Source organism: Aquarana catesbeiana, linkage group LG06, assembly GCF_042186555.1.
Source record: "Aquarana catesbeiana isolate 2022-GZ linkage group LG06, ASM4218655v1, whole genome shotgun sequence".
NCBI lineage: Eukaryota > Metazoa > Chordata > Amphibia > Anura > Ranidae > Aquarana > Aquarana catesbeiana.
In genome coordinates this window covers 38,330,792-38,440,422 of record NC_133329.1, presented here as the reverse complement: position 1 = coordinate 38,440,422, position 109,631 = coordinate 38,330,792, and the positions used below count along the sequence as shown (strand labels likewise).

Genomic DNA, 109,631 nt, shown 5'->3' with positions numbered 1-109,631 from the left:
GTCTGGTGTCAAATGAAAACAGCAATTGCACCATGCATGTGAGGTATCACCGCGAAGGTCAGATCGAGGGTAGTAATTTTAGCAGTAGACCTCCTCTGTAAATCTAAAGTGGTAACCTGTAAAGGCTTTTAAAGGCTTTTAAAAATGTATTTATTTTGTTGCCACTGCACGTTTGTGCGCAATTTTTGGTATCCATGTACTCGGCCTAAGATTATCTTTTTTATTTCATCAAACATTTGGGCAATATAGTGTGTTTTAGTGCATTAAACTTTAAAAAAGTGTGTTTTTTCCCCAAAAAATGCATTTGAAAAATCGCTGCGCAAGTACTGTGTGAAAAAAAAAAATAAACACCCACCATTTTAATCTGTAGGGCATTTGCTTTAAAAAAATATATAATGTTTGGGGGTTTAAAGTAATTTTCTTGCAAAAAAAAAATATTTTTTTTCATGTAAATAAAAAGTGTCAGAAAGGGCTTTGTCTTCAAGTGGTTAGAAGAGTGGGTGATGTGTGACATAAGCTTCTAAATGTTGTGCATAAAATGCCAGAACAGTTCAAAACCCCATAAATTATTCCATTTTGGGAAGTAGACACCCCAAGCTATTTGCTGAGAGGCATGTCGAGTCCATGGAATATTTTATATTGTGACACAAGTTGCGGAAAAAAGACAATTTTTTTTTTTTTTTTTGCACAAAGTTGTCACTAAATGATATATTGCTCAAACATGCCATGGGAATATGTGAAATTACACCCCAAAATACATTCTGTTGCTTCTCCTGAGTACGGGGATACCACACGCGCACGGGACCCCGAAAACCAAGTACTGCCTTCAGGCTTTCTAAGGGCGTAAATTTTTGATTTCACTCTTCACTGCCTATCACAGTTTCGTAGGCCATGGAATGCCCAGGTGGCACAAAACCCCCCCAAATGACCCTATTTTGGAAAGTAGACACCCCAAGCTATTTGCTGAGCAGTATAGTGAGTATTTTGCAGACCTCACTTTTTGTCACAAAGTTTTGAAAATTGAAAAAAGAAAAAAAAATGTTTTTTTCTTGTCTTTCTTCATTTTCAAAAACAAATGAGAGCTGCAAAATACTCACCATGCCTCTCAAGAAATAGCTTGGGGTGTCTACTTTCCAAAATAGGGTCATTTGGGGGGGGGGGGGTTGTGCCACCTGGGTATTCCATGGCCTCCGAAACTGTGATAGGCAGTGAAAAGTGAAATCAAAAATTTACACCCTTAGAAAGCCTGAAGGCGGTGCTTGGTTTTTGGGGTCCCATGGTTAGGAAGGGGGTGAATCCTTCCGGGGCTGAAGTGGTTAATCACTGCTGGGTTTTTCATTTTTTGTGCTAAAAATAAAAAAGACCGTACATTTTGTGAAAATAATGCCTTTTTTTTTGTTTCTGTCATAAAATTTTGCAAATTAGTAATTTTTCTTCATAAAATTTGGGCCAAAATTTATACTGCTACATATCTTTGGTAAAAATAACCCAAATTAGTGTATATTATCTGTTTTTTGTGAAAGTTATAGAGTCTACAAACTATAGTCCCAATCACTGAAAATTGATCACATCTGATCAGGCCTTCAGTACATCAGGTGTATCTCATTTCTTGAGACACTAACAAGTCAGGAAAGTACAAATACCCCCAAATGACGCCTTTTTAGAAGGTAGACATTCCAAGGTATTAATGCCGGCCATACACGGTTCGAATTTCGTAAGAATTTTCTTTCGAAAATCGTATGAAAGAATTTTCGTATGAATTTCGCACCATTAATGGGCTGAAAGAACGGCCGATTTTCGTGCGGCAATCAAATTTGAGGAATCAGACATGTTGGAAATTTTTAGAAAAACAAATGATTTTCTAATCAATGATGGGAGAATCGTGCGAGAAATGTAATAAGAAAAGAAAATTTATGGAGAGAAAAGAAGATTCCCAGCCATGAAAATTCTTTTCTGTAGCGTTAAAAAAAAATATGCGTTAAAATTGAAGGCTTGGTCGGCCGAATTTCGAAAATCAATGGTGGCATCATCGGATCACAAAAAAAACGAACATTCTGATTTTGAAAAGAAAATTCGACCGTGTATGGCCAGCTTAAGTAAGTAGCATGGCAAGTTTTATTAAATTGTAATTTTTTCCCGTAATTCTTTGCAAAATGAATATTTTTTTTTTTTTTTTTTTTTTTTTTTTTACAAAATGTTCATATTATCAGGTTATTTCTCACACACAACATATGCATACAACAAATTACACCCCAAAATACATTCTGCTACTCTTCCCGAGTATGGCGATTCCACATGTGTGAGACTTTTACACAGCCTGGCAACATACAAAGGCCAAACATTGAAGTAGCAACTTCAGGCGTTCTATGAGCATAAATGACAAATCTCATTTCCCAACCACCTATTACACTTTTGAAGGCCCTGGAGCACCAGGACAATGGACATGCCCACAAAATGACCCCATTTTGAAAAGCAAACGCCCCAACGTATAATCTATGAGGCATAATGAGTCTTTTGAACGGTACATTTTTTTCCAGAAGTTTTTGGAAAATGTGTAAAAAAAATGAAAACACATTTTTTTTTACACAAAGTTGTCAATTTATAACATATTTCTAACACATAGCATGTATATAGCAAAAATTATACCCCAAAATACATTCTGCTACTCTTCTTGAATATGGCAATACCATATGCGTGAGACTTTTACACAGCCAGGCCACATACAGAGGCCCAAAATTGAAGTAGTACCTTCAGGCGTTCTAGGAGCATAAATTACACATCTCGGGTGGAGGCGCATGCGTGACGCTCTGTGACATGGACGCCTGATCACAGAGCTCTGTCTCTCGGATGGTCTACCTCGGGACATTGTGGTGAAACCTCATTACTACAATGTTAAAGAGGAAGTCATGAGGAGAGCTCACACCATGCCTCAAATTCAGCTTCTGGGTCATACAGTTCAAGTTTATGCTGATATTTCTCCCTATACTATCCAGAGAAGGCGAGCACTCAAACCCCTTCTGAATGTCCTCACACAGAAAAATATTAAATACTGGTGGCTTTTCCCTCTGAGCCCAAAATTTGAATTTAACGGCAAGCCCTTCAGATTCCCTACACTCACGGAAGGTGAACTTTTGCTGAAAAAACTGGGACTCCTGCCCACTGACCCAACGTCACCGATGCAATCATCGCCATCCAACTTGCCCAAACAGCCGCCTCCATCTAGTCCTCTCACATCTACATGGCAAACACCCAAGTACAAGAAAGCCAAGGAAGTTACTGCTACATGAACTACCAGACCCACTTGCTTTTTTCCCTTTATCGTCCCTTTATGGGATGCAGGAGTGCCTGGCCCCTTCACTATACAGGCCTCCTTCTTGGGAGGGCGCCTCACTGGTCTTGAGGGACGTTGATCATTTTTGATCCTCTCTATGGGTTTTTTTTTTTTGCCCTTTATGACCATTATGGTATTTTCTTTTCCCGCAAAACACAATTTTCACTGACCTCAGAATTTAGGGACCCTGATGGCAGGTTCATTCTAGTGAAGGGACTCATTGATGACCAGCTGTACTCCCTAATCTCAAATTATGCACTAATCGAGGACAATCCAGATTTTTTTCAATCCCTCTTTCTCAACCTAGCTCCAATGCTGGAAGGCATGGTCCTAGGTGGAGACTCGAACATAGCATTTGATGCAGGAAAGGATAAGTCCCTGCTCCCGGGAAAGGATGGTGTGCGTCCCACCAGACAGAGCCTCAATGTAGCCAGACAGATTTTCCAACAGGGTCTGGTGGATGCCTGGAGGGAACTAAATCCTGGAACTCGGGACTATACACACTATTCCAGTCCCCACAATACTTTTGCCAGAATTGATCACTTTTTTATTATGCAAAAACATACCCCGCTAGTGCGAAAAGCAATCATTAAGAACTCTGTCTGGTCGGATCACTCTTTCCTCCTCTTAATCATACACAAACCATTGACTCATCGCCATGGGTTTCATTGGAAATTAAACGCCTCACTACTTAGCAATCCCTCCCATGTCCGTGAAATTGAAAAAGATATCCAGGAATATTTCTTGCATAATGACCTTGATAATATCTCTCCCACCACATTGTGGGCAGCTCACAAAACCTATGTACGTGGTAAACTGATCCAAATGTCCGCTAGAATAAGCAAAGCCCGCAAACTAGAAATAGCCAGACTGGAAAGGGAATTTTCATATGTAAGTAAGCAACATAAACGTAACCCCACTTTGGAATCGGCAGCTAGTCTTGAATCTGCACGCACGGCTCTTAAATTGTCCCTCACAGCCATTGCTGAGAAAAGTTTGAGATGGGATGGAGGGAGGTTTTATCACCAAAAGGACAAGCTGGGAGCCATGCTGGCACACAGGCTGACTCCTAGGTTGAGGGTGCGCACTTTACCTAAGATACGATTAAGCAATGGTTCCCTCTCCCAGAATCCCCAGAAAATTATGGAATCCTTTCATAATTTCTACCGATCCTTATACAGTACTCATGGGAATGAACCCTCGCCTAGCCTAATTGATTCCTACCTCGGCTCACTGAAGATCCCTAAGCTCCGGGATCACCATAGGGACAGCTTGGAAAACCCTATTTCAGCGGAGGAAGTTTCCCAGGTCATTCATAACCCTAAAAATGACTCTGCTCCCGGTCCAGATGGCTTTTCAGCCCCGTACTACAAAATTTTTCTCCGCTGCTTTCTCCCTATCTAGCTCGCTTTTTTAATCAGCTTCGAGCCGGGGTATAACTAGACAAGACGCTCAATTCGGCCTTCATCACAGTACTACCAAAACCAGGCAAGGACACTAGCTGCACAGCTAATTACCGGCCCATATCATTGATCAACGATGATCTAAAAGTCTTAACTAAAATCTTAGCAAATAGAATGTCCTCCTTTATTAGCCTATATATTCATAGGGATCAGGTGGGCTTTATTCCTGGGAGACAGGGTCCAGATCAGATCAGGAGAGCTATAGACATAGTTTCATTTATTTTTAAGAAATTTAAGTATCAGCACATAGTGGTAATGTGGATACTAGAAAATACTCAGTGCCACGTCCTTACATGTTATGTATAAAGGAAGAAAAACTTGGGCTTGGGACTTTCTTGGCACAATAAACACTATAGTGATATGATTAAAAATCCAATTTATTGAAAGTCATTTAAAAATATATAAAAAAAAGGGACAAAGACAGAAATAAGTTCATACCCATACATTTACAGTTTATACACTCCATACAAAGCTCTATAGTAAGATATCATTTATGCAGTAATTGGGGTTGCCAATATACATACAATCATGTAGAAATTAAGGAGGAGCTTTGCAGAGATAATAATCGATGGTAAGAAATTGCTCAACATGTTGCACGCCAAAGCGCTTCTTCAGGAGCACAGAACAAATTACTGAAATATAACAAAACATCCCATGAATACAATAAAGATAAAAATTCATGCTAAGAGAGAAACAAAGTAGTCAAATATTGCACATTTGGTATCATTGTCACTAAAGCCCAAAGGATGGCGCTAGAGCACAGTCAGGGTAATATTCAGATACCATGGGGGCATATGTAACATGATAGATATTGATATATAACATATATGTAGAGTTAAGTCTGTTTTGGATCACGGTGAGTGCGACTGCCAGGGAAAGAAAGAAAGTTATAAAAGAGTGTGTGAGAAAAGAACAAGGGGAAGGGAGGAAAGAGAAAAAAAAAGGATGGGCAGGAGAAGGAGAAAACACAGGAAGGGGGGAAAAAAGGTAGGAACAATAGGGAAAGATGGGAGAGGGGGGAGGGGAAGGAAGTGGGAAAGTAGGAAAATACTAGAGGGCTCAGACTGAGAGGCTGATAACTATGGCTAACTATGGATGTAAATAGTTAATTATACATATATATGTGTCTCGCATCTTGGGGTGATGCCCATTGTAATATATTACCATATGTCAGTTAAAGGGTCCTGTTGGACCTAAAGAGCAGCGTGCTGTAGGTGACACACCAGTGACCTGATGCAGTAAGGTAGCACATTGCCAGCAATATGTATAAATATCTCTGCCAGTGGTAAGGGGTATCTGACCTGGCTAACAATAGTAGCCATAAATTCCTGGTCTGTTTATCTTAACAAGAGACATGCATATCAATCAAAAGGGAATTTGACTGTAGGCAAGAATAACCATTCCATATTTCTTTTAGCTAACCCCCTTCTACTATTTTTAACTGCGGCCACTGAGTATACATGGTATTCATAAAGTCAACATTTCACCTACCATGAGAATTTTTTTTTGTGTATAGGTTTAGTTACATATATGTATATAGAAATACAAGATCTCTCCACTGGGTTATAGACCTTCAGCCCAATGTTAAAAGGATAAACTAAACTTCCAGCTACTATTCGACCAACCCAAAACATAAACCATCTAGGCAAGAGATCTCACAATGTGGCAAATGTTCATTTTGCCCATGGGTAAAAACAGGAAAAACATTCCTACCTCCGAATGGGGAAACCTTCACCCCAAAGTTTCATGCCAACTGCGACACCGAAGGCGTTGTGTATCTCATGTCATGCCAATGCGGCGCCTTCTATGTAGGCAAAACTATCAGACACTTAAGATGTAGGATAAAAGATCATGTCTACTACTCAGCGGAGGGCAAGATGGTGACAGCAGTCAGTAGACACTTAGATCTTTACCATAGATTTGACGTCTCTATGATATCTTTTATTGTACTATCAGTGACACCGAAGTGACGATGATACCAAATGTGCAATATTTGACTACTTTGTTTCTCTCTTAGCATGAATTTTTATCTTTATTGTATTCATGGGATGTTTTGTTATATTTCAGTAATTTGTTCTGTGCTCCTGAAGAAGCGCTTTGGCGTGCAACATGTTGAGCGATTTCTTACTATCGATTATTATCTCTGCATAGCTCCTACATGATTGTATGTATATTGGCAACCCCAATTACTGCATAAATGATATCTTACTATAGAGCTTTGTATGGAGTGTATAAACTGTAAATGTATGGGTGTGAACTTATTTCTGTCTTTGTCCCTTTTTTTGATATATTTTTAAATGACTTTCAATAAATTGGATTTTTAATCATATCACTATAGTGTTTATTGTGCCGAGAAAGTCCCAAGCCCAAGTTTTTCTTCCTTTATACATAGTTTAATTTATAAAATCTGGCTGGGACAAGGGACCCCCTCAGCAGGGATTTGTGCTTTCACTGGATCTCATGAAAGCTTCTGACTCCTCCTGGGCCTTACTGTTCCCAATACTACAAAAGTGGGGTTTTGGTCAATCCTTTATGAATATAATAGGAGCACTATACTCCACCCCGGTAGCACAAATTAAAATGCAGGGTTACTATTCGTATCCTTTCCCAATTTTAAATGCCCTTTGTCCCCATTGGTTTTTGCCGTGGTAATCGAGACACTGGCTATCGCCATCCGGGATAATCCGGACATACATGGAGTGCGTTGTGGCCCTCAAACCCACAAGTGCGCTCTCTTTGCCGATGATGTGTTGCTTTTCATCACCTCACCGCTTACATCTGTACCAAATCTATGCAGGGTACTCGATGACTTCGGCAAGGTATTTGGCCTTAGGGTTAATTACTCTAAATCTATGGCACTAAACATTAACCTACCAACATCCATGATAGCCCTGCTCAAAAACAGCTTCCGATTCGGATGGGGCGAGACAATGATCCCCTATCTGGGTATCAATCTTCCAGCATCAATTGACAATCTCTATAATGCAAATTTTCCCCCGCTCTATCGTAAACTGGGAGACGACTTATCACGATGGGATAAAATGGGGCTATCCTGGTTAGGCAGAGTCAATTCGGTGAAAATGACTCTACTACCACGCATCCTTTATCTATTTAGATCTCTACCAATAACTGTCCCTAAGGATCACCTCAGGAAATTTCAATCTAAAATATTAAATTTATATGGGGTGCGAAGAGGCATAGGATTTCCAAGGAGACCCTGTTCAGGAGCAGAGATCAGGGAGGAGTGGGTCTGCTTAATCTTCTCTGGTACCATCAGGCAGCACATCATTCCCAACTCTCCACTGTCTACTCTAAGGTTGCTCACCCAGATTGGGTACATATGGAACGACAAGCTATCCCTCAATTTACTTTAGATTACATCATTTAGTCCCCGTCTAAATCTAGACCTGCCATCATGGTCCCTACACTTTCTCACTCCCTGACAGTATGGGACTCTCTCAAAACCAATCCTCGACTAGTATCACACTGGCATCCTTTGTCTCACATTTTCCGAAATCCCCTTTTTCCTCCTGGCATGGACATAAAAGCGTTCCAGTGGTGGCTATACAAGGGGATGTATGGAATAGGACATTTTGCTAAGCCTACGGGACCCCTTACTTTGGCCCATTGCATTAACAAACTCGACATGCCCAGCACAAAAATATTCAGATACAGACAGATATTTCACTTTCTTCAGTCTCTTCGGTCCCCCAATCCCACCCCACTTTCGATCACGGAATAAGAACGGTGGTGTGGTCAAGCTGTGGAGCAGAGGGGCGGTATTACGGTGATTAACCGATCACTTGCTAAGGCTGAGACCAAATCACTCTTCATGAGAGAATGGGAAAGTGACCTACAACACACATGGAGTATTGAAAAATGGCATAGAGCTTCTACTGCAGCATCTAAGGGCATTTTGAAGATAGCTTTATTTGAAGCAAATATGAAAGTCCTCATGCGGTGGTATATGGTCCCCCTCAAACTCTCCAAAATCTACCCAAGCGCTTCCCCCATGTGTTTTCGTAATTGTGGGCATATTGGGTCCATGATACACATTTGGTGGGACTGCCCTAGGCTCAGGGGCCTTTGGAATAGGAACTTTACTATCATTAGGAAAATAATGGGATTACCAATCCAAAAGTCTTCTCAGCTAGCTCTCCTGAACTTTCACTGCCCAAAAACCCCTAAATTAGTCCAACGACTTATTATGTTAATTTTCCTTGGGACCAAGCTCACGATTACACGGGCCTGGAAAAGACCAACTGTACCTTTCTCTTGGTTAAGAGAAAGATTTCATGGATCATGGCCCAGGAGAAAACGGTTAGCATCCTTCTGGACACTACCTCTAAACAGGATGCTGTCTGGGACCCCTAGACTAGATACATATCTCTACTGCCCATGGCATCTCCATCACCCGGACCTCTGTAGATGAGCGAGTACCGCCCCGTCTTAGGATGTATCATCCCTTTCTTCTCTACCCTCTCTTTTCTCTTCTCTCCTCTTTCCTATCTTCTTTTACACTTTTGGTTATTGGCATACAGGTTCTACTACTTTGCTAACACTTGGAGAAGCTACTTCAGCCCATTCCTTACTTACAAGTGATAGGCTTCCTCAGATGGTTACCAAAGCTAATTTGATACAAATTGGACCTATGGTTCGATTCCCTCCATCTATTGGACAGCCACATGCAATTATAGCCATAAGCTCTGTTAGTTCTCCCAACAGTCTGGGTTCAATACTCATGCTAGACACTTCATATTTTGATTCACTCTTCTTTTTAACAGTTTTGCTTCACTTTTGTTACACCATATATCATAGTTCTAGATGTCTGGCTCCTCCTGAGAGGTGGACTTCCCCTTCCGGCACAGTGAGTTCCCATAAGGGGTGCTGGGGTGGAGGAGTGGCCCCTCTTATCGGAGTCAGTCTTATTGGACTTAACCTACTACTGACAACATATGTATCTTTGTCTTCAATGTATTTTGTGACCTGTCTGCTACTATCTTGGTAACTGTTGCACATTGGTCATACCTGTAATCTTGCTCAACTCTTTTGTTGATTTCTCAATAAAAAAACTATTGAAATAAAAAAAAATGACACATCTCATTTCATTCCTACCTATCACACTTTTGAAGGTCTATGAGGCATGGGCTACAGATAGGTACGCGGGTACTCTGATGGGCTGGTGACAGGTACTCTCGGGTACTCTGATGGGCTGGTGACAGGTACTCGGGTACTCTGATGGGCTGGTGACAGGTACTCGGGTACTCTGATGGGCTGGTGACAGGTACTCGGGTACTCTGATGGGCTGGTGACAGGTACTCGGGTACTCTGATGACCTGGTGATAGGTACTCGGGTACTCTGATGGGCTACAGATAGGTACCCGGAGACTCTGATGTGCTGGTGACTGGTATTTGGGTACTCGGTACTCATATGAACTGTGACAGGTACTCATATGGACTGTGACAGGTACTCAGATGAACTGTGACAGGTACTCAGATGAACTGTGACAGGTACTCGGGTACTCAGATGAACTGTGACAGGTACTCGGGTACTCAGATGAACTGTGACACATACTCGGGTACTCAGATGGACTGTGACAGGTACTCGGGTACTCAGATGAACTGTGATAGGTACTCAGATGGACAGTGACAGGTACTTTGATGGGTGTTGTCAGGTCCTCTTTATTGGGGGCGCAATCAGTGTGATTGGTGTACACTGTAAGTGGTAACGAGATATTACCGCAATCTCCTTCTCACACACAATCGGTGTGTGAGGAGGAGAACCCGGTAACATCTCGTTACCGATCTATGTTTACATTTAGTGATCGGCTGTGATCCTTTCACAGCCGATCACGTGGTAAACAACCGCCGACCAATGGCTGTTTACCAACGTCGGTGACGAGCAGTGTTCCCAGTGTGCGCCGCGCAAAGTCGGGCGGTACCATCTGTGATTGGCCGTGACTTCATCACGGCCAATCACATGATAAACAGCCATGCCCAATGGCTGTTCACCCCCCCCCTCGGTGGCAAGTGGTGTCTCCGTGACACGCCGCCACTGAAGGTACAGGGCTGTGTGCACACGATTGCTGTTTAAATGGATGGACGTCATATGACGCCCGCCCAGAACAAGAGCCGTGCCGCCTGGCCGTCATATGACGGCCGGCGGGCAGGAAGCCATTACTATATTTTATTATTATAATAATTATTTTTTTATAATTATTTATAGTTATTTATTATATTATAATTTATGATTTCGTGTTTCAAACTTTATCATACCCGGGATGTCTAAGAGACTCTTGTTTGGACAGATTTAAGCGAGTTATTCCTAAGAATTACAGGCCTACAATATAAAATGCCAAATTTCCACGCAAAACAATTGTACCACTTTGAGATTCAAAAATCTGACATAATCATACCGCCAGGGAGGTTAACACGTGACTGGGGGCTGTCCTAATCCTGTCTGTGAAGGGGCACATCTCTGTGATGTACAGAAATGACTGCTACAGCAGCACTGACATCTACAAATAAACAGAAACAAAAGAAAACCCTCTGGCGGGACTTTAAAGGGTAATGACTCCAAGAAATGCTTATGCAAAAATATGTATTTAAAATATATAAATGTAATAGTACAAGAATAGTACAAGTACTAGATCTAAAAATATAGACACAGTATTAGCTATATCAACAGAATACAAAATTAGTTTAAAATTAATGTAACATATTGTTCATAATGAGATCAGAAACCACTAATTTACATCACTCTTGTACAATTGGACAAAGTGACACTCAACGCGTTTCAAAGTCATACATTTTTCTCTTCATCAGGAGAAAGTGGTATGAATATCTATGATGTCTACAATTTATAAGGCAAAAAAGAAAAACAATAAGTAAAGAATATATGCATACAGATAATTAAACAAAAGTTTATATACAGACAAGCAATCCATACATTAAATACGGTGTCTACTGACCATGTAGACGCAGGTATCTTGGTATGTCACATCAAGACTTTTAAAAGCAAGGAGGTATGGCCATGCTAGCCCCACAACACCCAAGAAGAATGGAGACGGGCAAGGCCACCCCAAATTGTGGCCAAAGAGGGGGCAAAGGAGGGGAAAAAACTGGACCTAGACTGAGCAGTCAGCACCAAAATGAAGATGACAAAAATCTAACAATAAACATGCAAATTAATTAGTAAATGGTATATATGCACATGTAAGTAACATGCACATGCATACGCAGACATATATAAAAGAGCCCATAAAGGGGAGGGGGGGGTGTGCCTAGACCGACCTCAATCACTAGATGCACAGCATAAAAGCTGGAGTAATTAAAAATTAGAAGATCCAGGGACCAAAAGATAGGGACATGTTATTGATATGATTAACCGATTGCCGACCAGCCGCCGCAGTTGTACTGTGGCAACATGGCTTGGCTGCGCAAATCGCCACCATGTTACGTTGGTAAAAAAGACGGCGCGTGTGTGCGCGCGCCCCCTGCTCGCCCACGGAGCCAATGTGAGTGCCCGGCAGTCGTGATCATCGCTGGGCTCCCGCGATTGCTCGGGGCACACGGAGAACCGGGATCTGTGTGTGTAAACACACAGTTTCTGGTTCTCTGAGGGGAGAACAGAAAGATTGTCTGTTCATACAAAGTATGAATCTGTCATCTCCCCTGCACAGTCCCCTCCCCCCTTCAGTTGGAACACACACGAGGACACACTTAACCCCTTTACCGCTCCCTAGTGGTTAACTCCTTCACTGCCAGTGACATTTATACAGTAATCAATGCAATTTTATAGCATTGATCGCTGTAAAAATGCCAATGGTCCAAAAAATGTGTCAAAATTGTCCGAGTCCGCCATAATGTCGCAGTCCTGATTAAAAATCGCAGATCACCGCCATTACCAGTAAAAAAAATAAAATAATAAAAAAGCCATAAATCTATCCCCTATTTTGTAGACGCTATAACTTTTACGCAAACCAATCAATATACGCTTATTGCGAAAATATGTAGAAGAATACGTATTGGCCTAAACTGAGGAAAAACATTTTTTAAATATATTTTTGGGGGATATTTATTATAACAAAAAGTAAAAAATATTGCGTTTTTTTCGAAATTGTCGCTCTTTTTTTGTTTATAGCGCAAAAAAAAAAAAACGCAGGGGTGATCAAATACCACCAAAAGAAAGCTCTATTTGTGGGGAAAAAAGTACGTCAATTTTGTTTGGGTACAACGTCGCAAGACCGTGCAATTGTCAGTTAAAGCGACGCAGTGAAAAATCGCAAAAAGTGCTCTGGTCAGTAAGGGGGTAAAATCTGCCGGGGCTGAAGCCGTTAAACTATAAATAAAGACAATGAGATATTGGTATGTAAAAGGCAGTGTACATATAGATGTGTACAAGTAAAGACACAAGAACTTGGAACCATAAATTACCCAATAACAATAAAAATCTGTATTAAAAGCACAGTCTATTTTAGTCCATGTGCAGAGTAATATGGAAGGGTTAAAAGTCCAAAGCATTCAGGGCTGCCATCATATAGGAACAGAAATCAGGTTCCAAGGAGCTGCAGAGAAAACAAGAAGAGAGGCACCTCTGGGCGCAGATGTTTTTACCGTTTACAAAAGTTTATTTGGAAGACAAAAAATGAAACATTTACAAATATGCTTTGAGATTTGTACAGAATAGAGTATTGTTACAGGTAATACATAGAATTAGGTTGTAGTATCGCATTATACAGTACATTGGTGACACCAATTTGGTGTGGTAGGTAAGGGGGAAGTTTGAGGGGTAAAGATACCGCATGAGAATCACAATAAAAAGGCCTAGTACAAGGATTTTAAAGAATGTTATCATGTGAGGACCAAAATAACCATTTGTCATTAAAGATATGCATGCTATCTGACAGAGTATGATGGACCCTTTCTGAGAGTCTGAGAATTTCCATTCTGGATTCAACCTGGGGCCAAGGGAGATTATGTGATTTCCAGTTAAAAGCTATCATCCATTGGATAGAGCTAATTAAAGAGTGGATTAATCTGTTACATGGAAGAGGAATATCAGGAACCAGGGCGTAGAGGAGGCAGATTTGTGGTGAGAGGGAGATTTTCTTCTCAAGGGGTTCTTCTAATTTTCTAAATACTACATTCCATATTGGGTCCAGGTATTTGCAGCTCCAGAAAATGAGACTCCCCCGGGCGTTTTTAGATAATTCTTTCTTTAATTTGTGGATGGAATATAATCTCACCACATTAAAGTCACTCTCACTCAATATGAATTTCTCCTCCTTCGCTTCTTTACAATCTAGATTTAAACTCCCCTCCTACAGAACTTCCCCAATATAACCTTATCCGTAACTTCTTCTATACTAATTACTCTCTATATCTCAACCCACCATATACGTTATTCGAACATATCTGCATCTCTACCCCTAGGGATAAGGGACTGATCTCTCAAGTATATAACTACCTCAACAACCTTCACCAACCTAAAAAAAATGGGGCCCTATGATGCGGTGGGAGACAGAAATGGGTTGTTCGCAGTGGCGTAGCGTGGGGGGTGCAGGGGGTGCCGTGGCCCCGGGCGCGATATTTAGGGGGGCGCCAGTATGTGTCACTGGCTGCCTCCTCCTAATTTCTAATTTTGTGTCCCCGGGCTCCGGCCGCCATGTTAAGTGTCCGGCGCCCTGTGATTGGGTGTATGGGGGTCATGTGAGGCGCCCCGCCTCCGCACATGACCCCCATACACCCAATCACAGGGCGCTGGATACTGAACATGGCAGCAAGCAGAGCGCAGGGGAGAGAAGAAAGTGAGCCGCCGCTGTGTTCTCCTCCTCATCCGGATCGATGCAGCCAGGAGAAGAAGGTGAGTGAGAGTCTTGTTACTGGGAGGGAGGCGAGGGAGAGACTGTAGGCAGGACAATGTAGTTTAGTATAGTATGGAGGTCAGTGTAGTGTCACTATGGAGGTCAGTGTAGTGTCACTATGGAGGGCAGTGTAGTGTCACTATGGAGGTCAGTGTAGTGTCACTATGGGGGGCAGTGTAGTGTCACTATGGAGGTCAGTGTAGTGTCACTATGGAGGTCAGTGTAGTGTCACTATGGAGGTCAGTGTAGTGTCACTATGGAGGTCAGTGTAGTGTCACTATGGGGGGCAGTGTAGTGTCACTATGGAGGTCAGTGTAGTGTCACTATGGGGGGCAGTGTAGTGTCACTATGGAGGTCAGTGTAGTGTCACTATGGGGGGGCAGTGTAGTGTCACTATGGAGGTCAGTGTAGTGTCACTATGGAGGTCAGTGTAGTGTCACTATGGGGGGCAGTGTAGTGTCACTATGGGGGGCAGTGTAGTGTCACTATGGAGGTCAGTGTAGTGTCACTATGGGGGGCAGTGTAGTGTCACTATGGGGGTCAGTGTAGTGTCACTATGGAGGTCAGTGTAGTGTCACTATGGGGGGCAGTGTAGTGTCACTATGGGGGTCAGTGTAGTGTCACTATGGGGGGCAGTGTAGTGTCACTATGGGGGGCAGTGTAGTGTCACTATGGGGGGCAGTGTAGTGTCACTATGGAGGTCAGTGTAGTGTCACTATGGAGGTCAGTGTAGTGTCACTATGGAGGTCAGTGTAGTGTCACTATGGGGGGCAGTGTAGTGTCACTATGGGGGGCAGTGTAGTGTCACTATGGGGGGCAGTGTAGTGTCACTATGGGGATCAGTGTAGTGTCACTATGGAGGTCAGTGTAGTGTCACTATGGGGGGCAGTGTAGTGTCACTATGGAGGGCAGTGTAGTGTCACTATGGGGGGCAGTGTAGTGTCACTATGGAGGTCAGTGTAGTGTCACTATGGAGGTCAGTGTAGTGTCACTATGGGGGGCAGTGTAGTGTCACTATGGAGGTCAGTGTAGTGTCACTATGGGGGGGCAGTGTAGTGTCACTATGGAGGTCAGTGTAGTGTCACTATGGGGGGCAGTGTAGTGTCACTATGGGGGTCAGTGTAGTGTCACTATGGGGGGGCAGTGTAGTGTCACTATGGGGGGGCAGTGTAGTGTCACTATGGAGGGCAGTGTAGTGTCACTATGGGGGGCAGTGTAGTGTCACTATGGGGGGCAGTGTAGTGTCACTATGGAGGGCAGTGTAGTGTCACTATGGGGGGGCAGTGTAGTGTCACTATGGAGGGCAGTGTAGTGTCACTATGGGGGGCAGTGTAGTGTCACTATGGAGGGCAGTGTAGTGTCACTATGGGGGGCAGTGTAGTGTCACTATGGGGGGGCAGTGTAGTGTCACTATGGGGGGCAGTGTAGTGTCACTATGGAGGGCAGTGTAGTGTCACTATGGAGGTCAGTGTAGTGTCACTATGGGGGGCAGTGTAGTGTCACTATGGGGGGCAGTGTAGGGTCACTATGGGAGGCAGTGTAGTGTCACTATGGGGGGGCAGTGTAGTGTCACTATGGGGGGCAGTGTAGTGTCACTATGGGGGGGCAGTGTAGTGTCACTATGGGGGTCAGTGTAGTGTCACTATGGGGGGGGCAGTGTAGTGTCACTATGGAGGTCAGTGTAGTGTCACTATGGGGGGCAGTGTAGTGTCACTATGGAGGTCAGTGTAGTGTCACTATGGGGGGCAGTGTAGTGTCACTATGGAGGGCAGTGTAGTGTCACTATGGAGGGCAGTGTAGTGTCACTATGGGGGGCAGTGTAGTGTCACTATGGGGGGCAGTGTAGTGTCACTATGGGGGGCAGTGTAGTGTCAATATGGGGGGCAGTGTAGTGTCACTATGGGGGGCAGTGTAGTGTCACTATGGAGGTCAGTGTAGTGTCACTATGGGGGGGGCAGTGTAGTGTCACTATGGAGGGCAGTGTAGTGTCACTATGGAGGTCAGTGTAGTGTCACTATGGGGGGCAGTGTAGTGTCACTATGGGAGGCAGTGTAGTGTCACTATGGGGGGGCAGTGTAGTGTCACTATGGGGGGCAGTGTAGTGTCACTATGGGGGGGCAGTGTAGTGTCACTATGGAGGGCAGTGTAGTGTCACTATGGGGGGCAGTGTAGTGTCACTATGGAGGGCAGTGTAGTGTCACTATGGGGGGCAGTGTAGTGTCACTATGGGGGGGCAGTGTAGTGTCACTATGGGGGGCAGTGTAGTGTCACTATGGAGGTCAGTGTAGTGTCACTATGGGGGGCAGTGTAGTGTCACTATGGAGGGCAGTGTAGTGTCACTATGGAGGGCAGTGTAGTGTCACTATGGGGGGCAGTGTAGTGTCACTATGGGGGGCAGTGTAGTGTCACTATGGGGGGCAGTGTAGTGTCAATATGGGGGGCAGTGTAGTGTCACTATGGGGGGCAGTGTAGTGTCACTATGGAGGTCAGTGTAGTGTCACTATGGGGGGGCAGTGTAGTGTCACTATGGAGGGCAGTGTAGTGTCACTATGGAGGTCAGTGTAGTGTCACTATGGGGGGCAGTGTAGTGTCACTATGGAGGTCAGTGTAGTGTCACTATGGGGGGGGCAGTGTAGTGTCACTATGGGGGGCAGTGTAGTGTCACTATGGAGGTCAGTGTAGTGTCACTATGGGGGGCAGTGTAGTGTCACTATGGAGGTCAATGTAGTGTCACTATGGGGGGGGCAGTGTAGTGTCACTATGGAGGGCAGTGTAGTGTCACTATGGAGGTCAGTGTAGTGTCACTATGGGGGGCAGTGTAGTGTCACTATGGAGGGCAGTGTAGTGTCACTATGGAGGGCAGTGTAGTGTCACTATGGAGGTCAGTGTAGTGTCACTATGGGGGGCAGTGTAGTGTCACTATGGGGGGCAGTGTAGTGTCACTATGGGGATCAGTGTAGTGTCACTATGGGGGGCAGTGTAGTGTCACTATGGGGGGCAGTGTAGTGTCACTATGGAGGGCAGTGTAGTGTCACTATGGGGGGCAGTGTAGTGTCACTATGGAGGGCAGTGTAGTGTCACTATGGAGGTCAGTGTAGTGTCACTATGGGGGTCAGTGTAGTGTCACTATGGGGGTCAGTGTAGTGTCACTATGGAGGGCAGTGTAGTGTCACTATGGGGGGCAGTGTAGTGTCACTATGGGGGGCAGTGTAGTGTCACTATGGGGGGCAGTGTAGTGTCACTATGGGGGGCAGTGTAGTGTCACTATGGGGGGCAGTCAGGCCTGTACTGGCCATAGGGACTACAGGGAGATTCCCGGTGGGCTGATGACTCAGTGGGCCAGTCAGGTGCAGTCCTGGAGCCGCTCCTCTCTGACAGTGAGTGATCGCAATTTCACTCCTGTCAGGAGGAGAAGCTTCCTTCCCTTAGGCGTTATGCTCCCTCCAGTCTGCAGGGGGAGATAAACCAAAGGCAGACTTTCCTTCCTCTCTCCCCTATCACTTGTTATCACATGACTGGAGAGAGGAACGAGAAGCTGCCTTCAAAACGGTGAGTGCATGTGGGAGGGGGAGGAGAGGGAGGACACCGATGTGAAGGGCTGCTGATGGGGGCTCTCTGGTGGGGACTCGGATGTGAAGGGAGCTGCTGGTGGGGATTCTGATGTGAAGAGAGCTGCTGGTGGGGACTCTGATGTGAAGAGAGCTGCTGGTGGGGACTCTGATGTGAAGAGATCTGCTGGTGGGGACTCTGATGTGAAGAGAGCTGCTGGTGGGGACTCTGATGTGAAGAGAGCTGCTGGTGGGGACTCTGATGTGAAGGGAGTTGCTGGTGGGGACTCTGATGTGAAGGGAGCTGCTGGTGGGGACTCTGATGTGAAGAGAGCTGCTGGTGGGGACTCTGATGTGAAGGGAGTTGCTGGTGGGGACTCTGATGTGAAGGGAGCTGCTGGTGGGGACTGTGATGTGAAGGGAGCTGCTGGTGGGGACTCTGATGTGAAGGGAGCTGCTGGTGGGGACTCTGATGTGAAGGGAGCTGCTGGTGGGGACTGTGATGTGAAGGGAGCTGCTGGTGGGGACTGTGATGTGAAGGGAGCTGCTGGTGGGGACTGTGATGTGAAGGGAGCTGCTGGTGGGGACTCTGATGTGAAGGGAGCTGCTGGTGGGGACTCTGATGTGAAGGGAGCTGCTGGTGGGGACTGTGATGTGAAGGGAGCTGCTGGTGGGGACTCTGATGTGAAGGGAGCTGCTGGTGGGGACTCTGATGTGAAGGGAGCTGCTGGTGGGGACTCTGATGTGAAGGGAGCTGCTGGTGGGGACTCTGATGTGAAGAGAGCTGCTGGTGGGGACTGTGATGTGAAGTGAGCTGCTGGTGGGGACTGTGATGTGAAGGGAGCTGCTGATTGGGACACTCTGATGTAAGGGGGACGCTGTTGGGGACACTCTGATGTAAGGGGGACGCTGTTGGGGACACTCTGATGTAAGGGGGACGCTGTTGGGGACGCTCTGATGTAAGGGGGACGCTGTTGGGGACACTCTGATGTAAGGGGATGCTGTTGGGGACACTCTGATGTAAGGGGGACGCTGTTGGGGACACTCTGATGTAAGGGGGACGCTGTTGGGGACACTCTGATGTAAGGGGGACGCTGTTGGGGACACTCTGTAAGGGGGACACTGTTGGGGACACTCTGATGTAAGGGGGACGCTGTTGGGGACACTCTGATGTAAGGGGGACTCTGTTGAGGACACTCTGATGTAAGGGGGGCGCTGTTGAGGACACTCTGATGTAAGGGGGGCGCTGTTGGGGACACTCTGATGTAAGGGGGACGCTGTTGGGGACACTCTGTAAGGGGGACACTGTTGAGGACACTCTGATGTAAGGGGGACTCTGTTGAGGACACTCTGATGTAAGGGGGGTGCTGTTGGGGACACTCTGATGTAAGGGGGACGCTGTTGGGGACACTCTGATGTAAGGGGGACGCTGTTGGGGACACTCTGTAAGGGGGACACTGTTGGGGACACTCTGATGTAAGGGGGACGCTGTTGGGGACACTCTGATGTAAGGGGGACTCTGTTGAGGACACTCTGATGTAAGGGGGGCGCTGTTGGGGACACTCTGATGTAAGGGGGACGCTGTTGGGGACACTCTGTAAGGGGGACACTGTTGGGGACACTCTGATGTAAGGGGGACGCTGTTGGGGACACTCTGATGTAAGGGGGACTCTGTTGAGGACACTCTGATGTAAGGGGGGCGCTGTTGAGGACACTCTGATGTAAGGGGGGCGCTGTTGGGGACACTCTGATGTAAGGGGGACGCTGTTGGGGACACTCTGTAAGGGGGACGCTGTTGGGGACACTCTGATGTAAGGGGGACTCTGTTGAGGACACTCTGATGTAAGGGGGGCGCTGTTGGGGACACTCTGATGTAAGGGGGACGCTGTTGGGGACACTCTGATGTAAGGGGGACGCTGTTGGGGACACTCTGTAAGGGGGACACTGTTGGGGACACTCTGATGTAAGGGGGACGCTGTTGGGGACACTCTGATGTAAGGGGGACTCTGTTGAGGACACTCTGATGTAAGGGGGGCGCTGTTGGGGACACTCTGATGTAAGGGGGACGCTGTTGGGGACACTCTGATGTAAGGGGGACGCTGTTGGGGACACTCTGATGTAAGGGGGATACTGTTGGGGACACTCTGATGTAAGGGGGGCGCTGTTGGGGACACTCTGATGTAAGGGGGGCGCTGTTGGGGACACTCTGATGTAAGGGGGGCGCTGTTGGGGACACTCTGATGTAAGGGGGACGCTGTTGGGGACACTCTGTTGTAAGGGGGATGCTGTTGGGGACACTCTGATGTAAGGGGGATGCTGTTGGGGACGCTCTGATGTAAGGGGGACGCTGTTGGGGACACTCTGATGTAAGGGGATGCTGTTGGGGACACTCTGATGTAAGGGGGGCACTGTTGGGGACACTCTGATGTAAGGAGGACACTGTTGGGGACACTCTGTAAGGGGGACACTGTTGGGGACACTCTGATGTAAGGGGGACGCTGTTGGGGACACTCTGATGTAAGGGGGACTCTGTTGAGGACACTCTGATGTAAGGGGGGCGCTGTTGGGGACACTCTGATGTAAGGGGGATGCTGTTGGGGACACTCTGATGTAAGGGGGACGCTGTTGGGGACACTCTGATGTAAGGGGGACGCTGTTGGGGACACTCTGTAAGGGGGACACTGTTGGGGACACTCTGATGTAAGGGGGACGCTGTTGGGGACACTCTGATGTAAGGGGGACTCTGTTGAGGACACTCTGATGTAAGGGGGCGCTGTTGGGGACACTCTGATGTAAGGGGGACGCTGTTGGGGACACTCTGTAAGGGGGACACTGTTGGGGACACTCTGATGTAAGGGGGACGCTGTTGAGGACACTCTGATGTAAGGGGGGCGCTGTTGGGGACACTCTGATGTAAGGGGGACGCTGTTAGGGACACTCTGTAAGGGGGACACTGTTGGGGACACTCTGATGTAAGGGGGACGCTGTTGGGGACACTCTGATGTAAGGGGGACGCTGTTGGGGACACTCTGATGTAAGGGGGACTCTGTTGAGGACACTCTGATGTAAGGGGGGCGCTGTTGGGGACGCTGTTGGGGACACTCTGATGTAAGGGGGACGCTGTTGGGGTTACTCTGATGTAAGGGGGACGCTGTTGGGGACACTCTGTAAGGGGGACACTGTTGGGGACACTCTGATGTAAGGGGGACGCTGTTGGGGACACTCTGATGTAAGGGGGACTCTGTTGAGGACACTCTGATGTAAGGGGGGCGCTGTTGGGGACGCTGTTGGGGACACTCTGATGTAAGGGGGACGCTGTTGGGGTTACTCTGATGTAAGGGGGACGCTGTTGGGGACACTCTGTAAGGGGGACACTGTTGGGGACACTCTGATGTAAGGGGGACGCTGTTGGGCACACTCTGATGTAAGGGGGATGCTGTTGGGGACACTCTGATGTAAGGGGGACGCTGTTGGGGACACTCTGATGTAAGGGGGACGCTGTTGGGGACACTCTGATGTAAGGGGGACGCTGTTGGGGACACTCTGATGTAAGGGGGACGCTGTTGGGGACACTCTGATGTAAGGGGGACGCTGTTGGGGACACTCTGATGTAAGGGGGACGCTGTTGGGGACACTCTGATGTAAGGGGGATGCTGTTGGGGACACTCTGATGTAAGGGGGATGCTGTTGGGGACACTCTGATGTAAGGGGGACGCTGTTGGGGACACTCTGATGTAAGGGGGACGCTGTTGGGGACACTCTGATGTAAGGGGGACGCTGTTGGGGACACTCTGATGTAAGGGGGACGCTGTTGGGGACACTCTGATGTAAGGGGGACGCTGTTGGGGACACTCTGATGTAAAGGGGGATGCTGTTGGGGACACTCAAAATTAAAGTGGGCCAGTCATGAGGAAGTCCAGGGCCAAATTTTTGTCCCAGTCCAGCCCTGGGGGCAGTGTAGTGTCACTATGGGGGGCAGTGTAGTGTCACTATGGGGGGCAGTGTAGTGTCACTATGGGGGGCAGTGTAGTGGACAGTATAGTCAGGACCGGATTAACATAGAGGCTGGTGGAGCTGCAGCTCCAGGCCCCTCCCTCAATATAGGCCCATGGCAGTGGCTTGTCAATTCCTGTGTGCCTTCCTGAAGGAAGAGGAGCCCTCTGTGCACACATGGAGGAGACAAGTCAGTGCAGCCAAGTCCTGTCTCTGCTGATGCCTGACCCCTATCACAGGATCTGTTCACTCACACAGATCCTCAGTGTCTGGGGGAGGGGCGCTGATGTCCTAACCAGCAGGAGCCCGGGAGGAAGGACATCTCCCATGCTGTTATGATAAGGTCAGTACATTTGTTAGGGAGATGTTGTGTAATTATTGTGCTAGGGGACAGACTGCTGCTTCCCCCCATGTAATGTGCTCTCTTGTGCCCAGTTCCCACCATGTCATGTGCCTTGCAGTGCCCCCCATGTAATGTGCTGTGCCCACCATGTCATGTGCCTTGCAGTGCCCCCATGTAATGTGCTGTGCCCACCATGTCATGTCATGTGCCTTGCAGTGCCCCCATGTAATGTGCTGTGCCCACCATGTCATGTGCCTTGCAGTGCCCCCATGTAATGTGCTGTGCCCACCATGTCATGTCATGTGCCTTGCAGTGCCCCCATGTAATGTGCTGTGCCCACCATGTCATGTCATGTGCCTTGCAGTGCCCCCCATGTAATGTGCTGTGCCCACCATGTCATGTGCCTTGCAGTGCCCCCCATGTAATGTGCTGTGCCCACCATGTCATGTGCCTTGCAGTGCCCCCCATGTAATGTGCTGTGCCCACCATGTCATGTCATGTGCCTTGCAGTGCCCCCCATGTCCTGTCATGTGCATTGCAGTGCCCCCATGTAATGTGCTGTGCCCACCATGTCATGTGCCTTGCAGTGCCCCCCATGTAATGTGCTGTGCCCACCATGTCCTGTCATGTGCATTGCAGTGCCCCTATGTAATGTGCTGTGCCCACCATGTCATGTGCATTGCAGTGCCCACTATGTAAAGTGCTGTGCCCACCATGTCATGTGCCTTGCAGTGCCCCCATGTAATGTGCTGTGCCCACCATGTCATGTCATGTGCCTTGCAGTGCCCCCCATGTAATGTTCTGTGCCCACCATGTCCTGTCATGTGCATCGCAGTGCCCACTATGTAAAGTTCTGTGCCCACCATGTCCTGTCATGTGCATTGCAGTGCCCACTATGTAAAGTTCTGTGCCCACCATGTCATGTGCCTTGCAGTGCCCCCCATGTAATGTTCTGTGCCCACCATGTCATGTGCCTTGCAGTGCCCCCCCATGTAATGTGCTGTGCCCACCATGTCCTGTCATGTGCCTTGCAGTGCCCCCCATGTAATGTTCTGTGCCCACCATGTCATGTGCCTTGCAGTGCCCCCCATGTAATGTGCTGTGCCCACCATGTCATGTGCCTTGCAGTGCCCCCATGTAATGTGCTGTGCCCACCATGTCATGTCATGTGCCTTGCAGTGCCCCCCCCATGTAATGTGCTGTGCCCACCATGTCATGTCATGTGCCTTGCAGTGCCCCCATGTCATGTCATGTGCCTTGCAGTGCCCCCCATGTAATGTGCTGTGCCCACCATGTCATGTGCCTTGCAGTGCCCCCCATGTAATGTGCTGTGCCCACCATGTCATGTGCCTTGCAGTGCCCCCCATGTAATGTGCTGTGTCCAGTATGTCATTTGCTATACGTTGCAGTGCCCACCATGTAATGCGCTGTGCTGAACAATGTCATGTGCTGTGCATTGCATTGCCCTTCATGTGATGTGCAGTGCCCACTATGTCATGCTGTGCCTTGCATTGCCCACCATGTAATGTGCAGTGCCCACAATGTCATGTGATGTGCCATCCAGTGCCAACCATGTCATGTGCAATGCCCACCATGTCATGGCTGTGCCTTGCAATGCCGCTATGTAATTTGCAGTGTCCACCATGTCATGTGCTGTGCCATACAGTGATCCCACCATGTAATGTGCAGTGCCCACCGTGTAATGTGCAGCGCCCACCGTGTAATGTGCAGTGCCCACCGTGTCATGTGCACTTCCCACCATGTCATGTGCTATGCTGTGCCCACCCTGCCATGTGCTGTGCCCAGCATGTAGTGTGTTGTGCCCACTGTGTAATGTGCTGTGCTGTTCAACAGTGCCCACCATGTCATGTGCAATGCCCACCATGTCATGGCTGTGCCCTGCAATGCCCGCTATGTAATTTGCAGTGTCCACCATGTCATGTGCTGTGCCATACAGTGATCCCACCATGTAATGTGCAGTGCCCACCGTGTAATGTGCAGCGCCCACCATGTCATGTGCACTTCCCACCATGTCATGTGCTATGCTGTGCCCACCCTGCCATGTGCTGTGCCCAGCATGTAGTGTGTTGTGCCCACTGTGTAATGTGCTGTGCTGTTCAACAGTGCCCACCATGTCATGTGCAGTTCCTAACATGTAATGTGCAGTTGCATTTCCCACCATGAAACGTGCTATGCCATGCAGTGCCCACCATATAATGTGTTGTGCCCACCATGTAATGTTATGTGCCATTCAGTGCCCACCATGTAATGCGCTGTGCCCACCACGTCATGTGCTGTGCCATGCAGTGCCCACCATGTAATGCGCTGTACCCACCATGTAATGTGCTGTGTCATGCAGTGCCCACCATGTCATGTGCAGTGCCCATCATGTAAATTGCTGTGCAGTGCCCACCATGTCATGTGCTGTGTTGTGCCCACCATGTCATGTGCTGCACCATGCAGTGCCTACCATGTAATATGCTGTACTCACCATGTAATGTGCTGTACATTGTCCACCATGGCATGTGCCGTGCAGTACCCACAATGGAATGTTGTATGCAGGGCTCATCATGTCATGTGTGGTGTCCACCATTTAATGTGCTGTGCTGTGTCATGCAGTGCCCACCTTGTCATGTGCTGTGCAGTGCCCACCATGCTATGTGCAGTACCCACTATATAATGTGTTGTGCCCACCATATAATGTTCTGTGCAGTGCCCACTTGTAATGTCCAGTGCCCACCATGTAATGTGCTCAGCTGTGCCTGCCATGTCATGTGCTGTGCCCACCATATAAGGTCCTGTGCCCACTGTGTGCATGAGCTATGCCCACCATGAAATGTGTTGTGTTGTGCAGTACCAACCATGTTATGTGCTGTGCCCACCATATAATGTACTGTGCCTACCTTGTAATGTGCTGTATTGGGCAGTGCCAACCGCGTAATGTGCTGTGCCCGCCATTAAATGTGCTGTATCCACCATGTACTGTGCTATACCCCCCTCCCGTGCAATGTACTATGCTGTGCCCCCCACAGACTCATCCCCTCTCTTTCACCCTGTTCTCTCTCTCATCCCCTCTCTTTCACCCTGTTCTCTCTCTCACCCCCTTCACCCCCTACCACCCTCTCTCTCTCACCCCCTTCACCCCCTACCACCCTCTCTCTCTCACCCCCTTCACCCCCTACCACCCTCTCTCTCTCTCACCCCCTTCACCCCCTACCACCCTCTCTCTATTCCCCCTTTTTTTCTCTCTCTCTCTCTCTCTTTCACCCTCTCTCTATTTCCCCTCTCTCTTTCACCCTCCCTCTCCCTTTCACCCTCCCTCTCTCTCACCCTCTCACTCTCACCCTCCCACTCTCACTCTCACCCTCCCACTCTCACACTCCCACTCTCACCCTCCCACTCTCACCCTCCCACTCTCACTCTCTCTCTCACTCTCTCTCTCACTCTCTCTCTCAAATTTCACAAAAAATTGTTTGCGTTTTCATTTTATTTATTTTCATAAAAAGGCCCACCAACATCCTTAGCACCAGGCCCATGATGCTCTTAATCTGGGCCTGAGTATAGTGTAGTATAGTGGTTAGTATAGTATAGTGGTTAGCATAGTGGTCAGTATAGTGCATTTTAGTATGGAGGTCAGTGTAGTGTAGTGGACAGAGTAGTATGGTGGTCAGTATAGTGTAGTATAGTGGACAGTATAGTGTAGTGGACAGTGTAGTATGGTGGTCAGTGTAGTATAGTGGAGAGTGTAGTATGGTGGTCAGTGTAGTGTAGTATAGTGGTTAGTGTAGTGGTCAGTGTAGTATGGTGGTCAGTATAGTGGACAGTGTAGTGGTTAGTATGGTGGTCAGTGTAGTATGGTGGTCAGTGTAGTATAGTGGTCAGTGTAGTATAGTGGTCAGTGTAGTGGTCAGTGTAGTATGGTGGTCAGTGTAGTATAGTGGTCAGTGTAGTATAGTGGTCAGTGTAGTATAGTGGTCAGTGTAGTATAGTGGTCAGTGTAGTGTAGTATGGTGGTCAGTGTAGTATGGTGGTCAGTGTAGTATAGTGGTTAGTGTAGTGGACAGTGTAGTATAGTGGTCAGTGTAGTGGTTAGTGTAGTGGACAGTGTAGTATAGTGGTCAGTGTAGTGGTTAGTGTAGTGGACAGTGTAGTATAGTGGACAGTGTAGTATGGTGGTCAGTATAGTGTAGTATGGTGGTCAGTGTAGTATGGTGGTCAGTGTAGTATAGTGGTCAGTGTAGTATGGTGGTCAGTATAATGTAGTATAGTGGACAGTGTAGTATAGTGGTCAGTGTAGTGGTTAGTGTAGTGGACAGTGTAGTATAGTGGTCAGTGTAGTGGTTAGTGTAGTGGACAGTGTAGTATAGTGGACAGTGTAGTATGGTGGTCAGTATAGTGTAGTATGGTGGTCAGTGTAGTATGGTAGTCAGTGTAGTATAGTGGTCAGTGTAGTATGGTGGTCAGTATAATGTAGTATAGTGGACAGTGTAGTATAGTGGTCAGTGTAGTATGGTGGTCAGTATAGTGGACAGTGTAGTATGGTGGTCAGTATAGTGTAGTACAGTGGACAGTGTAGTATGGTGGTCAAGTGTAGTGTAGTATAGTGGACAGTGTAATGTAGTATAGTGGACAGTGTAGTGTAGTATGGTGGTCAGTGTAGTATGGTGGTTAGTGTAGTATAGTGGTCAGTATAATGTAGTATAGTGGACAGTGTAGTATAGTGGTCAGTGTAGTATGGTGGTCAGTATAGTGGACAGTGTAGTATGGTGGTCAAGTGTAGTGTAGTATAGTGGACAGTGTAGTGTAGTATAGTGGTCAGTGTAGTGGTCAGTGTAATATAGTGGTCAGTATAGTGGTCAGTGTAGTATAGTGGTCAGTATAGTATAGTGGTCAGTGTAGTGGACAATGTAGTGTAGTGGACAGTGTAGTCCTCAGTGTAGTGGTCAGTATAGGAATCAGGTAGGTCAGTACTATTGTATTTGAAGGGACTCAGGGATAGCTAAAAGTCTGCAGGTTGGGGGGGGGGCTCAAATTACTTGCCTTGCCCTGGGTGCTGACAACCCACGCTACGCCACTGGTTGTTCGTTTCCCATTGAGTCATGGTCTGAAATGATCAAAAACCTTCGCAAAAGCAACTGTGCTGCTGCTTTCAGAGAATCTCCTCTAAAACTCTTTATTAGATGGTATATGACACCAGTAAAAATCCATTCCTTCTATCCCACGTCATCCCCTGAATGTTTCAGGGGCTGCCCTGAAGAAGGAAACTACATCCACATTTTCTGGAGCTGCAAATACCTGGGAGCAGATGTTTTTATGAGTTGACACTTATATGTCTATTAAAGTTTACATAAAAACGTCTGCACCCAGAGGCGCCTCTCTCCTTGTTTTCTCTGCATATATATGTGTATTCTTTCTCTACAATGGTAAAGTTTAGAGCAGAGGCAGAGGGGATAAAGCAAATGAAAAAAAAAGTGTATATATCTGCTTACTTAAAAATTGATGTTACAAGAGAGCGATGTCCACTGAAAAAGATGCCTGAGGGATCGCTTTATGGTATATATCTCATTGGTTTCTATGCAGAGCTGCACCCAATTTTTTCACTCTCCGGTTTTAGTAAATCAACCTCAACGTTTCTTGATTATGTTGTGTTTTATTCTACTTTGCTACCTGGATTGAGCTTTCCTGTATGACTTTACAATGATAACCAAATAAAGAAATATACATTTAGCAAAACTCATACTTTGTTTTCAGTTTCATTATGAGAGCTACTCAGTGGGACGTGCTCTCATGTGTGCAAACAAAGAGTTATGGGTTAAACTTCAAACAAAGAAGGGAGGGGTTGCAAAAAAGAGCGCGCAAGAACAGAAATTTGAAAATAAACTTTCAGAAGCCATCACATGCACATGCAGCATTTCCCAGGTATTTGCTCTCTACTATTTGTTGTGTCTTTTCACAAATATGTGAGCAGTATAATGTACTGTTCAGTAGTTCTGTCTCTGTTTGATAGGAATATCGCACTCACAAAGGAGTTTACAGATTACAGAAGTAAGTGTTCTTTTTTTGCATTGGTTGTGACAACATAAAGAAAACTTGCAGATGACTATATGGTACAAATAGTAATATTATAGCTTGATATTATTATATTAAAAGCAAAAGTGTACCCATCTAATGCATGCAGTGGGCAAAACACACAAGTAAAACATGTTGGGTGATGTAGTTCTACTGATAGGGCAATTGATAACCATTGCAATGAGTGATGTAGTTAGTGTTGGAGCCAAAAGCGGGGAAGCTGAGTACTATAGCATACCTTTCAAATTTTTGAGATGGGAATGAGGGACACCTTTTAGCAAAAGAATGTAGGCATAGGTTACTCCCCCTTAAAGGAAAATTATACAACAGGAAAAAAAAGATTAGTTAAACCCACAAGTGTTCTTTTTTTTTACCACTACTATTCCTTTATATTGGCTTTTGAAAATTACAAATGCAGCAATTTAGAACTTGGATGAAAGGTTTAGCGCTGGGATAGATAAATAGTGGATTGTATATACAATTAACCAGGCTAAAATGAGGGACAAAGGAGAAGGAAAGAGGGACAGAGGCATGTTGTTCCAAATCAGGGACAGTCCCTTAAAATCAGGGATAATTTGGAGATCTGCTATATATCCATCAACACAGAGTGTGAGACAGGTTGTCTTCGGTATGGGGATATTCAAGTATGACATGTGGTCTTAGTGCAGGGATCAGTGGTGGCTGATGCTCCAAATTTTTTTTTTGGGGGGGGGGGGCACAAACTAGGGTTGCCACCTGTTTGGGATTCACCCAGACAGTCCGGTTTTTACATCCTCTGTCCGGGTTTCTGATTGCCTGACACCCGGACACCAGGGAACCCTCAAAAATTCTTCCAACACTCCCATGAAAGCTTAATCAGAATCTAGCATATATTACATGTATCAGAATGTCACCTATCTTTACATATTTGTAGTTGTCTGGATGCAAACAGCCCTAGTTACAAGGGACTTGTTTGTCTCTGTGGAGGGATACAGAACCTCCTGGTCGCAGTTTCTGATGCTCTGCTTATAGTTACGGCTACTGGAGCCCTCTCAGGACTGCTCAATCTGGCAGTCCGATCTAGAGGAGAAGAGCTGTGAGTGTGGGCGGGAAGAGGGAGGAGCTGCACGGACTGGGCTGTGAGTGTGGGCGGGAAGAGGGAGGAGCTGCATGGACTGGGCTGTGAGTGTGGGCGGGAAGAGGGAGGAGCTGTACGGACTGGGCTGTGAGTGGGAAGAGGGAGGAGCTGTACGGACTGGGCTGTGAGTGGGAAGAGGAAGGAGCTGCACGGACTGGGCTGTGAGTGTGGGCGGGAAGAGGGAGGAGCTGCAAGGACTGGGCTGTGAGCGGGAAGAGAGTGGAGCTGCACGGACTGGGCTGTGAGCGGGAAGAGAGTGGAGCTGCACGGACTGGGCTGTGAGCGGGAAGAGAGTGGAGCTGCACGGACTGGGCTGTGAGCGGGAAGAGAGTGGAGCTGCACGGACTGGGCTGTGAGCGGGAAGAGAGTGGAGCTGCACGGACTGGGCTGTGAGCGGGAAGAGGGAGAAGCTGCACGGACTGGGTTTTGAGTGTGGGAACAGCAAGACAGAGAGGGGAGGGGAGAAGCTGGCTGCCCATTACCAGACGACATGTATGTATTCATCTCATAGTATGTTGTGGTTATGTGGCTGGTGAAGTTTTTGAATGGGGGGGGCGCCAGACCCAGCCCATCGTTTTTGACCCCTCCCACTTCTTATAAACCACACCCCTTATAGAATCCACCCACTCCGTCCCCTGTATTCCACTTGCTTTCACCCATGGTGTCAGGATACTCCTGAGTATGACGATACCACATGTGGGAGACTTTTACACAGCCTGGCCACATAGAGAGGCCCAACATGCAGGGAGCACCGCCAGGTGTTCTAGAGGCATAAGAGCCGGTTCACACGGGGGCGACTTGTCAGGCGACCTAGCCACCTGACAAGTCGCCTCCCGTTCTGTACAATGGAACCGTTCTAATCGGAGCGATGCAAGTCGCTCCGACTTAGAAGAAAGGTTCCTGTACTACTTTGGGGGCGACTTGCATAGATTTCTATACAGAAGTCGTCTTGCAAGTCGCCCCAACAGTCATGTGCAGGTCGCCTCGGTGAGGCGACCTGCAAGTCATGCCGCGTCTAGTGTGAACCGGCACTAAATGTCAAATCTAATTTGACTTCCCATTACACTTTTGTGAGGCACTCTAGTGGCATGGATGTGGCATGGATGTGCATGAATGGGGATGGCTGAGTATGGATAAGATGACTGAGCATGAATAGGTACGGCTGGGTAAGGCTGGGTACAGATGGGATGGCGGGGTATGGCTGAGTATGGCTGGGTATGGCTGAGTGTGGATGGGATGGCTGAGTATGGATGGGTGGCTGGGCATGGATGGACGGATGAGTATTGCTGAGTATGGATGGATGGCTGAGCATGGATGGACGGATGAGTATTGCTGAGTATGGATGGGTGGCTGGGCATGGATGGACGGATGAGTATTGCTGAGTATGGATGGATGGCTGAGCATGGATGGATGGATGAGTATTGCTGAGTTTGGATGGGTGGATGAGCATGGATGGATGGATGAGTATTGATGAGTATGGATGGATGGCTGAGCATGGATGGATGGATGAGTATTGCTGAGTATGGATGGATGGACGGATGAGTATTGCTGAGTATGGATGGATGGCTGAGCATGGATGGACGGATGAGTATTGCTGAGTATGGATGGATGGCTGAGCATGGATGGATGGATGAGTATTGCTGAGTTTGGATGGGTGGATGAGCATGGATGGATGGATGAGTATTGATGAGTATGGATGGGTGGCTGAGCATGGATGAGTATGGATGGGTGGATGAGCGTGGATGGATGGATGAATATTGCTGAGTATGGATGGGTGGCTGAGCATGGATGAGTATTGCTGAGTATGGATGGGTGGATGAGCGTGGATGGATGGATGGATGAATATTGCTGAGTATGATTGGGTGGATGAGTATGGATGGGTGGCTGAGCATGGATGGATGAGTATTAGTGAGTATGGATGGATGGGTGGCTGAGCATGGATGGATGGATGAGTATTGCTGAGTATGGATGGGTGGATGAGCATGGATGGATGGATGAGTATTGCTGAGTATGGATGGATGGCTGAGCATGGATGGATGGATGAGTATTGCTGAGTATGGATGGGTGGCTGAGCATGGATGGATGAGTATTGCTGAGTATGGATGGGTGGCTGAGCATGGATGGACGGATGAGTATTGCTGAGTATGGATGGGTGGCTGGGCATGGATGGACGGATGAGTATTGCTGAGTATGGATGGGTGGCTGGGCATGGATGGACGGATGAGTATTGCTGAGTATGGATGGATGGCTGAGCATGGATGGATGGATGAGTATTGCTGAGTATGGATGGATGGATGGATGAGTATTGCTGAGTATGGATGGATGGCTGAGCATGGATGGATGGATGAGTATTGCTGAGTTTGGATGGGTGGATGAGCATGGATGGATGGATGAGTATTGCTGAGTATAGATGGGTGGCTGAGCATGGATGAGTATGGATGGGTGGATGAGCGTGGATGGATGGATGGATGGATGAATATTGCTGAGTATGGATGGGTGGCTGAGCATGGATGAGTATTACTGAGTATGGATGGGTGGATGAGCGTGGATGGATGGATGAATATTGCTGAGTATGATTGGGTGGATGAGTATGGATGGGTGGCTGAGCATGGATGGATGAGTATTGGTGAGTATGGATGGATGGGTGGCTGAGCATGGATGGATGGATGAGTATTGCTGAGTATGGATGGATGGATGAGTATTGCTGAGTATGGATGGGTGGCTGGGCATGGATGGATGGATGAGTATTGCTGAGTATGGATGGGTGGCTGAGCATGGATGGATGAGTATTGCTGAGTATGGATGGATGGCTGAGCATGGATGGGTGGCTGAGCATGGATGGACGGATGAGTATTGCTGAGTATGGATGGGTGGCTGGGCATGGATGGACGGATGAGTATTGCTGAGTATGGATGGATGGACGGATGAGTATTGCTGAGTATGGATGGATGGCTGAGCATGGATGGACGGATGAGTATTGCTGAGCATGGATGGATGGATGAGTATTGCAAGTTTGGATGGGTGGATGAGCATGGATGGATGGATGAGTATTGCTGAGTATGGATGGGTGGATGAGCGTGGATGGATGGATGAATATTGCTGAGTATGGATGGGTGGCTGAGCATGGATGAGTATTGCTGAGTATGGATGGGTGGATGAGCGTGGATGGATGAATATTGCTGAGTATGATTGGGTGGATGAGTATGGATGGGTGGCTGAGCATGGATGGATGAGTATTGGTGAGTATGGATGGATGGGTGGCTGAGCATGGATGGATGGATGAGTATTGCTGAGTATGGATGGGTGGCTGGGCATGGATGGACGGATGAGTATTGCTGAGTATGGATGGATGGCTGAGCATGGATGGATGGATGAGTATTGCTGAGTATGGATGGATGGACGGATGAGTATTGCTGAGTATGGATGGATGGCTGAGCATGGATGGACGGATGAGTATTGCTGAGCATGGATGGATGAGTATTGCAAGTTTGGATGGGTGGATGAGGATGGATGAGTATTGCTGAGTATGGATGGGTGGCTGAGTATGGATGGGTGGATGAGCGTGGATGGATGGATGAATATTGCTGAGTATGGATGGGTGGCTGAGCATGGATGAGTATTGCTGAGTATGGATGGGTGGATGAGCGTGGATGGATGAATATTGCTGAGTATGATTGGGTGGATGAGTATGGATGGGTGGCTGAGCATGGATGGATGAGTATTGGTGAGTATGGATGGATGGGTGGCTGAGCATGGATGGATGGATGAGTATTGCTGAGTATGGATGGGTGGATGAGCATGGATGGATGGATGAGTATTGCTGAGTATGGATGGGTGGCTGGGCATGGATGGACGGATGAGTATTGCTGAGTATGGATGGGTGGCTGAGCATGGATGGATGAGTATTGCTGAGTATGGATGGGTGGCTGAGCATGGATGGACGGATGAGTATTGCTGAGTATGGATGGGTGGCTGGGCATGGATGGACGGATGAGTATTGCTGAGTATGGATGGGTGGCTGGGCATGGATGGACAGATGAGTATTGCTGAGTATGGATGGATGGCTGAGCATGGATGGATGGATGAGTATTGCTGAGTATGGATGGATGGACGGATGAGTATTGCTGAGTATGGATGGATGGCTGAGCATGGATGGACGGATGAGTATTGCTGAGTATGGATGGATGGCTGAGCATGGATGGATGGATGAGTATTGCTGAGTTTGGATGGGTGGATGAGCATGGATGGATGGATGAGTATTGCTGAGTATGGATGGGTGGCTGAGCATGGATGAGTATGGATGGGTGGATGAGCATGGATGGATGGATGGATGGATGAATATTGCTGAGTATGGATGGGTGGCTGAGCATGGATTGCTGAGTATGGATGGGTGGATGAGCATGGATGGATGGATATTGCTGAGTATGATTGGGTGGATGAGTATGGATGGGTGGCTGAGCATGGATGGATGAGTATTGGTGAGTATGGATGGATGGGTGGCTGAGCATGGATGGATGGATGAGTATTGCTGAGTATGGATGGGTGGATGAGCATGGATGGATGAGTATTGCTGAGTATGGATGGGTGGCTGAGCATGGATGGATGAGTATTGCTGAGTATGGATGGATGGCTGAGTATGGATGGGTGGCTGAGCATGGATGGACGGATGAGTATTGCTGAGTATGGATGGGTGGCTGGGCATGGATGGATGGATGAGTATTGCTGAGTATGGATGGATGGACGGATGAGTATTGCTGAGTATGGATGGATGGCTGAGCATGGATGGACGGATGAGTATTGCTGAGTATGGATGGATGGCTGAGCATGGATGGATGAGTATTGCTGAGTTTGGATGGGTGGATGAGCATGGATGGATGGATGAGTATTGCTGAGTATTGATGGGTGGCTGAGCATGGATGAGTATGGATGGGTGGATGAGCGTGGATGGATGGATGAATATTGCTGAGTATGGATGGGTGGCTGAGCATGGATGAGTATTGCTGAGTATGGATGGGTGGATGAGCGTGGATGGATGGATGGATGAATATTGCTGAGTATGATTGGGTGGATGAGTATGGATGGGTGGCTGAGCATGGATGGATGAGTATTGGTGAGTATGGATGGATGGGTGGCTGAGCATGGATGGATGGATGAGTATTGCTGAGTATGGATGGGTGGATGAGCATGGATGGATGGATGAGTATTGCTGAGTATGGATGGGTGGCTGGGCATGGATGGATGAGTATTGCTGAGTATGGATGGATGGCTGAGTATGGATGGGTGGCTGAGCATGGATGAGTATTGCTGAGTATGGATGGGTGGATGAGCGTGGATGGATGGATGAATATTGCTGAGTATGAATGGGTGGATGAGTATGGATGGGTGGCTGAGCATGGATGAGTATTGGTGAGGATGAATGGGTGGCTGAGCAATAATGGATGGATGAGTATTGCTGAGTATGGATGGGTGGCCGAGCATGGATGGATTAGTATGGCTAAGTATGGATGGATGGCTGAGTATGGATGGGTGGCTGAGCATGGATGAGTATTGCTAAATATGGATGGGTGGCTGAGTATGGATGGATGGATGGCTGAATATTGCTGAGTATGGCTGGCTGAGCATGGATGAGTATTGATGAGTATGGATGGGTGGCTGATTATGGATAGATGAGTATTGCTGTGTATGGATGGCTGAGTATGGATGGATGGATGGCTGGCCAGGCTGAGTATGGATGGATGGATGGCTGCCTGAGTATGGATGGATGGATGGCTCAACAAGATTAAACCTGCTCTAATGATACCTGCAGGATTACCCAAACCAAACCTCCAGCTAACCAGACAAGCGGAGAGTACTGTTCAGCCCTAGTACATTAGCAGCTGCTTTTCAGTAACCAGGTGACATGCAGAGACTCTCTAGAGAAATATGCAGGCAGGGTACAAAACTTTCTCACATCTTCTCACATCTTGATCTAGTCTGCCAGACTGCCACCATGGAAATACAAATAATACATGTCCCCCTTCCAGCCAGTGCAGGTATGCTGTCTGCGTGAAGTGCTTTCTGTGTGACTCAGCTCTGTCATTACCCTTCCAGCACTGCTTGGGCCATGCGAAGAACGGAGCTGCCGACGTCACTTCCGGTTTCTATCCTTGTCCACAAAACCCGGAAGTAACCTTGTCTACACTAGTACACTTAAACAACAAAGCTCCCGCCCGCAGTATACAAGGTATATAAGGGCGGAAGGCGGAAGCTGCTCGGCGCTTTGGCTTGTGCCGCAAAGCAGCTAAAAATACTGCCAATGAAGTGCCACGTCTGGAGTCCCGTGATTGCATTGACGTGGTGCTTCCTATAGTGCACTGTGTCCGGAAAGGAAATATTTTTTTTCTTAAAGGGCCTTTTAAAAAGAAATTTTTTTTTACATTTTTATTTGTTTAATTTTTGTGACTACAGGAGTGGGGGCGGTGCCCGGGCGCCCCCTATGGATGGGTCACCACTGGTGTCTAGTGTATTTATGCATGTTTGTGTGTATCTGAGTGCATGTATGTACCTCAGCGTGTGTATATATGTGTGTGCATGTATATAACTGAGCATATGTACAGTATATATCTGAGTGTGTGTATACATGTATTTGATTGTATATATCTGAGTGTTTATATATATATATATATATATATATATATATATATATATATATATATATATATATATATATATATATATATGTGTGTATACATGTATCTGACTGTATCTATCTGAGTGTGTATATATGTGTGTATACATGTATCTGTGTATATCTGAGTGAGTGTATCAGGGTTGCCACCTGTCTGGTTTTGTCTGGACAGTCTGGGATTTGAATCCTGTGTCCAGTTTTTAGTTCATATCATTAACCCCTTGCCAACCGGCTCACGCCGATATGTTGGCAGAAGGGCACTTACAGGCATATTAACGTACCTGTATGTTGCCCTTTGAGATGCGGCATTGTGGGCATGCCCTCCGTGAGCGTGATCGCGGGTCCCGCGGACTCCATGTCCACGGGGATACCCGCAATCGTCTCACAGAGAGGATGAACGGGCAAATACTAATGTAAACAAGCATTTCCCCATTCTTCCTAGTGACAGGACATTGATCACATCTCCCTGTAATCGGGAGCAGTGATCAGTGATGTGTCACACGTAGCCCCTCCCCCCCACAGTTAGAATCACTCCCTAGGACACACTAAACCCCTGCAGCGCCCCCTACTGGTTAACCCCTTCACTGCCAGTCACATTGAAACAGTTATCAATGCATTTTTATAGCACCGATCGCTGTATTAATGCTAATGGTCCCAAAATAGCGCCAAAAGTGTCCGATGTGTCCGCCATATTGTCGCAGTCGCGATAAAAATCGCAGATCGCTGCCATTACTAATAAAAAAAATTATTAATAAAAATAATGCCATAAATCTATCCCCTATTTTGCAGATGCTATAACTTTTGCGCAAACCAATTAAACGCTTATTGTGATTTTTTTTTTTTTTTTTTTTTACCAAAAATATGTAGAAGAATACGTATCGGCCTAAACTGTGGAGAAAATTTTTTTTTAATATTTTTTTGGGGGGGGATATTTATTATAGCAAAAAGTAAAAAATAATGTGTTTTTTTCAAAATTGTCGCTTTTTTTTTGTTTATAGCCAGGGCCGATCCTGGGTGGGTGCGCGGGGTGCTCCGTAGCCCAGCGCTGCAGAGGGGATGGGGGGGGGGGTGCTGAAGTGTCAGGCTGCTCTTCTCCCTCCTCCTCTCCTTGTGTCACACACAGAGCCTTTTCCTAGAGTAAGGCAGATGCCAGGGCGCCAGGAGGGCACTGAAGCCGGGAGTGACAAAATGTCCCTTAAGAAAAGTTATGCCGCCCTCTGCTCTTATCTAGATCAGCAGCACAGGTACAGGCACAAAGCGCACCATGACAGGCAGTATATCCCCCACAATATGAACTTCAGCCGCTGTTTCCAGTGGCGGAATTACCAGGGTCGCACTTGCGCCCTGGCATTCCGCCACTGTGGGGGGGCCTCAAGACAAGACCCCCCCACCCCCCCCCCCCTGTCCCTCTGGCATCTCTAACTATACAGGGGAGGGGGGCGATCGGCAGCTCTGTGATGTCCCTCCACCTAGAACAGTTCACTTCCCGAGTGTCAGTGTATACAATGGAGAGGGGCGGGGATGCAATTTCCCCCCAGGCTGCTCTGATTCCCCGTAAAAAGGCCGATGTGCTGCCAGCTGGGGACTGAGCATGTGCATTTGGCCGAGTGTTACTGCTCGGGTGACTCCGGAGGGAGGCTGGCAGGGCTGGATAACAGCCCACAAAGCGTGTGGGAACGTTAGCGCTGTGAGCGGACATCTGTCATGATGTCACAGTGCTGTTCCCTGCTTCTGAGCTGACAGTCTGTGTCCATTGATTCCATTCAGACTGAGCACAGCCGAATGGAAGAGGGTGGATCCGCTCTGCCTCCTCCAGCCCCCTCTCTCACTGTGCCCCGCCCCACACTCCGGGCAGCCCGTGTGCTGCGTCTGCAAATAGGAGGTGTGGGCGGGAACGTTCAAACTGAGATCCGTCCGACGGTGATCTGTGTGGGGCGCTCTGGATGCTGATAACCGAGCCAGTGAGCCTTCTGCCTGCTGGGTAGACTTGGGCAGAGAGGTTCATTTTAGTGAGTCGATTCATTTGGATCAGTTCAGCGAAATGATTGGAATCACTGAATCGACTCACGACTCATTTCTACACAGCGAAGATTAAGGATATATGTCTGGATAACGGCAGTCCTGTGATACACTCAGTCAGTACAGTCAGCATATTAGATGTTAAGTAACTTTATTTTGCTGCAATAACTATGCTATAAACTCTGCAATACGAAAAAAAAACAACAGATACCTGTTTTATACAATAATTGTATTGTATTGTATACAGGCCCGGGAACTCAGCACAGGGATGGTGGGAACCCCTCATCATGGGCACCGCAGGTGTACAGACCTGGGAACTCAGCACAGGGGTGGTGGGAACCCCTCATAATGGGCACAGCAGGTGTACAGACCTGGGAACTCAGCACAGGGATGGTGGGAACCCCTCATAATGGGCACAGCAGGTGTACAGACCTGGGAACTCAGCACAGGGATGGTGGGAACCCCTCATAATGGGCACAGCAGGTGTACAGACCTGGGAACTCAGCACAGGGGTGGTGGGAACCCCTCATAATGGGCACAGCAGGTGTACAGACCTGGGAACTCAGCACAGGGATGGTGGGAACCCCTCATAATGGGCACAGCAGGTGTACAGACCTGGGAACTCAGCACAGGGATGGTGGGAACCCCTCATAATGGGCACAGCAGGTGTACAGACCCGGGAACTCAGCACAGGGATGGTGGGAACCCCTCATCATGGGCACCGCAGGTGTACAGACCCAGGAACTCAGCACAGGGATGGTGGAAACCCCTCATAATGGGCACAGCAGGTGTACAGACCTGGGAACTCAGCACAGGGATGGTGGGAACCCCTCATAATGGGCACAGCAGGTGTACAGACCTGGGAACTCAGCACAGGGATGGTGGGAACCCCTCATAATGGGCACAGAAGGTGTACAGACCTGGGAACTCAGCACAGGGATGGTGGGAACCCCTCATAATGGGCACAGCAGGTGTACAGACCCGGGAACTCAGTACAGGGATGGTGGGAACCCCTCATAATGGGCACAGAAGGTGTACAGACCTGGGAACTCAGTACAGGGATGGTGGGAACCCCTCATAATGGGCACAGCAGGTGTACAGACCTGGGAACTCAGCACAGGGATGGTGGGAACCCCTCATAATGGGCACAGAAGGTGTACAGATCAGGGAACTCAGTACAGGGATGGTGGGAACCCCTCATAATGGGCACAGCGGGTGTACAGACCCGGGAACTCAGCACAGGGATGGTGGGAACCCCTCATAATGGGCACAGCGGGTGTACAGACCCGGGAACTCAGCACAGGGATGGTGGGAACCCCTCATAATGGGCACAGCGGGTGTACAGACCCGGGAACTCAGTACGGGGATGGTGGGAACCCCTCATAATGGGCACAGCAGGTGTACAGACCCGGGAACTCAGCACAGGGATGGTGGGAACCCCTCATAATGGGCACAGCAGGTGTACAGACCCGGGAACTCAGCACAGGGATGGTGGGAACCCCTCATAATGGGCACAGCAGGTGTACAGACCCGGGAACTCAGCACAGGGATGGTGGGAACCCCTCATAATGGGCACAGCGGGTGTACAGACCCAGGAATTCAGCACAGGGATGGTGGGAACCCCTCATAATGGACACAGCAGGTGTACAGACCCAGGAACTCAGCACAGGGATGGTGGGAACCCCTCATAATGGGCACAGCAGGTGTACAGACCCGGGAACTCAGCACAGGGATGGTGGGAACCCCTCATAATGGGCACAGCAGGTGTACAGACCTGGGAACTCAGCACAGGGATGGTGGGAACCCCTCATCATGGGCACCGCAGGTGTACAGACCCAGGAACTCAGCACAGGGATGGTGGAAACCCCTCATAATGGGCACAGCAGGTGTACAGACCTGGGAACTCAGCACAGGGATGGTGGAAACCCCTCATAATGGGCACAGCAGGTGTACAGACCTGGGAACTCAGCACAGGGATGGTGGGAACCCCTCATAATGGGCACAGAAGGTGTACAGACCTGGGAACTCAGCACAGGGATGGTGGGAACCCCTCATAATGGGCACAGCAGGTGTACAGACCCGGGAACTCAGCACAGGGTGGTAGGAACCCCTCATAATGGGCACAGCAGGTGTACAGATCAGGGAACTCAGTACAGGGATGGTGGGAACCCCTCATAATGGGCACAGAAGGTGTACAGACCTGGGAACTCAGTACAGGGATGGTGGGAACCCCTCATAATGGGCACAGCAGGTGTACAGACCTGGGAACTCAGCACAGGGATGGTGGGAACCCCTCATAATGGGCACAGAAGGTGTACAGATCAGGGAACTCAGTACAGGGATGGTGGGAACCCCTCATAATGGGCACAGCGGGTGTACAGACCCGGGAACTCAGTACGGGGATGGTGGGAACCCCTCATAATGGGCACAGCAGGTGTACAGACCCGGGAACTCAGCACAGGGATGGTGGGAACCCCTCATAATGGGCACAGCAGGTGTACAGACCCGGGAACTCAGCACAGGGATGGTGGGAACCCCTCATAATGGGCACAGCGGGTGTACAGACCCAGGAATTCAGCACAGGGATGGTGGGAACCCCTCATAATGGACACAGCAGGTGTACAGACCCAGGAACTCAGCACAGGGATGGTGGGAACCCCTCATAATGGGCACAGCAGGTGTACAGACCCGGGAACTCAGCACAGGGATGGTGGGAACCCCTCATAATGGGCACAGCAGGTGTACAGACCTAGGAACTCAGCACAGGGATGGTGGGAACCCCTCATAATGGGCAGGGCTTTTTTCTCAGAGAATAGGTTCAGGAACTCCCCTTTTCAAGTCACCCCTATCCACCTCTGACCCCCGTCCCTTGGTTCCATCCTCTACCCACCTTCCTGTACGGCACTTTTTAGAGAATACAGAACCAAGTATCATTTTGTGGTGCTAAGAGATTTGTATAGATTTTATTAATAAGCATTAAGATATACACCCTTCTTTCAACAATAGATCCCCCCGCAACAAAATGACCTTACAGTAACAAAAGGTCCACCCTAGTAAAAACAGATCCACGCCAGCAACAATAGACCCCTGTCAGCAACAACAGATCTCCCAGCAGCCAGCATTAATAGACCCTCCAGCAGCCAGCAACAATAAACCCCTCTCTCATCAGTAGATCCCTCCCAGCAACAACTGGCCCCCAGCAACGATAGATCCCCCCCAGCAGCCAGTATTAATAGACCCTCCAGCAGCCAGCAACAATAAACCCCTCTCTCATCAGTAGATCCCCCAGCAGCCAGCATCAATAGACCCTCCAGCAGCCAGCAACAATAGACCCTTCCCTCAACAGTAGATTCCCCCCCATCAACAATAGATCTCCAAGCCACACTCCAGCACCCTTTGCCATTACATACATTCAGTGCAAGAGGTGCCGGTGTCTTGCCGAGAAAGTTCATCTGGGGGATAAGGACCCCCCTGTACTGCGCAGGCGCAGCGCTTGCGCAGTACAAATGACTAGGAGCCGTGTACAGCTGATTCCTATTCTATTCAGCTTTGGCTATTTCCGCCGGCTCCTACTGCGCAAGAACTGCGCCTTCGCAGTAGAGGGGGGTCCTTATCCACCGAGGGGAACTTTCTCAGCAGAACACCGGAACTGCATTCCCCCACGTTCCCGCTGAAAAAAAGCCCTGCCTGTGAGTCATTCAAAGAGTCAGAGTCTTACTGACTCACACACAGCTCATGATTCAATAGAGACTCATTGTGAGCTCTCTAGACTGTGAGTCATTCGTAGATTCAAGAGTCATGCTGCTGGCTCATATATGCACAGCGCATTTTAAAATATAGAATGATTGTGTGCTCTCTGTGATTTAGGCTGCGTTCACACAGTGCTGCGCTCAGTGCGCTGTGCAACATCTGTGCAAATCGCATGCGATGTCTGTGCGATGCAATTTCAGCCATACAGATTTGTATGGCTGAATTTGCCCTTGCATTTGGATCAAAGTCGTGCAGGACCCTTTTTTTGGTCCACACCGGAATCGATGCGATTATTCGATTCCTGTCCGAATCCACAGTTTGCACTGCGATATACGAAACGATCTTGGGGGGGCATTAACTTTGCATTGGCACTTCCAGCAGTTCGCAATCGCATAGGGCAGTGTGTGAACTACCTGTGTGTCAGGTGCGATGCGCGAACTGCAGGGTTTCCCACATAATCGCACCAATGTGAAGCAAGCCTCATTTACAGACTTCTCACATGAATCTAATGTGACCTGATGAGTCACTCATAGATTCAGGAGTTAGTGTCGGTTCACACTGAGGCAGCTCGCCTCAGGCGACCCAGGACACGACAGGACCGGCGACTTACAAAACGCCTTCTGTATAAAACTCAATGCAAGTCGCCCCCAAAGTCGTACAGGAGACTTTTTCTAAGTCTAAGATTAAAGATTAAAACGGTTCCATTGTACAGAACGGGACGCTACTTGTCAGGCGGCTAAGTCACCTGACAAGTCGTCCTAGTGTGAACCGGCTCTTATACTGCTCTGCTGACTCACACACAACTCATGAATCTAATGTGCTCAGATGAGTTGCTTATTCAGGAGTCATGCTGCTGGCTCACAAAGCTCATGTTACAAAACATAATGTTGATTCTTGTATGCTCTCTTCCTGAGTGTGTCATCACAGACTGGACTTGACTAGCCCCTGCCTGCTTCACACACAGACCTCATACAAAAGAGAACCTTGTATGGCTCTGTGATTTATTCAGAAACTTGAAGTCTTGATGGCTCACAGCTAATTTTACAAATCATGAGCTGAGGCTGCTGTTTTTTCAGCTCTCTACACATCCTGAAAGGGGCGGATCTTTGAATTGAATCGGATTCACTTTCATGATTCGATACATTCAAACTCTGTAGTGAGTTGATTCACGGATTCGATTCAGTAGCCAAGCCTACTGCTGGGTCCTTCCTTTCAAGTGAGTGAGCTGTGACCAGGGCCGGTGCTACCACTAGGCAAACTAGGCGGCCGCCTAGGGCGCCCTGCTGCCTAGGGCGCCCGGCAAATGGTTTTCCTACTCCTCTTCTCTCTGCAGCAAGCAACTGATTCTTAGCATCAGCAGGCAGCCGCTTCTCCGTTCACACATAGTGTCAGAGGCACAGCAGTGGTAGAGGACTGTGTCTGTGTCCCGACTCACGCAGCAAGCAAACATTCATTGATGGGCACTGGTAGGCTGCATTAAAGGGCGCTGGTAGGCTGCATTGAAGGCTGCTGGTGAGGCTGCATTTGATGGGCGCTGGTGAGGCTACATTTGATGGGCGCTGGTGAGGCTACATTTGATGGGCGCTGGTGAGGCTACATTTGATGGGCGCTGGTGAGGCTACATTTGATGGGCGCTGGTGAGGCTACATTTGATGGGCGCTGGTGAGGCTGCATTTGATGGGCGCTGGTGAGGCTGCATTTGATGGGCGCTGGTGAGGCTGCACTTGATGGGCGCTGGTGAGGCTGCATTTGATGGGCGCTGGTGAGGCTACATTTGATGGGCGCTGGTGAGGCTACATTTGATGGGCGCTGGTGAGGCTGCATTTGATGGGCGCTGGTGAGGCTGCATTTGATGGGCGCTGGTGAGGCTGCATTTGATGGGCGCTGGTGAGGCTGCATTTGATGGGCGCTGGGGAGGCTGCATTTGATGGGCGCTGGGGAGGCTGCATTTGATGGGCGCTGGGGAGGCTGCATTTGATGGGCGCTGGGGAGGCTGCATTTGATGGGCGCTGGGGAGGCTGCATTTGATGGGCGCTGGGGAGGCTGCATTTGATGGGCGCTGGGGAGGCTGCATTTGATGGGCGCTGGGGAGGCTGCATTTGATGGGCGTTGGTGAGGCTGCATTTGATGGGCGCTGGTGAGGCTGCATTTGATGGGCGCTGGTGAGGCTGCATTTGATGGGCGCTGGTGAGGCTGCATTTGATGGGCGCTGGTGAGGCTGCATTTGATGGGCGCTGGTGAGGCTGCATTTGATGGGCGCTGGTGAGGCTGCATTTGATGGGCGATGGTGAGGCTGCATTTGATGGGCGATGGTGAGGCTGCATTTGATGGGCGATGGTGAGGCTGCATTTGATGGGTGCTGGTGAGGCTGCATTTGATGGGCACTGGTGAGGCTGCATTTGATGGGCGCTTTATTAAAAAGATGTGATTTACATGGGCAGGGAAAAGGGGGGCGGAGTCAGCCAGGGGGGGGGGCGGCAAAATTAGGTTTCGCCTAGGGTGTCAAAAATCCTTGCACCAGCCCTGGCTGTGACCGGTGTCCTATCGAAAATAGTCCCCCATTGGATAGTGTCTGTCCTGTAGTGTGCAGGCGCTAAGGAGACTCCGAAAATCTACGAACATCAACAGCTGATCGTAGGCTCCACACGGCGCATGCGCAATTAATACCACATTATGTCACACGCTCCCGATACTCGTACAACTTTGCAAGGGGCGGTGTGCCTACAGAATGCACACAGCTGGGGTGGAGATAAGGCAGGTACTTCAATGTTACAATATATCTTACCCCTTCACAACGTGTGCCTACACAATGCCCACAGCTGGGGCAGTGATAACGGCGGGTAGTTCAATTTTACAATATATGTTAACCCCCTTCACCGCACTGATACTGTGGCAAATTGGTTGTGTTAGGTGGTTAAATAGGTCCAGCAAACCCGCCCATGAACAGTGCTAAACCCACCCTTGAGTTCAGTAAACACGCCCCATAAACAGTGCTAAACCCACCCTTCAGTTCAGTAAACCCGCCCATAAAGAGTGCTAAACCCACCCTTCAGTTCAGTAAACCCGCCCATAAACAGTGCTAAACCCACCCTTCAGTTCAGTAAACCTGCCCATAAACAGTGCTAAACCCACCCTTCAGTTCAGTAAACCCGCCCATAAACAGTGCTAAACCCACCCTTCAGTTCAGTAAACCCGCCCATAAAGAGTGCTAAACCCACCCTTCAGTTCAGTAAACCCGCCCATAAACAGTGCTAAACCCACCCTTCAGTTCAGTAAACCCGCCCATAAACAGTGCTAAACCCACCCTTCAGTTCAGTAAACCCGCCCATAAACAGTGCTAAACCCACCCTTCAGTTCAGTAAACCCGCCCATAAACATTCGCCCATTTCACAAATCCACCCCCTCGAGCATCGGGAGCCTGTGACAGAATGTAATATTAATTGCGCAGGCGCCGTGTAAACCTCATGATCAGCTGTTCTTCTTCTGAAACTTTCGGCGTCCCCTTTGTCCTCCGTACTGCACAAGCGCTGCGCCTGTGCAGTACAGGTCGGACACTATCCGATGGGGGGGGGGGGGCACTTCTCGTCAGAACACCAGCCTCTCCCCCTCTCTCTCTGCAGATAAGGAGGTTTCTTTCAGCAACCAGTGCAGTACCAGGTCCTGTGTACTATGATGTGGGCTCACACTGGTCTGCTGCAGTTTGGCTGCAGTGTTGGTGATCTCACTGTCTTCCTGAACGTCCTATAGACTTCTATTCATTTGCACATTTTTGCTGCATTTTCTGAAAGTGCACAAAAACGGCTGCATACTGCATCTTTGGTGCGTTATAAAAAAAACTGCAGCAAAAATGCACAACCTAAAAGAACCCTATGGGACTGTGCCTAAGGAAAACTGTGTACATGAGCACTGCGGCCAAACCGCAGCACACTAGTGTGCGCCCAAAGGCTTGTACACACTTGCAGCAGGCACTGCCACTCCGGTGAAAAGTGATCAATGCTCAGGTCACTTTTGCTCATGCTCAGCGGCTCCAACCAGAGATGTCAGTTTTGTTTTTTTTTGTTTAACTTGCTGCATTGAGCAAAAAAAAAAAAAAATGTTGATAAAGGAATCAAGCAATTTTCTTGAGGAGTGGTCTCTGTGTGGACAATTTGGAGCGATATCTCTCTCTGTCAGTAGCAGCCCCTGTGCCCCATCAAATGCAGCCACTGTGCCCCATCAAATGCAACCACTGTGCCCCATCAAATGCAACCACTGTGCCCCATCAAATGCAACCACTGTGCCCCATCAAATGCAACCACTGTGCCCCATCAAATGCAACCACTGTGCCCCATCAAATGCAACCACTGTGCCCCATCAAATGCAACCACTGTGCCCATCAAATGTAGCCACTGTGCCCCATGCCCCATCAAATGCAGCCACTGTGCCCCACCAAATGTAGCCACTGTGCCCCATGCCCCATCAAATGCAGCCACTGTGCCCCATCAAATGCAACCACTGTGCCCCATCAAATGCAGCCACTGTGCCCCATCAAATGCAGCCACTGTGCCCCATCAAATGCAGCCACTGTGCCCCATCAAATGCAGCCACTGTGCCCCATCAAATGCAGCCACTGTGCCCATCAATTGCAGCCTCACTGTGCCCATCAATTGCAGCCTCACTGTGCCCATCAAATGCAGCCACTGTGCCCCATCAATTGCAGCCTCACTGTGCCCATCAAATGCAGCCACTGTGCCCCATCATTTGCAGCCACTGTGCCCCATCAATTGCAGCCTCACTGTGCCCCATCAATTGCAGCCTCACTGTGCCCCATCAATTGCAGCCTCACTGTGCCCCATCAATTGCAGCCTCACTGTGCCCCATCAATTGCAGCCTCACTGTGCCCCATCAATTGCAGCCTCACTGTGCCCCATCAATTGCAGCCTCACTGTGCCCCATCAATTGCAGCCTCACTGTGCCCCATCAATTGCAGCCTCACTGTGCCCCATCAATTGCAGCCTCACTGTGCCCCATCAATTGCAGCCTCACTGTGCCCCATCAATTGCAGCCTCACTGAGCCCCATCAATTGCAGCCTCACTGAGCCCCATCAATTGCAGCCTCACTGTGCCCCATCAATTGCAGCCTCACTGTGCCCCATCAATTGCAGCCTCACTGTGCCCCATCAATTGCAGCCTCACTGTGCCCCATCAATTGCAGCCTCACTGTGCCCCATCAATTGCAGCCTCACTGTGCCCCATCAATTGCAGCCTCACTGTGCCCCATCAATTGCAGCCTCACTGTGCCCCATCAATTGCAGCCTCACTGTGCCCCATCAATTGCAGCCTCACTGTGCCCCATCAATTGCAGCCTCACTGTGCCCCATCAATTGCAGCCTCACTGTGCCCCATCAATTGCAGCCTCACTGTGCCCCATCAATTGCAGCCTCACTGTGCCCCATCAATTGCAGCCTCACTGTGCCCATCAATTGCAGCCTCACTGTGCCCCATCAATTGCAGTCTCCAATTGCAGCCTCACTGTGCCCATCAAATGCAGCCACTGTTACCCCCCGTCAGCATTTAACCAGCACCCCACCTCGCCTGCTGTCTGACCAGCACTTACCCCATCCTGGTGGCGGGTCAGGCAGCGAGTGACGGCGGGGAGCTGTGGGACAGGCAGCGGCTCCTGTGTTCTCTATGCTTCCTCCATGCTTTTCCTCCTGCTAGTCCCAGCATGATGTGATCTCCTCCTCTGCTGCCGGCTCATGCTCCCATGACACACATGTTCTAATTCATTCACTGCTCGCAACCTCCCCTCAGGCAGCTTGACCATAGGCTCTAATAGGCTTCAAAATAGGGTGGACTCAGAACGCAGAGCATTGCACTCAGAGCTCATCCAGGTGTGTTAGAAAAGCAAATGAATATATGCTTTTCTAACACTCAACTGCCTCTCTGCCAATCAGGAAGAGCGCGTCTGATACCCATCACCTGATTGGCTGAAAGGAGGAGGAGGGGGGGTCAGGTCCTCAGCTCTGAGAGATTCATACTTGCTTGCAGTTTAGTTCCTGGAGGCCATGGTAGTACAAGTCCCCCACAGGCCCTGGAGGGGCACATTGTCCTCCCTGCCCCCCCCCCCCAACCTTTGTGATCATGAAAAACCTTCCAGACTGTTTTCCCGATCTATCACTTTTCCACCACCGGTTCTATGGGACACTTGACTGGACTTGCCCCCCAGGCCTAAGGCTGCCAGCCATCCCCTGACAATGGAGAGGGGAGGGGCCTCTGACCCAAGCAGGTGCCAGATTCAGTGCACAAGTTTGTCCCTCTGCTTGTACACTCTGAGTCTTGCCGATACATGCTTCCCTCTCCATTTTATACACTGACACCATACTTACCAACTGTCCCGAATTTCCCGGGACATTCCCAGGATTTAGACTCTTTTTCCGGATTTCGCCATTCCCGGGAAATTCTTATTTTCCCAGTTTTTTTTTCCGCCGTTGCCGCTAGAGGTCCGTGGCCGATGGAGACAATGTCTCCACCGGCCACCATTTTCCCGAAGACCACAACAATTACGTTTAGTAATGGCCGGGTGGCTGCCAATAGAATTTGAGCTGTGGCACCGCCCACCTCCCTCCCCACTGCCATCTGTCCTTGACCTGATGTCGGAAGGGGCAGAGGTGGGCTGCGCCACAGCTCAATTGCTATTGGCAGCCAACCGGCTATTTTGTCCCATTCTGTTTAGTAATGACGGCGGAGAGAATCTCCGCTGCTGGGAATGACTGATGTAGGAAAGGGGGGGCTCCATTGGGGGGATGCCTGGTGTAAGGGAGGACTTTGTTGGCAATGTCTGATGTAAGGGAGGACTCTGTTGGCAATGTCTGATGTAAGGGGGGACTCTGCTGGCATTGCCTGATGTAAGGGGGGACTCCGTTGGCAATGTCTGATGTAAGGGGGGACTCCGCTGGCAATGTCTGATGTAAGGGGGGACTCCGCTGGCCCTGATGTAAGGGGGGACTCCGCTGGCAATGCCTGATGTAAGGGGGGACTTTGCTGGCAATGTCTGATGTAAGGGGGGACTCCGCTGGCAATGCCTGATGTAAGGGGGGACTCCGCTGGCAATGTCTGATGTAAGGGGGGACTCCGCTGGCAATGTCTGATGTAAGGGGGGACTCCGCTGGCAATGTCTGATGTAAGGGGGGACTCCGCTGGCAATGTCTGATGTAAGGGGGGACTCCGCTGGCAATGTCTGATGTAAGGGGGGACTCCGCTGGCAATGCCTGATGTATGGGGGGGACTCCGCTGGCAATGTCTGATGTAAGGGGGGACTCCGCTGGCAATGTCTGATGTAAGGGGGGACTCCGCTGGCAATGTCTGATGTAAAGGGGGACTCCACTGGCAATGCCTGATGTAAGAGGGGCTCCGCTGGAGACACCTGATGGCATCTGGTGGCAGGCGACGTGGCAGGTGACACGCTCAGGGCTTCCACTGATTCTGCATTATGGTGAGTTGAATAATTTCATTCTTTATTACAATGTAATAATATAAATAATGCACTTCAATTATCCTGACACCATAACAACCATGGTGCCAGGATGATTGAAGCGCTAACACCAGGTGTTTGGAGTATCTTTATCTGCTGATTGTTAAACTTTGTAGAATACACATATTTCTATTGTGGTGTAGGATCTGGGCCTACTGTCCCTCCATCCCTCTTTCTTTCTCTCTTTTTCTTTCTCTCTTTCTCTCCCTCTTTCTTTCTTTCTTTCTCCCTCCATCCCTCATTCATCTCATACCACACCGTTCCGTGCCATGCCCATTTAAGACACGCCCGCTATTCTGCGCAAACCACGCACATTGTTCGCCGCGGCGCGCATTTTTCTGCTATGGTATGCCCCGCCTACAAACGAATGCCATGCCCCCTAATTATAGCAAGGCTCCGCCTGCCATGCAAAAAAGTGTCCTGAATTTTTTTTTGCAATGTTGGCAACTATGTGACACTTGGGAAGTGAACTGTGCTGGCTGGATGGACATCCTGCAGATAGCAAAAGGAAGCGTGTACAAGTGCTGCTGCTTATTGCATTTTGACTTCTCATGTAAGGTAAGCCCAACACTAGCTCCCCAACCTGTGACACTTGGCACAATACCCTCCTGTCATACTGCCCCTCCTGTAACACTGCCCCTCCATCATTCTGCCCTCTTGTCACACTGCCCCCCTTCTGTCATATTTAACCCCCTCCTGTCACACTGTCCCGTCATACTGCCCCCTCTTGTTACACAGTCCCCATCCTTTCACAGTGCTCCCTCATTACACTGCCCCCTCCTATCATACTTCCCAGGTATCCTTTTCCTGTCACACTGCCCCCCTCTTGTTACAATATCCCCCTGTCACACTGTCCCCAGCATACTGCTCCTTCTTGTCACACTGCCCCCCTTCGTTCATCCCCCCCTGCGGTCACACTTTCCAGATACCCTTCTTTTGTGACACTGCACTCCTCCTGTCAAAATACCCTGTCACACTGCCCCCCATCCTTTCACAATACCCCCCCCATCATACTACGGTTCAGGGGCCCTTCATGTTTTCTTGCACTGTGGCCCTGAAGGTTATAGTTACGCCTCTGCTACTGCACTTCCTGCTGCTCTTCCTCCTCCCTCCCAGGTAAAGGGCATAAGACTGCCTTTTTTCCACTCCTTCTCTCCCTCCAGACAGTAGGCTCCAGCCCCCTGCAAATAACAACGGTTCCCATCCACCAGTCCAGCACAAAGATGGCAATCGCCGCTGAACTGGTGGCACGTGAGATGAGGGGGAGGAGCCGAGTAAAACCTGGGGGAGGTACCAGCAGGCACAGGAGTGGGATCAGCGTGGTACCATTACCAAGACATACCATCTGCTTACCAAAAAATGTACCTCTTAGCCCCCCGTTCACACTGAATCTGATAAAGCACACTATAGTGCATTACCATGACATTCTGCGCTGCTTCATTAAAAGTAATGTACTGATATCAAATTTTACTAGGATAAAGCAACAAATTGTTTAATTGTCCAGGTAATGAACTATACCAGACCGGACATGCAGAGTACCTGGTACCAGACTAGTTGGAGCTGTGCGCAGAGTACCTATACCTATTACCGGAGCAGAAGTAGTGGTGTAAGGCCACTCTTGGGAGAAAGTGTTGCTACCTTTTTGTATGAAATGTATGTTTTATGCATATTATTTATTGTGCTAGGACTGTGGAAGATACATGTATTAACCACTTCAATACCGGGCACTTACACCCCCTTACTGCCCAGGTCAATTTTCAGATTTCAGCGCTGTCACACTTTGACTGACGATAGCAACACTGTACCCATATGAAATTGTTATAATTTTTTTCACACAAATAGAGCTTTCTTTTGGTGGTATTTGGTGTTTTTTTTCTTGCAAAACGAATGAAAAAAGACTGAATGTTTTTAAAAAAAAAAAGTTTCTTGGTTTCTATTATAAAACTTAGCGAATAAGTAATTTTTCTCCTTCAATGATGTGGCTGCACTGATGGGCACCGCTAGGCTGCACTGATGGTGATAGGTGGCATTGATGAGGCAGCATTGATGGGTACTGATGGGGTGATTGAACACAGCTGATCACATGGGAAAGGGGCACTGTGATTGGCCCTTTACTGCGATCTGTGAACTCTGCTGACTCTGATGTAAGAGGGGCACTGAGAACCTTTATTGTAAGGCGGAAATGTTGGGAACTTTGATGTAAAGGGGAATTTCATTGTGAAAGGGAAGGTGTGGTAGGAGTACAGTGGGGGGCACCAAAATACACCTTTGCCTGTGTAGACAAAAATCCTTGCACCAGCCCTGGTCACACATACCACACTGAGCTTCCTGAAAATGCCTGGCGGCACTGTAACAAAGTTCCGCCTCCTAGACAGGGCTCCTGTAATAGACGGCACACTGATCCAATGCCATTAAATTGAATCAGTGTGACGTGTATCATAGGAGCCCGCGAGTTTGAATCCAAGCTCTGTGACAGCAGGAGATCGCTGCTCTGTGTGATCCATCTAAGGACACTGGTAGGCTGCAATTAGTGGGCACTGGTAGGCTGCAATTGGTGGGCACTAATAAGGCTGAAATTGGTGGGCACTAATAAGGCTGAAATTGGTGGGGACTGATAAGGCTGAAATTGGTGGGTACTGATAAGGCTGCAATTGATGGGCACTAGTAGGCTGCATTCTATGGGCACTGATAAGCTGCATTTGATGGGCACTGATGAGGCTGCATTGATGCATTGATCTCTTGTATCATTTCCACAGTCTCTGACCATCTCCTGTATCATGTCTGCAGTTTAGTAGGAGGTGGATGGAGGGCGTGTGATCAGACGCTCACATCAAAACAGGTTAGGTTTAATCATGTATAAATAATACAAACATAAATATTAAATCATACAAATACTACGTTGCATAAAAACAGGTAATATTTAATTTTATGATTTAATGTATATGACGTAGTATTTGTATGATTTAATATTTATGTTTGTATTCTTTATACGTGATTAAACCTAACCTGTTTTGATGTGAGCGTCTGATCACGCACCCTCCATCCACCTCCTACTAAACAGTCTTTTCCAGACCACCCCTGGTCAGTTAAGGCAGGGGGACACGCTTCACCATCTCCTCCAGTCTTCCCACCTTCTACAATACTACCTTTTTTTACAACAAACGGCCTCACTAGCGCAGGAGTAGTTCTCACCATACCTTGTCCACATTTTGCATCATGTCTGCAGTCTCTGACCATCTCTTGTATCATGTCTGCAGTCTCTGACCATCTCTTGTAACATGTCTGCTGTCTCTGACCATCTCTTGTATCATGTCTGCTGTCTCTGACCATCTCTTGTTTCATGTCTGCAGTCTCTGACCATCTCTTGTATCATGTCTGCTGTCTCTGACCATCTCTTGTTTCATGTCTGCAGTCTCTGACCATCTCTTGTATCATGTCTGCAGTCTCTGACCATCTCTTGTATCATGTCTGCAGTCTCTGACCATCTCTTGTATCATGTCTGCAGTCTCTGACCATCTCTTGTATCATGTCTGCAGTCTCTGACCATCTCTTGTATCATGTCTGCAGTCTCTGACCATCTCTTGTATCGTGTTTGCAGTCTCTGACCATATTCTGTATCGTGTCTGCAGTCTCTGACCATCTCTTGTATCATGTCTGCAGTCTCTGACCATCTCTTGTATTGTGTTTGCAGTCTCTGACCATATTCTGTATCGTGTCTGCAGTCTCTGACCATCTCTTGTATCGTGTCTGCAGTCTCTGACCATCTCTTGTATCGTGTCTGCAGTCTCTGACCATCTCTTGTATCGTGTTTGCAGTCTCTGACCATATTCTGTATCGTGTCTGCAGTCTCTGACCATCTCTTGTATCATGTCTGCAGTCTCTGACCATCTCTTGTATTGTGTTTGCAGTCTCTGACCATATTCTGTATCGTGTCTGCAGTCTCTGACCATCTCTTGTATCGTGTCTGCAGTCTCTGACCATCTCTTGTATCGTGTCTGCAGTCTCTGACCATCTCTTGTATCGTGTCTGCAGTCTCTGACCATCTCTTGTATCATGTCTGCAGTCTCTGACCATCTCTTGTAACATGTCTGCAGTCTCTGAACATCTCTTGTATCATGTCTGCAGTCTCTGACCATCTCTTGTATCATGTTTGCAGTCTCTGACCATCTCTTGTATGATGTCTGCAGTCTCTGACCGTCTCTTGTATCGTGTCTGCAGTCTCTGACCATCTCTTGTATCGTGTCTGCAGTCTCTGACCATCTCTTGTATCGTGTTTGCAGTCTCTGACCATATTCTGTATCGTGTCTGCAGTCTCTGACCATCTCTTGTATCATGTCTGCAGTCTCTGACCATCTCTTGTATTGTGTTTGCAGTCTCTGACCATATTCTGTATCGTGTCTGCAGTCTCTGACCATCTCTTGTATCGTGTCTGCAGTCTCTGACCATCTCTTGTATCGTGTCTGCAGTCTCTGACCATCTCTTGTATCGTGTCTGCAGTCTCTGACCATCTCTTGTATCATGTCTGCAGTCTCTGACCATCTCTTGTAACATGTCTGCAGTCTCTGAACATCTCTTGTATCATGTCTGCAGTCTCTGACCATCTCTTGTATCATGTTTGCAGTCTCTGACCATCTCTTGTATGATGTCTGCAGTCTCTGACTGCAGTATGTCTGGGGGCTCTTTCTAACAGACTCTAACAGAGGCCCTCTCTGTGTCCATTAGAGGGACCCCCCTCCAGGTCCTATTAAAGTACTTTGCTTCTCTTCCTGTATTTTGTTTATTGTTAAGAGACTGTGGGAGGATCCCAGGGTAACGAAGACTCCTTAGGGGAGCATCTCTGTGACTCGTTGCCATAGAAACATGTGTAAAGGGGAGGAATTAGCAATATGACCATGCCCTTGTGGGGGCGCCAGAAATATTTCTGCACCCAGGCGTCTGTGACCCTAGGATCGGCTCTGTTTATAGCGCAAAAAATAAACACCAGAGAGGTGATCAAATACCACCAAAAGAAAGCTCTATTTGTGGGGAAAAAAGGACGTCAATTTTTGTTTGGGAGCCACGTCACACGACCGTGCAATTGTCAGTTAAAGCGACGCAGTGCCGAATCGCAAAAAACGCTCAGGTCTTTGGCCAACCAAATGGTCCGGGGCTTAAGTGGTTAAAACTGGATTGCGGCTTTCTCCATTGCTGCCTAATGAGGAGTGGATGTAGTGCCCCCCAGTGGAGAGCGGAGGCAGGACTGTGTCTGTGAAAGCACAGTAAGGGCAGTGTGATCACGGAGGACACCTCCGGCCGGCTCAGATGACACTCTTCTTTCTCAGTAACACAGACGTTGTGCTGGCTCAGCTCTGGAGGTTGGGGAGAGATCATCTGATAGTGTATCTCCATAGTGTGTAGCTCTGTGTGTCAGTGTCGGTGGCTCTCCCTGTCAGAGGAGGGTGGTCTGTGCTGATAATCAACACATTGATTATTAGCATCAGATGTGCCACCACAGTTGCCAAAAAGGTGCCCGTCAGCTGCCAGTCAGCGCCCCATCAGAAACGGCTGTAGGTGCCCATCATTGCCCATATCAGTGCCAATCAGTGCCCTACAGTAACACCTGTCAGTACCTCATCAGTACCTCATCATCAGTGCTGCTTGTCAGTGCCCATCAGTGCCGCCTGTCAGTACCCATCACAGCCACCTGTCAGTACTCATCAGTGAAGGAGAAAACTACATTTTATAACCGAAATAATGAAAAACTTTTTTTTTTTTCAAAAATGTCGGTCTTTTTTAGTTTGTTTAGCAAAAAAAAAACCCAGTGGTGATCAAATACCACCAAAAGAAAGCTCTATTTGTGGGAAGAAAATTGTCCTGGGCAGGAAGGGGGTGAAAGTGCCCAGTATGAAAGTGGTTAAAATAGTCAGGGACTGCTTAGCAACCAGCTACTGGTAAGACAATGAACAATTTGGTGAGAGAAGTATGTAATGTTCAATATAGTGCAATGTGGCATAGTGTATAGCAATGCGGTACAATGTACGGATGTGAATATTGTATGATACAGCACAATGCTTAGGTATGAGTACTATGTGAAGTGACACACTGTGCTGTCAGAATTTACACAGATGCGATGCGATGCGATGTAAGCGTGCTTTGACTGCATGGAGTGGCTGACTGCAGAAATACACCGGCACTACCACACACAGCTGTCATATCACTTGTGAACTCCTATAGAGAACTTGCAATAAAAGGCAGAAGATGAGTAAACTTCATAGAATAATCCATGCAGAGATCTGGACTATGACCTCATACAGCCCCCCATATGACAGGTCACAGCTCAGACTATACTAAGGACAAGTCAGGGGAAGTGTGGGCAGAGGAGACCTGGACAGTGACAGCAGAGGAGACCTGGACAGTGACAGCAGAGGACAGCCCAGAGTCTTCCCCCGCAGGACACAGGTCTGTGCTACTCCTGACACCTGGGGAGCATTGAATAATGAAGAGTCCCTCCTCCACCTCAGATACACTACACACTGCTTTCCCTGTCAGCGCAAACCGAGGAAAGCTGTTTACAGGCACTTCCACGCGATGATCAGCTGTGATTGGTCACAGGTGATCATGTGGTAAGAAGCCTCTGTCAGGGGCTCCATACCACGATCAGAGATGCAGTGTGTCAGACTGACATGCCGCACTCGCGATCACCGCACCGCACGCCGGCATGTTGTCCTGCTGGATCTCGTGTGACGTCCAGTCAGGATAGCAGAACCATATAAGGAGAGAGGTGCCTCTGGCTGCAGATATAGGACAAATTTTATTAACAATTGGTATACATAGGCAACTCACATTTTGGGAGTCATCAGTAAGCATTTGGTTTAAAATATGCCATCATGGGGGTAGTCGTCAGATTTGTCAATCCCTTCCTGCTAGCTGAGGCACTCGATATGGACACCGCAAGGTAGTGGAAGCTGGCCGTGGTGAAGGAGAACTCAAATTGAGGCTTGGGGCGCAGTAGTGGAGCAGGTGAGGAGAGATGACATCACTGGTATGCAACGCGTTTCTTGAGCGTGCAGACTGTGTGTGATGTGGCAGCCGCGCTCCTTCTTCAAACTCTGTGAGTTGCTTATGTATACCAATTGTTAATAAAATGTGTCCTATTTCTGCACCCAGAGGCGCCACTCTCCTTGTATCTTTCTCAGAATATTGGAACATGGTTTCTGTTCCCTCCTGATGGCAGCCCTGAGTGTGGGACCCTGTATCACCATCTCCCCCATTTGGTCCTTGGACTTTCATATACTGATAAGACTATGGACTCCCTTTTTTGACATATCACTTATTGTGCATAATTTTATATGTGTTTTAATACTGTGTGACATTTACTGCTCCAGTTCCCTGCGCCTTTACTTGTATGTAATGTAGCCGTCATTCTGCTATAGGCCGGGCAGGAAGTGGTTAAATAAGGTCGGCTCAAATAAAATGTTAGCTCTCTGTTATTTTCAATGTACACAAACAGGGCCATCTTAACAGCATCATGGGCCCCTGGGCAAAGTAATGCACTGGGGCCCCTACAAGCCTGTCCCAATTTTCGCACCTACTCTCAAGAATTAAAGTATAATTCCTCACTGTGCCAAACATTGCAGCCTCACCATGCCCAACATTGCAGCCTCACCATGCCCAACATTGCAGCCTCACCGTGCCCAACATTGCAGCCTCACCGTGCCCAACATTGCAGCCTCACCGTGCCCAACATTGCAGCCTCACCGTGCCCAACATTGCAGCCTCACCGTGCCCAACATTGCAGCCTCACCGTGCCCAACATTGCAGCCTCACCGTGCCCAACACTGCAGCCTCACCGCGCCCAACATTGCAGCCTCACTGTCATTGCAGCCTCACCGCGCCCAACATTGCAGCCTCACCGCGCCCAACATTGCAGCCTCACCGCGCCCAACATTGCAGCCTCACCGCGCCCAACATTGCAGCCTCACCGTGCCCAACATTGCAGCCTCACCATGCCCAACATTGCAGCCTCACCGCGCCCAACATTGCAGCCTCACTGTCATTGCAGCCTCACCGTGCCCAACATTGCAGCCTCACCGTGCCCAACATTGCAGCCTCACCGTGCCCAACATTGCAGCCTCACCGTGCCCAACATTGCAGCCTCACCGTGCCCAACATTGCAGCCTCACCGCGCCCAACATTGCAGCCTCGCCAGTACGGAGGAAGAGAGAGGGTGGGCCGGATCATGACTGGAGGAAGAGGAGAGCCACGGGATTACAGAGTGCGAATAGCATGCTCTTACAGCTCACACACAGCCCCGCCTCCTTCTAACCCCTAAGCCTGTGATAGAACATATCCCAGCATTGGACCCGCATTCTGTCTATCACAGGCGCGAGGTTAGGAGGAGGCGGGGCTGTGTGTGTCGGCAAGCAGAGCGGAGGCAATTTCAATGTAAGCTGTAACAGCGTGCTATACCGCTCGGTGACCCCGTGGCTCTCCTCTTCCTCCATGCTCTCTTCCACCGGGGTGATCACTGGGAGAACAGCTCCCGATCAACCATTTGAGGGCTGGAATATACAATTCCACCCTAGCACTAGTGCAAATAGCTTTGCTCTAGATCCGACCGGCCCTGATGGGGCCCCATGTGCTTCTGGCGCCCCTGTACACAAAATCATATGTACTAGAAGAGTTTTTTTTTTTTTTTTTTTTTAATGATTATGCTGCGGTTTATACATGCCTGGGAGACACTTACTTGTGGCACAGCAAAGTAAGATTATTTTATGGACACAAGAATGCTTTTGTTTTCTTTAACAATGCCTCTTCCACTGTTAACACAATTTGGCCACACCCACTCTTCGCTGTGGCGTGCTGTATGCGCCACATTACTACTCTCCTTGGGGAACCCAAAGGATTTTACAATCCTATAGTGTATACTACAAGAAAAAAATTCTGTGCGTCGCTAAAGTGTTCGGGTTTGGCCTGGAGAAAAGGTGGCAACCCTAGTGTGTATACATGTATCTGATTGTATATATCTGAATGTGTGTGTATATATGTGTGTGTGTATACATGTATCTGATTGTATATAATATATATATATATGTGTGTATACATGTATTTGATTGTATATATCTGTGTGTGTGTGTGTATATATGTGTGTGTATACATGTATCTGATTGTATATATATGTGTGTATACATGTATCTGATTGTGTATATATCTGTGTGTGTGTGTATATATGTGTGTGTATACATGTATCTGATTGTATATATATGTGTGTATACATGTATCTGATTGTGTATGTGTGTGTGTGTGTATATACATGTATCTGGTTGTGTTGGTGTGTATCTGAGTGTGTGTATACCGTATATACTCGAGTATAAGTCGTTCCGAGTATAAGTCGAGGCCCTAATTTACCACAAAAAAATGGGAAAAACTTATTGACCCGAGTATAAGACGAGGGTGAGAAATGCACAGCTACTGTAAGTGGAAAAGAGGGTCAACAATGCCCATTTGCAGCATCACTGTTCCCATTTGCATGCCTCACTGTGCCCATTTGCAGCCATAGGTCCCCTGAACTTCAAACTCGGTAGTTAAGGGTTCCTAGATGCCCCCTAGCTGCGGCCAAAATTTGGGGTCTCTGAACCCAAAGGGTCCGGAAATGACATTGCTGCATATGGACACAGTTGACCGAATTTGGGGCCCCGTATCTTGGGGCCACTTAGTGCTAAGAACCCCAAATTTGGTGTACAAACCCAGTCGAACTAGCACCATAAAATTTCCAAAGCTGGGGTTTCTAGCACCAAGTGGCCCTGAGATACAGGGCCCCAAATATCAGTTCAGAAAATGTCAAGCACTTTTCTGCAGCAGAGAATGACATTTTCCGAACTGGTTTTGGGGCCCCGTATCTCAGGGCCACTTAGTGCTAGGAACCCCAGCTTTGAATATGTTATGGTACCAGTTCCACTGGGTTTGCACACCACATTTGGGGTTCCTAGCACCAAGTGGCCCTGAGATATGGGGCCCCAAATTTGGTTCAGAAAATGTCAAGCACTTTTCTGCAGCAGAGAATGACATTTTCCGAACCGATTTTGGGGCTCCGTATCTCGGGGTCACTTAGTGCTAGGAACTTCAGCTTTGGATATGTTGTGGTACCAGTTCCACTTGGTTTGCACACCAAATTTGGGGTTCCTAGCACTAAGTGGCCCTGAGATACCGGGCCCCAAATTCGGTTCGGAAAATGAAATTTTTTGCTGCAGAAAAGTGCTTGACTCGAGTATAAGTTGAGGGGGGCACTTTCAGCACAAAAAAATGTGCTGAAAAATTCGACTTATACTCGAGTATATACGGTATGTGTGTGCGAATGTACTGTATGTAATTGACCATCTGTATATATCTCAGTATCTGTATGCATTTGAGTGTGTGTGTGTTTTTGCATGTGATTAACTAAACATCTTTATATACTCGAGTATGCAATTTATTATACTCCATTGATGTGAACATCTGATAATTCATACAATTAATTACTAATAATTTCCCTATATACCATATACCTAAAAAAAAGTGAACACCAACTGTGCAATAACTTAAGTCCATTCATGTGAACAAATATTAAAATTGATAAATTCTTCTTTCATGCCTCACACCTAAAGACAGCGGCTCCCTCATAATTTTGACCCCCCAGATCAGAAGGTAAAACAGCGCTTCAGGATCTATCCATGGGGCAACTACCACACTAAGTATCACAGACAGTGCAAGCAGATCTCACAGATAAAAATCCATATAATCACTTCAAGGAGAAACGCAACTCACAATAGTGAAATACCATCAAGAATTTTTATTTAAACAAAAAAAGGAGCTGAGTGACATAAAAGTATACAGGCAGTCCCATCCTTCCCATCCCTCAAAGTCTGTTGGTGTTCATCTCACTACCCTATTAACTCCTGCTCCAAGGTCTTTTACAATCCTATTGTCTGTAGTGTATGCTAAAAAAAATGCCATGCGCCAGTAAAGTGTTCGGGTTTGGCTTGAAGAAAAGGTGGCAACCCTAGTGCAAACAAACTGAAAAATGTAACTGTTAGCAATGCAGGACTGTAAATAGCAGTTTATCAGGTGATTATGTATCGTTACTGCTAGATAAAACTGCCCATCAAATGCAGCCTCACTGTGCCCATTATGAGGGGTTCCCACAATCCCTATGCTGAGTTCCTGGGTCTGTACACCTGCTGTGCCCATTATGAGGGGTTCCCACCATCCCTGTGCTGAGTTCCCGGGTCTGTACTCCTGCTGTGCCCATTATGAGGGGTTCCCACCATCCCTGTGCTGAGTTCCCGGGTCTGTACACCTGCTGTGCCCATTATGAGGGGTTCCCACCATCCCTATGCCGAGTTCCCGGCTCTGTACACCTGCTGTGCCCATTATGAGGGGTTCCCACCATCCCTATGCCGAGTTCCCGGCTCTGTACACCTGCTGTGCCCATTATGAGGGGTTCCCACCATCCCTATGCTGAGTTACCGGGTCTGTACACCTGCTGTACCCATTATGAGGGGTTCTCACTCCCCAGTGATGCAGCGCATTAGCAATGCTAATGGTAGCCCGCTTACATAGCCACTTTTTATTTGCTGGCACCATGCTCTGAGTCCCAGGATGACACCTCTGGGACTCAGAGCATGGTGCCAGCAAATAAAAAGTGGATATGTAAGCGAGGCTAGTGAAGTGGGCTAACACATCAGAACAAACTAAGCCCATCCACTCTTCCCTAGCAGTAATATGCCCTGGCCTCAGGGCTGCTGTTAGAAATCATAGGGCCCTGTAAAGCCTACCTGATGGGGCCCCCAACCCTACCACCTGATCCTGCTCATCTGCCTACCTCCAATGCGATCCGCAAAAAAAAAAAAAAAATGGAAGGACATATGCCCTCCTACGTCTAGGCAAATCGGAGGGTAGCTGGGTGTAAGCAGACAGTGGAGTCCATTTACACCTGACTGCCCATAGAGCAGAGTTGGCTCGATCCGTGGCTGCTCCGCATAAACTGAGTGGACATGGACCTGTCATCCATCTGATATGTTCTGATCAGTGGGGGATCAGTGGACAGATCCCCCCCCCCCCCCCGCTGAGCGAAGTGGAGTCCCCCTTGTGTGATAGGGGCCTAAGGCTGCATTTCACTGTCCTTCAATGATCACCATAATGATAATCATACTGCATCACTTGTGTCAATCTCAGGAGGACTAATTTGATATCTACTGTATGTCAGTGGGATGAAAGAGGGGAACTTGGGTCTGTTGAAATGCATGAAACTAAAGGGCTCTAGGGGAGCTCGCAGGGAGAAAGGAGGGCTAAAAGGACTTTAACCACTTCCCATCCAGGCTATAGCAAAATGCCCCCCGTGGGGGCGCACATAGTGGCGATCGGTGTTGCGGTGTGTCAGTCTGTCAGAGGCTCTTTACCACGTGATCAGCCGTGTCCAATCACGGCTGATCACAATGTAAACTGGAAAAGCTGTTGATCGGCTTTTCCTCACTCGCGTCTGACAGACACGAGTAGAGGAGAGCCGATCGGCAGCGCTCCTGACACTGGACCACCAGGCAAGCCGCCAGGACCACCAGGGAAGGGGGCAACATGTGGATAGCCAGGTATGTACCCCATGGCCATCCACATGTGCAAATGAATGCCCAATCTGTGACAATCAGTGCCCACAAATGGGCACTGACTGGCACCATTATGTAACAAATGATATCTGTAATACCCAGCAATGCCACCCATCAGTGTCCATCAGTGCCCATCAGTGCCCACCTATCAGTGCCCATCCGTGCCACCTATCAGTGTCACCCATATGTATCCATCAGTGCCGCCTATGAGTGCCCATCAGTGCCGCCTATGAGTGCCCATCAGTGCCACCTATGAGTGCCCATCAGTGCCACCTATGAGTGCCCACCAGTGCCACCATGGCTTCCTTGCAGATTGATTCACATACCTCACAAAAGTCCCGGATTGGGCGGAGCGTTCCCACATCTGCACCCTTGTCCCGTGGTCCCGCTGTGTGGGAGGTATGTCCTGCACAGGGATTGGCAAGGTGTTTTTCTATAATATTGATGACTCCGCTCGCACTGCTCTGCTCAGTCTCTCCTCCTAGGCTATAGTGTCTGTGCAGGTCCGGTGCAACCCACTCGTCCTGGCTCCTGCTGTGGAGTGATCCCTCTGTGTGAGGGAGGGGCTGGGAGTCTGTCTGTGGAGTGCCAAGCAGCATGGGTCGCGATGGGAGAACAGGACAGAGCCAGAGGAACCAACTGGAAGGCAGCTCGCCTTAAGCCCAGCTGCCCAAGAAACCAACTGTCTGCTGAGACCAGGGGTAGACTGGCCAGTGGGGGGCCTGGGGCCCCATGAGAGGCTCTGTCCTGGTATCTTTATTGTATGGGTGAGCAATCCGGTGGCACACAGCGGCGCTTTGGATGGCACATGAGAGCCACACATAAAAGCCGGCCAGCAGCTGCATACATGGAGAGCAGTGCGGTTGGTTCACGCCCACCACTATTCCCACCCAATTCTTTTCCTGCAGCATCCGTTTGGCCCTTCTCAATGTGCACAGAAGCAATTGGATTCCCCAGGCAGCTCTCCCTTTGAAATAGTAATTATAGTACCTGTACACACACACACACACACACACACTTCAGGAACAAAAAGCCAACTGCTTGGATAATACAGTAAAACCTTGGATTGCGAGCATAATTTGTTCCAGAAACATGCTTGTAATCCAAAGCACTTGCATTAAAATATAGGGAGGACAGAGATAGTCAACTGAAAGCACCACATCCCATGATTAAGTAATGAACAAAAACTAGAGGCTATTTAGCCTAAAGAGGGGGGGGGGGGGGGGAAATCTTCCCCAGGGACTTTTAAGGTGCTATTTAATAAACAGTATATTCAAAAATTCTGTACAATCATGTTGAGTAAAATTGGTATTTTTATTAAATCACATTTAAAATATCCATGCCTCACTTGAGGAGTGAGACATGTTTGTAAGAACAATACGACATGAACAATGTCACCCAAAATTAATCACATTAGACAGTGCAACAAAAAGCAACTACTTATAGGTGCCAAGACAATCTGCCGCTCGACATGTTTCGCTCTAATACGAGCTTCTTCAGGAGTTTAAAGGCAATGATTGTGGTGGACTCTAAATGATGGGAAAATAGACAAAAATCAATACATACATTTAAACATGTATAGAAAACAACTCATGAATTTTTAAAAAATTTTTTTCAAAATTCTATTAACCACTTGAGCCCCGGACCATTATGCTGCCTAAGGACCAGAGGTCTTTTTCCAATTTGGCACTGCGTCGCTTTAACTGCTAATTGCGCGGTCATGCAATGCTGTACCCAAACGAAATTTGCGTCCTTTTCTTCCCACAAATAGAGCTTTCTTTTGATGGTATTTGATCACCTCTGCGGTTTTTATTTTTTGCGCTATAAACGGAAAAAGACCGAAAATTTTGAAAAAAAATGATATTTTCTACTTTTTGTTATAAAAAAAATCCAATAAACTAAATTTTAGTCATACATTTAGGCCAAAATGTATTCGGCCACATGTCTTTGGTAAAAAAAATGTCAATAAGCGTATATTTATTGGTTTGCGCAAAAGTTATAGCGTCTACAAACTAGGGTACATTTTCTGGAATTTACACAGCTTTTAGTTTATGACTGCCTATGTCATTTCTTGAGGTGCTAAAATGGCAGGGCAGTACAAAACCCCCCCAAATGACCCCATTTTGGAAAGTAGACACCCCAAGGAAATTGCTGAGAGGCATGTTGAACCCATTGAATATTTATTTTTTTTGTCCCAAGTGATTGAAAAATGACAAAAAAAAAAAAAAAAAAAAAATATTTACAAAAAGTCGTCACTAAATGATATATTGCTCACACAGGCCATGGGCATATGTGGAATTGCACCCCAAAATACATTTAGCTGCTTCTCCTGAGTATGGGGATACCACATGTGTGGGACTTTTTGGGAGCCTACCCGCGTACGGGGCCCCGAAAACCAATCACCGCCTTCAGGATTTCTAAGGGTGTAAATTTTTGCTTTCACTCTTCACTGCCTATCACAGTTTCGGAGGCCATGGAATGCCCAGGTGGCACAAAACCCCCCAAAATGACCCCATTTTGGAAAGTAGACACCCCAAGCTATTTGCTGAGAGGCATATTGAGTCCATGGAATATTTTATATTTTGACACAAGTTGCGGGAAAGTGACACTTTTTATTTTTTATTTTTTTTTTTTTTCCATAAAGTTGTCACTAAATGATATATTGCTCACACAGGCCATGGGCATATGTGGAATTGCACCCCAAAATACATTTAGCTGCTTCTCCTGAGTATGGGGATACCACATGTGTGGGACTTTTTGGGAGCCTAGCCGCGTACTGGACCCCGAAAACCAATCACTGCCTTCAGGATTTCTAAGGGTGAAAATTTTTGATTTCACTCTTTACTGCCTATCACAGTTTCGGAGGCCATGGAATGCCCAGGTGGCACAAAACCCCCCCAAATGACCCCATTTTGGAAAGTAGACACCCCAAGCTATTTGCTGAGAGGCATGGAGAGTATTTTGCAGCTCTCATTTGTTTTTGAAAATGAAGAAAGACAAGAAAAAACATTTTTTTTTTTCTTTTTTCAATTTTCAAAACTTTGTGACAAAAAGTGAGGTCTGCAAAATACTCACTATACCTCTCAGCAAATAGCTTGGGGTGTCTACTTTCCAAAATGGGGTCATTTGGGGGGGTTTTGTGCCACCTGGGCATTCCATGGCCTCCGAAACTGTGATAGGCAGTGAAGAGTGAAATCAAAAATTCACGCCCTTAGAAAGCCTGAAGGCGGTGCTTGGTTTTCGGGGTCCCGTACGCGGCTAGGCTCCCAAAAAGTCTCACACATGTGGTATCCCCGTACTCAGGAGAAGCAGCAGAATGTATTTTGGGGTGTAATTTCACATATTTCCATGGCATGTTTGAGCAATATATCATTTAGTGACAACTTTGTGCAAAAAAAAAAAAAAAAATTTGTCTCTTTCCCGCAACTTGTGTCGCAATATAAAATATTCCATGGACTCGACATGCCTCTCAGCAAATAGCTTGGGGTGTCTACTTTCCAAAATGGGGTCATTTGGGGGGGTTTTGAACTGTCCTGGCATTTTATGCACAACATTTAGAAGCTTATGTCACACATCACCCACTCTTCTAACCACTTGAAGACAAAGCCCTTTCTGACACTTATTGTTTACATGAAAAAGTTTTTTTTTTTTTGCAAAAAAATTACTTTGAACCCCCAAACATTATATATTTTTTTAAAGCAAATGCCCTACAGATTAAAATGGTGGGTGTTTCATTTTTTTTTTTCACACAGTAATTGCGCAGCGTTTTTTCAAACGCATTTTTTGGGGAAAAAACACACTTTTTTTAATTTTAATGCACTAAAACACGCTATATTGCCCAAATGTTTGATGAAATAAAAAAGATGATCTTAGGCGGAGTACATGGATACCAAACATGACATGCTTTAAAATTGCGCACAAACGTGCAGTGGCAACAAAATAAATACATGTTTAAAAGCCTTCAAAAGCCTTTACAGGTTACCACTTTAGATTTACAGAGGAGGTCTACTGGAAAAATTACTGCACTCGATCTGGCCTTCGCGGTGATACCTCACATGCATGGTGCAATTGCTGTTTACGTTTGACGACAGACCGCCGCTTGCGTTCGCCTTAGCGTGAGAGCAGGGGGCGACAGGGGTGTTTTTTTTTTGTTTTTTTTTTTCTTTATTATTTTTTTGCTTTTTTAATCTTACTTTTAAACTGTTCCTTTCATATTTTTTTTTTTAATCATTTTTATTGTTATCTCGGGGAATGTAAATATCCCCTATGATAGCAATAGGTAGCGACAGGTACTCTTTTTTGAAAAAATTGTGGTCTATTAGACCCTAGATCTCTCCTCTGCCCTCAAAGCATCTGACCACACCAAGATCGGTGTGATAAAATGCTTCCCCAATTTCCCAATGGCGCTATTTACATCCGGCGAAATCTAAGTCATGAAATACTCGTAGCTTCCGGTTTCTTAGGCCATAGAGATGTTTGGAGCCACTCTGGTCTCTGATCAGCTCTATGGTCAGCTGGCTGAATCACCGGCTGCATTCTCAGGTTCCCTGTTGAGACAGGAGAGCCAGAGAAAAACACGGAAGACGGTGGGGGGGGGGGCATTCCCTCCCACGGCTTGTAAAAGCAGTCTAGAGGCTAATTAGCCGCTAGGATTGCTTTTACATGAAAGCCGACCGCTGGCTGAAAAGAATGATACCAAGATGATACCTAAACCTGCAGGCATCATTCTGGTATAACCACTCAAAGTCGTGAATGGCGTACCTGAAGACAAAAAAATGGTTAACAATAAAGCACAGTAAAGTGTAAATAATTACACACCTGAAAAACAAACATGATAAAACATAATAACAATAACAATAACAATAAAACATTGCAGAATAGAATACAGTAAAAAAGAGCAGAACAATAGAGAGAGAGAATAGAGAGAGAGAGAACAATAAAACAACAACTATTTTTTTTTATTTCATTTTTTTTTTTTTTTTTTACACTTTTTTTGTAACTAACTTTTATAACTGTAACCGGTTCCAGGTTCGGGTCTCTCAAAATGCGATGGCATCTTGGGAGACCCTGTGAAATGGCGCCTAGTCTGTGCAATGCTGTACCCTACGCTAATACTCAACTAGTGAATGGTAGCGTTCAAAACATTCACCAATGCAAAGACCAGGATTGTCAGGACAGGAGGGACAATAATAGGGGGTGTCACGCCTATATCCGCGCTTGCTGCAGACACAACATCTTTTTTGGGGGGTTCGTTGGGTAGGGGTACTCGGGAGGACATAAAAATGCTTCTCATGCAGCCGACTGCATTTGGTTGGGGATGTGAATGGGGGAAGTACGGGCGCTGCAGAAGCGGTGGGTTCCCAATTAGGATTGGCGAATGCAGCAGGAAGGGCACTATGGGCACGACGGGCCTGTGTTTGTCTTCTTGGTGGCAGCGGGACACTACTTGTGCTTGCCACCTCACCAGCTTGAACTGCACTTATGGGACTCGCCACGTCACCAAGTGTTACTGCAGTGCTGGTTTGACTACGACCGGGGTGTACTAGGCCGCTGGCGCTTGCCAGTTCACCAAAACGCTACCAAAAAACTGTTAGCGATTGCAGGGATCACGCCTGACTCTGCGAACGCTGCAGTTATGCGTTTAGTGTTTTGTAAGTGACAGTGATCGATCGATACTGCACTTGGGTGGGCTGGGCTCGCCTGGGCGGAGGGGCAAAACGCAGGTGCTAGCAGGTATCTGGGCTGATCCCGCTAACACTGCGTTTTTGGGAACCCTAAACTGCTGGGGACGCTAGTATAGATCTGATCGGATCAGATATTGATCCGTTCAGATACTATACCACTAAGGGAGGCGTATGCTGCGTGCGTGGGTGTTAGCGGTACTGGCACTAACCTGGCGCCTGGGGCTGGTGCTTGCCAGTTCACCAAAATGCTACCAAAAAAACTGTTAGCGATCGCAGGGATCAGGCCTGACTCTGCGAACGCTGCAGTTATGCGTTTAGTGTTTTGTAAGTGACAGTGATCGATCGATACTGCACTTGGGTGGGCTGGGCGGAGGCACAAAACGCAGGTGCTAGCAGGTATCTGGGCTGATCCCGCTAACACTGCGTTTTCGGGAACCCTAAACTGCTGGGGACGCTAGTATAGATCTGATTGGATCAGATATTGATCCGTACAGATACTATACCACTAAGGGAGGCGCATGCTGCGTGCGTGGGTGTTAGCGGTACTGGCGCTAATCTGACGCTTCCTGGGGCGACGCATATCACCGCCGGGCGATCGGGGGGCTAAACCTTTATTCGGTAATAAACGGCGGGTGCCCTGACACTATAAAAAATAAACAAACTAACCAGCGTCACCCGTAACACTTATACGGTGATCAGTGGTGAAAGGGTTAACTAGGGGGCAATCAAGGGGTTAAAACATTTATTAGGTAGTATATGGGGGTCCCTGACGCTATAAAACGCTGACGGCGAACCTAAATATTTACCTCACTAACTAGCGTCACCAGCGACACTAATACAGCGATCAGAAAAATGATCGCTTAGCGACACTGGTGACAGGGGGTGATCAAGGGGTTAAAACTTTATTAGGGGGGGTTAGGGGGGTATCCTAGACCTAAAGGGGGGTAATACTAACTGTCCCAACACTGTCACTGTCACAAACTGACACCATGCAGTAATCAGAAAAAAAAAAAAAAACTGCTGGTGTCAGTTTGTGACAGGGGGGGGGGGGGTGATTGGGGGGGCGATCGGGGGGGGGATCGGGGTGATTTGTGTGCCTGGCATGTTCTACTGTGTGTGTAGTGTTTGGTGCACTCACAGTGAAGTCTTCTCTCCTCGGGCCGGAACGGAAATTACCGAGCCGAGGAGAGATGACATCATTTCCTTTGCTGCTGTTTAGCATACAGCAGCAAAGGAATGATTCGATTGGCCGGCGGCGATCGCGAGGGGGGGGCCACGAACGGATGGTCTCCCCCTCATCACCGATCGCCGCTGGACAAAAGACGACCGCCTCGGGCACCGGGGGGGGGTCCGATCGGACCCCCCACCCGCGGAAAGCAAATCACGTACCCTGTACGTGATTTTGCCTGTCCGTGCCACTTTGCCGACGTACATCGGCGTGAGGCGGTCGTCAAGTGGTTAATGGGATAAAGATTGATACAGAGCATTTAAATGCATACATATAGGTTTAGGTACAGGACACTTAATGTAGAAAATCAAGATTTGTACATCATACCAGGCTGTAGCACATCAATCCGACATAGGTACTTCAATAGAATGACAAACTGCTGCTAGTTTCAAACCGTGGGGTTCTCATATATGAGGGGTATCACTGCCATGCTGTGACCACAGGGGAACATAAAGTTTAAAAAAACGGCCCTTTAAAAGCAAAATAGAGTCGAAAATTAGAAAAAGGGGATCGCATCCAGAATCTTTCATGATTTAATTTAATTTAAGGGGGGTATATACCCTCAGGTAGAACCAATTCAGGATATATTACCTAGAACATAAAAGTATCACGGCATATAGCATCACGTAGGTAGGGATGGCATCATAATCAAGTGAAGTATTCACTAATGGCTGCAAAGATAGATAATGCAGGGAGAGCGATCACCAGCAGGGATGTTTTCTAAATATAGAGGAAAAGAGTGCAATAAGAGGACCATTAGGGATTCCAGGGTGTAACTTGCTGTCAGCTAATGGCAGTGTTACACAGGGAAAACTTACTTCACAGACAGTGATCCGGCACGCAGGCTTGAGAGAGCTTCACGTTGCCTCCGTAAGATCGCACCGGTGACAGAGCTGTGGGCGGTGTGTAGCCGCCTTTATATACCCCCATCGCGGCGGCGTCTGATCTCGCCGCCGGGATGCGGACGCTCAATGAGACTGACTACGTCATGACGTGGGGGAGCGCAGTGACGTCAATTCTGACGTCAGCAACGTGTATAGAGGTTAGTGCGCATGTCAGCGCGGTTCTGGAGCCTGTGGAGCATCAGGGCGCCGAAAGGCGCCATCTTTGCTGAGGGAAAGAGAAAGGTAAAAACGAATGGAAAAAAAAATTGAAGCATTCTGCCTGCTTTTGTTCTGAAAAACAATGAAAATATATATATATATTCCCAATAAGTTATTAATGGAGGCTCATGTGCATTCATAATGAGGTGTCAGAACCCCAACCAGACATGATCAGGCTCAAATTAAAGGGCCACCAGCCATGGGGGCGATTGGTTCAACACCTCCAATGGTGGGTGCCCAGGGCGTCCGTGTGGTCTAAATTGACAAAGATAATCCCAATATGAGGATAATTCCGGCGAACTGTTAAATATAAAGATAAAAAAATATATATAGAGGCAAGGAATCTTTTTAGGTGAGAATTTACAGCCACAGCCTGCAAGATGTAGTACAAATAAAACAGTGGAGGTTCAATGATATCAGAGGTAACATACATAGATATACATGGTCATATTACAACTAGTGCACAATATCATTTATGGCTCAAACATACATGTGATGCCACAACACAGCATTAAAATACTGAATATAGTGAACGACCAAAAATATAGGAAGGGCAGAGGGATGAAGGGGAAAGAACAGGGAGAAAAGGAAAAAAGGTGAAGGGGAGAAAAAAACAAGAAGAATACAAAGTGGGGGAGAAGATACGATCACATCAAGGTTAGGAATATTGCAATTATTCAAATAAATGGCTTGAAGCTGAACGCATCGTTCATGCCTGGATGCTGGAGAGCTGACAATTTGTGTATCCAGCGTGCCTCCTTTTGTAGGAGGAGCTTATCATAGTCTCCCCCTCTAGGACCAGGGGGAATATGTTCTAAAGCAAAAAAGTGTAAGCAATTAGCATCAAAATTGTGCAGTAGGCCTACGTGTCGGCTGATGGGAGTCTCCATTCTTTTTTTCTGTATAAGGGAGACATGATCCCTAATTCGGCAGAAAAAGGGCCTCTTAGTCTTCCCGATGTAAAACATCTTACATTCACATAACATAATGTACACTATACCAATGGATTGACATGTTACTGCAAATTTTGGTTTGAGCAAATCCCCGTTGGGCAACAAAAGGCTTCGAGTGGCTAAAATGTATCTACAGTAGGGACAACGATGGCAGGGTCTGCTGCCCCTGTCATCCTCTTTGGTTTTGACAACATGGTTTTCATAATGGCTCTGTACCAATGAATCCCTCAGGGATCTACATCGTCTGAAAGTAATCTCCGGGTATGGGTTAAGGTGTTTAGCCACTTTTTCGTCTCCCATTAACAAGTACCAATATTTATTAAGGATGTCACGTGTTTGTTTATGTTGACTAGAGTAAGTAGTGATGAGTCTGACGCCGGGATTAGCTTTTTTGGATCTAGTGTTGTGTAAAAGAGAAGCTCTGTTTTGATTTTTAGCTCTAAGGTATGCTTTTTTAAGGCACTTTTTGCTATATCCTCGGTTAAGGAAGCGTAGACGTAAACATTTAGCTTCCTTTTCAAAGTCAGACTCATCACTACAGTTGCGTTTGGCTCGCAAGTATTGCCCGTAGGGCACACTTGTAATCAGGGGAGCTGGGTGGGAACTGTTGGCATGCAACAGGGAATTACCTGCGGAAGGTTTACGGTATAGGGTTGTTCTGATGCTGCCGTCAGATTTAACTGTAATTAGGGTATCCAAAAAGGTCAGACTAGATTGACTAAATTCAAACGTGAATTTGAGATTGTACCTATTAATTTTTAGGCTTTCCAAAAAAGACAGGAGAAAATCCTTGGGGCCTACCCATATAAAAAAAAATGTCGTCAATAAACCTCCTCCATAGGGGGATTAGTTCCATATATTGTTGCATGTCATCTCGGGAAAATAATTCCCGTTCCCACCCCCCCAGATACAGGTTGGCATAGGAGGGGGCACATTTGGTCCCCATAGCCACCCCCTGTATCTGGAGGTAGTGGGATCCTCCAAATAGGAAGATATTGTTGGAAAGGATGAACATCAACAAATTTAAAATGAATCCGTTGTACTGAGAAGATATCTCATGGTTTTGAGAAAGAAAATCTTTAACAGTCTCCACCCCCTGCTGGTGGGGAATAGAGTTGTATAAGGCCTCCACGTCGAGGGCTACCAGCCACGTGCCCCCGGGAAGGGAAATCCCATCGAGGGCGCGTAGCAGGTCATTGGTGTCCTGAAGATAGGACACCAAACCCTCGACGTGGGGCCTAAGAAAGTCATCAATTAGTTGACTGGCTGTCTCAGTGAGACTGCCATTACCAGAGACAATCGGGCGGCCTGGGGGTTTGGTCTGGCTTTTATGAATTTTAGGGAGAGCGTATAGTGTAGGTGTTCGTGGAGATGTGACGTTTAAAAACTCCCAAGTGGACTTATTGATAAGACCACTTCGATAGGCCGAGCCTATTAAATATTGGTAACGGTTAATGGTCAGAGTAACATGAGTTGGTGATACTTTACGGTACCACTCACGGTTCTGGACAATGGCTAGTACCATGGACTCATATTGTCCCCTGTCCATCACCACTAGATTACCGCCCTTATCGGCAGGTTTAATTATGATGCTTTGATTTGATTGTAAAGATTTTAGAGCCTTAGTTTGGGAAAGAGTTAGGTTAGCTTCAGAAGTGTTTCTCCATTTAGTTTCCATAATTTCTTTGGTGACTTGCTTAGTAAATGCCCATACGTTCGGATTGCCTTGAAGGGCAGGAAATTTGGAGGATTTAGGTTTGTAATTACGAGGTATAGCAGTGGTCACAGAGTGAGGATGGGCCAATGGAGGTGGGGAAGGAGGCGGGGGGTCAACAGCCGTTTCGAGGGCAAGAGCCTCGAGCAGGTCTGTTTCACTGATCCCCCCCTCCTCCCACAGCTCCATTAAGTCCTCCATAGCCTTGATATCATTAATGGACATATCCTTCCAAAGGGGATTGTCCAGAGAAGAACTTTGGATAGATGGAGGTGGTCTATCATAAAGGTCTTACCTTTTGCCCTACGCGAAAGGTAGACCCTTTTGAATTGATAAAAGACCTTAATTTATTCTCGAGGAAACTCATGTTTAAAATTCTTTATCCTCACTCCCTGTTCTTTCCCCTTCATCCCTCTGCCCTTCCTATATTTTTGGTCGTTCACTATATTCAGTATTTTAATGCTGTGTTGTGGCATCACATGTATGTTTGAGCCATAAATGATATTGTGCACTAGTTGTAATATGACCATGTTTCCACTGTTTTATTTGTACTACATCTTGCAGGCTGTGGCTGTAAATTCTCACCTAAAAAGATTCCTTGCCTCTCTATATATTTTTTTATCTTTATATTTAACAGTTCGCCGGAATTATCCTCATATTGGGATTATCTTTGTCAATTTAGACCACACGGACGCCCTGGGCACCCACCATTGGAGGTGTTGAATCAATCGCCCCCATGGCTGGTGGCCCTTTAATTTGAGCCTGATCATGTCTGGTTGGGGTTCTGACACCTCATTATGAATGCACATGAGCCTCCATTAATAACTTATTGGGAATATATATATATATTTTCATTGTTTTTCAGAACAAAAGCAGGCAGAATGCTTCAATTTTTTTTTCCATTCGTTTTTACCTTTCTCTTTCCCTCAGCAAAGATGGCGCCTTTGGCGCCCTGATGCTCCACAGGCTCCAGAACCGCGCTGACATGCGCACTAACCTCTATACACGTTGCTGACGTCAGAATTGACGTCACTGCGCTCCCCCACGTCATGACGTAGTCAGTCTCATTGAGCGTCCGCATCCCGGCGGCGAGATCAGACGCCGCCGCGATGGGGGTATATAAAGGCGGCTACACACCGCCCACAGCTCTGTCACCGGTGCGATCTTACGGAGGCAACGTGAAGCTCTCTCAAGCCTGCGTGCCGGATCACTGTCTGTGAAGTAAGTTTTCCCTGTGTAACACTGCCATTAGCTGACAGCAAGTTACACCCTGGAATCCCTAATGGTCCTCTTATTGCACTCTTTTCCTCTATATTTAGAAAACATCCCTGCTGGTGATCGCTCTCCCTGCATTATCTATCTTTGCAGCCATTAGTGAATACTTCACTTGATTATGATGCCATCCCTACCTACGTGATGCTATATGCCGTGATACTTTTATGTTCTAGGTAATATATCCTGAATTGGTTCTACCTGAGGGTATATACCCCCCTTAAATTAAATTAAATCATGAAAGATTCTGGATGCGATCCCCTTTTTCTAATTTTCGACTCTATTTTGCTTTTAAAGGGCCGTTTTTTTAAACTTTATGTTCCCCTGTGGTCACAGCATGGCAGTGATACCCCTCATATATGAGAACCCCCCGGTTTGAAACTAGCAGCAGTTTGTCATTCTATTGAAGTACCTATGTCGGATTGATGTGCTACAGCCTGGTAAGATGTACAAATCTTGATTTTCTACATTAAGTGTCCTGTACCTAAACCTATATGTATGCATTTAAATGCTCTGTATCAATCTTTATCCCATTAATAGAATTTTGAAAAAATTTTTTTAAAAATTCATGAGTTGTTTTCTATACATGTTTAAATGTATGTATTGATTTTTGTCTATTTTCCCATCATTTAGAGTCCACCAAAATCATTGACTTTAAACTCCTGAAGAAGCTCGTATTAGAGCGAAACATGTCGAGCGGCAGATTGTCTTGGCACCTATAAGTAGTTGCTTTTTGTTGCACTGTCTAATGTGATTAATTTTGGGTGACATTGTTCATGTCGTATTGTTCTTACAAACATGTCTCACTCCTCAAGTGAGGCATGGATATTTTAAATGTGATTTAATAAAAATACCAATTTTACTCAACATGATTGTACAGAATTTTTGAATATACTGTTTATTTAATAGCACCTTAAAAGTCCCTGGGGAAGATTCCCCCCCCCCCCCCCCTCTTTAGGCTAAATAGCCTCTAGTTTTTGTTCAAAGCACTTGCATATCAAAGCAAATTTCCCCATAAGAAATAATGATAACTCAAATGATTTGTTCCACAACCATTTTATCATAGGTCCTTCAGTTTATAGTCCATATAAAAAGATTATAGCAATGTGACCAGGTTGTGTAACCATAAAATGTCCATCCACAAATGGAAGCCTCCACAAGGGGATTAGAAGCCAAATCCAGCAGGAACTACAGAGTATAAAAGAGAAGGGAGGCGCCTCTAAGTGTAGCAATATGTTGCTAAATGTTGTACCTTCATTACATGTAACCATATTGCTACACTTAGAAGTGCCTCTCTTCTCTTCTATACTCAGTTGTGACATGACGCTACTTGTATATCAAGACATCGCTTGTGTATCAAGTCAAAATGTATTAAAAAATTATGCTCGTCTTGCAAAACGCTCTCAAACCAAGGTTTTACTGTATCCTAAAGTGCAGCTTTTGGGTAATTGCAGAGATGTAGTTTGCAGGGAGATAAAAAGCAGAAAGTGACCCTAGGTCGGCCCAAACACAAAAGAGACATACCTCCATCCCCGGAGAATATATAAAGATGAAGGAAATGGATACGGGACTTTAAGTGAGGTGTGTCTCTATTGATAAGGGTAGGTATGTAAATTAATCATATTAATAGCAAAATTGATTGTAAGCAATCCCCATTGGGTAATCCCTATAATGAATACATTCAAAAATTTGTGTGTACAATATAATGCACGATATAACCATATTCAATGCAAATAGTCACATATTTATTATTTAAACATGAAGAGGACATGATTGATACATAGGACAATAATAGCAAAAAATATAATATAGTACATGATTGGCATAATAGGCAATATATATCGTGGAAGACATGATATGAATAAAGAAAATCACAATTGATAATAAAATTAATTCATGATGATACAAGCTATAACCTGGCACCCTTGAGTATGGACTCAACGCGTTTCATGGCGTTTAAAGCCAATCATCAGCAGTAGGATGCCATAAGATAAGTAAAAAAAATAAATAAATAAGTAGATAGATTAAGAACTAGTATGTTAAGTACATTATAGGTATATTATATTTTTTGCTATTATTGTCCTATGTATCAATCATGTCTTTATGTTTAAATAATAAATATGTGACTATTTGCATTGAATATGGTTATATCATTATATTGTACACATAAATTATTGATTGAATTTATTCATTATAGGGACTACCCAATGGGGATTGCTTACAATCAATTTTGCTATTAATATGATTAATTTACATACCTACCCTTATCAATAGAGACACACCTCACTTAAAGTCCCATATGCATTTCCTTTGTTTTTATGTGGTTTGCAGGGAGATACAGGAGTGTGCTATTAACGATTGTCAGGTGCTCCCAGCTCAATGTGCGTTATTAGGCTCCATTCACACTAATGCGTTTTTGATGCATTTTGCAGAAATGCATGGGAATTTTTTAACATGGGTTCCTATCGAACATGTTCACATCAATGCATTTTTGTGCCTCTGCGTTTTTGGAAAGGGTCAGGGACTTTTTTTCATGCAAAATGCAGCGTTTTGCATGTAATAGAACTCAATGGACCAGCATCAAAAACGCAACTACAGCGTTTTTGCATTTTTTTTTTTACACTGTATACAAAACGCTGTAAAAACGCTGTAAATACGCTGTTCAAAAACGCGGCAAGCACCGCAAAAAACACTGCAGAAACGCTCAAAAGCAACATGCATAGATGTGAATCGAGCCTTAGGCTGGGTTAGGTTGTGATTACAAAAAAAAAAAACAATATGTGTTTAAAGTATCCGATCATGACTGTAGTATAGAGGCTGCCAATGTTTCTGTCCTTCTGAAAATGCTAATTGCCTGCATGTTTTCCTCGCCCTCCAGCAATTTCTGAGTCACTAGCCGGCATGCATATCATTCAGTAGACGTCCAGATCTGTGTATCTGCTCCGGGCAGTGATTCCAAATTGTGAAGCCACTGGGTTACTGCTAGACAGTCAAGTAACTAGCATTTACAGAAGGATAGCTCAGAAAAAGGCAGCCTCCATGTGTCATGTATGACAGTTTTCTTTTAAAGATATAAATCTCAGGCAAACCTACATTAAATGCAATACAGAACTGATTAGAAATCATTACCCTGTAACCAATGTAAGTACTTAAATGTGTCTCTGTGTATTTTTAATCACTATTCTGGAGTTCAACTTTAAATCCTATCATTTGCTTTGTTGTTTAGTATGAAGTAACAGTGGAATTTTTGCATATCCGATGCCATGGCTGGAAATATTAAAAGTATTTTGGAGAGAGCTCTACAAAACATTTGCGAAATATCATTAGAGTCCTTCAGGAGAAAACTTAATGAAAATGAGGAGCCAGGATTTCCCAAAATTTCTCTGAAGTATATTGGAAAAAAAACTGAGGAAGAATTGGTGGATGTTATATGTCGCCATTATACTGTTCAACATGCACCTAATGTAATTGTGAAGCTCCTGAAAGAAATAAATGAGTGCCAAGCTAGTCTGGACCTTGAAAAAGAACTAAACAGAGGTAAGAAATAGTACTTTTACTTTATAAAATAGTGAAAAATGCTCCTTAACTCACCAGTCCTTTTCACAACAACCCAGGGTTTTTTGTTTTTTTTTCTTATACTATATTGTCCCAGGATGGGTCCTCGTAATCTTTAAACAATCATATCTAAGTGTAGTGGTACCTCCGTAGGGGCTGGTGAGTGTAGTGGTCCTTCTGTCACCCTTCCCAGCCAGGCAAACCCTTTTCAAGCATCCAGAGACATGGAAGCAGTCCTTGCGCTTGTTTTTTTGTATTTTATGGAGGGGAATTTTACTTGGATGGGGATAGGAACTTATGATTTGCCCAGGTAATTAACAATCAAAGTTTGGGACCAACTATATACACCACGGTGTATACAATCTCCTTTTCTCCTCCTGCGCTTCCTTGCTTGCAGACTATCATTCCTCTCTCCTCCAGAACGTCACTTGCTTGCACTTCCTGGATCAGCTAGCACTGTAGGCCCAAGACTGGCTCAGCCAGGCCTAAAGCAAATGCCCTTTGCAGGCAGGGACCATGGGCCCCTATGGTGTAGCAAAAATAGAAAGTTCCAGTGCTAGCTGTCCTGTGGCTACTGCTCCCAGTACCACCTCTTCAGGCACTGCCAGCAATCCTGGCTGCGGCTGCCCCTTTCCACTGCCCGTGCCACCACAATCCTCCAGGCTGGTTCTGCACCCATCCCAGACTGCTGCATCTCAGTCCTCTCAGGTATGCCTCCCAGTCCTTCTGAATGTGTGAACACTCACCAGCCCTCTTGGCTGCCTCTGTGGAACTCCTGGAGACTTGCCCAGCAGTGTTCTCCGGCTGTCCTCATTTGCTCCTCCCATGCCTCCTGGTCAGGACACCTCTGTGGGTTGTAAGAGGGTCCCATCCGTACCTGAGCCCAGGCCCAAGGTCCCCCCCCCCCCCCCAGACTGGGGAGCTCCTTCAAAGGCCCCAACAGCCTAACACTCATTCTCCATCTTCCACCCAATCAACTCTTCCCAAGCTGGGCTGACCCTGGGTATTTAAGGAGGCTTGCCCCCTGCCAATCCAGATTGGGGATTGGCCAGGGCTCCTCGGAATACCCCAGGCAGCCCCACCTCCCCTTTCCACCTCTCCCTCCAGAAAACACCAGAACATTCTGGAAAGAAGTAGGAGGTCCTGGTGATACTACCTGTGAGTCAACCAGCACTACCCTGAGCCACTCCCAGCCCAGATCAAAACACAGCCAGGCTTGGCTGCCAGCCAAGCCTGGATTTACCTGTTCTCACAAAATGTACTATTCTTCTAGCACACTGGAGGGTGCTACATAAGGATAAGGGTGCTACTTTGGCTCTCACACCTATTCACCCCTTATGGACGAGAGCAATTTTCACATTTCTGTTGTGAGCCTGTTTATTCAGTGATAATTTTGTCATTACTTATAACAATGTAACATATATATATTGTTTTTTTAAGGACAAACAAGACTTTCTTTTTGTGAATATTGTACTGCAACAATGATTTTTTATTCTCGCAACCCTTAGACAATTAAATGTAATAAAACTAAACAATAGGCACTTTTTCTTTTTCTGAGCAGTGTTAGTTTAAAAATAGTTTTACTGCACATAAAAAGTGTGCATTTATTCTGTAATTTGTCCTGTTTAACACAACACTAAAACTATGATTTGGGTACAAAGCATTGCAAAGATATTTACAAATAAAGTAAAGTAGATGTTTCCAATCTTGAGCTTTTTTCAGTGTAATATTAATGGACAAAACAAACAAAAACAGAAAAAAACGTTTAAATATTAGTTAATAAATTAGAAAAATAAAAAAACACCAGGGAAATTTTAATTGAATGGAGAAGGAGAATAAAGAGTTAATTAGGGCTGATTAGAGTAAACTAAGGGTTAATAAGGGGCTCAACAGGGGAACATTTTAATTAAGGTTGCTATAACTGACTTCATCTGCAGATTGAAGTTCATTTCTTTGATCTGTAGATGAATAAACAGAAACATACAAAACGAAACAATGTTTTTTTTTATCTTTCTGTATTGGAGGCTGAGCAATGTTTTTGATAAACCTTGCCAGACTTATTATTTTTTTTTTTACAGCTCCTGCTGCCAAGACCTTCTCTGTATACTCACCAATACAGCTATGATTCATCAGAGCTGATTTTCTGTGTACTTTGACAGGGGGGATTCGTACTGGATGCACTAGACACGCCCATGATGACATTTTTGGGGGCGTGTCTAGCACACCCAGAGTCTGCAACTGCTTAAAAAGTATTTAAAGCGGGGGTTCACCCACACCGCCAAAAAAAAAAAAAAAATTAAAAGCCAGCAGCTACAAATACTGCAGCTGCTGACTTTTAATACATGGCCACTTACCTGTCCCGGGGTCCAGCGATGTCGGCAGGGGACGCCGAGAACCCGCTCGGTTCTCGGCAGCTGCCGCCGCCATCCTAGGTGAGGGAATCAGGAAGTGAAGCGTTGCGGCTTCACTTCCCGGTTCCCTACTGCGCATGCGCGAGTCGCGCTGCGCGTCCCTAGTGGTCCCCGCTCTCTGCTGGGAGCTGTGTGTTCCCAGCAGACAGCGCGGTCGGGACGGGAAGAGGCATAGACTCCCATGGGAGTCTATGCCGGAAGTGGGTGCAAATACCTGTCTTTGACAGGTATCTGCACCCTCCTCCCCCCTGAAAGGTGCCAAATGTGACACCAGAGGGGGGGAGGGTTCCGAAAAGCGGAAGTTCCATTTTTGTGTGGAACTCCGCTTTAAAGTGGGAGTAAACTCCCATGCATAATGTGTCCCTATAAGTAGGCCTATAATAAGTCTTAGCTATAGGTACTGTAAATATCTCCTAAATGTGCACAGTTTAGGAATAGAGATGAGCCTGATGTTCAAGTCGAACATAAGTTTGACTTGAACACGGGGTGTTCGTCTGTTCGCCGAACAGCGAACATTATGCGGTGTTCGCGGGAAATTGGAAAGGCGCGGAACACCGGTAAAGTCTATGGGACACTAACATGAAAAACCAAAAGTGTTCATTTTAAAGGCTTATATGCAAATTATTGTCATAAAAAGTGTTTGGGGACCCGGGTCCTGCCCCAGGGGACATGTATCAATGCAAAAAAAAGTTTTAAAAACGATCGTCTTTTCAGGAGCAGTGATTTTAATAATGCTTAAAGTGAAACAAGTAAAATTAAATATTCCTTTAAATATCGTGGCTGGGGGGTGTCTATAGTATGCCTGTAAAATAGTGCATCTTTCCCGTGTATAGAACAATCCCACAGCAAAATGACATTTCTAAAGGAAAAAAAATAATTTAAAACTGCTTGCGGCTGTAATGAATTGTCGGTTCCCAGCAATATAGATAAAACTCATTGAAAATAACGGCATGTGCCCCCCCCCAGTCCATTACAGGCCTTTTGGGTCCCTTTTGGTGCGGGGTTCCCCGCACCAAAAAAAAAAGATTGGCGTGGGGTCCCCCCCCAAAATCCATACCAGACCCTTATCCGAGCACGCAACCTGGCAGGTCGCAGGAAGAGGGGGGGACAAGAGAGCGCCCCCCTCCTGAACCGTACCAGGCCACATGCCCGCAGCATGTGGAGGGGGCTTTGGGGTCCTCCCAAAGCACCTTGTCCCCATGTTGATGAGGACAACAACCTCATTCCCACAACCCTTGCCCACTGGTTACTGCTTATTGGAATCTGGAGGCCCCTTTAACAAGGGGACCCCCAGATCCCGCCCTCCCATGTGAATGGGTATTGGGTACATTGTACCCCTACACATTCACCCAAAAAAGTGTCAAAATTGTAAAAATGACAGTAGACAATTTGGGACAAATGCTTTATTAAAAAAAAAAACTGTCCCGCGATGTCCATTCATCCTCGATTACAGCGTTGGTGAATGTGTAGGTTTAAAATGTACCCGATACCCATTCACATGGGGGGGCAGGATCTGGGGGGCCCCTTGTTAACGGGACTTCCAGATTCTGATAAGCCCCTCACCCACCGACCCCCACAACCACCGGGCAAGGGTTGTGGGGATGGCCCTTGTCCCCATCAACATGGGGAACAAGGTGCTTTGGGGGGGGATCCCAAAGCACCCTACCCATGTTGAGTACATGTGGCCTGGTATGGTTCAGGAGGGGGGGCGCTCTCTCGTCCCCCCTTTTTCTGCTGCCTGCCAGGTTGCGTGCTTGGATAAGGGTCTGGTATGGACTTTGGGGGGGACCACTACGCCATTTTTTTTATTTTGGCACAGGGTTCCCCTTAAAATTCATGCCATGGACTGGGGAGGGAACCCATGCTGTTTTTTTCAATGATTTTTATCTATATTGCTGGGATCCGACAATTCATTACAGCTGCGATCAGTTTTAAATAGTTTTACTTTTTTTTCCTTTAGAAATGTCATTTTGCTGTAGTATTGTTCTAAACACGGGAAATATGAGCTACTTTACAGGCATACCAAAGACACCCCCCAGGCACGATATTTAAAGGAATATTTCGATTTTATTGTTTCACTTTAAACATTATTAAAATCACTGCTCCCGAAAAAACAGCCGTTTAAGACCAGCCTCGTTTTGGATTTTAGGTGTTTACAAGTTTAAAATAGGTTTTTTTGCTAGAAAATTACTTAGAACCCCCAAACATTATATATTGTTTTTTTTCTAACATCCTAGAGAATACAATAGCGGTCATTGCAATACTTATTTTTGCACCGTATTTGCGCAGCGGTCTTCTAAGCGCACTTTTTTTGGAAAAAATTCACTTTTTTGAAAAAAAAAATAAGACAACAGTAAAGTTAGCCCAATTTTTTTTTATATTGTGAAATATAATGTTACGCCAAGTAAATTGATACCCATCATGTCACACTTCAAAATTGCGCCCGCTCGTGGAATAGCGTCAAACTTTTACCCTTAAAAATCTCCATAGGCGACGTTTAAAAAATTCTACAGATTGCATGTTTTGCGTTACAGAGGAGGTCTAGGGCTAGAATTATTGCTCTCACTCTACCGGTCGCGGCGATACCTCACATGTGTGGTTTGACCACCGTTTTCATATGCGGGCGCTACTCACGTATGCGTTCGCTTCTGCGCGCGAGCTCGTCGGGACAGGGCGCTTTAAAAAAATTTTTTTTTTTTTTTATTATTTATTTTATTTTATTTTATTTATTTTTTCACTGTTTTTTAAAAAAAAAAATTTTGGATCACTTTTATTCCTATTACAAGGAATGTAAACTTCCCTTGTAATAGAAAAAAGCATGACAGGTCCTCTTAAATATGAGATCTGGGGTCAAAAAGTCCTCAGATCTCATATTTAGACTAAAATGCAAAAAAAAAAAAAAAAAATTAAAAAGTCGTTTAAAAAAAAATGACACAAAAAAAATCTGTGCCTTTAAGAGAGTGGGCGGAGCCGTCGTAATGACGTCGCTCCGGCCGTCACATGGTATGGAGACGGGTGAGCGCCATCTTGGCCTCACTTGTCTCCATACCTCAGCAGGGAAAGGACCCGATCACCTCCGCCGCTACCGACGGCTCCGGTAAGCGGCGGAGGGTGCGGGAGAGCGGCGGGAGGGGGGGTGGCACCTCTCCCGCCGCCGATAACGGTGATCTCGCGGCGAACCCGCCGCTGAGACCACCATTATCGTGTACGGAACCGCCCGCTGAAAAGATGGATATCTCGGTTGTGGCAGCAGCTGCTGCCGTTACCGAGATATCCATCTTCAAAAAAATGACGTATATATACAGTGGGCGGTCGGGAAGTGGTTAAAACTTTTTTTTTGCGTTGATCCATGTCCCCTGGGGCAGGACCCGGGTCCCCAAACACTTTTTATACCAATAACTTGCATATAAGCCTTTAAAATGAGCACTTTTGCTTTTTCATGTTCGTGTCCCATAGACTTTAACAGGGTTCGCTTGTTCGTACAAATTTTTTGCATGTTGGCTTGTTCTGGTGTGAACAGAACCAGGGGGTGTTCAGCTCATCCCTATTTAGGAGGTATTTACTGTACACGCAGCTGGTGATGTCTCCAATTCATGCGCTCTGATGGAACGGCCACCCGAGCCATTCCTTCAGAGTCCTGTGCTGTAAACAGCGCCTCCCACACACATGGCACATTATGGCTTTACCTTGCAGGTTCAAAAAAAACACACAGCGATATACTACCGCTTTAGACCCAAAAATAAAAATGTTACATATTGCAGCTTATCCATCTATAGATGTGGTTCTTTTTTCAGGCCTTTTTTATCTTTACCCAGTGAACCTGCTAGTAACAAGCTTCCTGTCCTAGGAAGGCAACGCTCGCTCACTGTACTGTATCTATGGAGTGTTGCCACCCTAGGCTCAACTCCTGATTTAAGCTTGGAAGGAAGATAGGATTGTTTGTGCTTTCAGTTCAGCTCTTAGTAGGTGACACAGACACCGCAATTCTGTCAAGATCAATAGGTATTTTCTGTAAGTCACCACATCCAAGAACTTGTAAGAGGGGCTTCATGGTTGGCTGAATTTGGCACCAATTTGGCACCAAAGTACCAGTCCCTACCAGTGTCGGTTGCTTCATTAGGGGCGCAGGGGTGCCACCACCCCAATCCACACGCCCGCCCCCTAATCTACGTGCAGGGTGCAGGGACGCATTGGATTTCAATGCAGTGGTTTTTTTTGTTTGTTTTTTTAGCACAAGATTAGAGCCCGAGGCTCTAATTGGCTTTAAAAAAGTTGTGTGACAATAGTGAATTACTATTCGCTATCATCTTCCTGATTCACCTCCTGGCCAATCAGGAAGTGGGTCCTGAGACCTGATTGGCCAGGAAGTCTCAGGACCCATTTGCTGTTTGGAAGGAGAAGCCCCGGCTCTTCCCTCAGCATACTCTCAATCTCGTGCTGCCTGTGACCAGCAGTCAGGGGAACCAGGTGAACCGAGCTCTTAAGGTAAGGCCTCTGATCTGCTGCGGTGGCGGTGTGAGGGGGGCAGGTTTGTTTGCCACCCCCACCAAAATATTGAGCACTAGCCGCCACTGGTCCCTACCCCCGCTTTAACCCTGCTAGAACACTGTCCATCCTGCTTCTTCCAATGGGCCTCCACGTGACATTCCCAGCAAAAGACCTTTTTATCCCAATAAAGGAATGTCTACACAAGAAATAGTTGATTGCTTGTGGTTGGAATTGTTTTATTTTCTTCTTTGGGATCTTACTGTAGCTAGCAGCTTTTTACCACCTAACGACCGCCCAACCTCCCACAATGTACTGCAGACTGGTGGCCGCTTTAGGCAAAGCAACGGACCCGTACATCGCTGCCTACATTTGGGTATCATGCGCCTGCATACGCACCCAGTCAATGATTCATAGCTGGGACCTGCTGATCAGCTGTGTGCAATTACAGCCCAGAGCCCTGTACTGGTAAACAACACAGAGCTCTGTACAGAGGGAGTGATCTGTCAGTTTCTCATCCCTGCATTGCAGGGATGAAAGAGCAGCACACATCACACACATTACACATTGTTGGGCACATATTTAACCGCTTGATCGCCCTAGATGTTAACTCCTTCCTAGCCAGTGTCATTAGTAGAGTGACAATGTACAGGTATAGTATTAGTACTGAACACTGTATTATTGTCACTGGTGATGTCAGTGGCAGTTAGGCAGTTCCCCCCGCACTATTGCAATCCCGTTATTAGTCCCATTAAGTATATATATATATATATATATATATATATATATATATATATATATATATATATATATATATATAAAAAAAAAATACAGTATATATTCCATAGTTTGTAGGTGCTATGATTTTCAGGCAAACCAATTAATATATACCGTATTTATCGGCGTATAACACACACTTTTTTTTCCATTAAAATCAGGGGAAAGTCGTGGGTGCATGTTATACGCCGATCCCCGCTAATTGTGAGCTATCGGCGGCTATCGCCGCCGACATTCACATAGCGAGTATTTTTAAATATGGCGCCGCGGAGTTCGGAGGGACTCGGCGGTGCTGAACGAGCGCCGCCGAAATCACAGTGAGCCGAGATACACATAGTCGAGTGTATTTGGCTCTTTCCGGCACCGCTCACAGTCACGCCCAGTCCCGCCATTGGACCTGTGTAATGACCATCATAGGGCGGGACTGGGCGGGTCTGTGAGCGGCGCCGGAAAGAGCCGAATACACTCGACTATGTGTATCTCGGCAGCGTTCGTTCAGTTCCGCCGGCACCGAGTCCCTCCGAACTCCGCGGCGCCATATTTAAAACTACTAGCATGTGTATGTTAGCAGCGGCGGCGGCGGCGGCAGGCATGGACACTGGGGACAAGGCTGCACTGGGGACAAGGCTGCACTGAGGCAAGGCTGCACTGGGGAAAAGGCTGCACTGAGGCAAGGCTGCACTGGGGAAAAGGCTGCACTGGGGACAAGGCTGCACTGGGGACAAGGCTGCACTGGGAACAAGGCTGCACTGGGGACAAGGCTGCACTGAGGCAAGGCTGCACTGAGGCAAGGCTGCACTGGGGAAAAGGCTGCACTGGGGACAAGGCTGCACTGGGGACAAGGCTGCACTGGGGAAAAGGCTGCACTGGGGAAAAGGCTGCACTGGGGAAAAGGCTGCACTGGGGAAAAGGCTGCACTGGGGAAAAGGCTGCACTGGGGAAAAGGCTGCACTGGGGACAAGGCTGCACTGAGGCAAAGCTGCACTGACAAGGCTGCACTGACACTGAAAAGGCTGCAATGACACTAACAAGGCTGCAGATGAACACTGATGAGGCTGCATTGATGGGCATTTTAATGTAAGTTTCTTTTCCTTAAACTTCCCTCCTAAAAGTTTTTTTCCTTAAAATTCCCTCCTAAATTTGGGGTGCGTGTTATACGCCGGCGCGTGTTATATGCCGATAAATACAGTAATTATTGGGATTTTTTTTTTTTATTATCAAAGACATATAGCAGAATACATTTTGGCCAAAATTTATGAATACATTTGATATTTTTTTTAATGTTTTTAATGGATATAAAAAAAATATATATATTTTTTCAATTTTCCCTTTTTACGTTTATATAGCAAAAAAAAACAAAAAAAAAAAAAACTCGGTGATCAAATACTACCAAAAAAAAGCTCTATAAAACAAATGATTTAAATTTGATTTGGGTACATCGTTGCCTTGCCATGCAATTACCAGTTAATGTAGCGCAGTGCAGTATAAAAAAAATGGCCTGGTCATGAAGGGGGTAATATCTTCCAGAGCTGAAGTGGTTAAAACACCACCTGTCACTAAACAGCATTTTTTCCTTTCGGCCCCTTTCACAAGATCGGACCGTTCAGGTCCGCCTGTCAGTTTTGACGGCGGGCCTGAACAGGCGCTCCATGTCAGCCTATGGAGCGACGGATGTCAGCGGAGACATGTCCGCTGACATCCGATCCGGTCTGATCCGCAAAAAGCAGACGGATGGCTCTACGTTTAGGTCCGTCGCTGGCGGATCGGATTGGGTGAGATCTGATGAAAACGGACATGCTGTCCGTTTTCATCCGATCCCTCCATAGGCGGCAGCGGCGCCTGACAAGCCCCTCCCCGCTCAGTGAGCAGAGAGGGACCTGTCATCCGCCGGCTCGGTGGAGATCAATGGACTGATCTCCCACTGAGCTGGCGGACCGAGGCGGGCTCCATGGAAATGGAGTCTGCCTCGTGTGAAAGGGGCCTTCCTTCAGTCTGCTAATTAAGGGGAGTGGTTAATTGTTCACAGATGCTGCAGGAACTATATAACTTTCTGTAGAGCTCACATTTAATTTGCCCACATTTTGTTTGTTGTAACTGTGACAAAGTGGGGAAAATGACTAATGCCCTGTACACACGGTTGGACTTTCCGACGGAAAATGTGCGATCGGAGCTTGTCAGAAATTCCGATTGTGTGTGGGCTCCATCTGACTTTTTCCATCGGAATTTCTGACACACAAAATTTGAGAGCAGGACCTAAAATTTTCCGACAACAAAATCCGTTCGCATAAATTCCGATCGTGTGTGGACAATTCCGACGCACAAAGATCCACGCATGCTAAGAATCAAGCAGAAGAGCCGCACTTTTTCATTTTATTTAATTTTTTTTTTTTTTTCATTTTTCTCGGCTCGTCGTACGTGTTGTACGTCACCGCGTTCTTGACGTTCGGAATTTCCGACCAACTTTGTGTGACCGTGTGTATGCAAGACAAGTTTGAGCCAACATCCATGGATTTTGTTCCCGCAATGTCCGATCGTGTGTACAGGGCATTAGTGGTGAGTTTAAAATGGGAGTCCTCTAGCCTGTAAGTGACATTTGACATTTCCTGTAAGTAATATTATTGTAACTGGGATAATGGGTGCTAGTGAGGTTGAAGGTTTTGTGCAGTGCACAGTGTGCCGCATGTATACAGTAAAGGAGCAACAGCTCCAGGATGGATACCGCTGCCGCAGATGTAAGCAGGTTACCATTCTGGAAGCTCACATTAGAGATCTGGAGGAGAGAATTGTAACACACGGCAGAACTGACAACCTTGAAAGGAGTCTTCTGCTCACTGAGCTGGTGGTCAGTAGGGTTGATGTCGAGGGTGGAGGGGCTAGTCTGGATTATCAGGTAGGAAGATGGGTTACTGTAGTCAGAGGGAGTGGTAGGGGCTCACAGAAAAGGAAGGCCAGCCCTGGGTTTGAGCTCCCAAACGAATTTCGCTAAGTTGAGTAAAGATGTGGAGGTGGCAAACACAGAGGTGGCAGCCCTAGATGTCACTGCTACCCCTAACAGCTGGGAGAGCAGCCCATCTAGTAGAGGTGGTGAGGGGAGTGCAGGTAGGCCTAGACAGTTGGTGGTAGTAGTGGATTCTATAATCAGAAGGACTAATGGAATAATTTGTCACCAGGATCGACTCAACTGAATGGTTTGCTGTCTCCCTGGTGCCAGGGTTTGGCACGTGGTGGACCGGGTTGATAAATTACTGGGAGGAGCTGGGCATGACCCGGCTGTCTTGGTCCATGTTGGAACCAATGACAGTCTACATGGAAGGTGGAGGCTCCTTAAGAATCAATTTAAAGAACTAGGATGCATGTTGAAGGGAAGCATCTCCAAGGTGATATTCTCTGAAATATTGCCTGTGCCATGCGGAACACAGAAAAGGCAGGTGGGTGGGGGGGGGGGGGGGGATTAGAAAGCTGATTGCATGGCTAAAGACCCAGGGTTTAATAGGAGAGATTTGGGTTTCTAGAGCACTGGGCTGACTTTTCATGGGGGTGCAACCTATATGCTAAAGATGGTTTGGGCCTGAATGGAAGGGGATCTGCTGTGCTGGGGGAGAGGCTTATGGGAAGGTTGAAAGAGTATTAAAACCAGGATTGAGGGGGGAAGGTGAATTACATTATAATGGGGCAGACAGGTTAGATAGGGGTCAGTCCCTAATGGAGGGTAGAATGGGGAAAGACAGGTAGAGGGCTATGGCAGGTGACAAGAAGGTTCCCATGTTACAAACAACCATTGGAAATGGTACCAATTTGTACTAAGCAAAACATATTTTAAAATACGTGTGAAAAATGTGATGATGTATTAAAGTGTTTGTTCACCAATGCCAGACACCTGTCAAGCAAAATAAATGAGTCGGTGGCTTTGGTGTAAGAAGAGAACTATGATTTAATTGACATTGCTGAATCTTGGCTTCAATCTTCACATGGCTGGGCTATTAAAGTGGTTGTAAACCCTCATATATAACCAGTGAAGTGACTGGCTTCAGGTGATACACAAAGATGGAAAAAATCCTCCTACATAAGTTGTACCTGTTTATCTGCTGTCTTCTCTACATCCATTCAAAGTCAAGAATATATAAGCTTCTCTGAACTGTCAGAAAAAAAGAGGTGGAGAGCTGAAGTTACATCAGTGAGGAGAGCTCTAAGAGCTGATTTTAGGGGGGACGCACCCCCCTTTACACAGCACAAAGGAACAGAGCTTAGGCTGTCAATCAGCTGGAGCTCCTTCCCATGTCACCCATACTTTTTATGTTTTTTTTTTTTTTCTTTTTTATTATGATAGCTCAATGTGTTTATGTAGGTAGCGGCAGGGGAAGGGACTATTTCTCCTCTTTCGGGCGTGGAAGAATGTCAGAATGTCTCTTCCGCGCCCGTTCCTCATGCTGGCTCAAGTCCCGGCCAGCGAGTCCCCTATAGTGTCTTCCCTGGCGCCGCGGAGTGATTCCTCCCCCTCTGCTCTGTTCTGTATTCGGCCTGAGAGAAGAAGCAGTGAGGCGAGCGGCCGCGCCGGCGGGAGAAGAAAAAGCAGCTGGCATCTGAATCAAATAGTTTGTGGACACTCGCACTCCAGTGCATGCAGTAGCAGGATAAGGGAGGATAGGCGGCATGGGTGGCACTGTCGGCAGGCAGCACATGCGTTATGGCATTAGCTAAATGGGTGGCACTGTCTACAGCACATTACGGCATGGGTGGCACTGTCTGCAGAAAAATATTTGGCATTGGAGGCATTGGTGCCACTGTCTGCAGGTAGCACGTGCGTTATGGCCCATAATGCATGTGCTGCCTGCAGAGACAGTGCCACCCATGCCGTAATGTGCTGCAGAGACAGTTTTAAGGCGGGGTCTGGGGAGGGGCCAGGGGCGGAGCTAGGGGTGGGGCTGAAGGAGAGACTAGGGGCGGGACCAGGGGTGGATCTGAAGGGGGCCCCATCAGGTAGGCTGTACGGGGCCCCATGATTTCTATCAGCTGCCCTGACTATAGTGGTTTGTTCATATGTGATGTTTGACAACCACTTTAATATTCCTGGCTATGCTCTCTTTCGGAGAGACAAGGTAAAACGGAGGGGTGGTGGCGTCTGTCTCTATGTGAGAAGTGATCTCAAAGCGAGTGTGAAAGAGGACCTAGGTGATGGAGAGTGTGATGAGGATGAAGCTTTATGGGTGGAACTGCATATGGATGTGCGTAGTTCAAAGTTAATCATTGATGTTTGTTATAGGCCACCCAGTTGTTAATGAGGATGTGGGGACTCAGCTCCTTGCACAGATAGAAAGGGCTGACACTATGAAATAAAAATAACAATTCATGGTTTTGAGCAGTATGGTTTATCCAGCTGCTGGGAAGCTCATTGAGAAAGATTTGTAGATGTTGTGTTAAATAGAAGACACCTTTTTCCATTGCTCTGTGGTCCAGTTCTGATGCTCATGCGCCCATTGTAGGAGCTTTTGGCCACGGATCATCATCAGCAGCAGCTTGAGCGGTCTGCGGTTATCCAGCCCCATACGCAACAAACTGCTATGCTCTGTCTGTTCTGACACCTTTCTATCAGAACCAGCATTACCTTTTTCAACAATTTCAGCTACAGTATCTCTTCTATTGAATTGGACTACACAGGCCAGCCAGCCTCCATCAATGAGCCTTGGGCACCCATGAATGACCCTGTTGTCAGTTTGCCAGTTTTCCTTTCTTGAACCACTTTTGGTCGGTCCTGACCACTGCAAACTTTCACCCAGTCGTCTAGCCATTACAATTTCGCCCTTGTCAAAGTCCCTCAAACCCTTACACTTGTCCATTTTTTCGACTTTCAACACTTCAACTTCAGGGACAACATGTTCACTTGCTGCCTAATATATCCCACCCACTTTCACCTGCCATTGTAACAAGATTATCAATGTTATTCACTTAACCTGTCAGTGGGCATAACATTATGGCTGATTTGGTGTATGTATATATATTCATTGGCAAATCTAACCCATCTTTCTATTCTTTTTCCCTAATGCAGTGGGTGCAACAATCAACACAGTGGAGAACGCAGGAAGTAGACTGCATTTGGGTAAGAAGCACATATTCATATTGGATGGGTAATTGAAGGATGCCACGTCATAAACAATACAATTGTTTAACTACTTGATCACCAGCTTGTGTACACCCCTTCATTACCTGGTCATTGTTCAATTTCCATGATAGTTTATTGACACACGGTCAGGCAATATTTCACCAGGATTAAAAAATATCATATGGCAATTTTTATTTATTATTTTTTTTGTTTTGGATAGAGTGGAGAGGGATTAGAACATCAGATTCACTCTCCCTATATATCCTGCTTACCATTATCACCCAGAGTGAAAATAAAATAAAACTCCAACTTTTTAGTTGTCCTCAGAACAGGAATAGAGGGTACATTTTCACTAGTTCTGGTGAACCTGGTGACAACCAGGGATTCCATCATTTTGGAGGGATCTCCTCTCATTTCCTATTTTGGTTATGGGATGGGAAGTGAGGGGAAATCTCTTCAATGGGACACATATAGCAAATAATAACCTGACAGGGGTTATATCTACTTCTATCCAAAAAAAAAAAACTTTGCCTTTAGTTCTGCTTTCATTTTATATCATTTTTTGAGACAATGATTTTTAAAAAATTACCAGCATTTCTAATATCGGCATTTTTAAATTTTCCTCTCTGTTTAGAATGTACATATAAGTTTTTTTTCACCTGCGTATTATCCTGCTTTTTTACTATAATTGATTCCCTAGAGACAAAGGACATTTTAATATAGGGATTAATGGATTATGGACATTTTCGATTGGTGATGCCGTTATACATCGCTGTATCCTATTATATATTATGATCATATTATTAGATGCTGTATTAATTATTTTTAGCTATTGATGATGCTAAGCATATTTTATTGTTATTGTCTGTTTTTTTATAATTATCTGGTGAGTTTTATATTCCATTGAAGGTTTTACCTTTACTTTTGATTTTTATGTCCCCTAAATTCAGCCATTTTGTTGAAGCCCTTGTGTGTATTCAATTTGTGACCGGAAGTAGTTGCGTTATGACCACTTCTAGTTATGCATTGCATACTAGCACATTATGTGAAACTTACCTTAGAACAAAGCCCTCCAGTGGCGCACTGTCATCGGTTCCTTCCTGCTTCGCGGACTCCGCCTGTGTGACTGTCTGGAGGCGCAATGACATCACTCCTACGCATGAGTGCGGGAGCCGTCATTAATAGCACAGTACTCTGAAGGAATGGTACGGGTATGCTGTGCATGTGCCGGTGATGTCACTGGCTGCATCTAAAGTAAACATCTCCTAAACGGTGCATGTTTAGGAGATATTTAGTGTACCTTAAAGTGATACTAAGGGCTTTTTTTTTTTTTAAATAACAAACATGTTAAACTTACCTCCACTGTGCAACTCGTTTTGCACAGAGTGGCCCCAAACTCCATTTTCTGTGGGTCCCTCGGTGGCTCTCTTGGCTCCTCCCCACTTCAGATAACCCCCTATGGGAAGCGCTCTCCCAAGGGGGTAACCTTGCGGGTGCGCTCCCGAGTCCAGCATTCGGCGTCCATAGCCACCGACGCCCGCCCCCCGGCGCCCACATCATTGGATTTGATTGACAGCAGCGGGAGCCAATGGCTGCGCTGCTATCAATCTATCCAATGAAGAGCCGAGAACCCGGGGCAAAAATCCAACACGTTCTCGATGCGGGACTTTCCAGGGCTCAGGTAAGTAAAACGGGGGCTGGGGGGGGGGCAGTAACTGTCAGAAGTTTTTTCACCTTAATGCATAGGATGCATTAAGGTGAAGAAACATGAGGGTTTACAACCCCTTTAAGGTAAGCCTTATTATAGGTCTACCTATAGGTAAAAATCATGCATAGGAGTTTACTCCCACTTAGACCCCTTTCACACTGAGGCGCTTTCACGCTAAAAAAAGCACCTGAAAAGCTCACGAAAACCTATTTTCATTAAAATCAATGAACGCTTTCACACTGGGGCAGTGCGCTGGCAGGGTGGTGAAAAAAACACCTCTCTCCATTGAAATGAATGAAAAGCTCTTCAAAAGTGCTCAGTGTTTTACTGGCGGTTTACAAGCGCCTCAGTGTGAAAGTGGCCTTAAAAAAAATAAATAAATTGGCTTGACATATGTTTTAAGCCCCTACTAAGATCCCTTTCACACTGGGGCACTTTGCAGGTGCTACAGCGCTAAAAATAGCGCCTGCAAAGCGCCCTGAAAGTGCCGCTGCTTTGTCTCCAATGTGAAAGCCCCGAGGGCTTTCACACTGGAGCGGTGTGCTAGCAGGACGGGAAAAAAAGTCCTGCTAGCAACATCTTTGGAGCGGTGAAGGAACGGTGTGTATACCGCTCCTTCACCACTCCTGCCCATTGAAATCAATGGGGTACTGCGGCTATACTGCAGAGGTGCTTTGTGGTGGTTTTTAACCTTTTATTGGCCCCTAGCAGGGGGTAAAAACACCCCGCTATTGGTCAAATACCGCCGCTAAAAAGACAGTAAAGCGCCTCTATAAATAGTGGCGCTTTACCGCCGACGCATCTCCCGCCCCAGTGTGAAAGGGGCCTTAGTCGCCTGCTCCTCAACACCTGAAGCTCAAAAAGTGCATACTCTACCTTAAAAGCAGAATGGGAGCGAACACAACAGAAATACCCAAATGTGTGTTACACGTAAGACTTGGTAAGTTACAGAACAAAACATGCAGAAAAACTTGTTACCATCATACTAAAACTTTTGCTAAACCTCAGACTGACACTGGAAATAAAGAATAAATGTTACTATGTTTATAATAAAAATGATAAAAAAGAAATTAAATACATAAACAATTCTATATTTTTTTTGTCTTTTAGAATTAACCCCATTGAAAGACAGAACAAATCACGTACTGCCTAATCTTTCTCGCCACCATGATCGCCAGGGACACCCAGATAGACAAATGCAGGGAGCTGCAAAAAAATCTCTAAACATGGGGAGACATATAATGCCAAGAGGAAAACATCTGCCTGACATAACACTAAAGCAACTGACAGAGTACGATATTACCCATATGAAGGAGGATCACCATGGCAAACCACATATATATGCTCGGCTTTTATTCAAGCATTTTGTGCCATTTGAGAGCTGTAAAATATGGACTGCACAAAAGGTAAATTTTGATGGCTATGGAGGTCGCAGGGCTATTCCAGAAAACCTGTTGGTCACTATAATGAAGGAGGTCCGAAATGAATTTGGAGAATTGAAACCAGAGGACAAAACGGAAATAAAAAATAAATTGAATTACCTCCTGAAAAATCCCCCCAAGACTGGATGGCCACGACCATTTTGATCATTTTTTTTTTTAGATGTCAGAACACATTTTTACTTCATGTTATGTTTTTACATCATCTTAAGTGAATTCTAATTAGAAAATGTTTTAGTTTCTATTAGATGATTTTTCTTTGACGTGGTTTAAAAGCTAGAATTTTACATTACTGCAAGGTAACACATAAAAAATGAAAATGCCTAAGGTGCTCAGTAAGTAACGAACTCCTGAAAATCAAACTTTGGGGATATAACAAACCCTCGAGGGAACCAATAAGTATCACACCATAATAAATACAAGACCCTCAATGACTTTTCCATAAATACTTGGATCAAAAGTAACTATACAAACAGTCCAAGAGTTATTGCTTACTGATAAATATAAATATTCTATCACTGACCATCATTAGCCCAAAATGGAGCTGACTCCATTGCAGATTGCAGGTAAGAGATCCAGAAATTATCTAAAAAACACATGAAGTGAAAGTGTTGCAAGAGAGCCTCATAGTGCAGTAGAATGTGGGGGCATCACCAGTGATGTAGCCCTGCAGTCTGTAGCCAACAGCATCATAACCAACCAGTAAGAATTGGGAAGGGGAGGAGGAGACTGGACCATGGCCGTCTTTAAGGCAGGGCAAAAGGGGCAGCTGCTCTGGGCCCTGTCATTGTTTTGGGGCTCAAAGCAGCTGTCTCATACTTGCCAACTATCGCAGTTTAACTTCCCTTGTCCCTTGAAGTTTTAGTCCTGTGCTGTGTCCTGATATCTCAGTGTGAAGTTCTGTTACTAATGCTGCCCAGCTCTGCCCTATTGTCATGTACAGATGACTCACCTGCAGACCCTGTGTTTACATATAAATAGTGGCATCATTAATATGTTAATAGCGTTGGACCGTCTACATTGATATGTAAATAGAGGCGGCATTCATATGTGTAGCACTAACTCTCAGTGGAGCTGCTGGTTTAAGCGGGTCTGTTACCTTCACTCTGCTTCCATCTGTTTCACTGACACCGGGTCTAGGGGTTCCGTTGAGTTTACTCTTTGGACAACACACGCACCAACACTGGAGTACGTTTTCAATGCTTTATTAAAACAAACGACTTAGGAAGTAGCAGGAAAGAGGTAGAAAGGAAACTTGCAGAAGAAACTTAAATATTCTCTGGTAGGGTTCTCTTGACAAAATGTCCTGGTAGAATCCAAATATTATTCGAAATGCGCTCCCCACGTGGGACACACTCCTTACTCGTCTGGATAGGCCTCTCTCACCGGTCTAGCAGCCAGTACGCAGCACGCATCAAAGTCTCTGCCACAGACTTGTTTGGGAATAAAATCCGTACGATCCTCTGCCACAGGATGTATAGATTTCTCTGTAGTGAAAGTCCGTCACAGTGCCTGAACCTTTAAGCCGAACCGGCAACACTATGCTGTATAGTTACTTTTAGATGCATCCTCCAACCGAGTCACCAGGCCCCTCTATAGACCAGCATGTGGCGTGATCTCTCCAAGATGGGTCCTCCCCTGGGATCTCCTCGGTTGTCCAGCTTCGTCACACAGGACCGACAGCTCAGGACCATTCCTAGGCCGCGGTAGTAGGCCCCAGACAAGCCTCTGGACCCACCCCTGCGCCGATGTATCGTGGGCCTCCCGATCAGAGGACCACGAGGTAGCTCCTTAACGCATACCTGTCGGCCAGGAGGGCCAGCAGGTGGCTGTAAAACGAACCCCAAACTATGGCGTCTGTCCCATAAATACCCTCTCCCAGAATGCAACTCAGAGGACCACCTCCACCGAGCGTGCCTCCGGGACAGAGGAGGAACCATTCGCTTCAACGCGTTGCCTTTCCAACTCTGACTAGTGATAACAGCGACACCCACCGGTCAGCACAGAAACACACACAACGTCAGCCAAGCTGGAACAGAGGCAAACTTTTACCTTCCTAACGCACAATTTACTAAATTTACCTAACATGCGGTAGATTGCAGTGAGCATCAGTGAGCAGTACTAAAGTGCAGTAACCTCTAGCAACCAGTGAGCAGTCTTGATGTACAGTAATCTCTAGCAACCAATTACCAAGCAGAAGTCACTTGCTGTGCAACCTCTAGCAACTAAATCGGTGATCCATAATGTGTGCTTTGACTAGCAGCCAGTCAGTGAGTGGTAATGATATGTTGTAACCTATAGCAACCAATCGCAATTACTGCCTGATCTGATTTAGTAAATTGATTTTGAGTCTAGCTGCTATTGTATGTCTCAGAGCAGGTGGAGCACAAAATTGCAATGGGGGGGGGGCAAGAAAATGTCTGCCCAGGGTCCAGTCAATAGTAAAGAAGGCCCTGCACTGGACAGCTACAATACTGGTGACTTTCCCCTATTAGGTTACCAGCACTTGTGTCCCAGACCGAAAGCACTAAGAGCGGACTCTCTGCAACTGCTGCAGTGGCTGCTCCTGACTCGGGCTGGATTTTCACCACTGTGCTATCTCATAGGATTTCTACCACATGTGCTTCCTTCTCACCAGGGTTGTTATGTGTCATTTCACTTGTGCGCTGATTAAGCATACTTACTTACTGCACTATACTTACTTACATACTAACTGCATTATGAGGATCTTTTGCTCCACTGTCTACTGCAAGGAAGGAGCCATCAAACCACACCACAAAGAGGTTTGGGAATACAAACAATAGAGCTTGCAGCTATGGCAAGGTCTAAGCAGCCCCCTACAAACTACGGTTGCCATTTTTTCTTCACGCCAAACTCGAACACTTTAGTGGTGCACAGTAATTTTAATTTTTTTTTCTTTGTTTTTTTTATCTTTTGCACACATGTTTAAAAAAAATCATTTTAGGCCTGAAGATTACACAAAACCCACAAATATTAAATATTTTCTGAAAGCAGACACTCTAGAGAATAAAATAGCGGTAGTTCCAATTTTTTATGTCACATGATATTTAAATAAAGTGCAGCACTAGAACAATAAAGTGCAATTCGTGCGAATAACACAATGCATGTAATATGTGCAAAACATCCAAATTTATGCTAAAGTGCAATCTGTGAAATCATTAACCACTTCAATACTGGGCATTTCCCCCCCTTCCTGCCCAGGACAATTTTTAGCTTTCAGCGCTGTTGCACTTTGAATGACAATTGCACAGTCATGTAACACTGTACCCAAATGACATTTCTCTTTCATTCATTGACGAACACAGCTCTTTAATCTTGACCTTTTGGTTATATCGCCACCTTTAGGAGAGGACTAGGCAGAACACAAAAAAACAAGCACCGTACAGGGCGGTCCTACTGGCTATAACCCCTCACTCTGCTCCCAGCAGCTCAGTTTTTTTTCTGCCTAGTCTAGGAGAAGGACCTGGCTCCCTGTGGGGACCAGTGGTCTTTGAAATTTTGTTTGCTGTTTTGTTTTTTCTTCCTGTGATCTACAATCAACAGCCGGGCTGGGTGACAGGCTGGATAATATAGATCCCGGTAGTCTCCCCAGCCTGGACATCGAGCGCATGCAGACTTTAGCTCCGTGATGGGTCGGCCGCGAAAGGCGCCATTCTGGTCCGGAGCAGCCGGCGAGCTCTATGCTCCGGGGCGCGCACATGACCGAGTCACAGTGTTGCCATGGCCAACAGCCACTCCGTACTATGTGGGAGATGGGTCTGTCTATGGAGTGCGTTCAGCAGTCCCTACAGGAGGGGTAAGTATGGTTCCACCTGTTTAGGCAGGATGGAGCAGCTGAGCACTCTCTGGGAGTTCGATTAGGGGGTCTCTCTCTCCCTTTCCTCTCTCCCTGCCTCAATCCCTCCTCCCCATACAAAGGGGGCACTGCATGGCTGGGCGTAGGGGGTGCGGAGCACTTACCTGGCCCGGGGGTCCTCTGGGCAGTCTCTGGGCCTGGCATGGGGTTGTGCTGTTTTTTTTTTTTTTTTCTTCGTTTGTTCCCCTCGTTTTTTACCTTCATTTTTTATCTTCGTTTTTTCCCTTTGTTCTTTAGCCCCGCCATTTTCTTGGAGCGCGGCAGCCATTTTCCCGGCGTTTTTGGACGCTTTTGTCTGAGGCGGCCATTTCCTTGTAGCCATTGGGGATGGTTTCTGTCTAGCGCTGGGCGGCTGTTTAAGCCAAGAACAACGCAAAACTGACACAGAACACCTCGTGGTTTGGACGCCGGCAGAAAGGAGAATGGACAGCAGCACAGCACAACGCCTTGGCAGGGTGGCGAGTCCTGCGGGGGGCCCCTCAGTCTGTGGCAGCTAGGAGGGTAGGCATTTTTTGTCTCTTGTCTTAGGTCCCGGGTGACAGACGAGAGTGGGTCAGACATGGCGTGGGATGCCGACGCTTCTTCCCCAGACACTCCTGTGATAGCAACCCGTTCCCCTGCACCTGCGGTGCTCATGGATGCTCTGTCAGCGGTCCTGGAATCATTTGTTTTCAGGGTGGAAGTGGCGTGCGGGCGCCAGGTGGGTAAAAAATGCCCCCTCCCCCCGTCTTCTGGGGAAAGCTCTGATGCAGACTCGGGCTCCGCTAAGGGCCCCGCTAAGGACGCGAAAGTCTTCTTCCCGGAAGATATATTATCGCACCTGGAAGGCCTACATCTCCCTGTGTGAGGAAGTGGGGTGGCGTCGCGTTCATATTCGGTTTCCAGGACCCTGCTGTTTCTGCAGGGAGGAGTGGATCAGAAGCTTGCATTAAGCACCATTAAGGGGCAGATATCAGCTTTGGCTGTCTTTTTTCAGTGACCCTTGGCGACTCACTCATTGGTGTGTACATTTGTTCAGGGGGTTCGGCATGTGGCCCCTCTGGTACGCCCACCGCTGCCCCCCATGGGATCTGAATCTGGTGCTCTCGGTGCTTCAGAAACCGCCGTTTGAAAACGTTAGGGAGATCCTTTTATTGACGCTCTCTCAGAAAGTAGTCTTTCTAGTGGCTATTACATCTGCAAGGCGGGTTTCTGAGTTGGCAGCCTTGTCATGCAAGTCTCCCCATTTGATCCTCCACAAGGATAAGGTGGTGCTGCGTCCGCAGCCCTCTTTTCTTCCGAAGGTTGTTTTGGATTTTCATCTAAATGAGGACATTGTGCTTCCGTCCTTATGTCCTCGGCCGTCGCATCCCAAGGAGGTCGCTTTACATTCTTTGGATGTGGTCCGGGCTCTGCAGGTGTATCTGTCTGCTACAGCTCCTTTCCAGAGGTTGGACTCTCTGTTTTGTCTCAGTGGCTGGTCCGAAGAAGGGCCTGGCGGTCTCGTCGGCCACCATTTCCCGGTGGATCAGACAGATTTTTGTTCAGGCTTATGCCATAAGGGGGCGGGCGACTCCCTTTCCCGTCACGGCGCATTCTACCAGGGCAATTGGTGCTTCCTGGGCCTTCCGGCATCAAGCGTCCATTTCCCAGGTGTGTAAGGCAGCTACCTGGTCGTCAGTACACACTTTCACCAAACTTTACAAGGTCGATGTGGGCGCATCTTTGGATGCATGCTTCGGCTGCAAGGTTTTGCAGGTGGCCATCTGAGGTTGCGGCTCCTCTGATGGGAAGTTCTTTTTGTTGTGGGTGGAGTTTATTTTTTCTGTGTTCCCATCCACCTTTTTTTGGCACTGCTTAGGGCATGTCCCTAAGGCCAAGATTAAAGTGCTGTGTCCCTTAATGAATGAAAGAGAAAATGGTATTTTTGTACTTACCGTAAAATCCCTTTCTCTCAAGTTCATTGACGGACACAGCACCCACCCCTCCTATTTATGTTTGTACTTCTTTTTGACGAACTGAGCTGCTGGGAGCAGAGTTAGGGGTTATAGCCAGTAGGACCGCCCCCTGTGCTTGTTTTTTTTGTGTTCTGCCTAGTCCTCTCCTAAAGGTGGCAATATAACCCTAAGGTCAAGATTAAAGTGCTGTGTCCGTCAATGAACTTCAGAGAAAGGGATTTAACGGTAAGTACAAAAATCAAATTTTTTTTATAATTTTCTTCTTACAAATAGAGCTTTCTTTTGGTGGTATTTGATCACCTCTGCAGTTTTAATTTTTGCGCTATAAACGAAAAAAGACAGACAACTAAAAAAAAAAACTAATGGGCATTGATTGGCAGCACTGGTAGGCGGCACTGATGGGCACTGATGTGCACTGATAGGTGGCATTGGATAGGCAGTACTGATGAGGAGCTACTGACAGGCATTAGTGACTGGCACTGATTGGCACTTTGATGGGGCACTGACTGGCATTACTGATGGGGCACTGATTGGCACTTTTTTGGGCACTGTTGTGGGCACTTTTCGTACTGGCATAGATTTATTATGGGGACAGGCTGGCAGGTGTTTGGCACTGATTGGCAGCTGATGGGCACCTTTTGATGGGGGCTGTCTGATAATCAATGTGCTGATTATCAGCAAAGACCCCCCCTCTGACAGGGAGAGCCATTTACCGGCACTTCCTGGTTCACGCGATGATCAGCTGTGATTGGTCACAGCTGATCACGTAGTAAGAAGCCTCAGTCAGAGGCTCCATACCACGATTGGAGTTGCTGTGTGTCAGAATGACACGCAGCACCTCCGATCGCCATGCTGCGAGCTGGCAATGTTATCCTGATCACGTCATATGACGTCCGATCAGGATAACTAAACCAATTTGCTGCCATCATTCTGCTGTACGATCGTTTCGTCTAAAATTACATCATCTGGGGTACATACACATGACTAGAGCTGCGCTATAAAGACTCCCAGTGGGAGACAAGGGAGCATTTCCATAGGTCAGCCCTAAAACATATTGGTGGATTGGACTCGGTCCGCTAAAGGTGAAGTGAAGAAATTGACCTGTGCAATTATTGGTGAAGTGATATGTCCATCATCCAAGATAAACAGATCATTCTGTTCAATTGTAAAGCGGCACTGCTTGAGGCACTAAAATGCACAGCGCCATCTTATGGGTCATAATAAAATTACCCCAGATTAAAATATTGAATTGATGTTACACCAATTTAATGGGCACGCTTCTTTATAATCCCAATAAACTATACAAGATATTATTATTAAAACAGTTGATGTCCCACTCCACATTCAAACTGTAAGGCACATGAGAGCCCAATTTATGGATCCAATTGGCCTCGGTTCTAGACATGTTCCACTTTCCATTGCTACCACACCAGTGGGGAACATATTTTTCAAGGGCAACAAAAGTAGTGCCCTTGGGGTCCCGGTTATGTTTCAAGTCATAATGTTTAGAAAACATTATGCTTGTCAAAACCCTTACATATATTGGCTATATGCTCCACCTATCTAACATGTAGCATTCGTAGGGTACGACATACATATTCCAAGCCACAGGGGCACCTAAGAAGATGCACAACACTTTTAGTCCTACACGAGATAAAAGACTTGACTTGATAAGTGGCCCCTATGCCATCAAGTCTTTTATTTATTAATCTTATTAACTGAATATCTTGTATAGTTTATTGGGATTATAAGGAAGCCTGCCCATTAAATTGATTTAAAATCAATTCAATATTTTCATCTGGGGTAATATTATGACCCAAAAGATGGCGCTGTGCATCTTAGTGCCTCTCGAAGTTGCCGCTTTACAATTGAATAGAAAGATCTATATCACATATTACTTCACCAATGAATGCACAGGTAAATTTCTTCATTTCACCTATGGTGGGCCGAGTCCCGTCCACCAATAGATAATTTAGGTCACTTTATCTGACTTATGGAAATGCTCCCATACTGGGAGTATTTATAGTGCAGCTCTAGTCATGTGTACGTACCCTTGATGACGTCATTTATGACGAAACGATAGTCGGGACAGATACTTACACACGCTACTGCGTATGCGTGATCTCTGTCTGGAATTTAAAAGGAACTGTTTGGAATGTGATGGGCTCTCAACTTGAACTTTACAATCTTATGTAAGTGCATTACTTTTAATAAACTGCAAACAAGAGACAATATCACGCTATGTGGAGCTATGTGGAGTCTTTTCTCTTATATATATACTCCAGCTCGGAGGCTTCCTAATAACACGCCCTGATCAGCTGTGAACTTCCCGGTGTATACTATCTAAGGCTGCTGCAGAGAGACGTTTGAACTTCTTTTTCAGTGGATCATAGAGCCAACCAAGCGCTTTGTGACCTCCCTGAGTAAGGGGGGGGGGGGGGTTGATGGCTTTCCGGTAAGCCTTACATTTTATTTCTGGTGATGGGTATCACGCTGCCAGGTGTTTGATCATCATTTCCAACGCACTTCTCCTTCATGGGACTCCTTCTGATGAAACTCAACTTTATATGAACTTTTTTGTTTGCACAATAATAGTTTCACATGAGATGCAATATTGCATATATGTTACAGATTTCAATTTCAGCATAAGTTTGGTTGCACATATCACATGCATTGTGTTATTCGCACAAATTGCACTTGTTTGTTCTAGTGCTGCACTTTATTTAAATATTATTTCTGTGCCTGATATCTGGGTTATAGTACACAGCTGCTGGTTGTTTTATTTTCTGAACGCGGATATATTTTTCACATTTATGTCACATATTACCGTAAATGTCTAGGAAACTGTAGGGCAAACAAATGCAATAAATTACCCACATTTTCGGTAAAATATAAAAGAGGAGGTTGCACAGAGTAAATAGATCCCCAACATGCCAAACCTTAAATTGTTGTGCGTCTGTGAAATAGCTTCAAATTTACACCAAACATTGCGGCCTTAGAGACTAATTACAAGGTACTTACCAGATGGTATCTAGTTCCCACCAGAATATCGAAATTCCTCCCTCAATACCCCTCTCATTGCTTCCGAGGTTGTAACGACCCAGGAACACACCTACATATAAAGGGTGGGATTGCCCTATAGCCCGCACCTTTTGGTCAGAAGTATTCAACCTTCTCTCTACCATGTTTAGAACCACCGTGACACCAGACCCATCAGTAGCACTCCCAAATAGTAAACCACTAGCTATTACACATCGCCAATTCCAACTCCTACTTCTCATAACTATGGCTGCTAAGCAAACTATCGCGAAAGCCTGGAAATCGCCTTCACTATGCACCATATCAGTTAAACATCATATAACACAGGCAATGGTTCACGCTAAAACGGAGGCAATCTTATTAGACAAGCTATCCAAATTTGAATTATTATGGCTCCCTTGGATTGAACATTACCTACCTCCGGGTTTTGATTGCTCTCTTTTATTGTCTTGAGGTTACACCTTATCCACCGCCACATTACCTATTCTCTATGCCAGGCTCGCCTACCGTAGACCTCCTCTGGAGACACCCCTCTTCCTCTTTCTTTCCTTTAAGCCCCCCTCCCTTAGTTTTCCCTTTCACCCACCTGATGTACCCTTTTGTTACTTAAATTCTGTGACCTTTTGGTCCCTCTGTATACCAGAACCTTAGCTATCAAAGGTTACCTATAGTTAATTTCATAGTATATATACAATGTTGATAGTTGGAATTAAACATCAAAAGAAATTCTGGACAGCCGCACTCCAAAAAAATATATATTCGCCTTTATTCAATAAAATGTCATCCAAAATACAGGTCACAGCAAAGTGGAACAAAGCTTACGTGTTTCGCACTTCAAAGAGTGCTTAGTCTCTACTCTTTGTAGTGCGAAATGCATAAGCTTTGTTCCACTTTGCTGTGACCTGTATTTTGGATGACGTTTTATTGAATAAAGGCGAATATATATTTTTTTGGAGTGCGGCTGTCCAGAATTTCTTTTGATGTTTAATTGCCACAGCAGTGCCAGCACCTGGACTTCTAGACTGGAGGAGATGCCCTTTACTTTGATCTGACCCACCTGGAGCGGTGATACTCTCTCTCTACCTGGATTCCTGGACTTTGCAAATGTTGATAGTTGGGTAAGTCCAATCCACAGCTCCTCTTTCCAGGAATAGCTGGGCCACATGGTTGGATCCTAGCCCTGGCAGGGGTTCATACCTCCCCACTACCAACTACCCGATAGATAACCATCATATGAACATATTAGATACCTTATCTCCCCTAGACCACAGTTTTGGATTTACTTTATATAATTCAGGTTTTGATTGTTCTTTGTTTATAATGTTTGTTATAAATCGGAGATGTATCCCTTAAGATACACTCTATAGTATATAACTAAATAGAAAATAACATAGACCATTTCTTTAACTACTGAAAAGCTTTATTTTCCATATATGCATATACTGTACTCTTACAAATGTTATTGACTGATGCTTTGTACTGTATTATTCTCAATAAAATACTTGAAGGAGAAATAGCGTCAAACTTCAGTTACCTATATTTTCTATAGGCGACGCTTCAAAAGCCCCCTATAGGTATCGGTTTAGTGTTACGGAGGAGGTCTTGTGCTAGAATTATTGCTCTCACTCCGATATGTATACATGTAACGTGTATCGCGGTCAATGTTTTCAGGCGTAGGGGCTCCCACGCATGCGTTTACATGTGCTTGGGTGTAACTTTATTTTTGTGCAAAACATTATTTCCCAGCTGAGCTAGCCGGGGACACCAAGAGCTTGACCCGGAACTGAGAGACGTCACTTTCCGAGTCACATGAAGAAGGGGAGGAGAGCGGATGTGTGTCTGTTCTTCTCCTTCCCCTTCAGCCACCGGCATCCTTCATGGAGCTCCCGGGTCCGCCGTTGGGCAAGCGAAGCCTGGTAAGCATGGCGGGGCGTGCGAGGGAGCGATGGTACCGGGATGTGTGCGAGCAATCGGGGACAGCAATGGAGCCGCACAAATGCTCCCACCTGACAGGCAGGAGTATGTCTGTCAGTTTCACACACAATTCTGGACCTGGCAGCGAAAGGGTTAAGGAGCTCTTTCAGCTTTCTAATAACTTTTACAATATCTACAACTGTGTCGTGCTCTACAGAGCCAGCTGAAATACAACCCATCTACTAGACATGTGCAATTTGTTTAGTTCCAAATTCGTTTTTTAACAAATTTTGACAAATTAGTTAATTACGAATCTTCCGAATTTTTTAATTTACTATAATTTAATAGTTTATTTTTAGTTAGTTATTATTTCAAATTTTACGGATTTTCTTTCTTTTTTTTCAGATTTCTGAATTCCGAATTTCCGAAAGAAAAAAAAAATCAGAAATTTGGAAATTCAAAAATCGGAAATTAGAAAATTAGAAAATCGAAAATCCAAATATTCAGAAATTCGAAAATTTGAAAATTAGAAAAGTGGAAATTCGAAAAGCAGAAATTAGAAAATTCTAAATTCGAAAATTCGAAAAATCCAAAATTCGAAAATTTTGAAGTTAGAAAATCCGAACTTCCAAAATTCGAAAATCGGTAATTCAAAAAGCGCTAATTCGAAAAATCGAAATTTGAAAATTCGAAGATTGTCCTGTATTTGGCTTCATCCATCTTCCCATGAACTCTGACCAGCTTCCCTGTCCCTGCTGAAGAAAATCATCACCACAATATGATGCTGCCACCACCATGTTTCACGGTGGGGATGGTGTGTTCAGGGTGATGTGCAGTGTACATTTTCCACCACAAATAGCGTTTTGCTTTTAGGCAAAAAAAAATAAAATTTTGGTCTCATTTGACCAGAGCACCTTCTTCCACATGTTTGCTGTGTCCCCCACATGGCTTCTCACAAACTGCAAATTGGACTTCTTATGTCTTTCCTTAAACAATGGCTTTCTTCTTGTCACTCTTCCATAAAGGCCAGATTTGTGGAAGTCAAGACTAATAGTTGTGGACTAATAGGACAGATTCTTCCACCTGAGCTGTGGGTCTCTGCAGCTCCTCCAGAGTTACCATGGGCCTCTTGGCTGCTTCTCTGATGAATGCTCTCCTTGCCCGGCCGGTCAGTTTAGGTGGACGGCCATGTCTTGGTAGGTTTGCAGTTGGGCCATACTCTTTCCATTTTCCGATGATGGATTGAACAGTGCTCCGTGAGATGTTCAAAGCTTGAGATATTTTTTTATAACCTAACCCTGCTTTTTACTTCTCCACAACTTTATCTTTGACCTGTCTGGTGTGTTCCTTGACCTGCATGATGCTGTTTGTTCACTAAGGTTCTCTTACAAACCTCTGAGGGCTTCACAGAACAGCTGTATTTATACTGAGAATAAATTACACACAGGTGGACTCTATTTACTAATCAGGTGACTTCTGAAGCCGATTGGTTCCACTAGATTTTAGTTAGGGTTATCAGAGTAAAGGGGGGCTGAATACAAATGTACCCCACACTTTTCACATATTTGTTTTTGAAAAATGTTGAAAACCATTTATCATTTTCCTTCCACTTCACAATTATGTGCACTTTGTGTTGGCCTATCGCATAAAATCCCAATAAAATACAATTACATTTTTGGCTGTAACATGACAAAATGTAGGACATTTTCAAGGGGTATAAATACTTTTTCAAGGCCCTGTACATGATCCAGAGTGTCCAACCCCCTGGTAGGGATATGTGCATACTGATAAAATTTGGGTAAGATAGATCTTAAGTTCGCTCTATTAAGTCCCCAGCCACTTTGCAAACCCAATCAGGATGTCTCACTATTTGTGCACTTACCTTCTTATACAGTGACTGTAATGCATTTGTATAAACAGGATCTGTTGGAATATCTGTGACAAATAAATGTATTCACATAAACTTTCTTGGTAAGTAAAAAAGGCCAACATTTTATCAAGGCCTCCGCACTCGGCTCACACGAAGCTCCAACCAAGTATAGTACTTTTACACCAGGCATCATTTAAAAAACACGGAGACCTTCTGTTTACCTGAACTCTGCGTTCTGTCTGTCCCATATACGCGGATCAGCCATAACATTACGGCTACCCACCTAATATTGAGTAGGTCCCCCTTTTGCCCTCAAAATAGCTCTGACCCATCAAAGCATTGACTCCCAGTGCTGGGACAAGATGCCAAACTGCACCCCCCTTTCATTTAGGGTTAGCAGTGATGTCACTGTCACTACTCCTGCCAGTAGGGATGAGTCGAACACCCCCCTGTTCGGTTCGCACCAGAACATGCGAACAGGAAAAAAATTCGTTCGAACACACGAACGCCGTTAAAGTCTATGGGACACGAACATGAATAATCAAAAGTGCTAATTTTAAAGGCTAATATGCAAGTTATTGTCAATAAAAGTGTTTGGGGACCCGGGTCCTCCCCCAGGGGACATGAATCAATGCAATAAAAAGTTTTAAAAACGGCCGTTTTTTCAGGAGCAGTGATTTTAATAATGCTTAAATTTAAACAATAAAAGTGTAATATCCCTTTAAATTTCATACCTGGGGGGTGTCTATAGTATGCCTGTAAAGGGGCGCATGTTTCCCGTGTTTAGAACAGTCTGACAGCAAAATGACATTTTGAAGGAAAAAACACATTTAAAACTACCGCGGCTATTGCATTGCCGACAATACACATAGAAGTTCATAGATAAAAACGGCATGGGAATTCCCCACAGGGCAACCTCGAACCAAAATTAAAAAAAAAAAAATGATGTGGGAGTCCCCCTAAGTTCCATACAAGGCCCTTCAGGTCTGGTATGGATATTAAGGGGAACCCCAGCCAAAATTAAAAAAAAAAATTGACGTGGGGTTCCCCCTAAATTCCATACCAGACTTTTCAGGTCTGGTATGGATTTTAAGGGGAACCCCGCGCCAAAAAAAAAAAAAAAAAAAACGGCGTGGGGTCCCCCCAAAAATCCATACCAGACCCTTATCCGAGCACGCAACCTGGCAGGCCGCAGGAAAAGAGGGGGGGACGAGAGTGCGGCCCCCCCCCCTCCTGAACCGTACCAGGCCACATGCCCTCAACATTGGGAGGGTGCTTTGGGGTAGCCCCCCAAAACACCTTGTCCCCATGTTGATGAAGACAAGGGCCTCATCCCCACAACCCTGGCCGGTGGTTGTGGGGGTCTGCGGGCGGGGGGCTTATCGGAATCTGGAAGCCCCCTTTAACAAGGGGACCCCCAGATCCCGGCCCCCCCCTGTGTGAAATGGTAAGGGGGTACTTACCCCTACCATTTCACTAAAAAACTGTCAAAAATGTTAAAAATGACAAGAGACAGTTTTTGACAATTCCTTTATTTAAATGCTTCTTCTTTCTTCCTTCATCTTCTTCTTCTTCTGGTTCTTCTGGCTCTTCTGGTTCTTCCTCCGGCGTTCTCGTCCAGCATCTTCTCTGCGGCGTCTTCTATCTTCTTCTCCTCGGGCCGCTCCGCACCCATGGCATGAGGGGGGAGGCTCCCGCTCTTCTCTTCATCTTCTTCTCTTCTTCTTCTTCATCTTCTTCTTCATCTTCTTCTTCTTCTTCTCTTCTTCCTTCTTCACTTCTTCATGTCTTCTCCGGGCCGCTCCGCAGCCATGCTGTGGCATGGAGGGAGGCTCCCGCTGTGTGACGGCATCTCCTCGTCTGACGGTTCTTAAATAACGGGGGGTGGCTCTGATGCACGGGACATGACGTGACTTCCCTGTGGCATTCCCCATGACATCACAGGGAAGTCCCGTCAAGTCACCGTGCATCAGAGGGGGCGGGGTCACGGGTGGCCCCGCCCCAGTTATTTAAGAACCGTCAGACGAGGAGATGCCGTCACACAGCGGGAGCCTCCCTCCATGCCAGCATAGGTGTGGAGCGGCCTGGAGAAGAAAATGAAGAGGAGAAGAAGAGAAGAAAAGAAGAAGAGAAGAGCGGGAGCCTCCCCCCATGCCATGGGTGCGGAGCGGCCCGAGGAGAAGATAGAAGACGCAGCGGAGGAGATGCTGGACGAGAACGCCGGAGGAAGAACCAGAAGAGCCAGAAGAACCAGAAGAAGAAGATGAAGGAA

At 46.6% G+C, this 109,631-nt stretch overlaps 1 protein-coding gene across 2 annotated transcripts; it reads left to right on the top strand.

Annotated features, from left to right (window-relative positions):
- The first annotated feature begins 28,382 nt into the window (after positions 1–28,382).
- On the top strand, positions 28,383–97,803 carry LOC141148320 (uncharacterized). 2 transcript variants are annotated; one of them, XM_073635646.1, is made up of 4 exons: positions 28,383–28,463; positions 77,477–77,787; positions 91,522–91,572; positions 94,394–97,803. In XM_073635646.1, the coding sequence occupies exons 2-4, from the start codon at positions 77,514–77,516 to the stop codon at positions 94,867–94,869; spliced, it is 801 nt and encodes a 266-aa protein (XP_073491747.1). In that variant the 5' UTR covers positions 28,383–28,463; positions 77,477–77,513; the 3' UTR covers positions 94,870–97,803. The 2 variants fall into 2 exon arrangements, with proteins under 2 accessions (XP_073491747.1, XP_073491749.1); XM_073635648.1 differs by lacking the exon at positions 28,383–28,463 and adding an exon at positions 29,878–30,222.
- Positions 97,804–109,631: the final 11,828 nt, after the last annotated feature.

Excerpts from the sequence above, each read along its gene's own strand:
- LOC141148320 (XM_073635646.1), top strand. The coding sequence starts at position 77,514 with ATGGCTGGAAATATTAAAAGTATTTTGGAGAGAGCTCTACAAAACATT. Across the intron at positions 77,788-91,521 it reads TGAAAAAGAACTAAACAGAG|TGGGTGCAACAATCAACACA; the intron begins GTAAGAAATAGT and ends TCCCTAATGCAG. Across the intron at positions 91,573-94,393 it reads AGGAAGTAGACTGCATTTGG|AATTAACCCCATTGAAAGAC; the intron begins GTAAGAAGCACA and ends TTTGTCTTTTAG.